The 144,179-nt window shown below is 39.9% G+C and overlaps 4 protein-coding genes across 5 annotated transcripts; 2 read left to right on the forward strand and 2 right to left on the reverse strand.

Moving 5' to 3' along the window:
- Positions 1–34,736: 34,736 nt before the first annotated feature.
- On the forward strand, positions 34,737–78,248 carry nfkbib (nuclear factor of kappa light polypeptide gene enhancer in B-cells inhibitor, beta). Its single transcript, XM_039760600.1, has 6 exons — positions 34,737–35,254; positions 38,764–38,881; positions 38,987–39,188; positions 72,201–72,289; positions 76,679–76,930; positions 77,096–78,248. The coding sequence occupies exons 1-6, from the start codon at positions 34,896–34,898 to the stop codon at positions 77,138–77,140; spliced, it is 1,065 nt and encodes a 354-aa protein (XP_039616534.1). The 5' UTR covers positions 34,737–34,895; the 3' UTR covers positions 77,141–78,248.
- On the reverse strand, positions 78,247–99,562 carry LOC120533701 (proteasome subunit alpha type-6-like). The gene is made up of 7 exons (XM_039760601.1): positions 98,795–99,562; positions 91,472–91,566; positions 90,295–90,376; positions 90,063–90,218; positions 83,703–83,881; positions 83,516–83,610; positions 78,247–78,361 (listed from the first exon to the last, which is right to left on the reverse strand). Exons 1-7 carry the CDS (start codon positions 98,868–98,870, stop codon positions 78,304–78,306), a joined length of 741 nt encoding a protein of 246 aa, XP_039616535.1. The 5' UTR covers positions 98,871–99,562; the 3' UTR covers positions 78,247–78,303.
- A 16,386-nt stretch (positions 99,563–115,948) lies between these two features.
- Positions 115,949–125,385, forward strand: LOC120533699 (inositol-tetrakisphosphate 1-kinase-like). The gene is made up of 10 exons (XM_039760599.1): positions 115,949–116,332; positions 118,879–118,903; positions 120,573–120,695; positions 120,767–120,884; positions 121,035–121,133; positions 121,315–121,355; positions 121,447–121,612; positions 121,835–121,902; positions 121,987–122,149; positions 123,852–125,385. The coding sequence occupies exons 1-10, from the start codon at positions 116,250–116,252 to the stop codon at positions 124,049–124,051; spliced, it is 1,086 nt and encodes a 361-aa protein (XP_039616533.1). The 5' UTR covers positions 115,949–116,249; the 3' UTR covers positions 124,052–125,385.
- Positions 125,386–129,309: 3,924 nt separating this feature from the next.
- LOC120533702 (chromogranin-A-like) lies at positions 129,310–143,590 on the reverse strand. Of its 2 annotated transcripts, XM_039760602.1 has the most exons (6): positions 143,462–143,589; positions 133,645–133,691; positions 132,119–132,212; positions 131,660–131,728; positions 130,381–131,483; positions 129,310–130,259 (listed from the first exon to the last, which is right to left on the reverse strand). In XM_039760602.1, exons 1-6 carry the CDS (start codon positions 143,502–143,504, stop codon positions 130,176–130,178), a joined length of 1,440 nt encoding a protein of 479 aa, XP_039616536.1. In that variant the 5' UTR covers positions 143,505–143,589; the 3' UTR covers positions 129,310–130,175. The 2 variants fall into 2 exon arrangements, with proteins under 2 accessions (XP_039616536.1, XP_039616537.1); XM_039760603.1 differs by lacking the exon at positions 131,660–131,728 and having other exon boundaries at positions 143,462–143,590.
- Positions 143,591–144,179: the final 589 nt, after the last annotated feature.

Here is a 144,179-nt window from a genome sequence, read left to right on the forward strand (position 1 = left end):
CTAATGAGTAGAATAAATTTATGTAAGCTTTCAAGGCAGCACAGGGGCTAACACAGTACACCACTCCATTACTACACAATAGGGATGAAAAAACAAAACAAAGACAAAGGAGAATATGCAAACTCTACTCAGAGGGCTTAGAATTGTGAGATAGTGTCCCCACCCATTGTGCCACCACATAATAGAAACCAATGGATTAACATGTCTAGATACTATATTTGGATGCATACACATAACATACTGCAGCAACAACACTCTTAGAAGTAGCATCGCACACCATGCTTCTCTTTGGAAGGCATATTGTAGGCCAGTTCCTCTCTGGTCAGCACAACAAAACACAACGGGCAGTGCGGCACAGCTTACATAACTGTTAATTCCCAAGCACTTTTCATTTTAAACTCATTTCGCTGACAGATGCAACCATATGTTGATTATCAGTTGTAATCTTTTCCACTCAAACGAACCAAAGAGGATGAGAACTGCAGTATTGCTTTTTAATTTCAAGATCGCAACACTTGTCTGCCAGAACAGCAAACAAGTGACTGTCATGCTCTCTGTCTCTCTCCTTTCAGTCTTCCTCTCCTTTTAGTATATTTTTAGTCTCTAACATTCAGTCATGGAAAGTGACAGAGTGACTAAAGAGCAGGAACCACTTTTGAATTGGGCATCGCATTGTTTCTTCATAGCAGTATGGTAGAAATGTCACAGCTTTCTTCTATTGCATGGCATGGCTTTCTTCAAGAATGAAGCAAAAAACTTAACAGCACAATACTACACAGATTATCATTGCTTTGTGTGTAATATAAGAAATAAATCTCCCAAGAATTCTTCATTGCCATGACAACATGACATTTCTTGATTCCTCTGGAAGTGAAAGCCTGAACCCTTTTTCATAATGTTGATATTTCAAACATCTCTTCTTAGGCACACAAGACAAAGCATATGAATTTTTGCACATAGGTACCAATAGAAATCTTCACCTAAGTGTAGTGTCCAAATATTTTGTCTTAAGTATATGCCACCCATTATTCATAGCCATGAAGACATTAAAATTGTTTAGAAATCGTTTATAAATGGAGCTATCAGTATCCCAATATTTTTTCAAATACATTAAACAGGATATTAAGCAACATCCTAACATTTCCACATCATCCATTCATCCATTTTTAGACCTAGTTCAGGATTGTGCCATTCTAGGCAACATGGTAGAAGGCATGACTCAGTCCTAGATAGCGTGCCAGCCCATTGCAGGGTACATGATTTGTCATCTTACAGTTGTCATTCAATCTAGACTGGAGAAACTCATATCAACCCCGAGAAAGAGTTTGTAAGTTTGTGAAGCTGAGCCTTAGGGAAAATGTAAGTGGCCCTGCAAATGTGAGCTTGTGGGGCCCTTGCAGAATTAGTAAGGTTCTGCTCACTATTAAATCAAAGTCTTCTGGAACAGCAAACAAATGACTATCTTTACTCTCTGTCCTTCTTTGACCTAGAAGAACTTGATGATTCTCCTTTTAATCTCTTACTTTCAGTTATGGAAAGTGACACATTCAAGAGCAGGAACCACCATGGTGTTGAGCATTGCATGGTTTCCCTCTTACCAGCATTGTAGACAGCCTTGGTGTATGCCCTGCAATGGACTGGCATCCTGTTCAGGGCTATTTTCTGCCTTACACCCAGTTCTTTCAGGACAGGCAATGATTCCCACAACTATAAATTAGATTAGAGGTTTTGAGGATTTTATGTTACTTTACATTGCATCATGTTATACCCTGAGAGTGTGGGGAAGAAGCAGGACATCAGGCACCTCAGGGGAGAAGTGAGTCTTGGTACATGTCTGGCACAATGCATGTCACTGCTTGATCATTATCCACTTTTCTGCTCTGCATCTGCCAGGGGCCACTTGAGGATACTGAATCAATTAGTTAATCAAGAACAAAACAAAAAGAAAGTAAGAGAATAAATCATGACAGCAAGAGAAAGTTTGTAATTCACTGCTCAAGTTTCTCATTAAGTGAGCTCACAAGAACCAAGTGGGCAGTTTTCCACTCCAAAGCAATCTCTCTTCTCCATTACTTTGGTGGCTGTGTGATATAATGTTTAAGGCTCTAGGAGTCCAGATTGGATCAGCTCCACCACTGCAACACTATGTGGCCATCTGCCTCTGTCCTGAATTTCAGTACTGGAATATATCTTTAAATGTTTTCCATTTTCGAAATGATGTTCAACATGAAGATACTTACACTTACAGGGGCACACTAGTGTTTGTGCCTCAGAGCCCTGGCACCCATCACTTTAATTTCAGCTGGGACGACTTCTGTGCAGAGTTTGCATCTTCTCCCTATGGGTTTCCGTTGGCATTTCTGCCTGCAGATTGAATTTCATTAAATCCCACAGCTCCCAATATCTCTGGTGTCACTTTCCATTTGTATGACTACTAGCTTGGTAGTATAGCAGTGCCACTAAATGTCACATCAGGATTCCAAGAAGAGGAACAGAAGTGACCAGTCATAATGATTGTCAAGCTTTAATTTTTGTGCCAATGTCTTATGATTATATAACACAATTTATAAATATGCAACATATATAAATATTTAAGAAATATTAACATCTAATTAGCAACACTAATCAGAGCGTGCAAGATGAAAGTAATGAGTCTCTAAATGTGAAATCTGATTGGGCACACTTAACACAAACAGATAGACCCACAGCTTTGGGTTCCCATAGCTTGACTTTCCACAATAGTTTCATTTATTCTTGACACCTTCAGAAGACTGATGTCTTGAGAATACAATGTAAACTCTGAAATGTATGCATTGTTCTAGGGCTATGAGTGGTTACTTTGCATCAGATCCTCTGATTTTTTGTTCTTTTAGTCAATGGAGGTGGTATTAGAGATGAGTTGAATGCATTGCGTGTCTGAAAAACTGCAGACTTATCTGGAAGACAATATAAAGTTAAGAACAAGTGTTATTTCCATCCATGTGTTTTCTGTATCTGCTTATTTATAGTTATTGGTATAAGAAGCCATTAATCACTGGTACTGACCATAGCAAAATTATTGACCACCCATTTGTTCATTTATAGTTTTGCTTCTTTCTGGGGGTAAGGCTGTCCATCCATCCATCCATCTATTTATTCAGCTATTGCCTGTACTTGTTTGCAAAGCCAGAGCAGACTGGTATTTATCACAGCACATTCAGGGATCCATCCACTTTTTATACTTCGAATTCAGGGCCGTGAGCAAGGGTCCTCTTAGTTCTCCAGGTTTGACTGAATACTGAAATCTTACAATTACATTAGGAATTAGTACAAGAAATTATCTATGTTGAATGCCATCAGTCAGGATATACATATCATAAATAGATGAATTATCACATCATTGACATGCAAGTCGAAGTCAAAAGTCAACCCACCTTGTACTACTCACCAGAATTACACTGACAGTTTTTATGAGGTATGAAAAATGTACATCAACACTGTATATGTAACACTAAAATAGCTATTTGATCATGCAGGTTAAAGTAATTGTGAGTTGTGAAACAGTTCGTCAACCTGCCACACACCAGCACTGCAGCTCTTGTTAGTTATGACCATGTAAGACAAAAGCAGATGATTTCAATGATAAAGCAGTCCTACACTGTTGGCATCTCAGTATCAGCAATCTCTATGACTTTCGTTTCTCCATTGTCACACTCTTCTGCATTTACTTTTTCTGGAACTTTCTGCCATCTTTCACACATTTTCTTGGAATTTACCAAAGGTTGAGTTTCCCTTTTTGTCATTCAAGCATCTAACTCTACCCATCTGATGACGCGCTCACCTTTAAGCTGCCTTCCCACACTCTCAACACATTAGACTCAGTTATAATATTTGTCTTCAAATGCAGTAATGAATGCTCAGTGAATTAGCACCATAGCATGTTCTTAAAATTTATTTTCACGGCCAATGTTTTGATTTTCATTTCAGATGGTTCAAAGTATTAATTATTAGGTCACAGACCTCCATATCCCTCACATTGAACACAGAAGTTAGAATATGAATACTTATCATGGCGCATTCAATCAACTGATCCATTCATCCAAACATGTCTCTGTTTTTTGCATGTGTCTTTCTGTACAGAATTGTTTTGAGCTATACAGTATATTACTGATTATTTATTACAACACACTGATTCATTCATCTGTTTTCCATATGTCCTTAATTTTGGTCATGGTCACAAGTAGTTACAACAAACTAGTAGTCCTTACAGCCAACCCAATGATCCATCTGTTTTCTATACCTGCATTTTTCTGGTCTAGGTTGTAGGGGATCAAATCAGAATGAAACACATCATAGCCTATCCACCCTTCTAACCATCTTTTTATCTACCATGTTTGCAGTCTTGGTATTTCTGTTCAGGGTTTAAGGAAGTCAGAGAAGACAGGTACTCCTAACAGCTCATCTATCTACACACTGATTCATCATTATTACATCGATGTAAACCACCTTGAATGATTGTCTAATTCAAAATACACACATGAAGCCATCATCCCATATGACCATACTGCCAAGAACCTCCTCAAATCAAGTTAGTATTATCAACAATGTATTGTATTGTCATTATATTGTAATCAACAATGTCACAAGAAGAAGGATATAATCAGTTATTTTAAACTTATATTTCAGGATAGACTAAATACTAAAAATGCAGAATCATAAATATCAAGTTATTCTATAAAAATCAGTTGCAATACAAATGCTGTACTCACTCTCCTTTACATCTTTGCCACCCTTTCACAGCTCATGGAACAGTATCCACTAGAGTATTATGGCACGCACTGCTGCCATTGTATCCATTCAACCAGGCTAGCCCCAGAGGATCAGCAATCTTATGTCACATATTTCAGTCTGGTTCTGTAATTCCCGTTCATTAAACTTATTGCTGCATGGTAGTCATGGGAAGCCTAGAATCAGATTTTGTTCCTCTCACTGAAGGGATCTGCCAAGGTAGACGGTGGACCTCTTAAAATGAAGAGAGATCCTTGCTTTACTCTCTCAAAGCCCCTTTAAGCGAAATGGCATTTGAATAATTCAGCTAGTGTGACTTGTACTGCACTTGCTCAGATAACAGCATTACTCCTTAGAGCTCAATTCAATAAAAATGTAATCAATAAATATAGAAGATATTCATTTGAACTATTATACCTGAACCATTCTGTTCATTGTTGTTGGAAGCTACAACAGAATGATGCTCATTTCAACCCATATATTTATTCATCCACTTATGCGAGAATGCCGTTCATAGACTTCAGTTCAGCATTTAATACCATTATTCTTCAGATGCTCCTAGGGAAGTTGAGTCTGCTAGACTACAATATTTTTGTATGCAACTAGATTCTGGATTTCCTGACAGAGAAACCCCAGACAGCCTGCCATCTCCAGAACCATCACTTAGAGCATTGGTGCCCCCCAGGGTTTTATATTCAGCACACTTCCGTTCACTCTGCTGACCCTCACCTGTACGGCTGCATACACCTCTAACACCATCATTAAGTTCACTGATGACACAATGGTGGTGAATTTCACCATCAGTAGGGATTAGCCAGCTTAAAATGAAGACACAATGACTAGCAGACTGGTGCAAGTGCAAGATCTGCCTCTTAATGTGGACAAGACAAAAGAGATAATTGCTAACTTCAGAAATACCCATGCTGTCCACACCCCACTGAACATCATGGGTTCTATGGTGAAATTTGTCAAGAGCACCAGATTCCTTAGTGTGCATCTGGCAGCTGATTTTATTTGGTAAACCAGCTCCACCTCCACAGCATTAAGACACAACAGCATCCCCGTTTCTTTTGATGACAGAGGAAGTCAAGCCTACCTCCCCCACTTTTCCTTCACATTCTACAAGGGCACCATCGAGAGAGTGTTCAGACCAGCTGCATCAATGTATGATCTGGGAATTGCAGTGTCTCTCAATGCAAGGTCCTACACACAGCAGCAGCTACCCTCCATTAAATACATCTTTATTAAGCACTGCATCCACAAAGCTTACATCATTGTGAAGTTTCGCTGCCACCCCTCCCACGGTCTCTTTGTGCCACTTCCATCACGCAGAAGGTTCTGTAGCATCTAAACCAGTGCTGTCAGGTTCTGCAATAGCTTCTACCCCTTGGCCGTACAGATTCTGAACTCTGTGCTGCCCCTCTCCCCTCAGATCTTTGCCAAATAATTTATTTGTATAAGGTAGATCTGTTACTTCTGTTATTTTTATTTTTAGTGATTGTTTTAATTAGTAAAGTTACTTATTACATTTAATGCTATATATTCAATTCCTATTTTATATTTCTTTACCTTTATTTTATAGTACAGTATAGTATACTCTAGTCTTTTACCTTTCTCGCACTTGTCCTGTGCTTATGTATATGTTTCTTTGTGGTCCTGAGGAATGTTATTTCATACCACTATTTTCTGCAATACTGAGTATGTATGGTATGACAATGAGGTTACTTTTATATTCTTGCCTCTTCAGAGTCACCGCTGTGGGCAGTCAGAGAAGGCAAGCACTCATCACAGCCCACACATCCATTGATATATTCACCCATCAATCTGCTTATATGCTTTCAGTATAACAGGATGCCATTTATAGACACAAACATGAGCAACAAGCCAAAAGTCAAGTACTTGTGGCCTCATGCTGAATAAGTGATCGATGGCAATGGCAACCTTGCACTTTTGAAATCACGGGTAATGAGAAGGCTAATTCCTCAGGCCCTTCTTTTTAATTTTGTTTTTTTGGATTTTCATTAACCACAGAGCATAACCTTCACTCAGCACAAGGTCTAGGCCAGATTATGGAGTTCTATCTGGATAGGACTCACTAATTAAAGAGAGAGTATCTGATTAATCTTTGATCAAGAAATACGTCGACACAGGGAAGAACTCTCCTTTTTGTCATTGTGCTGCCTGCTGCTGCTGCTCTTTCGTATCAATCTCATATTCTCCCATTAAAACAACAAGGTGCCACACCGCAGCAGGCAAGCCAGAAGATGCGTCTGGAGGGCAGACACGTGTCATCTTAAAAATCGCTGCTCTTTTGTGAAGCTTTGAGAGGAACTACATTGTTGCAGCTCCAGTGTGAGAGCATCTCTAAAAATACTCTGAATGCGCCAATTCTTCCTCATTTCAGAAGTGCCTCGCTTTATTCCAGGCAGCTCTTTGTGTCTCTCGGCATCAGTCCGCTCTGTGCAATTAGCACATTTTGAGAGCCTCACAGCAGCTTTGAGCCTCCCTGCAACTGAAAAGCTGAGAGATGATATTAACCGTTCAACTTCCCACAGTCAGTAAAATAAAATGAACATGTTAATCTTTCTATTTCCGCAAACCAGCAGGTGCAAGTAAATTATTCATCAAAATAATAAGCTTATGTTAATCATTCCTCTTCTTCTCAAAAATAGAGATCCTATGTTCTCTTTGACTGTTAAACTGTGAAGTCAGAATGGTTGGTGCTTCTGTGTCATTGCTCAGGGGTCATAGGGTTTAAATCCAAGCCTGGTCCCTGTCAGAGTGGTTCTTGCACATTTTTCTTTTTTTTGTTTTTTACTCCAAGTGTTCTGTTTTTGTTCCCTCATCCTAAAAACCCAAACATCTACTTTCAGGCAAATGAAATTCAATTCAGGAGTGCAGAAGGATGAAATTTTACCCCAGCAGGAAAAGAACAAACCCTGAAAATATATGTGACTTCAGAATGACATTCATTTTATTTTCTGATCTTGATATTTCATTACACAGGGAACGGAAGTTTTAAGCACCAAGCCTAAACTATGGCACACTCACACATGTACACGCTTGCATAGACAAGCCAGTCCAGGTCAAAGTCATCACTTAATGCAATGCATGTCTTTTGGGATGTGGCAGGAATATGGAGTACCACACTGCTATGGGAAGAACATTCAGACTTCACACAGATAGTATTCAAAAGGTTTCTTGAGCTGCTCCAGTAGCCACTGGCATACTGTGCTGGACCTCTAGTCAAAGTTCAGACCCAAATGCAATAGAGGCGGTGCAGTGGGATGTGAAATGAGGGGTTCATACTCGTAAACCTACCAATATTCTGAAAGTAAAATAGTTCTTGCAGGAAATGTTTACTACATTGGCTCCTAAGAGACACGGGGTGACTAATATTTACTTATAGGAAGTGTCTGGTTGCAGTCATTCTCATTTAATTTGGCACAACCCGTTATTAAGTTAAAGTGTGCAATTATTTTTCTTTTGGTAAATAAATACTTTATTTATGAGAATAACTGAATAAGTTAAAAAAAACAAAACAACAAAAACTGTTATTTGCTCGATTTGATGCCCTTAATTTAATATTACATTTTGGTCATAGACCTAGAGACCATTCAAGTAACAAACATTTGAAAATAATAGAGGAAATCAGCAAGGGAACATATATTATTTTACAGGGCTGTACATGCAGTTCATACATACATAATTTCCATACATACAGTACATTCTCAAGCACAGTGAATCCATTTCAAAGTCGTTAGCCAGAGTTTAATTTAAAGTTGTCTACCTTAAATGAGCTATACCTGTGCTCGTTAGTGTTTATTGTGACCCATCCATGATTGGTTCCTGCCTTTTATCCACAGCTACTAGAATTCATGCCATCTCCACACAGCCCTCAATAGGAAATAACCTTTTGGAAATGCAAAGACATCCATTACTTGTAGTGCCTTCCTCTCAATGTAAAATGGTGAGCTCATGTTTATCATTCATTACTCACAATGGTGATATTGTGCCTAAGGTTAATCATTCGAATTCCCTCCAACTGCAGAATATCCAGAACATGTTAAGCCTTGCTTTCTTCTCATACACTCTTGGATGTTATCCACATTGCAGAACAGTAAGCTTGTCAAGACTGTTAATATGATTCTAATTTAATGTAAGTAATTATAAACTATTACATGTAGGAAGTAAAAATGTTAGAATTGAATATACAAAGGGAGGTCTAAAACCTGAAAGTACACCTTATGAGAAGGACCCAGGAGTTATAGTCTCTATCTACAGGTCAAGGGAGGTTATGTTTATGTTATATAACACTTTTGTGATGCTTCACCTGGTGCACTTTGTTCAGTTTTGGTCTTCCTTTTACAAGAAAAAGACATAACAGCACTAGAAAAAGTCAGCTAGGCTGATTCCAGGACTAAAAGTTATGAGCTATAATTAGAGAATGAAGGATCTGAACCTTTTCATTTTAAGCAAACAGAGATTAAGCAGGAACATGGCTAAAGCCTTTAAAATTATAAAAGGAATTAGTACAGCAGTTACCAGTTTTTACTATAATATAAACTCTGCAATAAGAACATAAGGGAGATGGTTGGAAACTTGGTAAGGGAAAATTTCACACAAATGTTAGAATGTTTTCCCCACAGTAAATAAATAGAATAAATTACCAAGTAGTGTGGTAGAGTGTAGGACTTTAAGGACCTTCAAATCACAATTTGATGTTATTGTTGATAATCTAGGTGAATAGGATGGACAAACTTGTTGGGCTGAATGGCCTGTTCTCATCACAATTTTTCTAATGTTCTAATGATTCTAATCTCAGAATACAAAATGGTGAACATCTATTAATCTGCATATGCAAAGTCATTGTAAATTAACAAGTTATACAGTACAGGGTCCATGGTAACTACAGTGCCCCCTTAAAACATAAACCAGTGTACTCACTAATAACTCTGTCCATTCAAAAGACAAAATATGGAGTAGCAAACGGTCACCATTTCTCTTTTACTACACCTATGAAATAAGAATATCAGATCAAATCTTGGGTGGACAGTGCCACACTCAGAACTGCTTAGGTGTGGCTCACTATCATTTTAGTGGTCACCATATTTCCACTCTTTAGTCTACCAGCCCAGTTTTACAATTGCCAATAAATAATCTGCCAGAGGAATTAAGGGTGGATGGAGCATCAGTCTATCACAGGATGCATGCTTGTGTGTGTGTGTGTATGAGAATAAAAGTGGATGTCTGTGGGTTTGTGCGCCTATGCAGTCTTTTATTGAAAATTAATATTGGCAAACTGATTTGGAGCAGAGACATGCACTGCTTCTTGTTAGTTCTCTGCCTTGAAATTTAAATTGACAACAATAGATCCTGCTAGTGTTAATAAAACCGTATTAGTGCTAGAGTGTCTATATTAGTCACTAGCATAAAATAATTAGTCATAACATGTAGAGTTGTATAAGAATTTATGACAAGAAAAGGCTAGTCTCCAATGTTACAAGTTGTAACATTTTGTGATGGTTCTGCTACATTCTCTAATGTCCACCATCCTATATGTCTCTGTCTGTGTTATTGATATGCTTTGTGCTGTTTGTGCTGCTTGAAATTGTTTGTCAGTGAATATGTTCTCCTGGTTTTCTTTCAGGGGAAAATACAATTGAAGGTTTGCTTTTTGGGAAGGCCCAGGTAAATAAGAGGAAAGGAAGTCAAGAAGCATCAAGCTGTACTCATGGCAGCCAATCATCGCAGACGCTCTAATGCTATCAAGTTGTATTAATGCCAGATGTGATTGTCTCCTGCCAGCTGAAGATTGGCTTTCCATCATTTTTGATCAGAGAGATAATAAAATTCCTACCTGATCCCCTACACTCCCCTACTCATCTGTTGTTTAAAAGAAGGTGCAGTACAAAATGAAGATTAAAAATAACCAGAGACTGGAAGATTAATCTGTCCACTGTACACATAATGGTAATGACAAGCAGACTGTGGGTTCAGTGCCCAGCACTCCCCACCAATAATACTTACCTGATTAAAATTGCTTTTCCTCTTAAAATATTAAGCATTTGTATTTTACTGTATTTGTCTAACCTGTATATATAGAATTCAGGTCCTAAGGTTAGAGACTGACGACAGACTGGCTCCTTGCATATGCCTCTAAATTGATAAAGGGCAGGGAGGAGCAGGATGAGATGTGAAAGAAAACAACCAGACATGCAGTAGAGACAAACAGTAGCCCCATGGTGACAAAACCAACATGAGGGTCATTTACTGTAGGTGATTAGGTTGCTCACCAGACAGAGTGAAGGGACACAGTAGGATTTACAGAGGCTCCATTCAGTGAAAGGGTAAGAGTGCATTTTAATGGTGTCTATCTTTATTGATCAGTCTGAATTTTACAGTGCTCAGTCTCAGTCAGTGGATAAAACTTTGTGCCGTGGAATTCGATTTCAGTAGTTAGACCAGGTGTTGCAGTTTGGAGATTGGTCAGGGTTTTAGATGTGCCCATTTTAGTAAAGTGATACAACTGAGTTTTATGTGATCATAACTGGATTTTATAGATTGTAGCCTCATGAAGGTTTAAAACAATTGGTTTTATATGGCCTCCATCCTCACAGGATAGTAAGACTTTTATATTGTCAATCCTCTGTGAATGGCTAGTATTGTGCTTATACATAAAACATTTTAGTAGGTCTTGGTTTAAAATTGTCCATCATCAGCCATAGAAGATGGTGTGTCTCCTTAAGGGTCAGGTTGGACTTGACAGTGTCTGGCACCCCAATGAGGGGAATTACTATGTTTTTCCATTCTGTTAGTCCTCTGTAGTCAGGCTGGGTTTTATAGTGTTCATAATCAGTGCAAAGTTAGGACTTTGTTTAATGGAGCAGATTATCAGTAGTCTGACTTGGTTTGCAATACCTGGTATTAGTGAAGGGATGATACTGGTATGACAATCTCAGTAAAGGTCTAAGACTGCTCTTTCATGGTGTCTATTATGGGTTTTCAGTGGTCTGCCTTAGTTAATGGACAATACTTGGTACCTGTTTTAAATGTAAGGGTAAAACTGTTTTGTCATAGTGTCTATCTCTATATGAATACTGAACTTTTCAGTTACCAGATTCAGTGAAGGTTGTAAAAAAGACAACAGAATACATCAAAACCTTTTGGGGCACCAGTAGTATCCTATTTAATTTAATATTGATGAAGCAGGTGAAACAAGCCAAGCTGATGAATTGGGCAACACCAGTGTGTCTTCCACAGCAGTCATCCATCACCTGATGCTTTCTGAGGAGCCAGCAGATTTCATCTGGTCAGAACCAGAAGAGGCAGAGACCAAGGAAGGATCATTTGCCCTTTCTTTGGCTCCTGGTCTTTTTGGCTGATGGTGGGAAAGGAAAACAGGTAAGTAATTGTGGTACATCCATTACTTTTCTCAATGTTCCTGTTTAATTGTTCCCAGTATGAGGTGTACTATGACACAAGATTATATTGAACTTTCATGTGTCAAACTCTCAGTAGTCAGATGTGATTTTACATTGTCCAGCAAACAGTAAAAGGGTTGGATTCAAATTGGTGAACACCTTCACTCAAAGATTTAGACTTTATATTATTACTTAAGGACTCTGCAGCTAGCCTATGTTTCACAGTGTGTTGTATGGTCATAATAAGACTGTGTATTAATCATGACCATCCTCATTGGTCAGACCAGGTTTAATTGTACCCAGTGTGTGATGGTTTTATGGAGTCATGCCAAAATAGGCTGATACATGTCACATGTTTCTGCTTTGGTAGTGGACTGGAATGTAAAGCATCCATTCGCTATGAACAGTTAAAACTGAGTTTTCATGGTCTTCAATCACAATAGTCAGACTGTGTTTTGCAATGTCTAGCCTCAGTGAGCAGTTAAAAATGGATTTTCATGGTGACCATTTACAAAGGTCACACCAATACCTGGCTTCAGTGAAAGGATTAGACATGTTGCCATGGAGTTTTAAGTGACCAGTCTCAGTGATGATGCTGTTTCATAGCAATCAGGTATCTGTCATGAGTGGGACTTCATGAGATCACAGGTCTCAATAGCTGGAGAAGCCTTCAGAGTTCTTTGCTTTAGTGATTGGAGTAAGTTTAATAATGTACAGCCTAAAAGAAGGCCTGTTTCAGTGGCTTGACTTCATTCCCTTGGTTTCATAATTCCCAGCCACAAACTACTGAACTAGACTGTAAATGACATCTAGTTTTAGCTTCAATATAAATAAACAAAAGTGAGCAACTGGCACTGACCCATCATCTAACATTCTGGAACAGACCTGGGCAATATCAATCTACCCCTTTCTGCATTTTGGGCTGGGTGAAGCAACCTATTCAAACAGTATTATATTAAATGCAGGAATCAGTCCTGGACGCTGCATTAGTCTACCGGCCAGGGCCGTCTTTACGTGTATGGGCACAATGGGCACTGGCCGTGGCCCCAGGATCATAGGTACCCACAATGTTTCTGATGCTTGTGTATGTTTCTGTTTTGCCCAGGGTCCTATGAAGCTGTTAAGACAGCCCTGCGATGGGGCACATTTTGATGCACCACTAAATTCACCAACACTGGAACAATTGACGTAATATGCCCGTCTTCAGGAAATGTGAGAAAAACTGGTGTTCAGAAAAATCATGGCAAAGGACGAACATGCAGAATACATATGTTAACCGCCACCGCCCTACTTTGACCAATTTTCATTTAACTATGCCAGCGGCTGGACGTACACATTTGTTCATAGCTTCCTTCGATTTGAGTGATTTCTTCATTAAGTAAAAATGTACTGAATGTCAAGTCGTCCTCAGATGACCACAGGTTCGAGTAAATTAATCCCTTGTTTATATGAGTTAAAAACAGGCTTCAACCTGAAAAATCGAGCCAGCGGTGTGGCTATGTGACCCTCAACAAAGCAGGTGGCTGCTTTGTCCAGAAGGTAGGCGAGGCGTTTAACAAATCTTGGTTTCCGCGCGGAATGACTAAATTTCTGCGTCAGTCTGGCGCCATCTATCGAAAGATGAAAGCACAATCCTGTTTTTCGGTACCGGGGATGATGAACGAAATACTGTCTTCTGATTTCGGATGGTATGGTGGACAGTCTTAATGAGACCAGGAATCAAGGACATGTTGGTCCATCAATTTTATTAGTAATTTTCTTTTTATTTTCTCACTCCAGTGACTACGGTTTCACAGCAGACATTCTGACCGATTCCAATACTGCGGAAATGATAGACCAGGGACCGAGTGTAGACTTCCAGTCTCCTAAACAGCTGTTATGTTACTCTGAATATCACTGCTGTGCTAGTTTGTGAGGCCAGTTCTGTGCTGTTTACCTACCCTGCGACAGGCTCAAATGCAAACTCGTGCCACTGGCAGGAATTAATGCACAGCACAGGAGCGTATAGCGCAACGAAATCCCCTTGCCAGGAAAGAGCATTATTCCTCTAGGATTGTAATAGGATTTACTTCCCTTAATGCATCACTGGAGAACCTATCAAAGTGTACCGTACATTGCAAATAACAGCACCCATTGGTAGGTTCCAAACAGCAATGTTGTCAGCCCTGATAACAGTGTGGCACCAAGAAGCTAGTGCGATTGCATGCAAGTTTTCATCCTAAATGAAAAACGAAAAGCTGATTTCAATCACGGGCTTTAACTGGTGAGGTATATTTTACTTTTTAGCTTTGCAGGATACACTAATGCACTTAATGGTATAGGTGGAGGGAGGCATGGTGGAGCAGTTGGTGGCGCAGCTTCCTCGCAGTTAGGAGACCCGGGTTCGCTTCTTGGGTCCTCCCTGCGTGGAGTTTGCATGTACTCCCCGTGTCTGCGTGGGTTTCCTCCGGGTACTCCGGTTTCCTCCTACAGTCTAAAGACATGCAGGTTAGGTGCATTGGCGATTCTAAATTGTCTGTGTGTGTGTGTGTGTGTGTGCCCTGCGGTGGGCTGGCGCCCTGCCCGGGGTTTGTTTCTTGCCTTGTGCCCTGTGTTGGCCGGGATTGGCTCCAGCAGACCCCCGTGACCCTGTAGTTAGGATATAGCGGATTGGATAATGGATGGATGGTATAGATGGAAACTATAATTACTAAATTACTTTCACTACTTGATCTAGTTCTTAAAATGTGAATGGAGGCTAAAGTATTCAAAAAAATTAAGAATATCTAAATGCCACATAGGTAGTGTGTAATTTCAGCAATAAATATAGATAGATAGATAGAAAGTTTTCATAACTCTTCACTTTTTTCACATTTTGCTAGGTTGCAGCCTTGTACTAAAATCATTTAAATTATTTTTTCCCTTGTTAAGTACCAGAATGGCAAATCAAAAAGAGCATTTTAGAAATAAAAATATATAAACTTTGAAATCTGGCTCAGTTGCATCACACTCAATTGATCACCATCATTGAGATGTTTCAACACTTTTTTTGGAGTCAGCCTATGTTATATTCAATTCCACTTGACTTGGAAAGGTGCACACCCATCTATAGAAAGTCCCACAGCTGAACAATGTATATCAGAGCAAAAACCAGATGATGAGGTGAAAGGAATTGCCTGCAGAGCTTAGAGACAGGATTGTGTTAAGGCCCAGATCTGGGTAAGGATCCAAATAAATTTTAGAAGAACTGAAGGTTCATAAAGAGCACAGTGGTCTCTGTAATTCTGAAATGGAAGGAGTTTAGAACAACAACTAAGCAATCTTGGCAGAAGGACTTTGGTAGTAGAAGTGACCAAAAGCATGATGGTCACTCTGACTGAACACCAGAGAACCTGTGTGGAGATGGCAGAAATTTCCAGAAGGACAGTCATCACTACAACACTCCACTGATGTGGGCTTATGACAGAGTTGCCAGACAAAAGACATATGGTCAATGCTTATTCCTGCCTTGAATATGCTGCTACTGGTATTAGACTCTAGCTGCTGTGGAAGAATATACTACTGTATATGCTCAGGGATTATATTCTGCTCTTTGAATGTTTACATTATATCACTAGGAAAACACATTTTGTTGTTTCTCAATAAGTAATGAACTGGGTTTCATGTATATCTTGTTTAAGTTGTAACCAAATCTGTACTTTTATAGGTACTGTTTAAGAATATCATGCTTATTACAATTTCCACTAAGGCTCATTAGAGGTCTGTGAAGGTAAAGGAGTTTCAAGGACAGGCAGCTACTGATAAGATAATTAATGATTACTGTAAGCAATAAAACTGATAAATGTTTGCTAAGTAAGGGTCACCAGACATGACCTAACTCTTGTTGGTATGAAGTAAGCAGGTTGACATTGATTGATGTAATGGCAAGTGTGGGGGGAAGATATTTAAGCAATAAAACTACTTTAATGATATTATTACGGATTTCAATGTAAAGTTCTGGATCAGCATTAATGCTATTAAAGACCTCCTTTTGTTAAATTAAAATATTGTGGCTTATTTTCTTCCACATTGCTGTAAACCTGTAATAGGCAAAAAGTAGGTGCAAAGAATGGATAGACTGATGAATGTTCCTTTGTGAAAAAAACAAAATTTCACTCTTTGATCTTTTAGCAATGTATTAATTAAATTAAGATAAATTAACACACATGTCACTGGGGCATAGTGGCTCAAGGGCTGATGCCTGTGTCTCTCAACCCCAGAAGACTAGGTTTTAAACCTGGTCCATTAACTGACAGTATGGAGTATTGTGTTATCCTTGTGTCTCTGTGAGCTTTCCACAACATATTCCAGTTTTCTAGCGACATCCTAAGGATGTGTGGGTGTTTTATTGTGTTATCAGATCACATGTGACATGCACCTAACACCAAATGTACTAACCTCTTAGTTTCTTTAATTAAAGAAGGTTAGGAAGAAATGTCAAAACCAGCACATCAATTGTTATTTGTAATGTCTTACTTGTGTTACTATATATTCAATCCTAGGCATCTGTCTCTATTGACAGGTGTCACAATAATGAGACATGAACAGATAAAGGTTTGGGACAGCCACCCGTGTAATATGGTATCCCGGCTGCAAAAGTCATTTTAGTCACAATAACCAACACTGAAGTGCATACAACAGAGTCCAAAACAAGACTGAGGGAAAAGGGGAAAAGGGCATGCTTTTAAAGGGGAAGACAGGAAGTGAGGTCATAAGGATCGGGCATGTGTTCATCGCTCATTGGATCAGGCCCGGACCTGACATCAGGGGGGCCGGAGCTGGTAAGGTCTGTTTCCATTGGTTCGGTCCCGGAAGTGATGTCAAGAGAGCCAGGTGGAGTCTCCCAGGAATGGTCTACAGGGAAGTGAGAAAAAGAGTCAGTGCACTCTGCCACATCCCGGCATGCCTCCGAAATGCCTTCATTTAAGCCCTTTAGCTGCCTCCCATGCGCACGTGTGTGACAAAGGATGCTTACTGACCAGAGCTGTTTTTACTTCCCAACATTTACTTCAAACTAGCTTTACCAGCAATAGCAGCCATCACAAGATCATCCTCTTGTGCCCTTAAGAGGCTGCAATTAGGCAAGGAATGGATAATCTAGCTTTCTGGTGCTAGTAGCAATTCATCCATCCATCCAGCCATCCATTTTCTAACCCGCTGAATCCAAATATAGGGTCACGGGGGTCTGCTGGAGCCAATCCCAGCCAACACAGGGCACAAGGCAGGAACCAATCCTGGGCAGGGTGCCAACCCACCGCAGAGTAGCAATTCAGATAAAGATAATGAGTTTAAGACTTTACTTACAGATTATATTTATTTGCATCAAAACCAAAATCAAAAAATATAGGTAATACAAAGAATTATTCAGCCTGGGTTAATTTCTGTAATCTTCTTTCAGTTGCAAATGACTTTTCCCAGACGGCCTTTTTTCTTTAGGTGCAAATAATATACCCTTTAATTGAAAAAGATTTCTTCCCGAAGACAGATCTCCTTTGAAGATACAAGTTATATCAAAGTACCCATATTTTTCTCCAAATAGCAAATGATCTGAGTTCATCACAAAAATGTCAGAAAAGCAACAACTTTACTAAAAGAAAGTTACATTTTTGCAACTAACAGCAACTGAGAACTCTTAAAGATGTTAAATAAAGGGCAGCCATTTCCCACCTCCCTTTGTGACCAGAATGAAAACTTGGCTTACTTGTTTTCATCCACGTTAGTGGATCTTACAGTTTTCTGAAAACACACAGAAAAATGCTAGTAAATCATTATCACAACATTCAGGTTAATTTCCCATGGATACCAAAAGATGTGTTTTCTAACTAAGCAAAATACTCGAAATCCTACTTTCTCTTTCAGCTTTCCAAGAATACATTGAATTCATGTTCAGCTTGACAAGACTTGTAGGGCAAGATGTATCACCTGAAATCTGTCAGCTGAAAAGGTTAAAGTATTTCCAATAGCAGTGGGCTAAGTTGACTACTAATTATATGCTATCAAGAATTGGCTCTTGATGTTCAATTGATGCTGCAAGGACATATCCCTTTAAAAGGTATACAGTACAAAAGGGTATGTACACCTAACAAAAAAATCATACCACCTAGCCTCCGTGGCTAAGTCTATGCAAGGGTACCTTAAGTGAGATTCTGATAACTGAAGATAGCAATGCAGATTCACTCTGGATATCGATCCGTGAACCAACTCTTTGTATTTGCACAGATGCGATATTTCAGATGTCTACATGCGCTTTGTGGATTTACAAAAAGCACATGACTGTGTACCCTTGCCTGATGAAGGGCCTTAGCTGCCCTCGAAAGCTTGCATTTGTAATCTATTTAGTTAGCCAATAAAAGGTTTCATTTCACCCTACTCTCTCCTGTATCAATCTATGGCTAACAAGGTACAACACTCTACTCCTGTAGTACTGTGTCATGCGGAAGGTGCTTCAAAACTATGAAGTTCCTGGGCCAATACAGTGTGCCATCTAACATTTGTATTGCAGAGCAGGAGTAGTGTGCAAATTTGGTGTTAAATAAAGACCATTCAATGAAGGTGTTGAGCTCTGACAAACATGAATCTGGTTTCCTTTCCTACTTAAGATCTTCATGAAGCTCAGGCTGGTAGAGTATCCAGTTTGGAGACTGCACCTCTGCTGTTTGCAGATTATGTTTCTTGTTTGGTTTCATTAATTTCAGATTGCAGGTGAACACTGAAATTGTTTATAGATGAGTGTGATGAGGCTGGGATGAGAACTTGCACCTCCATATCTGAGGTCTTGATAGTGTCAAAAAATGTGCCTTGTTATCATCAGGTGAGCAGCTGTATTATGTGGAAAAGTTTGTGTACCTCAGAAGTTTGTTCTCCATTCAGAACAGATGATTGTTGAGACTGAGAACTGTGCAGTAGCCACAGTTTTACATATGTCATTGTAGAATGTGGTAGTGAAGAGGGAGCTAAGCTCTCAGATAAACCCTTCAATTTACCTGTCAATCTACATAACCATCCTCACCTGACATCACAAGATCTAAGTAGTGAGTTAAAGAATAAAATTACAAGATATGATGCCTGGGCGCTTACAGCCACCCTTTATAACGACACAGACAGGCAAGACACAGGTTTAGTCCACACAGCACACGGTTTCATTTACACCATCCAGCACTTCACAGCACAAGATAAAGCACAGTGCACTAATCACCAACACAGTCCCTTCGCCTTCAGTCCTCCACAACAGGCTTTATCCTCCACCTCCTGACTCTGGCTCTTGGATGCTGGCGACTGGCCCCTTTTTATAGGACTCCTGGAAGGACTCCATGTTCCTAACAAGCCTCTTCTGGCGGCAAACAACCAGGCGTCCCCTGGCAATAGCCACAGGCCACAGCAGGGCTGAACTTCCAAGCTTACAACCTGTGGTCCCACTGGAAGCTAAGGGGGCTGCCCTCTGTCTGTCTTGGGGAGAAACAGTCTTGAAAATACTCTCTCTTCTGGTACTTCCATGATCAGGGCGTCCAGTCCGAGTAAAGGCCCGGGTTGTCCACCACAAAGAATAAGCAGCAAAAAAAAAAAACCAGCTTCCTGCATAGGTTTTCTAGTTTAACTATCTGTCATAGTGTGAGGAGTGCAGAAATATGGAGCTTAAAGTAGAAAAGCTGTTTCTCCAGATCATGAGGAGCTAGTTGAGGTGGTTTGGGCCTGTAAAAATTTTCCAGGTTATCTTTTTTGGGGAGGTTTACAAGGCGCAGCTCATTCAGAGAAGACTAGGAGCAGACCCAAAAGACGCTGGTGAAATCACATTTCTCAGGAAGCTTGGAAGCATCAGAAAAGTTCACAGTTAGAAATTGTTATTGAGCGTAGGGTGGTCTGGCCTTTTCAACTCACCATTATCATCATCAAGATAAGCAGAGTGAAAGCGAAATATAGTGAAGACATGAATCACTGAAAACTTGTGACATATATAAACAAAAATCTGTTTTGTCTCATATTAAAAATTAACCAATTTTAATGTAGCTTAATCCTTGATGTGGCGGCACGGTGGCGCAGTGGTAGTGCTGCTGCCTCGCAGTTAGGAGACCCGGGTTCGCTTCCCGGGTCCTCCCTGCGTGGAGTTTGCATGTTCTCCCTGTGTCTGTGTGGGTTTCCTCCGGGCACTCCGGTTTCCTCCCACAATCCAAAGACATGCAGGTTAGGTGGACTGGCGATTCTAAATTGGCCCTGGTGTGTTTGTGTGTGTCCTGTGGATGGTTGGCACCCAGCCCAGAATTGGTTCGTGCCCTGTGTTGGCTGGGATTGGCTCCAGCAGACCACTGTGACCCTGTATTCAGATTCAGCAGGTTAGAAAATGGATGGATGGAATCCTTGATGCATTCTTAGAGTGCATACCCTCAATTAAATTTTCCTGTATGTCTCTAGAGTCAGATACATTTGAAATAATTCAACAGGAAAACCAAATTTCCACTTGTATTTATTTGAGAATGTCTTATTCTTGAAGCTGAAAACAATATTTTTACTACAAAAAAACAATTTTCAGGTTTTTGAAGTAAAATTTAAAGGGAGTGACCAGTAGGGGATGTTGCAACACCTCAAACCCCAAAACAACAACACTAGACCAATCCTGGGTTCAAATAACATGGGTATTTTTAACCAAAATACCTTACAATAAGGTTCTTTAACAATATTCTTCTTCACTTCTCTGTTTCTTCCTCTCTCTTGTTCCTCCATTCCTCCCAGGTGAGTGTTGCCTATATCCATGCCTGGCCTGAATGTGGCAGAGCTGTTCCTTTTATCTTGGACCTGGGAGTACATCCTGTGCCTGGGCATAGCCTGATGGAAGTACTTCCTGGTCAATCAGGGATTGCCAATTCCACCTGCTCCCTCTTGCAACTTCCACTGAAGCCAACTGGGCAGCCCCACAGGATTACAACTCCCAATATGCCCTTCGGATATTGGTGTGGGAATCCTGGTTTGGGTGTGCTGCCATCTAGCATATTGGACGAGCCACTGCTCCAAATACAAAGTATCACCTTGTTCCTTAATTACATTGGCCTCCTGGCCAGGTATTGAATTATGCCCCATCCTGGTCTGGACACCAGTCCATTGCTGTCGCCCATTACCAAAGTAACATGAAAATTATAATGGTGAATTATAATGCATAAACATCTGGATTTTTAGAATGGCTACCAACTTGCACCCAAAGCTAATAAAGAGACTGATGTCCATAAACTGGGTGCTCTCTAAATTTAGTTAACATTTTCCCCTTATGTCTGCATGGGTTTAAACCAGGTGCAAGGGTTTCCTCCCAAAGACATGTAGGTTAGGTGCACTGACATTGCTAACTTAGCTGTAAAGTGTGTGTACGAATGTGTGTTGGCACTGTAATGGACTGGTGCCTCGTTCAGGGATTGTCCCTGCCTTGCACCCTATGATTCCTGGTATAGGGTCCAACTTCTCTACTGCAGCAATGCCCTGGATAAGCGGGTTAGTAAAATTGATAGACGGAAATATCCTCTTCTTAAATACAGCCAGCCTTGCAGTCCTGGATAAACATCTTTCTAAAAAAATGTACTATAAAATGTATGTATACTTGAACAAAATGTTGTTTTCCTTTGACTATACAGATTTAAAGTATAAACATTTTTGTTTTCCTTGCATATCAGTTTTAGACTGAAAGCAAATGTCATATCTTCTGTTGAGCATTTGAAAGTCTGGGAAATCTTTACCCTTTTTCAACCCTTAGTTTTCAACAGGAAGTCATTGCCAACTGAGGAGATTCCAAAGGACTGGAAAATGGCAAATATTATCCCATTATATAAAAAGGGTGACATGGCAGATCCAAGCAACTATATGCCAGTATGCTTAACATGTATCACAGGAAAAGTAATGGAAGGAATTATTAAGGATAAGATTTACATGTCAAGTACAAGAGTTTTTCAGAACAGTCAGCATGGGTTCAGAAGAGGGAGGTCGTGTTTTACTAACATGTTGGAATTCTATGAGGAGGTAACAAAAGGATACAATGAAAGTGAAGCATATGATATTATTTATATTGACTTTCAGAAAGCATTTGATTAAGTGCCACATGAAAGGTTGGGCATCAAACAGAAAGAAGGGGAAGTTCAGGGTGATGTTTTTAGATGGGTGCAGAATTGGCTCAGGCACATGAAGCAGAGGGTGATGGTGTGAGGAACCTCATCAGAACTGGCTGATGTTAAGAGTGGTGTTCCACAGGGGTCAGTGCTAGGGCCGCTGCTATTTTTAATAGATATAAATGATTTAGATAGGATTATAAGTAACAAGCTGGTTAAGTTTGCAGATGATACCAAGATAGGTGGATTAGCAAGTAATTTGGAATCCGTTATATCATTACAGAAGGACTTAGACAGGATACAGGCTTGGGCAGATTTATGGCAGATGAAATTTAAGGTCAGTAAATGTAAAGTATTACACGTATGAAGCAAAAACATTAAGTTTGTATACACAATGGGTGGTCTGAAAATCAAAAGTACACCTTATGAGAAGGATTTAGAAATCAGAGTGGAATCTAAGCTATCAACTTCCCAACATTGTTCAGAAGCCATTAAGAAGGCAAACAGAATGTTAGGTTATATAGCACGATGTGTGGAGTACAAGTCCAAGGAGGTTATGCTCAACCTTTATAATGCACTGGTGAGGCCTCATCTTGAGTACTGTGTGCAGTTTTGGTCTCCAGGCTACAAAAAGGACTTAGCAGTGCTAGAAAAGGTCCAGAGAAGAGCGACTAGGCTGATTCCAGGACTACAGGGGATGAATTGTTAGGACAGATTGAAAGAGCTGAGCCTTTTCAGTTTAAGCAAAAGAAGATTAAGAGGTGACATGACAGAAGTGTTTAAAATTATGAAGGGAATTAGTACAGTGGATCGAGACTGTTATTTTAAGTTCATCAAGAACACGGGGACACAGTCAGAAACTTGTTAAATTTTGAATAAACATTAGGACTTTTTCTTTACACAAAAATGATAGACACTTGGAATAAGCTACCAAGCAGTGTAATTGATAGTAAGACTGTAGGGACTTTCAAAACTAGACTTGATGTTTTTTTGGTAGGAATAAGTGGATAGGACTGGTGAGCTTTGTTCAGATGAATGGCCTGTTCTCGTTTAGATTGTTCTAATGTTCTAATACCTCTATGCACATTTACTGTCCTTCTTAATTAAGAATTGTCTTTATTAACTGGGTCAAATACGGTAGGGTTGGAATGCAAGACCAGTTATGACATTAGAGTAGGCCTTGCTATGTCCAAATTGTTTTGTAAAAAGATCTTAATCATACCTCTGGCACACCATGCCAACTTCAATGAAATAAAACTAACCAATTTATTAGGAAAATTATTTATTTTTAAATAAAAAACATATGAATGAATAAAATGAATCTAGTCTTTTTCTAGATTGTCGTAATTGCAGGTTTTCCTATTTGTTTGTCCCAGGAAGATGAAGTAGTAACAATCCTAGATTATGGGAGACTGTCACAAATAATTGATTTGTGTGTTTCACTAAAAGCTATAAAATTGAAAATATTTGTCAGTGCTCATAGACAGAGATCCTGTACATCTTAAGACTGCAAATGATGGAGGACATCATACTGTACATGTAGTTGTGATACATATAACAATAATAAAATTCAAACCTAAATATTCTTTTTTATTACATTTTATTTGATAAAGTGAAAATGGAATCTCTCTATTATAAAAAAAAATCTTAGAAGGAGACAAGACTTGATTTTCTCAGACAGACACTTATACGTCCCACGACAATGTTGGCGTGGTACACATGCAGAGTAGGTTAGAGATAATGAAAGTACTAAAATTCGAAAGTCTTAAAAAGATCATAGTAAAAATCACATTAGCGCAAACAAATGGAAATTATTACTCTGTGAAATAACGGAACAGCGAAAAGAGATTGAATATATTGTTCAGATTTAAACATTAAGTTTAATGAAGTCCTGTGAGTCGGAGACTTTTAACATGAGATTCTTTCAAGTCACGCCCTACTTACAACTATTTTCAAACAAGACCATGGTCATCTAACCTCAGTCGTGTGAATACTTTTGTCAGACACCCTTCCTGCGCTCTCAGCTATTATAAATTTTATCAGGACAATAATTTTACACGTTCTAGATGCTACGTCAATGACTATTCAAAGAAGAAAGAGCAGCACAAACATTCAAAAAAGTCATTTTATTTATTAGAGATAAAGAAACAATATTAACTCACAGGCAGTTATACGTTGCATTGTCATGATGTAAGTCCAAACACGGAATCAAAATTCAATGCGATCTTGAAGAAAAGTTAATTCCAAATATTACTTTTACTAAAGCTTTAAATTAAAAGTGAAAATAATGCATATGTAACAATTCCCATGAAAATAACAATTTCTTTAAATTGTATATCCGATTAACTAAACCCGGGGATGGGTGAGCGAAACGAGCTGAGGGCGAAGCCCTCTAGTACAATAAAAAGTAACAAATAATAATAACTGATTTTTGGACTATGTAAGAACAAAAACAAACCCCAACCCTCCCCCACCCACTCCACCTTAATGTAGAAGGTTAATTAAATAGATAACATCCATACAATATGAGAAAAAAAAGATTGGATGAGCACACTGGTGCACACACACACACACATACCACAAAAACACAAGGTGAAGTAATCTAAAAATAAAAAAAAAGCAAGGAAAGTTTGACAGGGGAAACTGCCTGATGGAAGAACCACCAACTAGCTCTTTATAAAATGAACAAAATAAAGTTATTTGTGGATAATAGAACCAGAAGAGTTGTTAATCTGAAATGCAAAATTTTCAAGAAGGGTAAGATTGTCCCCTCCTTGAACCATTACCTTATCGTGGTGGAGGAGTTTGCATGTCCCAATAATCCTAGGAGCTATGTTGTCTGGGGCTTTATGCCCCTGGTAGTGTCACCCAAGGCAAACTGGTCCTAGGTGAGGGATGAGACAAAGAGCGGTTCAACAAACCTCCAATGAAGAGCAAAAACATTGGACAACGTTTTCCCTTGCCCGGACGCGGGTCATCAGGGCCCCCCTCTGGAGCCAGGCCTGGAGGTGGGGCTCGATGGCGAGCACCTGGTGGCCAGGCCTGCACCCATGGGGCTCGGCCGGGCACAGCCCGAGAGGTAACGTGGGTCCTCCTTCTCATGGGCTCACCACCTATGGGAGGGGCCAAGGAGGTCAGGTGCAGTGTGAGTTCGGTGGTGGCCAAAGGCGGGGACCTTGGCAGTCTGATCCTCGGCTACATAAGCTGGCTCTTGGGACGTGGAATGTCACCTCTCTGAAGGGAAGGAGCCTGAGCTAGTGCTGAGGTCGAGAGGTTCCGGCTAGATATAGTCGGACTCACCTCGACGCACAGCTTGGACTCTGGAACCAATCTCCTTGAGAGGGGCTGGACTCTCTACCACTCTGGAGTTGCCCCCAGTGAGAGGCGCCGAGCAGGTGTGGGCATACTTATTGCCCCCCGACTTGGAGCCTGTGCATTGGGGTTTACCCCGGTGGACGAGAGGGTGGCCTCCCTCCACCTTCGGGTGGGGGAAAGGGTCCTGACTGTTGTTTGTGCATATGCGCCGAACAGCAGTTTGGAGTACCCACCCTTTTTGGAGTCTCTGGAGGGGGTGCATTTTTTCACTTAAGAAACATAAGTAAAGTTAGACCTCTTATATCACTGAAAGATGCTAAGAAATTAATTCACGCTTTTGTTTTCAGTCGACTAGATTACTGTAACGCACTCCTCTCAGGACTACCCAAGAAAGATAAATCGTTTGCAACTAGTGTAGAATGCAGCTGCTAGAATCCTAACTAGGAAAAGAAAATCTGAACACATTACTCCAGTTTTGATGTCACTACACTGGTTACCTGTGTCATTCAGGATTGACTTTAAAATTCTGCTTAAGGTTTATAAAGCCTTAAATAATCTCGCCCCATCTTATATATTGGAATGTCTGACACCCTATATTCTAAATCGTAACCTCAGATCCTCAAATGAGTGTCTCCTTAGAATTCCAAGAACAAAACTTAAAAGAAATGGTGAGGCGGCCTTCTGCTGTTATGCACCTAAAATCTGGAATAGCCTGCCAATAGGAATTCGCCAGGCTAATACAGTAGAGCATTTTAAAACTCTGCTGAAAACATATTACTTTAACATGGCCTTTTTATAACTTCAATTTAACTTAATTTAACTTAATCCTGATACTCTATATGTTCAATTTCCTCATAATAATTATTCATGGTGGCTCTAAAATCCGTACTGACCCCTACTCTCTTTTTCTGTTTCTTTTTCCGGTGTCTTTGTGGTGGTGGCCTGCGCCACCTACACCTACTCAAAGCTTCATGATGCTCCAACAATGATGGATGGATTCAAAAGGCAGAAGTCTCAGTGACCATCATCATCAAGTCCTTACATGAGAACTCTAAATCCAAAGAGGACTGTTTCATTTATGTTTGGTAGAATTTCCAGAGGGGACTGGGCGGTCTCATGATCTGGATTCCCTACAGATTTTATTTTCTTCTCCAGCCGTCTGGAGATTTTTTTTTTTGTTTTTTCTGTCCCCCCTGGCTATTGAACCTTACTCTTATTCTATGTTAATTAATGTCGACTTATTTTGTTTTATTATTGTGTCTTTTATTTTTCTATTCTTTATTATGTAAAGCACTTTGAGCTACTGTTTGTATGAAAATGTGCTATATAAATAAATGTTGTTGTTGTTGTTGAGGGCGTACCTTCTGGGGACTCCCTCGTTCTGCTGGGAGACTTCAATGCTCACGTGAGCAATGACAGTGAGACCTGGAAGGGCGTGATTGGGAGGAATGGCCCCCCCGATCTGAACCCAAGTGGTGTTTTGTTATTGGACTTCTGTGCTCATCACGGATTGTCCGCAAAGAACACCATGTTCAAGCATAAGGGTGTTCATATGTGCACTTGGGACCAGGACACCCTAGGCCTCAGTTCGATGATCGACTTTGTGGTCGTGTCGTTGGACTAGTGGCCATATGTCTTGGACACTCGGGTGAAGAGAGGGGCGGAGCTGTCAACTGATCACCACCTGGTGGTGAGTTGTCTTCGATGGTGGGGGAAGATGCCGGTGGTGAGTTGTCTTCGATGGTGGGGGAAGATGCCGGTCAGGCCTGGTAGGCCCAAACGTGTTGTGAGGGTCTGCTGGGAACGGCTGGCGGAGTCCCCTGTCAGAAGTAGCTTCAACTCCCACCTTCGGCAGAACTTCGACCACGTTCCGAGGGAGGTGGGGGACATTGAGTCCGAATGGGCCATGTTCCGTGCCTCTATTGTTGAGGCGGCTGACCGGAGCTGTGGTCGTAAGGTGGTCAGTGCCTGACCTGCAATCCCCGAACCCGCTGGAGGGATGCCGTCAAGCTGAAGAAGGAATCCTATAGGAACTTTTTGTCCTGTGGGTCTCTGGAGGCAGCTGATAGGTACCGGCAGGCCAAGCAGAATGCGGCTTCTGTGGTTGCTGAGGCAAAAACTCGGGCATGGGAGGAGTTTGGAGAGGCCATGGAGAATGAGGAGATTCTGGTCCACCATCCGGCGTCTCAGGAGGGGGAAGCAGTGCAGTGTCAACACCGTATATGGTGGGGATAATGCACTGCTGACCTCGACTCAGGATGTTGTGGGTTGGTGGGGGGAGTTTTTCGAAGACCTCCTCAATCCCACTAACATGCCTTCCAATGAGGAAGCAGAGCCTGGGGACTCTGAGGTGGGCTCTCCCATCTCTGGGACTGAGGTCACCGAGGTGGTCAAAAAACTCCTTGGTGGCAGGGCCCCAGGGGTGGATGAGATACGCCCGGAGTTCCTCAAGGCTCTGGATGTTGTAGGACTGTCTTGGTTGACATGTCTCTGCAATATCGCATGGACATCGGGGACATTGCCTCTGGATTGGCAGACTGGGGTGGTGGTCCCCCTCTTTAAAAAGGGAGACTGGAGGGTGTGTTCCAACTACAGAGGGATCACACTCCTTAGCCTCCCTGGGAAAGTCTGTTTGGGTGTTCTGGAGAGGAGGGTCCGTCGGATAGTCGAACCTCGGATTCAGGAGGAACAGTGTGGTTTTCATCCTGGTCGCGGAACAGTGGACCAGCTCTATACCCTTAGCAGAATCCTGGAGGGTGCATGGGAGTTTGCCCAACCAGTCTACATGTGTTTGTGTGAACGTGGAAAAAGCGTTCGACCGTGTCCCTCGGGGAATCCTGTGGGGGGTGCTCCGGGAGTATGGGGTACCAGACCCCCTGATAAGAGCTGTTCGGTCCCTGTACAACTGGGGTCAGAGCTTGGTCCGCATTGCCGGCAGTAAGTCGAGCCCGTTTCCAGTGAGAGTTGGACTCCACCAGGGCTGCCCTTTGTCACCGATTCTGTTCATAACTTTTAGGGACAGAATTTCTAGGCGCAACCAGGGTGTTGAAGGGGTCCGGTTTGGTGGACTCAGGATTGGGTCACTGCCTTTTGCAGATTATGTTGTCCTGTTTGCTTCATCAGGCCGTGATCTTCAGTTCTCTCTGGAACGGTTCGCAGCTGAGTGTGAAGTGGCTGGGATGAGAATCAGCACCTCCAAATCCGAGACCATGGTCCTCAGCCAGAAAAGGGTGGAGTGCCCTCTCAGGGTTGGGGGAGAGATCCTGCCCCAAGTGCAGGAGTTCAATTATCTAGGGGTCTTGTTCACGAGTGAGGGAAGAATGAACTGTGAGATCGACAGGCGGATCGATGCGGCATCTGCAGTGATGTGGGCTCTACATCGTTCTGTCGTGGTGAAAAAAGAGCTGAGCCGTAAGGCAAAGCTCTCAATTTACCAGTCGAGATTGTGAATACAAGCGGCTGAAATGAATTTCCTCCGCAGGGTGTCTGGGCTTTCCCTTAAAGATAGGGTGAGAAGCTCAGTCATCCAGGAGGGGCTCAGAATAGAGCCGCTACTCCTCCACATTGAGAGGAGTCAGATGAGGTGGCTTGGGCATCTGATCAGGATGCCTCCTGGACGCCTCCCTGGTGAGGTGTTCCGGGCACATCCAACTGGGAGGAGGCCCCGGGGAAGACCCAGGACACGCTGGAGGGACTATGTCTCCCGGCTGGCCTGGGAACGCCTTGGGATTCTCCCGGAAGAGCTGGAAGAAGTGGCCAGGGAGAGGGAAGTCTGGGCCTCTCTGCTTAAGATGCTGCCCCCGCGACCCAACCCTGGATAAGCGGAAGAGGATGGATGGATGGATGGATTGTAAAATGAGGACTTCCAGATTGCAGGAGAGACAAGGGCAGGAGATTTCCAACGAAAGGCTAAAAGCAACTTAGCTGCAATGGCTGTAATCATTAAAAGTCTCCACTAGAAAGAGAAATTGAGGAAAGAGAAAAAAGGTGTAGGAGAAGCAGAACTTGAGGGGAGAAAGGAATGGGGAAAGAATAGATGGAAGAAAGTTTCAGGAACTTTAAGAGGACAAAGGTGACATAGGAGATCTTATTCTAGTCCCATTAGATAATGTCTTCAGGGAAGTACGGTACATTCTGTCTTCTTATTCTTCTTCTTTCGGCTGCTTCCAGTAGGGGTTGCCACAGCTGATCATCTTCTTTCATATCTTTCTGTCCTCTTCATCTTGTTCTGTTATACCCATCACCTGCATGTCCTCTCTCACCACATCCATAAACTTTCTCTTAAGCCTTACTCTTTTCCTCTTCCCTGGCAGCTCTATCTTTAGCATTCTTATCCCAATATACTCAGCATCTCTCCTCTGCACATGTCTAAACCAATGCAATCTCACCTCTCTGAATTTGTCTCCCAACCGTCCAACTTGAGCTCTAATGTACTCATTTCTGATCCTGTCCATCCTTGTCACACCCAGCACAAATCTTAACATCTTTAACTCTGCTACCTCCAATTCTGTCTCCTGCTTTCTGGTCACTACCATTGTCTCCAACCATATAACATAGCTGGTCTCACTACTGTCCCGTAGACCTTCCCTTTCACTCTTGCTGATACCCGTCTGTCACAAATTACTCCTGACACTCTTCTCCAACCATTCCACCCTGCCTGCACTCTCTTTTTCACCTCTCTTCCACAATCCCCATTACTCTGTACTGTGGATCCCAAGTATTTAAACTCATCCACCTTCACCAACTCTACTCCTTGCACCCTCATCATTCCATTGACCTCCCTTTTATTTACACAAATGTATTCTGTCTTGTTCCTTCTGACCTTCATTCCTCTCCTCTCTAGAGCATAGCTCCACATCTCCGGGGTCTTCTCAACCTGCTCCCTACTATCGCTACAGATCACAATGTCATCAGCAAACATCATAGTCCACAGGGACTCCTGTCTAATCACGTCTGTCAACCTGTCCATCACCATTGCAAATAAGAAAGGGCTCAGAACCGATCCCAAATGTAATCCCACCTCCACATTGAATGCACCTGTCACTAATACCACAGACCTCACCACTATCACACTTCCCTCGTACATATCCGGTACAACTCTTAAGTAGCTCTCTGTCACTCCCAACTTCTTCATACAATATCACAGCTCAACTTGAGGCATCCTGCCATATGCTTTCTCCAGGTCCAAGATGCAATACAACTCTTTCTGGCCTTCTCTATACTTTTCCATCAACAATCTCAGAGAAAACATCACATCTGTGGTGCTCTTTCTTGGCATGAAACCATACTGCTGCACACTAATCATCACCTCACTTCTTAACCTAGCTTCCACTACTCTTTCCAATAACTTTATGCTGTGGCTCATCAATTTTATCCCCCTGTAGTTATTACAGTCCTGCACTTCATAATGGTAATAATGGTATCTTTATTCTGTGTTGCAGCAATATGTGTTAACCTATCCACATTGACTTGTTTCACAATGGTGACCTATAAGCTTAACTGATCTCTTAAAGCTTTGATTCTGTCAATGGAAGAGAGTATATTTACAGATGTACCTTTAATGCTGGAATTAATCATCTTTAAATGTTCAAAGATATTAACTAAGTACAATAGTTTTGCAATCCAAGTATCATCTGCAAGTGACAGGAAGAATTCTTCTTGCATTTCAAAGTTAAAAAATATCCATCTCATCCTTCAGTTCTAATACTTGTGACAAAACTTTATCTCCTTTAGCTAGACATCATGCTTCCTTGTGAAGAAGAAGAATATTAAAATACTTTGCCTCAAAAAGATGTGTTTTGAGAGGTCTACTTTTTATGGACTTAATCATTTTGCAACTGTATCAAGTACATTTATAACTCATCGTTGAGTGTTTTTCACAATGGTCAAGGCAGTATATTATTAATATAGCACTGTTTTCTTTCTTCACAAAGCTACAAAGCCCATCACTAAACCAACCATTGATGGAGCCCCATCTGTATAAATTCCCACACACAGAGAGAGAAGTGTGTAATGCAGTGTTTCTCAACCTTTAAATATTTGCGACCCAAGTTTTCATAACAATTTTAATCGCACCCCCCCAATGTTTTTTTGAAAGGAGCCCACTAATGCCAATTTATTCTTTTTTAATTAATGATATATCATAGATGCATAATTTATTATACCTACTTAACTTTTATCGACATTTATCTAACTCTATATGTATTTTTCTAGTATCAGAATGTAGTTTAAGTTAATTTGTTTTGGTTTCAATAGATGTATTTTTCATTTTTTTGAATCTTGTTTTCTTTTTTCACATCTTCGCACCCCCCTTTTTGTTACTTCGTGCCCCCCTAGGGGGGCCTGCCCCACAGTTTGAGAACCACTGGTATAATGACATCGCCATGTTCAGAAATGGGCAAGCAGCAGCACCTAAGGCTTGATGACTGGCTACTGGAAAAGTCTTTGGGATTCATCCAGCTTGTAAGCCAGGCTCATGGCCAAGAATGAAAACAGCTTTATTCAGTTAACAGAGCAAATTTTGCTAAGTTTTTATAAAGTGAAATGCTATATTTTTAAAATAGAGTTCAGACAAACACACACACACACCACAGCTGACCAGCAACCTTTAACCCTCAACAATGGACATGCTGCAACAACATACACATTGTGTTACTTATGAACACATTGAAATCACTTCAGTTTTTCTTTTTTTGTCTGGCGCCTCCTAACTCATTAGCACCAGAAACCTACACATACACTATATTTCCAAAAGTATTAGGACACTCCTCCAAATCAATGAATTCAGGTGTTCCCATCACTTCCATGGCCACAGATGTATAAAATCAAGCATCCAGGTATGCAGACTGCTTCTACAAACATTTGTGAAAAAATGGGTCACTCTCAGGAGCTCAGTGAATTCAAACATGGTACTGTGATAGGATGCCACCTGTGAAGTCCATTCATAAAATTTCCTTGCTACTAAATATTTCACACTCAACTGTTAGTGGTATTATAACAAAGTGGAAGCAATTAGGAACAACAGCAACTCAGTCACGAAGTGGTAGGCCACATAAAATCACAGAGCGGTGATAACGCATGTTGAAGCGTACAGTGTGCAGAAGTCACCAACTTTATGCAGAGTCAGTAGCTACAGACCTCCAAAAGCTCAAGAACAGTGCATAGAGAGCTTCATGGAATGGGTTTCCATGGTTAAGCAGCTGCATCCAAGCCTTACATCTCCAAGTGCAATGCAACGAATTCAAATGCAGTGGTGTAAAGCACACCACTACAGAACTCTAGAGCAGTGAAGACATGTCCTCTGGAGTAACGAATCACACTTCTCTGTCTGGTAAACTGATGGACAAGTCTGGGTTTGGTGGTTGCCAGGAGGACGGTACTTGCCTGGCTGTATTATGTCAAGTGTAAAGTTTGGGGGTGGGGGGATTAGGCTGTGGGGTTATTTTTCAGGGGTTGGGCTTGGCCCCTTAGTTGCAATGATAGGAACTCTTAATGCTTCTGCATACGAAGCCATTTTGAACAATCTCATGCTCTGAACTTTGTGGGAACAGTTTTGGGGTGTCCCCTTCCTATTCCAACATGAATGCGCAACAGAGCACAAAGCACGGTCTATAAAGAAATGGATGAGCAAGTTTGGTGTGGAGCAACTTGACTTGCCTGCACAGAGCCCTGACCTCAACCTGATAAGAACAACTTAGGGATGAATTATAGCGGAGACTGTGAGCCAGGCCTTCTCATCCAACATCAGTGCCTGACAGCACAAATGCTTTCCTGGAAGAATGGTCAAATATTCCCATAAACACACTCCTAAACCTTGTGGAAAGCCTTGCCCAGAAGAGTTGAAGCTGTTATAGCTGCAAAGGGTGGACCAACTCCAGATTAAAGCCTATGTGTTAAGAAAGGGATGTCATTAAAGTTCATGTGTGTGTAAAAGCAAGAATCCCAATACTTTTAGCAATATAGTGTATGATATATTGTTCAACTTGTCTTGATGCTTAGTTTTGCAGAATGTTAAGTTTTTTTAGAGTACTTCCCATTTTCAGCCCTCTAGACCCAAAAAAACCCTCATTTTATAGGCCATTTTTGGACCATATTTTGTGCAGTAAAATGTCACCATTATGATAAAAAGTAAACCAATAGGATAGGAGGACTTGAGGTTGTGCATGCCATATCAAGTAGCCTTAAGGATTCTCCCCCTAATGAAAGAAAAGGGGTTAAAGCTACCCCTGCTCACAAAACTTTGAAAAAATGAGGATCGGTAGTATAGGAGTATCGTTTTATGCCATTTCAAGCTTGTTGATGACGAATATGATATTTTGGATATTCAATTATTTACCAGTGATCCTAGCCCTATAAGAGTCATCCACAGAGGTTTACAAATAACTCATTTCAAACATAAGCATATGGAGTATCATTTTAGAGTATTTCAAGGTCAGCAATTATGAATATAATTGTTTCATGATTTTTGATGTTTTACTAGGGATCTAGCCCACCATGGATCTCAATCAGATGGTGAAAAATGACAAAATAATATCACAATTAAGATTATTTAGCCTTTAAACATTTAAATTGAATCACAAATTTTAATATTAAATTTTTTTGGCACATCTATTTTTGTTTATTATGCACTTCTTCCTCATTAAGTAAAACATTACATTTATGAATTAGGATATTTTAAATGGTCTTGGTTGCTAGTGCCTTTAATAATAATAATAATAATAATAATAATAATAATGCTAGCTCGATTCATTAACATGTCCTTTTGCGACACCTGTGAACTGTGCCACCCAGTGGCACCGTTGAAAATCACTGTTTTAGTATATCTGAATGCAGCTAATGATTATTTCTTTGTGCCCTTTGCTCTACTTAGTGGTAAAAGCAAACAGTGTGATGTACACTTTGTGAAAAATGGCTGCTGCTTTAAGATTTAAAAAAATGCGAACTTTCTTTGGCTTTATGCCTTCCGTATTATATTACTTACACACTGTATTTGACAGTATTTTCGTTTTACATAACTCACATCACCATTTCCTTATTACATTTTCCCAAAATGCCGTGCATTTTCATCTCTTCCGAATAATTTTCCCAGAAAACTGTGCGCGATGCAACTCAATTTCCCAGAGAGCACTGCTCTTTACGTACGTCGTCATGATTGACGGGAGCAGCCTGGGGATTTCCCCAACCTTCACTGAGCGTCGAAAGAGTGGAGACTGGACGGGTATGAAGGGGTACTGAACTCCGGTTAGTGATGCCCCCCCAGTTATATTAACCGGGGTAAAGCTGACTGTTGAAGATGGACACGAAAATGACCAGCCTGTATAGCCAGCACTCTGGCCTTGGCGGCCAGGCAAAGGATCTAGACCCCACGGACGAGTGGTGCGATAGCGGGCTTTGCTTTTCCAGTGGGACCGATGCCTGTCATTCGGGCCCAGGGGAGCGTCTCGACTCAGCTATAGGAGATTCTCTCATCGAGGAGTCAGACGCAGAACTGAGCAAAATTACACACGGCATAGTGGCCATAGAAATTGGAGAGAAGAGCGAAGAATACTGCAGTCAGCCTGCCCATGAAACGGAGGAGCCCGTTGTGGACAGCGCAAGGGTCCTGGAAGAAACAGTTAGATCATTGGCCTTTATCTCCGAGGATGGGGACACGTACGTAAACATAAACTGCACGGTACCGGTTTGGGGGGTAACCTAATTTCTGTAACTGGTGATATACAGGATGAGTTTGAAACCGCACCCCTCCCAGCACAATTGACTTTGTTTGAGGGGAGCACTGTTGCTGCGTTTACTCATCGTATTTTACAGAAATGCGTTCAGATTATGTATGCTTGATTCCGTCAGTCAATCTCCTCGAAAACAGATGTTGTCGAGCCCAGGAATAGGTAGTGGTAGTTTGATGTCAGGGAAGGTTAATATCCCAATGTATGGGTTTGGGGGGCCGGCCCTGTAACGACCACCTACTTGTGCTCAGCTGTAAGAGTCTGTTTAATTGTACATGCAAGTATGGTTTTCATCCAGTTAATGTATAGCAGTTATCAGTGTTGCAAATTTACCATCCTTGTAAAAGACTGTCCCTTTAGTCTGTTAATGACAATAATGTTTAAATGAGACCTTGAGAAATGAAATGAAGTGTGTAGCAATGTATAACACGTCAGGACATACATAGTGTCTTCTGATGAATAGTAAAATTATCAAAACTGCTTAATCCAATTAGAGTCACGGCAGGATCAGAGTCAAAATCAGGTCCTGACAGTACTAAACAGGGGCAGTTCATCCTAGGGCCCACTCATGCATACAACCACACTTGGTCAATTTTGAACTGCCAGTTAACAGAACACACACATCTTTTGCTATGCAGGGAGAAAACCCATGGAGACATTGCACACTGTATGTAGATAATGTTTTTACATGGGATTTGATCCCAGGCTGTTCCTGTAAGGTCAGACATAGAAGTAAAAGACTTTGCTGTTATGCTGTCCTTGTGATTAATGAATATGTATCACAGCAGAATTTCAATAAATTCCAACAGGTTACCAGACAGGCAGTCTAGATTTTTTGAAGTGATGTGGATGACCTGGTAAAAAAGAAACTAGGAATCTTTTCGTTTAAAGGAATACTCCACCCAAAAATATATATATATATTATGTTGCTTACCCCATGTACTTTGTAGAGTTGACCATGAACATTTTTTAAACTCTCATGTTTCCATGCAGAATGGAGATAAAAAGCTTTACACAATAGAAGCCAATAGTGACCGATGCTGTACAAATGGTAAACAATGTAAAATACGGTTTTGCTAAAAAGGAAAAAAAAATAATTTTGCATAATCCACATGTCTTTTATCCAGTTGTAAGCACAAAACTTGCAAAACAAATGCCTTTTTTTTGCTAAATTATTGTTAAATAGTTACTTCCTGAATTATCCTGTTTCCTGTACATAAACAGGAAGCCTAAAGCCTCATGGAAATAACTTTTTCGACTAAAGACAGTACTCTTGACCAAAGAATGATGGCGAGGGGCATGTCTTCAAATATTCTTTTCCATAAGTCTTATAGTTTTGCCCTAATAATTCAGGAAGTAACTATATAACCAGATTATAGCTAAAAAAAAACATTGGTTTTGCACATATTGAGCAAACAACTGGATAACGTAAATGTGGACTATGCAAAAAAAATGATGGAAGTTTTTCATGTCCTTTGCTGTTGGACAGAACTGGTAATCATTGAGTTCTGTTAAATGGTAAACTTATTTCTCTCCATTCTGCATGAAGACATTAATTTAAAAACTTTTCTCAGGACCTTATAAATAAAAGAAAAAAAATATTTTTTTGAGTGGTTGTCTCTTGCATATACAGTAAGAAGACTGAGATAAATCCATTCATGTTGATTGACTTGAGGGTCTTATTATACATTTACACATCATTAGTAAATCCATAAAAAAACTGGCAACAGGTTTAAATATCCTTAAAAGATGTAGAGGAGGCTACATATATCATCTTTTAACTCAACTGACTAAGGATTTATAGATGTAAAAGCTACTTTCTTGATTGGTTACAGTATGGATTAAAGTATTGGATGCTGGTTTTTAAACCAGCATGTTGATGATTTAGTCTTACTACTGTATGACCCTTCTCCTAATATACCTATGCTCCAGCTATTGCATATCCTTAACTGTAGGTTAGGTATCTTCCAAACATGTGTAAAATTATGACAGAAAATGTGGGTGAAGATGTTTAGCTTCTGATTAAATGTAATCCTGTTGTGCCATAAGGAGATCTCTGTGTGGTCTTTCAAAGATGGCAATGATAAGCCAGCATGTATTAGACTTTAGGAAACCGGCTAAAAGAAATGTCCATACTATTGCACCGAAACACCATTAGCAAAAGATATTCCACCTGTTGCAGTCAATGCAATATCCTTTAAGTCATTATTAGTCAGTGATACATTACATTTTTATATTTTACTTAAAAGGATGCTGGCATATTAGCAGTACAGTATGTGCTAGCAGAGGAATGAATGGATGCACTGTGAACAATCACTTGCTCATGGTAAGCGAGCAACAAAAGAGCATTGGCAGTGCAACCCACATGTGGGGCATTAAAAAAATTCAACAGTATCTGTTCTCTGCAACACCAAACACTTGTATGGCAGTAATAGCAGCAGCCTGTTTGCTGGCCCCTGATCGGAATTTCCCCAGAAATCCCAGCTCTGCAGACAGGCACTTCCTCTTTTAAATTCACGCAGCTGCTTTGCTTATGTACTGATAATAGCTTGGGAATTCCTGACTGAATGGTTAGTAAAGTAGTATTACTGCACTTAGGTGGTGTTTTGGGCAGTCATGCTTTTCCTGCTCATTATAATCCTTGCCGTCTATCTTTTCTCTTGTCAATTGATGAAAGGTAAAGAGAAACCAACAAAGCTTCTGGCTATATTTGTCAATCGAAACTAGATCATCTTCATGTTGCTATGTGGTATAAAGCTATTGAGGGAGAAGTGAAGATAGTTTTAAGGCATTACATTATTTATCACTGGGAATCTTCATTATAAATTAATTAGTTTTCATTTAAACAGCTTTCTTTTCATGTCTGAAATGACAACTTCCTGATATGTAATTGAGAATGAAACTGTGGGGGTGTAAGGGGTTTGAGAATAAATGCAATAGTGTTGTGCAGTGGAGTTTGTTACAGAAGAGTGTTACACAGACTGCAAAAGCTTTCTTCACTGTTTAATAGAATATCTGTGGTGATATCAAGGCTACCTAGCTTTTCCTTTTTTAACCACAGCTAATTTGTATTTATATTAGGTCTGTTAGCCATATTCAAATTCTTCATGAATAGGTTTACAGATTGTACAAATGGCTTTAAGTATTATCTGTGCATGATGCTGGCAGATCAGCTTTTTTGCAGAGTTTTTTTTTGTTCAGATGTGGTTTGTTTTAAATTTCTGTTTTTCTTTCACACTCCCTATCTTACCAGGAACTTGAAGTCGTAATAAGCAGATTGAGCTGCGTGTCATTGGTATATAGTTGGTACCCCTATATTGTATTTAAATATCTGTGATCTATGATCATGATGAAATTAGGCTCACCATTGCTGCTTCTGTAGGCAAAAAATCAAATATGAAGGTTTTCTCACTTTTTTTTCTTAATTTCTTTGTATAGTGCTCTGCACTTGGCTGTGATCCATGAGCATACTCTTTTCCTCGAATACATTCTTAATTTCATCTCTGGTGATCCCTCCAGGACAGAGTACCTCAATGTGCAGAATGATTTGGGCCAGGTAAGGGCATTACGTTTATAACTTTCTGAGTACCTTTGGAGCAGTTAGCAGAACTGTGGTTATGGCTATTAGGCTTGCCTAATTAGTCTTTTTCCACCTCCCTAGACTGCCCTCCACATTGCAGTCATCGTTAAGCAACCTGATACAGTGCGGAAGTTGCTGCGGGCTGGTGCCAATCCTGAAATTCAGGAGCGGGAGGGGAACACTGCACTACACATCGCTTGCAGGGAGTCTCTGTGGGAATGTGTAACAGCACTGACCTGGCCTGACTTGCACAAAGCACATCTTCAGACCACCAATTATGCAGGTGAGAAAAAACCTTGGAACAAAGGTGGGTTAAATGTAGAGGAAAGTTTAGGGTGGATGGAAAATAGCTTGACTATATATATCTGAAAACCCTTGGTAATGGCATTATACACATGGTTGTTAACAAAAGGAATGTGCAGATTTAATTCAACCAGTTCTTTGTTAATTGCAGTGTATTCACTACACGTTTCACTGTTTGTTATGTTTGTTTTCTGGTACTGACTAACCAGAGTATGGTTATGCTTCCTTATTTCTATCTTGAAAGCACTTCCCCGTATTTTCCAATGAAGTTCTTGAGTACTTGCTTCACTATTTCAGTTGACAAAATCTGTCCAGTTCATTTTAGTAATAGTACTGAGAATGTTCCTGGAATATGGATTGATGTATGCACTTTAGAGTTTAAGCATAGTCATTTGATTTATTGTGAAATAGATGAATATTGTTTTGCTTTAATAGCTTCTGCATATGGGATGTGTTAGTAATATTTATATTTATTCATTTAGCAGAGGCTTTTTCCCCAAAATGACTTACAGATAAAGTCAAAATTGGTTAGGGTCTATTCTGAAACAAGAAGTTCAAGTCTTGGTTACAATAATTTTTCAAAAAAACCACCAGACCTAATAAGTAAGGAGCCATTCCTTATTAAAATAGTACAGATGTTTGAATTCCTTTCAGAATTTACTTACAGCATCTCAGCATCTTTCATTGTGTATTTACTTGGTGGCATGGTAAATCAGTTGATAGTGCTGCCAACATATGAATTAGGTGTACCTTGTTTGAAGCCTACACTCAGTTGTTGTCTGTTTGGCATTAACCCATTGCCTCATGTCTGCGTGGGTTTCCTCCAGGTACAGGCAGTCCCTGGGTTACATACGAGATAGGGACTGTAGGTTTGTACTTAAGTTGAATTTGTATGTAAATCGGAACAGATACATTATTTTAATAAATGCTATTGTTGACTGACTGTAACTAAGTGCTCTGCCAGTGAATGATGGCGTTTCACCTCTCTCTGACCTTTTTATTATTTCTACTTTATTTTCAATGGTGGTGGTTTTTCTCTTCTTTACTGTATCACCAGCACTTGCGTCAGATTTGTGTTTCACAGACATTGTTGAAGGGTAAAGACAAAAGGTTAAGATGAGCTCTTCTGCACAGCACTGTATACGCTATCACAGCAGGAAGGCACCCGTCGTCAACACGTCTGATGTACTGACAAGAGACAACTTCCTGCTATATGCGTAACAGTACAAGCAGGCTTGCTATTGAGAATGAATGGGGGCAGTGAGGAGGGGTTCATCACTCGCCCACCACACAGTCACCTCCACTACAGTATGCTGCCTGCAGCGTACACCCATCGAGAACGAACACGGTGCGGCCAAAGGCGGATAGTGAGCCCGGACAGGAGCAGTAGCTGCAGCGGCATAGTGGGCGGGCAGCGAACCACCCCATCAAGCCTCCGTCCTTCCACACAAGCGATAGCTGTGGCCCCGGTGACTATGGACCACGGGTCACTGCTTGCTGCTGAGAGCCGCCCGAGGGACACAAAACTGCGCAAGCAGCGAAATCGTCCCCCTCAAGTCACTGATTGCAGCATCCCCAGGCCGAAGATGACGGAGCAGCAGTTACTGAGGCGCATGCGTCGCAACTGCGGCCCCGTTCGTAAGTTGTAGGTCAGATGTCCGTAACCTGGGGACTACCGGTATTCCTGTGTTCCTCCGACACCCTCTGAAGAGTTACTGGTTTGGTTGATTGGCAGTTTTTCATCAGCTCTTAGTGTGTGTATGAGTTCATGTGTAAGTTGGTCCTGTGATGGACTGTCCATGTCTGGGGCTGTTTTCTACTTTCGATCTATTGCTATTGGTGTAGGCTTTTTTCCCCAGTGACCCTGAATTAGATTATATTCTTGTTTTATTGATGGCAAAGCAGTCTGTAATGCATACAGTCATTTGGATATGTTTCAGGGGTGGACAAATTGTAAATACATATTGTACTCTTCTGGGCTACCAGCTTTACAAACCTGGTAATCCAGGTACACTTTCTGGTAGGCCTGCTTTATATATGGGGTGGAGGGTTACCTGCAACTTTTTAGAGCTATGTCTTTTTTGTAAAGTTTTGTTGTACATGAGTGCATAGCATTCTTCTACCACAATATAATCAACATCTTGAAAGAGAATCTTCTTCTTTTGGCTACTCCCATTAGCAGTCACCACAGTGGGTCATCTTTTTCCATATCTTTCTGTCCTCTGCATCTTGTTCTGTTACACCCTTCATCTGCATGTCCTCTCTCACCACATCCATAAACCTCCTCTTAGGCCTTCCTCTTTTCCTGTTTCCTGGCTACTCCATCCTTCGCATCCTTCTCCCAATATACCCAGTATCTCTCTTCTGCACATGTCCAAACCAACGCAATCTCACTTCTCTGACTTTGTCTCCAACCTGAGTTGACCCTATAATGTACTCATTTCTAATCCTGTACATCCTCGTCACACCCAGTGCAAATGTTAACATCTTTAACTCTGCCACCTCCAGCTCTGTCTCCTGTTTTTTGGTTATTGCCACCATCTCCAAACCAAGTAACTTAGCTGGTCTTAATACCGTTTTGAAGATCTTCCCTTTCACAATTGCTGGTATCCATCAGTCAACAAATCACTTCTGACACTCTTCTCTATCCACTCCACCCTGCCTGCATTCTCTTTTTCACCTCTCTTCCACACTCCAAGTTACTGTGTACTGTTGATCCGAGGTATTTAAACTCACCCACCTTTGTCAGCTCTACACCCTGCATCCTTACCATTCCTCTGACCTCCCTCTCATTCACACACATGTATTCTGTCTTGTTCCAAATAACCCTCATTCCTCTCCTCTCTAGAGCATATTTCCACCTCTCTAGGGTCTGCTTGTCCTGCTCCCTACTGTTGCTACAGATCACAATGTCATCTGCAAACATCATAGTCCATGGGGACTCCTGTCTAATATTGTCTGTCAACCTGTCTGTCACTATTGCAAATAAGAAAGAACTCAGAGGTGATATCTGATGTAATCCCACCTTTACCCTGAATGTATCCATCACTTCTACCGCAGACCTCACTGCTGTCTCACTTCCCTTGTACATATCCTGTACCACACTTACATACTTCTCTGGCACTCCCGACTTCCTCATACAATACCACAACTCCTCTCTAGGCATTTTGTCATATATTCTCTATAAGTCAACACAGACACAGTGTAACTCTTTCTGTCTTTCTCTATATTTCTACATAAACACCCTCAGAGCAAACATCAAATATGTAGTGCTCTTTCCTGGTATGAAACCATACTTCTGCTCACTGATCATCACCTTCCTTTCTTAACCTAGCTTCTACTACTCTTTCCCATAACTTCATGCTGTGGCTCATCTGTTTATTTCCTCTGTAGTTACTACAGCTCTGCACATCCCTTTTATTCTTAAAAATCAGTACTAGTACACTTTTCCCCACTCTTTGGGTATCCTCTCACTTTATCCAAGATTGCATTAAACAATCTGGCTAAAAACCCCACTGCCATCTCTCCTAGACACCTCCATGCTTCCACAGGTATGTCATCTGGACCAACATCCTTCCCTTCCTTCATCCTCTTCATAGCTGTCTTCACTTCCTCCTTGCTAATCTGTTGCACTTCCTGATTCACTTTCTTCACATTATTCAACCTTCTGTCTCTCTCATTCTCTTCATTCATTAACCTCTCAAAATACTCTTTTCATCACCTCGCTTGTGAATACATTTCCATCTTTATCCTTTATGACCCTAACTTGCTACACATCTTTCCCACCTCGGTCCCTCTGACTAGCCAGTTGGTACAGGTCCTTTTTTCTCTCCCTACTGTCCAACCACTCATACAACTGATCATATGCCTTTTCTGTAGGCATTGCCACCTCTCTCTTTACCTTACGTCTTATCTCCTTGTACTCCTGTCTACTTTCTGAATCTCTCTGACTATCCCACTTCTTCTTTGCCAGCCTCTTTCTCTGTGTACTTCCCAATTCCACCACCATGTTTCTTTGTCCTTCTTCCTCTGTCCAGATGTCACACTAAGCACCCTTCAAGCTGTCACCCTTACTACTTCTGTTGTAGTTGCCCAGCTGTCTGGTAACTCTTTTACCTCTTTCCTGAGCTCCACCTTACAGTCTTACTTTTTCAACTTCCACCATTTGATCCATGGCTCTGCCCTCACTTTCCTCCTCCTCTTGATATCTAATGTCTTTCTACAGATCACCATCTTATGCTGCCTTACAACACTTTCCACTGCCACCACTTTACAGTCTCCAGTCTCCTTCAAACTGACCCTCCTGCATAGGATATAATCTACCTGTGTACATCTTCCTCCACTCTTGTATGTCATCCTATGTTATTTCCTCTTCATAACATACATATTCACCACAGCCATTTCCTTCACAATCATCTGACCTTGTTCATTCCTCTCCTTGACACCATACCCACCTATCACCTTCTCATCCCTGAGCGTCCAGACTACTGATTTGTCCACCCCTGATGGTGTCATACATACTGTCCACACAGTTGCATTAGATCACTTACAAGAAGGCAGTTGACCAATGAGAAGGGAAACCAGCATTTTAAAAAGGTGCCACAAGAGAATATATGGACTCCATAAAGAATTACTCGGCTCAGAATTATACTTTGAAAGGTTACATTCTAGGGCTGAGCTGATGGTCGATAATATCATCCATTGCCAATTAGCTGGATACATTGTCAATGTAAATAAACATCATATACAACCCATACACTACAATATACAGCACCATTGTACAGTATAAAAGTAAAAACTAAACAGAGTCGTCTTCTTCTTCTTTCGGCTGCTCCCGTTAGGGGTTGCTACAGAAGATCATCTGTCCGCATATGGATTTGGCAAAATTTTACACCGGATGCCCTTCCTGACGTAACCCTCCCTATTTCTGCCAATAATTCCGTTCCACTTCTAAAGCATTGCTAGCAGACAAATATGAATGTAATTGTAATGTGTTTACAAAATAATAAATCTGAAATACACTGATTGCAGTATATATCAAAGCAGGGCCTTACATTTTTATTTAAAAAAGCCAGTGCCATTGTCCTCCTACATGTACATCACATTGTGTACATTACAAGCTCGCAAAATAAATCAACACAAATTTGTATATGCTTTATGCAGCATGTTGTTTACATGCATGGTAACAAATGTCAAAATATGCTCTATAACCAAACTATGATCAAGCACAACAAAATACTTTTTCCTACTATAAGAAAAGCTGAGTTGCCTTTTTTGTTTAAAAGATCATAGAAAGAGAACCACTGAGGACTCTGTTTGACTTATGGTTTCCTTAAAAAAAAGAAAAAAGAAAAGCAGTACTAGTTTCTTGTTGTTAGATGTTTATTCAAATTCATTTTTTGCAGAGGCAAACCTATTTTTAGATTTTTGTGCCAATACAGAACATTTTATAGTGATTTTAAATGAACTTGGAGTGAATTACCTTTGAATCATTGTAGTAACATTGCAGAATACTGCTACATGTACTGAGTTGCAACATCTGTGAGACAACAAAACCAGTTATGAGAATACACACCATTCACCCACAACCCACTCAGAACAGCTCATTACATGGGCAGAGCAGATTATTGTTTGCAATCTGCAAGCATCTCTTCAACTAAGGCAACCCGAGGCAGTGGTATAATACATTGCTGATATTTTGAAGTGTAGATGCAACATTTTAAAGCATACCACGGCCCCGGTATATTCTGTGATACGTTTTAATGGGACAAAATGCTGTTCTTGCATATCTAAGCATGTACTACTGTGCTATACTTAACACAGTTCATTACAGTTTAATATAAGATGGCCTGATGTTTTTGTCACCTTATTGTTTTACAGTGCTGTAAAAAAAAAAAAAGTATTTGCTCCTTCCTGATTTCCTTTGTTGTTGTGTATTTTTGATACTAAATGTTTTCAGTTTTTTAAATGAAATTTAAGATTAAGTAAAGGGCACCAAAGTGAACGGATAAAACATTTTATTTATTGAATGAAGCCAAATTATTCCACACTAGCAGTTTTTGAAAAAGTATTTGTCTCCTTGCAATTAATAGCTCTTTGCACCATTCTTAGCTGCTTGTATAATTCAATACAAGCCTTGTGTGTTTTTTGTGGTGAAATATTAGCACACTTCCCCCCGCAGAACGGATTTAATTCAGACATACATTTTGGCAGATCATCTGCTTGTTTCAAGTCTTTCCACAGCATCTCTGTTGGATTTAGATCTAGATGTATTAAGAAAGCCAGTACAAAACTTTATACTTCTGATGTGCATTTGCGTTTGTATTTTCCAGAATTGTTTTACTGCATAACCATCTACACCACAGTTTTAGTTTAGGGGCAAATGACTGGGCATTCTCCTTAAAAATGTTCTGATACAGATCACAATACATGGTTCCCTTAGTAGTGGCAAATCATCCAGTCCTCAACTTTATTCATTCGTTGTCAAAATATTTCCAATAACAGAGGAAATGTGGAATAAGTAAATGTTTTTCTCACTATAAATACTGCATATTGGAAAACAACTCTGATCAGCCATACATACATTTTTATGATAGTAACTGAAGTTCAGTTTATCAATGTACAGCATAAATAAACTGATATCCACTCTAGAGTATATCCCAGATTTATTAAAATAATATTAGTGTATGTAAAATTGCTGCAATTAAAACTGAAACTAGAATGTTGTTTCCTGCTGTTCAGTAATGTTTGTAGCAGACACATTACAAGTAATGTGATTACATTCCATATAATCCCAGTGAAGAAAGTTTATAGTGATCGAGAATGGAGTGTTAATTTTATTAAAAGTTCTTACAATGTCTCATTTAAATTTCACTAAAAACAAGTATTTTATTATTAAGCAATCTCAAATAGTAAAGGGCTATGTCTTTTTTTTTTGGTTATAGTAGCCTCAGGTTTTCTGTAATCACTCTATAAATCTGTAATGAAATCAGTAGTCTTGCACCACATTTAGACATCATTTTATCAGACGACGTACAAAAGTACTGTTTTTTTTTATATAAATTTCTGTTAGGGGTCACTTTCTAGGAAGCATACCCAACACCAAACTGTTCCCCTTCTAGTTTATAACCAAAGATGGGCCAAGGACAAACAAGTAAGAGGCAATAACAAGGTTCTAATTGTTGAAAGTGCAAAGTTCATGTTTTTTATGAATAATTGTCTAAAGTACATTCAATAAATATTCAGTAAACAAAAATCCATAAAAAACAGTGCAATAAAAACCAAGAGAATCATAAATAGTTAAAAGCAGTTCAAATCCTATTGGCAGTATTTATGCAAAATATCCCTCTTGTAATTCTTGTTTCTAAAGAAGCATGCAGTTCCATAACGGCAATTGCATCACTTAATTTCCCGCATTCCCAATTTGGGTAGGTACAAGTGATGACTATATTTGCCTTGCTCATGTTACAACTTCTATGGCCACACTGACCACAGTTCCTCACCGAGCAAATCATCCCATCTCTGCTGCTCTGCATCAACAGCCCTGACGCTCTTCACCATTAACTTGGCTGTGCCTGCAGCTCCTTCACTGCACCCCTTGGTTGGTTTGTAGCCCCTCTTACCCTTTCCCATTGGTACCTGCAGAGTATGATCTGCTTCCACCATCGCTCCTGCATGTATAATCCTGTTGCTGGTTCAATGTTTCATCCCAACAAAGGAAACTAAATACTGCTGCTAAAACTAATCTTACTCGAGGCTTATCAAAACTCATCTGCTGTGGTGTTTGTTTTGCTTGTTTGTTTGTTTGTTTGTTTTTTCCCCTTTCTCTTTTTGTTCCCTTATTCAGTTTATCGTCAGCAATGCAGGTGTCGCCACCAATTAACATACAGTGCAATGGACGAGTAGTGGCTTCCATGATCTTAGTTGTATGTGCCTCATTAATAGCCTGTCCCAATGTTAACTGCACAGTGTCAGTCTGTGACTTTTTTTTTTTTTTTGTATTTTCTGTTCTCCTGGCAATATGACTTTGGGCTCATCTTTAGAGACTTAGAATGGGACATTTTATATTTGGCTCTAATGTTCTACAAATTAAGCTCATATTGATTTATTTTTTTATTAATTATTCATTAATGTTCTTGACTAATTTAATTTGTTTTTCTTTTTTTGTAACAATTTTTTTGACATCTTGTGAAGAACTTAGAACTACATTCAGTGTTCGAAAATGGGCTGTAGAAATAAATGTAGGTAGTGCTGATGTTGTTTTATTGGTCTAATACAGATATTCCTAAACTTTTTTAATTCTGCCCCCCCTAATGTTGACCGATCTGGTCAGAGCCCCCCACTAATATAAACCTAATTCTAATAATCACACAACATGGTAATAGACCTATCAATCAAAGCAGATTCTTAATCGCGAGCAGACTTTTAATGTAAGTGTGATGAAATGTTGTATGAAATCTTTGGGCTAAGGGCTCTGAGGTTTTTTCTATGGTGTACCCCCTCCTGGAATCAAAATGTTTTGAAATAGCACTTTTTTTTAAGTTATATGCATTTGTCAAATGAAATGTTGTACTAAAGTTGAGCATTTGCTATAAATCAGAAAACAATCTTGCCTCTCCTGGCATTTTATAATTAAAGCACCTTGTACTTCTTTCCTTTCCCAGGCTATAAACTAATTGAAACTAATTGAGGTTCTAGTCCAGTGGTGTTTATAGTATTTTTCCATTCTAAGGTTATTAACTCATTAAAACAGCTTCTGCTTTAAACTGACTGAAACAGATGCATAAAATTACTGATGCAATACAGGAACAATGAAGGATGGGTGCTTGCAATGTCTTTAATTAAAGTCTTATAAATTCAGTTCATCCTGGTTCATTTGAGCAAAATAATTAAAACTTAATAAAAACAGTCTGCAGTTCGAAAATGGAAGATTTACCAGTCCAGGGCACATGCTAATATTCCACTTTGTTCCTCAAAGTATATTCTTCTGAATTAGTGTGACAGTTTCAAAAATTGTTTTAAAAAAGATGTTACATTAAAAAGTTTACCAAAACTAAGAGAGAGAGAGACTACAATTGGGGGTAAGAAAGACAGCACTCACTTGATAAGAGTCTCCGTTTTGCAAAAAACATTGGTCTTGGTGCATGGATCTTGACTAGTCTTGATCTTGGCATAGATCAGCCTAAAGAGGTAGGGAGCTAGTGGAGACTGTCACCTCAGACTCAATGTGAACATTGGGAGACTTCATATTGGCATGGGAAGTAGTAGAGTCACACAGTAGCAGCACAGCCGAACATGGAAGCTCTAGATCGCCTGCTGTATAATCAACTGTCCTTTTAAGGCCCAATTTTTTCCTCAGTTATTCTTTTAATTATTTGTTTTCACCCACATATTAGCTGACAGACACTCCCATTTCGCTCAGGGTGAAAACCACAGCTCTAGGTCAATAACTACATTGATATTGGACTGATTTTGACCAACAATTAATGAACATTTTGAGACATGAGACAATTTAATGACAATATTTAAATTAGAATTATTTATTTTTCACCAGAACTGCTGAGGCTCCTAAGCTTAGCCTGACAGTTCTCTATTTGAAAACTATGGGTTTAACACACTTTCTGAAGCCAAGTTAATTTTTGGTTGATTTTTTTTCTCCAATATATTAACTAATTGCTAATACTAATTTGCATGGTAAAAACAAGTACACTTCATAGTTCCTGATGCAGCACTGCTTAGCCTTCTAATGGGGAAAGTAGCAAAACAGATTAACATTAAAGGAAACCATCTCGATAACAAACAGCAATTCAGTTAAGTTGAGCACTGTTTTTTGCAGCTATGCAGCTGATCTAATAACAGGTCATTTAGTTGTTTAACACAACATGCTGACAGAAGATATCAGTGATATTAGAAATAATGTAGACTGTCTTGTAATTGGTGACCGAGCTTTAAAATTGATGGATATGTTTTCTTCAGTTTTTTTGACATTTTCCCATAAGAAACTATATAACATTGATGCATGTGATAGGAAATAAAAACAAAGCATACCTTTTGCACACTCAGGTTTTTCCTATTTTACATTATTTACCTTATATTCCTTGTTGCAGAATACTGCTCAGGAATAATTATTAGCATAAAGGTGAGTGAAAACTTTGTGGGATGAAAGCTATCTTAAGATGTAGGTGAGGGAAAGGTGAGAGTATAGACATAATGTACACATTTTGAACTAAAAAAAATTTGGACGCACTACAGGCTACAGGGCTGGCATGCATTCAAGGCTATGGAGGTGGCCACAAAGGCCCACCTCTTCCTTGTGTTTTTCTCACCAGTGCGAGATCCCTTGCAAATAAGATGGGTGAATTGAAGCTACTGGTTACAGCAAATAAAATCGTCAAGGACAGTTGCATTCTGCTAATTACAGTGACCTGGCTTCATCGACTCATTCTGGGTGCAGCTATTGAGTTAGCAGGCCGCACAGTACACCGGCAAGACGGAACCGGAGACTCCGGTAAGAGAAAATGAGAGGGGATTATGCCCATACCTGTATGTCAACAACAGTTGGTGTACTAACACGAAGACAGTACACAACAGATGATGTTTACACTTGTTGCGTTAGTGCCATCTGTTTCACTGCGTGCACAGTTCCAATGTAGAAGCATCATTCAAACTGTGGATCATATTTTTCTCGAATTTAGCGTTCGGACTCTAGATGGTTCAAAGTTAGAATTGTTTGAAGTACTAGGCACTGCTGTATTTTTAAGCCTCTTTTTATGTTGCTGACTAATTTTCTGAGTCTGCCCAAATTTCAGTTTCGTCAGCTGCCATTTTGCATGCAGTAGGAGAGTAGATATGGTGCCCATTTGACTCTCACAGTTGAGCTGTTGCATGATCAGAACAATTTCTGTCATGTCAGAAATTTAATTTGCTTTCTTTTAATATGAGCAGCCTCATCAGACAGTCATTGGCACCATAGAATTTCCCATAATTCATTGTGCAGCATCTTGCAGTGATGACTGTATATTGCACATAGATTGCGTGAGCACCCACATTGTGGCATGTCAGTTGGACTGAATGTGCTTGTGCAGTTTAAGGACATATACAACAAACGATTGTATTGTGTCATTAAAAAAAAAAAAACTCAATGGTGGCCAGTGTTATATAAAAGCAACCGATGTAAAATGACATTCATGGATAAAAGAAAAAAAAAATCTCACGTTACTCATGTTGTATAATCCACATATGTTATCCATTCGTTGACTTTTTGAAGACCTACCTCTCCCTGTCATTTGTTGGTCACAAATTCTGTCTTTAATTCAAAAATGACTCCCGTGAGGCTTTAGATTTCTTGTTTATGTGCATACTGATAATTCAGGAAGTAACCGTATAACAGTAACTTTTTTTCACCTTTCCTCCATGGACATTTTTCATATCATTTGCCATTATACAACAATGGCCACCATTAAGTTCTGTTGTGAAAAACTCCTTTCTCTCCATTCTACATGGAAACATGAGTTTAAAAAGTTTTCAGGCTCATCACTACAAAGTACACATGGGGTAAGTAACATATAAAAAATAATTTTTAGGTGTAGTATTCCTTTAAAGAGCTGTTGAATTGTATAGGGCATCTCCAATTCATGCTTTTAACTCTTTGAGGGCTGAATATTTTTTCCAAAAAACACAGTTTTCTGAAAAGCACACAGAGCAATGATTTCACACTTAAGTCAACATAAAATGTCTGTTGCTCTTTGCACAGCAGGTGGGTGATAGTGACGGTCACAGTGTTACACAATCTGGTTTGTACTTCTTATCATCATAAGTGGTGGTCCTCCCAGGCAAAAAACTGCTGTAGGCGTATCAGCTACACAAAAGTGTTCAGTACCACCATCACCTGGGACTGATCAGATGATGCTGGTACCTCACTTTGTTTTTGATCTCCAGATCACTTGCATCAAACTCGGAGTCTGACAAGTCAGAGTCCGATTTAAGAAAATTATGTAAAATGTCCACGGAGTATTTTGGTTTGCATGTTCGCTTTGGTCTCTTTCCAGATGTCGGTGCCATTTTAGAGGTTGTTTGTTCTTTGCTATTCATGCCCGTGTAGGGAATCGAGGTTAAATCAACAAAGCTATGTAACTTTTCTTCTAGCAAAGAGAGTCAAACTAAAACATAAGGACGAGTTTTGTTGTACAGTGTAAGGCAGAAAGGATGGATGATTTTTCCAAAATCACAAAATTGTTCATTTTTCTTACAAAGAAATGTATTGAAAGATTTGAGTTCATATTGAAATAGCATTTGACAGTTTGTAGGGATGGAAATACTGGTCTAAATGCAAAATACGCCTTACCGAACGATTACTGAGGCCAAATGCAGAAGAATGCTTCCAAGCAGATCAACTTGGACTGCGCAGCCTTCTGCCTCACCCTGTAGTTTACAGCCAATTACCGTCCTCTACTCCTAAATTTTGACAAAAGTCGACATTAGCCCTGAAAGAGTTAAAGTTCTTTTTACCTCTTTAGAAATGTACTTAGATTTTGGAAAACCTTGTATTCATGTTTAGGTTCTGCCAGAGCCAATAAATAATAGATGTCATCTGCACTTACAAGTTTGCTTTCAAGAACTGTTATATACATATCTATACTAATAAAAGGCAAAGCTCTCACTCACTGATTCACTCATCACTAATTCTCCAACTTCCCGTGTAGGTAGAAGGCTGAAATTTGGCAGGCTCATTCCTTACAGCTTACTTACAAAAGTTGGGCAGGTTTCATTTCGAAATTCTACGCGTAATGGTCATAACTGGAACCTATTTTTCTCCATATACTGTAATGGACGTTAGCTCGACGGCCGTGGGGGGCGGAGCTGCATGTGACATCATCACACCTCCCACGTAATCACGTGAACTGACTGTGACCGCAGTACGTAGAAAAGAAGGAAGAGCTACCAATTAATAAAACAGCGGAGAACCCGTGGATTAAATAAAAAGGCTGCTTAGTTGGCGAAGCAAGGAAAAACGACGGCCTTATATGGCGTTTGTTTATAAAACAGTGGAGAAGCTGTGTAAAGGCTGCTTCACAAAAAATTAGCGGAGCGACTTATATGGGCAGGCAGTCAGCCAAAGAAGGGAATCAATAAATAACTATAATCGTAACAAAGGAACAAAAAAATAGTGAAGAACCCGTGAATTAAATAAACGCAATGGGTACCTGAACAGTAAACTAAGTGTAAAATACCTACACAATAAGTATAACAATCGTAATAAATGAACAATAAAGCAGTAGAGAACTGCAAAGCAAGGATAAAGGACAGACTTATATGGCGTTCGTTTATAACACAGCGAAGAAGCTGTGTAAAGACTGCTTCACAAAAACACTGCGGAGCGCCTTATATGGGTAGGCAGTCAGGCAAAGAAAGGGAATCAAATAACTATAATCGTAATAAACGAACAAAAGAACAGCAGAAAAGCCGCAGATTAAATAAAGGAAATGGGTACCTGAACAGTAAACTAAGTGTAAAATACCTACACAATAAGTATAACAATCGTAATAAATGAACAATAAAACAGCGGAGAACCTGTGGATTAAATAAAAAGGCTGCTTCGTTGGCAAAGCAAGGAAAAAGGACTTTCTTATATGTCGTTCTTTTTTAAAACAGTGCAGAAGCTGTGAGAAGGCTGCTTCCTTGGCGAAGTAAGGAAAGGAATGAACACACCGTAGCGAAGAATGGCCTTATATGGGCAGGCAGTCAATTACATGGGAGGCATGCTGAGTAGCGCAGCAGCCTTACTTATGAATATGCTATGCACAGTCCTTCACCCACGAATATATTTTACACCTTTGGAGAACCACCAATGCCTCTTAAACATCTTAGATTCACAGGTGACAATTTGAGTAGTGGACACTTTGATGTTTATGAATATTTAAACTCTCAAAAGCTGGATGTGAAGTTATCGATGAAACAGGTTGTATACTTACAACAGATGCCGAATGTCACTTCAACACAAGTCCTGCAAATACTAACGTCATTGAAACAAACCATGAAACTCAAACCGATTATGACAGCAGCAATCCAAGCTGTGAGATTTGAGGCAAGATTACTTTTCACATGGCCAACTGTACGTTGCATGCTCAAGAGTAAGCTCAGCGCACAACTTGGTCATATTACAACCGGAGGGCTGACCTGACCACGTGGCATACAAAGAGATCCTTAACAAATAATTATTGGTATATTTTCCCTCAGTTTAAAAAGGTTTAATTTTCTTCTTAATAAAAATTTTAAGGCAGTATTTCGCCGCTGCAAAGTGCGGGTATTTAGCTATATATATATATATATATATATATATATATATATATATATATATATATATATATATATATATATATATATATATATATATATATATATATATATATATATATATATATATATATATATATATAAATATATATATACATATACACACACACACACACATATATAAACATATATATACATATACACACAAACACACATATATAAACATATATATACATAAATAGATAGATAGATACTTTATTAATCCCAGGGAATATACATATACATATATATATATATATATATATATATATATATATATATATATATATATATATATATATATATATATATATATATATATATATATATATATATGTATATATATATGTATATGTATATATATGTATATGTATATGTATATGTATATATGTATATATATATATGTATATATATGTATATATATGTATATATGTATATATATTTTAATATATATAAATGATTTAGATAGGAATATAAGTAACAAGCTGGTTAAGTTTGCAGATGATACCAAGATAGGTGGATTATATATATATATATGTATATATATATATATGTATTAACAAGCATCACAGGAAAATTAATGGAAGGAATTATTAAGGATAAGATTAAGCAACACATGACAAGGACAGGAGTTATTCTGAACAGTCAGCATGGGTTCAGAAGGGGGAGGTCGTGTTTTACTAACATGTTGGAATTCTATGAGGAGGCAACAAAAGGATACGATCAAAGTGGAGCTTATGATATTATTTATCTGGACTTTCAGAAAGCATTTGATAAGGTGCCACATGAGAGGTTGGGCATCAAGTTAAAAGAAGTGGGAATTCAGGGTGATGTTTTTAGATGGGTGCAGAATTGGCTCAGACACAGGAAGCAGAGGGTGATGGTGCGAGGAACCTCATCAGAACTGGCCGATGTTAAGAGTGGTGTTCCACAGGGGTCAGTGCTAGGGCCGCTGCTATTTTTAATATATATAAATGATTTAGATAGGAATATAAGTAACAAGCTGGTTAAGTTTGCAGATGATACCAAGATAGGTGGATTAGCAGATAATTTGGAATCCGTTATATCATTACAGAAGGACTTGGATAGCATACAGGCTTGGGCAGATTTGTGGCAGATGAAATTTAATGTCAGTAAATGTAAAGTATTACACATAGGAAGTAAAAATATTAGGTTTGAATACACAATGGGCGGTCGAAAAATCGAGAGTACACCTTATGAGAAGGATTTAGGAGTCATAGTGGACTCCAAGCTATCAACTTCCAAACAGTGTTCAGAAGCCATTAAGAAGGCTAACAGAATGTTAGGTTATATAGCACGATCTGTGGAGTACAAGTCCAAGGAGGTTATGCTCAACCTTTATAATGCACTGGTGAGGCCTCATCTTGAGTACTGTGTGCAGTTTTGGTCTCCAGGCTACAAAAGGACATAGCAGCACTAGAAAAGGTCCAGAGAAGGCGACTAGGCTGATTCCAGGTCTACAGGGGTTGAATTATGAGGAAAGATTAAAGAGCTGAGCCTTTACAGTTTAAGCAAAAGAAGATTAAGAGGTGACATGATTGAAGTGTTTAAAATTATGAAGGGAATTAGTACAGTGGATCGAGACTTGTATTTTAAAATGAGCTCATCAAGAACACGGGACACAGTTGGAAACTTGTTAAGGGTAAATTTCGCACAAACATTAGGAAGTTTTCTTTACACAAAGAACGATAGACACTTGGAATAAGTTACCAAGTAGTGTGGTAGACAGTAAGGCGTTAGGGACTTTCAAAACTTCGACTTGATGTTTTCTTGGAGGAAGCAAGTGGATAGGACTGGCGAGCTTTGTTGGGCTGAATGGCCTGTTCTCGTCTAGATTGTTCTAATTCTAATTCTAATATATATATATATTAATATATATATATATATATATACAGTGGTGTGAAAAACTATTTGCCCCTTCTTGATTTCTTATTCTTTTGCATGTTTGTCACACAAAATGTTTCTGATCATCAAACACATTTAACCATTAGTCAAATATAACACAAGTAAACACAAAATGCAGTTTTTAAATGATGGTTTTATTATTTAGGGAGAAAAAATCCAAACCTACATGGCCCTGTGTGAAAAAGTAATTGCCCCTTGTTAAAAATAACCTAACTGTGGTGTATCACACCTGAGTTCAATTTCCGTAGCCACCCCAGGCCTGATTACTGCCACACCTGTTTCAATCAAGAAATCACTTAAATAGGAGCTGCCTGACACAGAGAAGTAGACCAAAAGCACCTCAAAACTAGACATCATGCCAAGATCCAAAGAAATTCAGGAACAAATGAGAACAGAAGTAATTGAGATCTATCAGTCTGGTAAAGGTTATAAAGCCATTTCTAAAGCTTTGGGACTCCAGCGAACCACAGTGAGAGCCATTATCCACAAATGGCAAAAACATGGAACAGTGGTGAACCTTCCCAGGAGTGGCCGGCCGACCAAAATTACCCCAGGAGCGCAGAGACAACTCATCCGAGAGGTCACAAAAGACCCCAGGACAACGTCTAAAGAACTGCAGGCCTCACTTGCCTCAATTAAGGTCAGTGTTCACGACTCCACCATAAAAAGAGACTGGGCAAAACGGCCTGCATGGCAGATTTCCAAGACGCAAACCACTGTTAAGCAAAAGAACATTAGGGCTCGTCTCAATTTTGCTAAGAAACATCTCAATGATTGCCAAGACTTTTGGGAAAATACCTTGTGGACTGATGAGACAAAAGTTGAACTTTTGGAAGGCAAATGTCCGTTACATCTGGCGTAAAAGGAACACAGCATTTCAGAAAAAGAACATCATACCAACAGTAAAATATGGTGGTGGTAGTGTGATGGTCTGGGGTTGTTTTGCTGCTTCAGGACCTGGAAGGCTTGCTGTGATAGATGGAACCATGAATTCTACTGTCTACCAAAAATCCTGAAGGAGAATGTCCGACCATCTGTTCGTCAACTCAAGCTGAAGCGATCTTGGGTGCTGCAACAGGACAATGACCCAAAACACACCAGCAAATCCACCTCTGAATGGCTGAAGAAAAACAAAATGAAGACTTTGGAGTGGCCTAGTCAAAGTCCTGACCTGAATCCAATTGAGATGCTATGGCATGACCTTAAAAAGGCGGTTCATGCTAGAAAACCCTCAAATAAAGCTGAATTACAACAATTCTGCAAAGATGAGTGGGCCAAAATTCCTCCAGAGCTGTGAAAGACTCATTGCAAGTTATCGCAAATGCTTGATTGCAGTTATTGCTGCTAAGGGTGGCCCAACCAGTTATTAGGTTCAGGGGCAATTACTTTTCACACAGGGCCATGTAGGTTTGGATTTTTTCTCCCTAAATAATAAAACCATCATTTAAAAACTGCATTTTGTGTTTACTTGTGTTATATTTGACTAATGGTTAAATGTGTTTGATGATCAGAAACATTTTGTGTGACAAACATGCAAAAGAATAAGAAATCAGGAAGGGGCAAATAGTTTTCACACCACTGTATATATACATATATATATATATATATATATATATATATATATATATATGTATATATATGTATATATGTATATATATGTATATATATATATATATATATATATATATATATATATGTATATATGTATATATATGTATATATGTATATATATATATATATATGTATATATATATATATATATATATATATATATATATATATATATATATATATATATATATATATATATATATATGTATATATATATATATATGTATATATATATATATATATATATATATATATGTATATATATATATATATATATATATATATATATATATGTATATATATATATATATATATATATATATATATATATATATATATGTATATATATATATATATATATATATATGTATATATATATATATATATATATATATATATATATATATATGTATATATATATATATATATGTGTGTATATATATATATATATATATGTATATGTATATATGTATATGTGTGTATATGTGTGTATATATATATATATATAATGTGTATATATATATATATATGTATATATATATAATGTGTGTATATGTATATATATATATAATATGTGTATATATATATGTGTATATGTGTGTGTGTGTGTGTATGTATATATACAGTGGAGGAAATAATTATTTGACCCCTCACTGATTTTGTAAGTTTGTCCAATGACAAAGAAATGAAAAGTCTCAGAACAGTATCATTTCAATGGTAGGTTTATTTCAACAGTGGCAGATTGCACATCAAAAGGAAAATCGAAAAATAACTTTAAATAAAAGATAGAAATTGATTTGCATTTCATTGAGGGAAATAAGTTTTGAACCCTCTAACAAAAAAGACTTAATACTTAGTGGAAAACCCTTGTTTGCAAGCACAGAGGTCAAACGTTTCTTGTAATTGATGACCAAGTTTGCACATTTTAGGAGGAATGTTGGTCCACTCCTCTTTGCAGATCATCTCTAAATCCCTAAGGTTTCGAGGCTGTCTCTGTGCTACTCTGAGCTTGAGCTCCCTCCATAGGTTTTCTATTGGATTAAGGTCCAGAGACTGACTAGGCCACTCCATGACCTTAATGTGCTTCTTCTTGAGCCACTCCTTTGTTGCCTTTGCTGTATGTTTTGGGTCATTGTCGTGCTGGAACACCCATCCACGACCCATTTTCAGTTTCCTGGCAGAGGGAAGGAGATTGTCGCTCAGGATTTCGATACATGGCTCAGTCCATTTTCCCGTTAATGCGATTAAGTTGTCCTGTGCCCTTAGCAGAAAAACACCCCCAAAGCAAAATGTTTCCACCCCCATGCTTGACGGTGGGGACGGTGTTTTGGGGTCATAGGCAGCATTTTTCTTCCTCCAAACACAGCGAGTTGAGTTAATGCCAAAGAGCTCTATTTTGGTCTCATCAGACCACAGCACCTTCTCCCAGTCACTCTCTGAATCATTCAGGTGTTCATTGGCAAACTTCAGACGGCCTGCACATGTGCCTTCTTGAGCAGGGGACCTTGCGAGCCCTGCAGGATTTTAATCCATTGCGTGTAATGTGTTTCCAATGGTTTTCTTGGTGACTGTGGTCCCTGCTAATTTGAGGTCATTAACTAACTCCTCCCGTGTAGTTCTAGGATTCTTTTTCACCTTTCTCAGAACCATTGACACCCCACGAGGTGAGATCTTGCGTGGAGCCCCAGAGCGAGGTCGATTGATGGTCATTTTGTGCTCCTTCCATTTTCAACAATCACACCAACAGTTGTCACCTTCTCTCCCAGCTTCTTGCTAATGGTTTTGTAGCCCATTCCAGCCTTGTGCAGGTCTACAATTTTGTCTCTGACATCCTTGGACAGCTCTTTGGTCTTTCCCATGTTGTAGAGTGTGGAGTCTGCTTGATTGATTGATTCTGTGGACAGGTGTCTTTTATACAGGTGACTAGTTAAGACAGGTGTCCTTAATGAGGGTGACTAATTGAGTAGAAGTGTCTAACCACTCTGTGGGAGCCAGAACTCTTAATGGTTGGTAGGGGTTCAAAACTTATTTCCCTCAATGAAATGCAAATCAATTTCTATCTTTTATTTAAAGTTATTTTTTCGATTTTCCTTTTGATGTGCAATCTGCCACTGTTGAAATAAACCTACCATTGAAATGATACTGTTCTGAGACTTTTCATTTCTTTGTCATTGGACAAACTTACAAAATCAGTGAGGGGTCAAATAATTATTTCCTCCACTGTATATATATATATATATATATATATATATATATATATATATACACACACAAACCGGATTCCAAAAAAGTTGGGACACTATACAAATCGTGAATAAAAACTGAATGCAATGATGTGGAGGTGCCAACTTCTAATATTTTATTCAGAATAGAACATAAATCACGGAACAAAAGTTTAAACTGAGAAAATGTATCATTTTAAGGGAAAAATATGTTGATTCAGAATTTCATGGTGTCAACAAATCCCAAAAAGTTGGGACAAGGCCATTTTCACCACTGTGTGGCATCTCCCCTTCTTCTTACAACACTCAACAGGCGTCTGGGGACCGAGGAGACCAGTTTCTCAAGTTTAGAAATAGGAATGCTCTCCCATTCTTGTCTAATACAGGCCTCTAACTGTTCAATCGTCTTGGGCCTTCTTTGTCGACCTTCCTCTTTATGATGTGCCAAATGTTCTCTATAGGTGAAAGATCTGGACTGCAGACTGGCCATTTCAGTACCGGATCCTTCTCCTACGCAGCCATGATGTTGTGATTGATGCAGAATGTGGTCTGGCATTATCTTGTTGAAAAATGCAGGGTCTTCCCTGAAAGAGATGACGTCTGGATGGGAGCATATGTTGTTCTAGAACCTGAATATATTTTTCTGCATTGATGGTGCCTTTCCAGACATGCAAGCTGCCCATGCCACACACACTCATGCAACCCCATACCATCAGAGATGCAGGCTTCTGAACTGAGCGTTGATAACAACTTGGGTTGTCCTTGTCCTCTTTGGTCCGGATGACATGGCGTCCCAGATTTCCAAAAGAACTTGAATCGTGACTCGCCTGACCACAGAACAGTCTTCCATTTTGCCACACTCCATTTTAAATGATCCCTGGCCCAGTGACAACGCCTGAGCTTGTGGATCTTGCTTAGAAATGGCTTCTTCTTTGCACTGTAGAGTTTCAGCTGGCAACGGCGGATGGCACGGTGGATTGTGTTCACTGACAATGGTTTCTGGAAGTATTCCTGAGCCCATTCTGTGATTTCCTTTACAGTAGCATTCCTGGTTGTGGTGCAGTGTTGTTTAAGGGCCGGAGATCACGGGCATCCAGTATGGTTTTACGCCTTGACCCTTACGCACAGAGATTGTTCCAGATTCTCTGAATCTTCGGATGATGTTATGCACAGTTGATGATGATAGATGCAAAGTCTTTGCAATTTTTCGCTGGGTAACACCTTTCTGATATTGCTCCACTATCTTTCTGCGCAACATTGTGGGAATTGGTGATCCTCTACCCATCTTGGCTTCTGAGAGACACTGCCACTCTGAGAAGCTCTTTTTATACCCAATCATGTTGCCAATTGACCTAATTAGTGTTAATTGGTCTTCCAGCTCTTCGTTATGCTCAAATTTACTTTTTCCAGCCTCTTATTGCTACTTGTCCCAACTTTTTTGGGATTTGTTGACACCGTAAAATTTTGAATCAACATATTTTTCCTTTAAAATGATACATTTACTCGGATTAAACGTTTGATCTGTCATCTACGTGCTATTACAAATAAAATATTGACATTTGCCATCTCCACATCATTGCATTCAGTTTTTATTCACAATTTGTTTAGTGTCCCAACTTTTTTGGAATCCGGTTTGTATATATATATGCCAGCAACACTCATGACAATGACAACACAATTACATTGTCAATCATGTTACGTTATTATTAAAATGTTTCCTTTTTTTTTCATTACTCCTTTAACACACTACTTCTACCAGGAATCCTTTATTAAAACTTGGAATTGAAAACCTATAGCTAAATCCTTTGAAAACTGACATTAAAATGACTCAGTTAGACTTTTGTTCACCCATTGACAACATTATTTGACAGCCATATGGCATTTTTTTTTAAGTAGTTTGTGACGTAGAGTGAAGTAAAGTTCGCTGATTATGAATTTCAACAAATAACACAGATTTAAAGAAGAAAGCCCTTGCACAGATCTTTCCTAAGTGGGTGTTCACAAAGTAATGCTGTATTAAATTTTCCATTTCAGTTTTGATGTTCTTCATAGATCAAACAAATCTGCAGTAGGACTGTCAGATTAGCCAAAAAAGTAGGATTTTAATGTTTATTGAAACCTATTTATAAGCAAGTTAAATATTTTGTACCATAAGTGCTTTTTCATATTTCTTATCAATATCTTTACTTTTTTTGCTTGAATTGAATCTGCAAACATGATATGCTGGTGACTAGTACACAGTTGCTTTAAATAAGCAGGTAAAAAAGTACAGGCTTCAAATTAATTGGAGACTTGAAAACACAGCCCTTCACTAAAATAGAATTCACAAAGTGATGTGATCACACAAAAGAACCCAGACGTAATCACTTCTGGTTGACCGGACATTTTTAAAAAAAAAAAAAGGTGGCTGGACAAAACGCAGCCAGTGGATGGTAGAAGAGGTGTGTGGGACCTAACTAACCTCAGTTTCTTCTTTTTTCACTGTCTACATTTAACACTAAAAATCTAAAAATGTTAAATTGATGACCATAATGTTTATTTTTCATTACGCTTTTAATTTAGGCGTTGTGTGACAAGTCAGCAGCCTCCTAATATGCAGACTACATGTTAACTGAGATAACTGAGAATTTTAACACTGTGACTTTAAAACCATTAAAATGATAACAAAATGAACCTTAGAAAATGTGATATTGTATAAAACTATAAAAATGCAGAACGTTGACAACTGTTTGAGGAACAAATCTAGATTAACTTGTGTCACATTTAGCCTAAAATCAAAGAGATGTATAAAACACACCAGTTGTGTGAGTCACTAACTGTTTAAAATCCTTCTTAAAAAAATTGTTTGTAAGTGTACACATGGCTTGTTTTCTTCTCTGTTCCCCATCTAAAATCTAGGTGCTATGATGAGCAGATTTTAAGCAGAAAGTTGGAAGACCTTGCAGGTCACCATGGAAAAAGTTTGGAAAGCACTAACCTAACATGTAATTTGAATACAAGCTATTGAATCGGAGACGATCCCCATAGACAGCAGTTTAGGAAAAATTCAGTCTGCCATCAAGGAGAAAAAAAATTTTAATTAGAATATTCTGAAAAATCGTGCTGTTTTTATTCACTTTGATATGCAAAATATAACTGGTTGGAAGAAAGAGTATCAGAAAAAGCTGCTTTATGCAAATTGTGCAAACACATATACTCACTGGCATGCAAAGTGTGTTAAATCATGTGATCTGTGGAGGTCGCCGAAAACTAAATATGAATCGATTGACTTATCCCACTTAGTTAGTCTTCTTTTATAACAACCCTCAACATTTTCTTATCCTTGCATTCGATCATTAGCTTCTTTGAAAGTGGCTAAATGCTTTTGATCAGTAGGGCACCATTTTTGGCAGTATCTTGTATTATTTCTGTCGTTTTTGAGAAATAACTTTTTTGTGCCTGCATTTGATTCTGTCTTGCTAAGGATACCTTTGGGTTATACTCCAGCGAATTAGGAGATCATGAATTATTGGATGGAAAAAATTATTTGTTTAAAATTTAATACATTTCTGGCCAGTAGTCATTTTTTCAAGTCCAGAATGTAACAGTTTTTAAAATCCGATGCAAGTATAGAGTTATGATTTGTAGTAATTTTAAGTCAATTCTGAATATTTTTTAATAATCAAATTAATATCAAAAGATATGCAGGTCATTTACAACATTCAGTATCTCTGTTCACTAATGTTTATATATTGTATGTGCCTGAATAGTTTAAATGTGTCACTTTAAGCAGTACATTTTCAAGTTTGTGTGGTAATGCATAAACATTTCAGTTTATTACATATGAGTAGATAATTGTTGTATATAGTATTATAGCCTAATAGAACATAGTGCTCACAGGTTAACATAACTAAACATTTTTGCTCATGCTATTAAGGGCCTTAGAGGGAACATTGCTGTTAACTGTCACTCTTTTTCATTAAATGGCTATGAAGTACATGACTGTGTATCCAAATGTACATGTAGGTTGCCAGCTGCCTAGACAGAACATATTTTTGAACATGGACACAAAGCAAATAGTTTGTAAATGGGAAGGTCCTGTTTTGAAGAACTTTGAATATGAAACTGACAGCAACAGGACTAAATACATAATTGGTGGCACATATGTCTGGTTTGTGGAACTTGATTAAAGGGAAAGAACTAGACCAATTTCATTACACATTTCAGCTTCTTTCAAAAAGAAGTCTAGAAAGAGATCGAGGACTGTGGCATATTGAAAAAACGCAAAACTACCAAAGATGATAAAATTAGAGGCAATGTTGGTCAACAGGTATTAACTTTGTCTCTACAGAAAGTTTGTTTCTAGTCACCTCAGTTAATGAAACACAAAAACAGAGAAAATACAGTAACATAGCCATTGTGAATGCATAGCAGCTTGTGTGCATCACTTGCCATAATAAGGTATTAGGAAATATTTGATCCAAAGTTTGAAATGTCTCTAGTGCTGTCAAAGTAAACTGCTTACTCCTTGAAAAGGTGGGTATGGTTACAACATGAGAATGACTCATTGTAAAATGTTCAGAAGATAACTCTGCATGGATAGCTAATATCTGTATATTTCTATGATTCCATTGCAGTGTAGGCACAGTGTGCACTTCTTAATAATCATTTTTTTTCTTGAACTAAAAACTAATTGAATTGAAACTCAATATTAAAACTAAAACAGACAAGATCAAAAGTTCATATAATTAAAGTGAAATTGAATTAATGATTGGTGACAGTAGTATAGAAATAAAAACTAATCTAAAAATAATTTAACTAAATACATTTTTGATTAAATCTGATTTGGCATCTTGCTTATCTCTTGGACCCTGGAGAGGTGGAGATACGCTCTAGAGAGAAGAGGAATGAAGGTCAGCAGAACCAAGACATGTGTGTGAATGAGAGGGAGGTCAGTGGATTGATCAGGATGCAGGGAGTAGAGTTGGTGAAGGTGGATGAGTTTAAATACTTGGTATCAACAATACAGAGCAACGGAGATTGTGGAAGAGAGGTGAAGAAGAGAGTGCAGGGGTGGAGTGGGTGGAGAAGAGTGTCGGGAGTGATTTGTGACAGATGGGTAATAGCAAGAGTGAAAGGGCGTGTCTGTAGTGAGACAAACTGAAACCACTGGAGATGGTTGCACTTACAAAAAGACAGGAGACACAGAGCTGGATGTGGCAGAGTTAAAGATGCTAAGATTTGTGTTTGAGTGTCACGAGGATGAACAGGATTGGGAACAAGTACATTAGAGGGTCAGCACAGTTGGACAGTTTGGAAACAAAGCCAGACAGGCAAGACTGTGGTGGTTTGCAGAGGAGAGATGCTGGGCATATTGAGAAAAGGATGCTAGGGATGGAGCTACCAGGCAGGAGGAAAAGAGGAAGGCCTAAGAGGAGGTTTATGGATGTGGTGAGAGAGGACATGCAGGTGGTGGGTGTGACAGAGCAAGATGCAAAGGACAGGAAGATATGGAAAAAGATGATCTGCTGTGGCAACCCCTAATGGATCTCCATGAATCTCCACCTTATCATGGTGGAGGGGTTTGTGTGTCCCAATGACCCTAGGAGCTATGCTGTCTTTGGCAATTGCCCCTGGTAGGGTCACCCAATTTGGTCCTAGGTAATGTACTAGATGAAGTCTGGTTCATATGACAGTTATAGGGGGAAAAGTGAGTAGTAGTATGGATGTGTTCACTAGGTTGTTATGAATAAATTTGTTGAGAGTATGCACACATTTTAAATTGATAAATCAAATACTGGTTTGTTTTTTTTTTTCCTGGAGGTAGGAAAACCGTTGTGCACAAAATGAATTTGGCTGTCAAATGAAAGTCAACTTTAACACTAGAATTACCTAAGCCTATGAAAACAGCCTGGTATCCCATTCCTCCCCGCCCACTGCCACACCTCAGTTCGCATAGGAGGTTCTCAGTGCTCAGTGTTTATCTTGAAGTGAGGTGCCTGGATTTATAGAGGGTAAATAATATATCGTCATTTAGAATACATACATTTCATGTGTGTTCTGTGTCTGTAACAATCTATGTAAACACATTGTTAAAACAGAAACATTTTTCATGTTTTAGTAATAATTGACAAGTATAACAAAACAAGTGTGCTTTTATTCAAGAAAATAACCGAAGAAAAAGAAATCAGGTTAGGGTAGGCTATTGATAAAACAGCTTGTGTGATGCAACAGTAAGAACTGCTGACTCCTAATCAGGAGTTTGCTGGTTCGATATCAGCTGCCTGCCAAATTTACTGTTTTGAGTAGTGAGCTGCTCTTATCGTTAATATTATATAATAAAAACATACATTTGATTTGCGTCTGTAACAGCTTGTGTAAATTTATAGTATTTGTGAAAGATAGCGTTTCTTCAGTTTTATTCTCTGTCACCTACACATTGTACAGTTAATATCTACATTTTGTCAATTATTAGTAAAACATGAAAATGTTTCTGTTTTAACAATGTGTTTACATAGATTGTTATAAATACAGAACACACATGAAATGTATGTATTCTAAATGATAATGATATATTATTTACCCTCTATAACTCCAGGCACTTCACTCCAAAATAAACACTGAGCACTGAGAACCTTCTTTGCGAATTGAGGTGCGGCGGTGGGCGGGGGGAATGGGATACCAGGCTGCTTGCTGCTTGTGCTGATCAACACATTTACAACACAAAAGACGATGACGGAGAGCTATGAAGGAATTTAAGGTGGGTCAGAATTACAAGTTTTTTTCGTAGGCTTAGGTAATTCTAGTGTTAATGTGCATATCAGATTCAGGAAACTAATATGCAACCGAAAATTATGTCAGCCTACTGCCTGAGCAGGTTAAGGTCTGTCTTCATTGAATAACTATGTAAATACACTTGGATCCTTTTATTAAGTTCAGACTGTTCAGACAAAGTATTTCACCAAAAAAAATCTAATTAGAAAAGTCAATACTGGAGATGATATTTATGTCTTGAAATTCCTAAAATGGCAAGAGGGCAAACAGCTGTACTACAAGTTTGTTCACCAACACTTCATTATAACCCTGAAATAGATGATGACGTGCTTGCTACAAAGCCAAGTCCAACTTGGAAGACTGAGAGCATTTATTGTTCCCCTGGTATATTCCCAAGACAAAACAACAATCCCTCGCTGTCTCACACAGAAAGCACTGCATATGTATGAAGTTAATCAAATATATTTTCTCCCAAACTTGGTGCTCTCTTACAGTACAGTATATCTTCAATGACATTAACTGTATCCAGCCCAATTCAGGGTGAAGTAAATTTGAGGTTTCTTCATAGCACCAGTAATGGTGTTTAAAAATGTGAATTATTTTTTTGTTTTATTTTAATAAATAAATAAAACATGTAATATTTCATTTGTGTTTTTTTGATAAGATGTGACTTTTAGACTATAGTAATATTGTTAAGGCTTACAAGGATAAACTAGTATTGCTTTTAATTGTGTGCATTTAACCAATAGTTTAGCAAAATGGTATGGAGAAAGGTAAATGCAGACAGAGGTCCAGAGCACAGGAAAAGAAGTGCTGACCAGCAGGTGATTTAGCTCAATGATGACATTACACTGCCCGGGACAGCCATAGGAGGTGGAGCAGATACAGATGAATAAGACAAGTATTCGAGGAGCTAGTGAGAGAGGTAAAAGTTTCAGAAGAAACTGTGAGCCAAGTATGAGATAACTTTAGAAAAGCGATTCACTAGATCTGTTATTCTTTTGAACCATCATTAGCTAAACAAACCAAAGGGAATTAAAATGTGTTTTAACAGAGAATTGAATTCTGTGATTCAAATAGATATGCTAACACAGAGAACTCCGGAAGAAATAAGCAAATGTTCTGCAAACGTTAGGAAAGAAGTATTACCCGTTATATTTAATCTCAGATAAGCTAACCAGTGTGTATATGACTATAAGGAAATGTGAAAAAGGGGCCTTTGGGGACTTTATTTAACTTGTACCTCATAATTAGCTCAGAGTACCTTCAGGTTAACAGAAGAGCAAGATAAAGGGGTAAATTATCAATTGTCCATCTTTTGGTTAATGTCAGTTATTGAAAATAGCCATCAAGCTACAGTATAAAAGAGAGTGTGGCCTGACAGACATATGTTGTGTTCTGGAGAGAGATGGACATGAGATTGACAACATGCCTGCTTTCAAAATTGAAGGATGACAGCAGTTTTGTCAATATTTGCTATGAAAAGGCAAGTTATGAAGACACACTGAAATCCACAAGGAATGCCTTAATTGGATAAAGAAGAATGGTCTCTAATTTAAATTATACTGACATCTCCGTCCTGGTTATACTGAGGCAAAGCTTGGTGTGTCAAACACTGATTTGAATCGTTCAAGTTTTATCTTTTCTTCTACTTTTGACATCTGATATTTAATGCCTGTTTTTTTCAGTAAATAAACATAAGTATTGATTAAATTCACAGAAACTTGCTTTGTTTATTGAAATCATCTGCCCCAGTGTGTGTGTTTGAGTGATTCATAATTTGTTTAGCTTGTTCAGGTGCGAGCAATGCTTGTTCTGTTGGAATTGTGTATCTCTTTTGGGGTAACAATGAGAAAGCTGAAGAATATAGGCATCTCTCTGGACACTGATAAGGTTTTTTGAAACTGAGGTCACCAATCTCTATTGCTCTGTTTGATTTGTGTGGTCCTTTCGAATGTTATCTGGTAAGTCCCAGCAGCAGCACAGCTCTTGAAGTGGCTCTGATCTATACTAAGGTATTCGGAAGTGTAGCCCATAAAGGAGAAGTGCCAAGGGGCAGTTATTTTTCTGTCTGTTTTTCTGCCCATTTTATTTTTTATTTAGGTATAGGCAAGTGTAAATGTTTCACCAACCCTTTCTTTTAATAGTAATTTGACATGCTCTAATCATTCCATACTAGAGAATACACATCAGTGAAATGTAATTTTAGGGATGTGTTTGTGTCTTACTCTTCAGTTTTGGATCTTAGTTGGTGTGTTTGTTGTAACAAGCAAGATAAAGATTATGCTACATGGCATCTCTTTCTCCTTTTTCTATCTGTCTTGCTATAGATATATGATGTATGTTGATCCCCTGAATAACCTGTTAGCACCTCTTTAACATAAAAAGTGTATGTACTGTATTATATCTAAAACTATATTATGGAGTATATTTATCCTTCATGGGTGGCATGGTGGTTCGCTTCCCGGGTCCTCCCTGCATGGAGTTTGCATGTTCTCCCTGTGTCTGTGTGGGTTTCCTCCAGGTACTCCGGTTTCCTCAAACAGTCCAAAGACATGCAGGTTAGGTGCACTGGCGATCCTAAATTGTCCCTAGTGTGTGCTTAGGGTGTGTGTGTGTGTGTGTGTGCCTTGCCCGGGGTTTGTTTTCTGCCTTGCACCCTGTTTTGACTGTGATTGGGTCTTGCAGACTCCCGTGACCCTGTAGTTAGGATATAGCGGGTTGGATAATGGATGGATGGATTTATCTTTTTGGGCCAGAATGCCAACATATTTAATTATGTATTAATGCTTAATAATGCACTGACCTGATGTTTACAGTTGTACAGCTAATATAGTTCAGAATATTTGAGGATGAGCGACTATTTCTGAATTTAAAGTGACAAGCTTAAAAAGTCAGCTTCCCTGAATATTAAGACATAACTTACTTACATAACAACACCCCAGTTGGTTGGTAATTAAGTGGAAGCTCACACGGAACTTGGCTAATTCTGGTCAGTTTATTTCCTCATGACAAATGTAAGTCTAATTCATTTTTCTGTCCTTGTCTACTTAACAGACATTTTAACTGGGGTTTGTTCATTCTTTATAATGACTTCTCTTTACAAGTATGCCCTTGTAATTTAAGACTTTTTAAAACCCCCAAAATAACTTCTATATTTTTTCACCCCTTCCAGTACTAAGATGGTATTATTTTGACTGTCTGGTGTCGACTAGCCCCATATTGATAACTTTCTGACATATGTGCAGTTGTGCATTTACAAAGCTATTTTAATCCGAGACCATGCTAAGTTTAGTTTGAAAAAACACTTATGAACCATTCCTCAATACATGGCACTTGGGATTTTAATCCACTCCTAATTTTAGATGCCTTTAACAGTTTCCTTAAGACTAACCCTACTCCTGATATTGATATTACAGGTAATTACTGCGAGAACAAATAAGAGACCTTCTATCAAAGACACTGTAAGGCCCACGTCTCGTTTGTCTAAATTTATCTTTGCTAAAAGTGCTGAATACTTGTTAGTTAAATCATGTTATTTATATGGCTATTGAGGAAAAATGTATAAAACATTAGCATAGGTTGGATAATGGATAGATGGATACCAAATACATACAAGAGAGCTTACAAACCACACTAACAAAATGACTACATCTGATTAAGAACTATTAAGAGATTAAATAAGTCATTTGACAGTTATTATGCAGTATAATTGATCATTTCTGTAACAGAATTGACACTCCTATACTCTAAAATCATGTTCAAATATATTAGGTCTATCACCATTATGCTTAAAAACAAATAAAATTAAAAGAGAATTAAGAGAGCATAAAATCCCTATAAACTGCACATTTTAAATTACAGTTCCAAAGTTCCAGCAGAAGCACTTGCTAAAGCATTGCTGTCTGTTTCAAATTACCAGACGGCATTGATTAAGGGCAGACTGACTTTTTAGTGAAGTTTGTACCGAGCGTCTGAACACTCAGTAATATTACTATTCATACAGAGAAGCCTTCTGATAGTTTTGAATGATTATTATTTATTCAACAGACGCAATATGTGCCTAGTTTTTCAAATTAGCATATGCCATCAACAAATTATTCCAAAATTTAAGCTTGATCTCTTGCTGGTAAGTTCTATATGTTACTGGGAAAGTATAAGCACACGTCCTCTTAAACATGGTCTGATCAGGATTTCTGTTCTAACAAAAACACTCGGAACATTGCCCTTGGAAATGGTTTATTCAGCAGAAACTCTAGAACCGCTTCTGAAGCTGGGTCTGCTTGGACGTTCAAACCTCGACTAAAGACTCGCTTGTTCTTGCTGGCCTTTTAGCTGTTGTCAGTGCTATTCAGTAAAGTCATGCAGTCATCACTGCAGTATAAACTGGTAAGGTGTGGTATTTGTGAAGGTTCTACCAGTGACTTTTTACTGTTTTGACGTTTTACATACAGTATACAGTCAGACTGGTCTGTACGGCTCATTTTATTGCAGTCTCCTATGACACTACTACTCATTGCTCTTTAGCTGTCCTTGATTAGTATGCTTTCTATTGATGCTTTTTGTTTAAAATGTGACATTGCTGCACTTTTTTTTGTTTGTTTTTTATATTCCTGTGTTTCTTACTATATTATCATCTTGTTAGCTGGGCTGATATTCTAGCAATTAGATTATATGCTTTCATATTGGTGGTTATATTCATTTAGGCTTTATGTTTTCTTAAAAAACTGGAGTACATCCTTCAAAATGACTTTGAGGAGATGGGAAACAATGGATACAATCCTAATTATGAATGGTTCTCAGACACACACACACACACACACACGGGGGAAAAAAAAAACCACTATGACGAAACCAGAGCGTGCTGTCGTGTGGTCGAAAGCAAGAGAAAGCAAAGGATGATCTACGTCCAAAACAACATGCAGTGGTACCTGTTTGCCATTAGTTCAGTTTTAAATAGGGTGAGACTGCTGATCCCAGTGATTCCATTGTGACTGTGCAAAAAAGAAGTACTGATACAACAGAAACAGATTCCTTTGCACATCTGAGGACTACACATCCAACGCAGTATGCTAAACTGCACCAAGTCTTCAAGTTGAGGGGACCCATCTGCCTGAAGGCTTTTAGCCCTTCTCTGACAGTAGAGATGTCCCCATATTACTTATGTTACATGTTTTGAACCTGCTAAGACTGTTGCCCTTGCGACCCGGTTTCAGATAAGCGTTGGAAAATGAATGAATGTTTTGAACCCCTGTACAAAATACCTGGTCAGAAATACTTAAGTATAACAGCACTTCCCGAAATGTACAATAAGTGTAATAGAAGAGATGCAGCTTTCACTTTAGAGTGCAGTTTTACAGTATGCACTTGCCGCACCTAGACCTGTGTCAATTCAGACCGTGATATTGATTTGCCCAATTTAGAAGTAAAATTCAACATTTACTGTATTTGCTTAAAGCATTTTTCTTTAATTAATTTAGAAAAATCTTTAAAATGATTGCTTTTTGTTAAGCTGCTTTAGTAAATGACTATTTATGATGAGGTACAAAGCCACGGTATGAGAGGATATAATCTGACATGTAAGCTCTTCACATGCAAAGCATAAAGTACCACACTCCTTTTAGAGCTCATATATATTTAGTGCATATATTTCTATGTAAATTCAACCTAAAAGTAGTAGAAAATGTACTCTTAATTTCATAACCTTGTATAGTGGCAAGATGATTGTAATCCGATTTTATGAATATTGTAGATATTTTTCTCTTACAATAATCAACATTTAAAAAGTCCATTATTGGCACAACTCTGATTTAAAGCACATTGGGATGATGTGTTCTGTTAATTGCACTCAAGAAAATAAAAATGGCTTGAAAATTAAATTTTGTGGAAGCAAATAAGTGTGTATCTTCTTAACATTTGTTAATTTTCTTCTCTATAAAGGACATACTCGCAACTCTTTGAAGGCTTCCTTACGTGCATAGTATGTCATACATTTCAGGGTGCAGATATTTATTCTCACCAGACTGTAATTGTGCATTGGCAGTATTAGATGTGGAAGATCTTACCTTTATCATAACGGAAGAGCATTGTACTTTGGTGGTGGCCTTTCCACAGACTGTTAAAGAGTTTGCCATATTGTGTCTTCGCAGGCTTCACGCCGTTGCATATCGCCATACAGAGAAAGGACATAAACACGGTGACGATGCTTCTGTCTGCTGGGGCTGATAGCAATGTGAAGGTGAGTCTGGGATAGCGTTCTATAAAGTGAATCTCTGCAAAAAATTAAATGTTTTGTGGCCCAAATATAGACAGAATGTGGGGGCTGTATGTTGCTTTTATAAACCTGGAGGGAACAATAGTAGGGTTCAGTCGAGTTTAATTCTGCATGGGCACTGCACCACACAGTTGTATATTTTTTTATTGATATAAACTAGGACACAAATTCTTTTGCTTCGAGTAGACAAATAAGCTCAGGGTCAGATGCAACCTTGCAAGGCAACTCACGTTCTTAGAACTACACATTTACTGAGCAAATTATTAGGAACACTATACTAATACTGGGTAGGGTCTCATTTTGCTCTCCAAACAGCCTCAATTGTTTCTGGCATGGATTTCACTAAATGTTGAAAACATTCTTTGGAGATTCTGGTCCATGCAGAAATGATTGCATCATGTGATATCCACAGATTTGCCAGCTGCATATTTGTGCTGTCCTACCACATCCCAAAGGTGTTCTGTTGGATGCAGACCCAATGACTGAGAAGGCCAATGAAAAACACTGAATTCATTGTCATGTTCATGAAAGCAGCTTGAGATGATCTTTGCTTTGTCACATGGTGCGTTATCATGTGTGACAGATAGGGGGCACTGTCGTCCCCTTCAACCCTCCAACCAGACACCAGATAAAAGTCCAAATGATGGATTTATTAATGCAATAAAGTGCACAAAGCACCCTCCACTCCACAATACTCATAAACAATAACAATACAATAATCAATAAACCAATCCTCCACTCCCAGATGCGTTGTCGCCCTTCTTCCCAACTCAGCTTAACACTCTGGGATTTCCCACAGTCCTTTATAGTCCTTGATCCGGAAGTGCTTCTGATCCCTCAGTCCATGTGATTACCCAGCACTTCCGGGTCAGGTGAAAACTCCTCTTTCTTCAGCCCGGAAGTACTTTATTTCTTCCATCCTCGTGACAAGGAAGTACTTTCAGGCTATACAGAGAATACAAATCGTTGAGCCTCCCTGCAGCATCCTCTGGTGGCCCCCATGGTATCCAGCAGGGTTGTGAAGGAAAACTGCAAGGTCCATGATGCCCTGCTGGAATTCGGGGCATCTCCACGTTGCAGGGAGGGCTCCACCCGGTGGCTTGGGGGTATTGGCCGGGATAAGCTGCCGGCCATAGTCCACAATACTCCCCCCTCAGCAAACCACCATGGGGTGTAGCGTCCAGCCCCGCGAGGGTCGTCTTCCTCCAGAAGGAATTTGTTGTGGCCGGTCCGTGACTCCGTCCTTCAAAATAATTATAGGAGAACCTTTGGGGAGACATTGTGCAAACGCTTCCCTTCCTCCCCGGCTCTCCTAGGACAATTTTGCCACATATGGCCTGGCCGGCAACATTCATAGTACAGCCGCCTCCATCCTCCTGGTATAATCCCTCTGCGAGATTGCAGCTCGGAAACTCTGGCTCCTCCCTCTTTTCCGCTGAGGAGAGTTCCACAGCCGCCTCTAAGCTCTCTGCCCCCTTTTCTATTTTATCAGGAGACCCCTGTTTCTTTTTTGGGATCTCCTTTTTAATCTGGGGCTGGTCCACAGTTTGGGTCTCTATGAATAAAAGAGAGCCCTTTTACTGTCTGCACCCCCTTCGACTTATGAATGACCAGTGGCGGTGTCTTTAGAACCGCATTGCCCTGGAAGACCGCACTATCCACCTGCTCCAGCTCGATCGATCCTTCCCCTGCCCACTCAGTCATTACACACACATCTTTTGTAGGGTTCGAGGTTACTTCGTACCCGCTACTAATAAATCACGGGCCCTTTTCACTCTGCATCCCTCTATTATGTACGGTACGGGTCTCGCTTACCTGTACCACTGACTCAACAATTATGGGAGGCTCTCAACCAAATCGCCACAGGTAATCCTCTACCTTCTTTAAAGGTGCTTCGGCCGCTGCTCCCAGCATCTCCACAATTTTCTTAATCGTTGTTGCAATATGAAAAAAACTACGTATGGGCTTGAGTAGTTTCTCGAGTTCCCGCACGTCCACAATGTTATTTAATTCGACCGGAGGCAGGCTCAAACCATCATTTGCCTTACCTTCCGGCTGGGAGCCAATGAGCACGCCCGCTCCTGGCATGTGCTCGGTTGGGTTGCGCACAGGCTTCTGAGAATTGGAGTTCTCTTTTTCAGAGGACCGGGTCGCCATCTTTGGCTGACGGCGACCCGCCTGTATTAATCTCCCCCTTCCCTTACCGGAAAGTCCAAGTCTGTCTTCTTGTGGGCGAAGTTGAAAGCAACAGTACGCAGACCTTCTCCTTCCCACAATTCATCGGGATGGGTGACGTGTCCTTCACCGGCACCCGACATGCGGAAGTCCTTTGTTTTGTTCTTCTGCCCGAATGAGAGTGCACCACCGTCTTTGGGATGTTCTCCTGCTTCTCGCAGAGCCTCCGGATGATCTTCTCCAAAGTATGTGCATGGGACAAAATATGTTATTTGAAGATGTTATCAATTAGTTCGCCAGCACATACCTCATTGTAGTTATCCTCATCCAGAGGCCTCTCTCGACCCGTGTAGCCTCTCCAAAGCTCATCCCGCGCGTCGGCCATGATGAGCATGGGACTTCCGCTTGGGCTGTTGCTCTGCTTTGCCATCTTCTTCCCCATAACGGACTTCGTGAACGTGGGTTCTGGTGATTTTTCTCTGCATGTCGTGACGCTGTCTTCTTGGGTTTCTGTCCAAAAAAATTTCTTCCCAGGTCCTCTGCCAAACTGACGGCCAGAGAATCCTGCCAACAATGCCACTGTGACAAATAGGGGGTGCTGTCGTCCCCTTCAACCCTCCGCCCAGATGCCAGACACCAGATAAAAGTCCAAATGATGGATTTATTAATGCAATAAAGTGCACAAAGCACCCTCCACTCCACAATACTTATAAACAATAACAATACAATAATCAATAAACCAATCCTCCACTCCTAGACGCGTTGTCACCCTTCCTCCCAACTCAGCTCAACACTGGGGGATTTCCCACAGTCCTTTATAGTCCTTGACCCAGAAGTGCTTCTGATCCCTCAGTCCATGTGATTACCCAGCACTTCCGGGTCAGGTGAAAACTCCTCTTTTTCTTCAGCCCGGAAGTACTTTATTTCTTCCATCCTCTTGACAGGGAAGTACTTACAGGCTATACAGAGAATACAAATCCTTGAGCCTCCCTGCAGCGTCCTCTGGTGGCCCCCATGGTATTCAGCAGGGCTGTAAAGGAAAACCCCAAGGTCCATGATGCCCTGCTGGAATTTGGGGCATCTCCACGTTGCAGGGAGGGCTCCACCTGCCGGCTTGGGGTATTGGCCGGAATAAGCTGCCGGCCATAGTCCACACATGCTAGAGTAGCTATTAGAAACTGGATAAATTGTGACCATGAAATGATAGGGTCATATCTGCCCAGCTTTGGTGAGCCTGTGTGCACTGCAGCTTTCTGTTCTTGGCTGACTTGAGTGGAACCTGACGTGGTCTTTTGCTGTTGTAGCCCATCTGCCTCATGGTTCAATGTGTTGTGCATTCTGAGATACTTTTCTGCTCACCACAGTTATACAGAATGGTAATCTAAGAAACTATAGCCTTTCTGTCAACTCAAACCAGCCTGGCCATTCTCCTCTGACCTCGCTCATCAACGCAGCATTTCCTTCTGCACCACTGCTGCTCATTAGATTTTTGTTTTTCCCACCATTCTAATTAAACTCTATAGAGGCTGCTGAGGGTGGATATCCCAAGAGATCAGCCGTTCCAGAAATACTCAAATCAGCCTGTTTAGCATCAACAGTCATGTCATGGTCAAAGTCACAGAGCTCACATTTCCTCCCCATTCTGCTGTTTGATGTGAACATCAGCTGAAGCTCCATGAGAGGCTGATGAAAGGTTTGCATGGATAAGCTTCTGTACGTGTTCCCAATAGGCTGCTCATTTATTGTATATTGGGTATATAACTTATTTGTTTTAAAAGAAGAACATGTGCACATTTAGCATTAAAGCAACACCAGTGTACTTCTACTTTTAATGGCAGGCTGATATTACAACTCATTTCAAACCTATGGCTCTGTTTTGTTGTTCTTTTTTTATACTTCATTTCTCAAAATTGCTTTAATCTAAATTGAAAATAATTTGAATATATCAACAGCCAAATACTGTGGAAAATATTGTAAAAATTAAATTTTCATTTCTTAATGTGTTAATGACCTCATATACTTGAATGATGACCAGGTTAAGTTTTTCCATGTGAAATGGGGTGCTGGAACACTTCTTAAAATAATTCTAAATTAAGAGGCCTCGGATGAACAGTTTGTCAAAGCCAAAGTCAGCTTAGATGAGACTTTCCTAATTCCTACTCTGTTGTATCTCTGCAGGACTTGAGCTGTGGTCGCACTGGTCTGCATTTGGCTGTGGAGGTACAGAGTGCTGAACTTGTGAAGCTGCTGCTCAGTCAAGGGGCAAATGTGAATGCAACCATGTATTCTGGTTACACGCCACTGTATAGTGCCCTCTACAGACCCAGCGAACTAATACGCACAATCCTGAGGGAGCATGGAGCTCTGGAGCCAGAACCTGAACTTGTCTGGGATGAAGATGAATCTGAGCAGTCAGATGAGGAAGAGGAGGTGAGTAGGGAGAAGAGAAGGTGCTGGAATAAATTGAGTCAAAAAAGAGTAAGCTCTGAAAAAAAAAAAAATCCCTTGTAACCCAGCAGGAATTACCTGCAGTGAAGGGAGTGAAGCTAGATTTTATCATGCATGATGCTAACACAAGTCTTTCTTGAATTACAGGAGGAGTTTGATGATCTGGTCATTAATGGACATCCCGTTGTGTAGAAGAGACTTCTGTAAAATGGCCCCATTGACTCTCCAGATCGTGCCAATATCCAGACGCTGGAAATAATGCTTTTTTTTATGTGTTATGGGGTTCAGGACTAAATTTAGAAGAGGAGAGGATGTGGTCTACCACAATAGCCTAGTGGCAAGTGTATTGACTGAGGACACTGTAGTATTAGGTGGTGCCATGTGCTACTGGGTGCTACCAGGAATTATATCACTGTGGCTTGCAGTTCATTGGCTGCTCTGCATCTGTGCCCGAGGAGTTGTGGAGTAACCACATGCCTAATTTATTGTGATTCCTTGACCTCAAGGGACATCTCACAGTATGTATATATAAAGGTCAAAATTGTTTGCTGTACATGTTAATGTCTGTACTCCATGTTTTTAGAATTTTGCGTACATGCAGCCCACCTGGGCATAATATTGTGGCATATGCAGTAGCTGTCTGTGCTGGACCTGAACTACATGTCACCTGAAGGGAAAGCACTACCACCCCCCTGGAGAGTGACACCATGGATGGCTTGTTCACTGCACAACATAATTGGTTACCATTATTACATTTTGGAGAAGCCCAGGATTTCTGCAGCCCCTTGAAGCTGATTATCGATCTGGTGGATTGGCTGTATTGTCCAGTTGACTCAGTGTATTTTTTTTAAATGCCACTTAATGTAATTATTTCATGATTTTGAAGATCTTGTCTTTTTTTGCCTGTTTTATGAAAACCATACTTGTGCAGCTACTATCTTTTAAGCTTAACGCTGCTTAAAAAAATGCCAGCTAGTGTTCTCATGATTCATTTGTACGTCCTTTGCAGTTGGTTGGTGGCGAATATTGTAGTGAAGCAGAGACTTGTACTTTGAAAGGCAGCAAAGTATCTAAAAATTGTGAGGACGGGGGCCAGTGTAGTGTTTGTAGGGCCAGACATGTTACTAGGAGCTCACTGATGTGAATGTCTGTACCCAGAATGAAGTACTTAATAAATCTGTTTACTGTCTAGAGCAGTGTGCCGTTTTTAGTGATTTGTCCAGTACTGTCTTAAACAATCTTGTCAAACTGTTAAAGTTTGTCTTGCAAAGAAAGATGCAGCCATAAAAGTTAAAAAGTACTATTGTTGTATTGTTTTATTTTCAGTCAGGTAAAATTTGGAAATGACAGAATCTCTACTCCCGTTCAGCAATCGCCACCAAATGGCTTTCAATTTTATCTTCAGTCAGTATCCTAGAGAAGGAAAAAAAAAAAAGATTTTGATGCATTAAAGTCTTTACATGAAGATAAAGGTTGGTTTAGCCTTTTCTAGTTCTTAAGAGTACTTGTGAAAACTTAAAAAATTTAGCAATCTGAAAAAGAAGTTGAAAGACTGTTTCTCATACTGCAGTATACAGCGTTTTCACTACCACCTGTCACATTTGTAATTTGTGAACAGTTTCAGGAAAATAAAAAAGCACCAGCCAGAAATGTTTATAAATATATTTGTGTTGTATTGTTCCACTAGTGTATGAGAAGCATGTTTATCCTTTCAAAGGTGACAAAATGATGAGTAAAATCTAAGACAAGTTCATACAAAGGAAGATTCCGTTTGAATCACGACTGACAAAAAAGTAGCTAACAGGAAAGCAAGAAGTGAGCATCAAAGAGTTCTTCAGCACCTACGGCCCATCCGGGATGACTAAGATAACTACGGTAATTTTGCAGCCTGGTTTATTTAATTGAATCTGTAAAGATAGGGAAAATACTAATGTTGCTTGCCTCGTAGTTGGCAACTTCTGCTGAAGACGATCATTCTGCCTCAAGTTGCTGTTGGTCTAAAACCGTTGACAACTGAGGAAAGAACTTGAGCTCAAAAGCTCAAACCATGGAACAAGCGTTGCTATTTGATTCCTTCTGCATCACTGTAATGAGCCAACTACCTCACAGCTCAAACACACTCCTATCTTCTCAATCTACACCAAAGGAGATTGTTTTGACTGGCATGTTAGGTGAACTGGAGATTCTACTTTTCACTTTTGCCTTGCAGCAATGTTCCTGGGATCTTCAACAATTTGCTGTTGACACTTTAAATCAAAAAGGTATATTCAGAAAATTAATCAATGTTTTTTCCTTTGCCCAGGCAACTTTTGTATGCTCTTCATAACACATCTGTTTTTCTCTCTCATGATGTTGTTTAACAGATTTTTGTCTAATATGAATCACCCAATTATCAATGCTACTGTACTAGTTAAAAGATTGACATTTTTTTGAACATTCCAAATTGTGTAGGTTTTCTAATCCACAAAGATCACTTGTGCATGATATACTGAACTGGAACTGGAAAAAATGATATAAGGAATGGCAAAATACAAGAGAATATCCGGAGCAATGGCGGTTTGTAATGTGGGGTGCTTGAGTGCCAACCTCCCAAATATTTTAAAAACTCTACTCAAAATAATTAGGTAATGCAAAATAATCATGAAATAAATTTATTTGCACAATGTGCTTGGTGTCAGAGCATGTCAATATCCACTAAAAATTGGTTCTGACTTATATTTGTGTCATTGCTGTGTGAATACCTATATTTCCTGAGTAAAGGACGCTGGCCAAATCAGAGTGTATGTAAGTGTTTGATCTTTTGGCAAACAAGTAACCTGAGGCTGCCCTTTACTTAGTTGCGTTCAGATCCCACATTTATTGGCATTAAATTAGTGTAGATTTAGTTTTGTTTTTTTTTTTTTAATCTAATGGACAGTTGTTAATGCACTATTTCAAGTTCACACCCACCATTACTGTAACTACAGATGAGTGAGTGCGACTTCACAGAGATGGGAACTTAAGAAATCAACGAAAATTGTATTATTTCTTTAATAAAATACCCCTTCATAAGTCATTCACTTGAAGAAAAAACAAGATAAAAGAGCTTGGACTTGACCAACCTGACTTAAGAATTCAGCAGCAGGCAAGTGATTGAGGACGAGCTAACACACAAAACTTCTTCCTGCTCTTGTTATGAGAAACGGAGTAGTGTCTTTTTTTATTTTGCTTTCCCTGTTTGCTGTTTCAAAGTGTTGAAGACCAACGGGTTTACGAGACCTAAAGCATCTTTCTGAAAAATGCAAGCAGCATGAAAGGAGGAGCCACAGTCATCTAGAGTCGTGTTTATCAAGCATGTGGTGCACAGCACAGTGGTGCGCCATAAGAGCTGCCCAGGTGTGCAGTGGAAATAATAGTGTAGCATACCTGGGTCTGAAGCTGAGAAAGACAACTTTCTTGGGTGGTCAAGATTTGTCTGAGGAGGACAGGACTGCCTGGCATAAAAACAGCTCTGTGATCTCTATGTTGCAGACACAGCACTTAGAGCTAAGGTTCCCAACAGGGGCAGTACTGCTCACCGGTGGGCTCTGAAGAAATCTAAGGGGGCATTTCTGGTCCAAGACATATTAAGGGGGCATTGAGGACCAGCCTCTGCCACCTTGGGCAATACTCGCAAGAACGCGCTGAAAAGTTTGATTAATACTAAAAATCATTGAACGCATGTTTTAACCAATTATTCTAAATGTCCAATAAGAAAGACCCATGCGTATTAAATAGTAGGTGAAAAGTAGGTGGTACATTACATTTACAAATTTGCACAAGTCATGCATTCTCAGATCATGCAAGTCCTTACAAGATTAACACATGTGCAGAGGACTGAATGTATGCATGTTTTGACAGGTTAATTGAACATTACTTTAAATACGTGAGAAGTTTTGTTTTTTTTTTAATCAATACCAGGTTCTTTCAGAATTTGTTCAGAGCAAGTGTAAACCTAAAATTACAGTGCAGTACCTACAGATAACATTCAAAGGAAAACTTACGTGGACCTACTTATTAAAAACTAGGGGGCTTCTCCCCCTGTTCGCTTTGCTTGCCAACCCCCCCAGCCTGCACTACCCGCCAGCCACTTTGCGTCTCTGCCGCTCACGTATGTCGATTTCACTTTCACCAAACAACAACAAATCTCACGGATACGCCTCTTCATTGGGAAGAGACACTACTTTTCCCTGATGGCAGCATGAATTAGATGATCTACAAGTCTTCCATCATCATATTTAGCCAAAAGAGAATTTAGCATGGTCAACAATCTATTAACAAAGAAAAGAAACATTGTCAATAGTGGAATGCAGCAATTTAAGATTGCTGATGACAAAAATGGCACCAAACATTGAAAAATTAGTGTCATCACACCAAGCTCAGCCCACTCACTAATTCACTAATAATATTATATTCATTTTTTTAATAATATATTTTTTTAATCATACTTTGAGCACTATACCAATATTGTTAATATCTTCTAATAAAATAATTTTTAAAATATGTCATTGTTTTTCAATATATAGTGTAGTATAGTTCACCCAATTGCTACTGAATCTGAAAAAGTGGGCTCTGACCCAAAAAAGGTTGGGAACCTATGACTTAGAGCATTTCAGACACATCTCCAGGCTGGTAGAGTCCTTCTGCCCTGGGGGTGTAGTTGCCCGTGAGCCTCACAGTGCTAGAGGATAGTGGGCATATAAGTTGCCTCTGAGGCAAAGAGGGGTGGGGATAAGAGTGAAGCAGCTTGGAGATGCCACCAAAGTGCTCACTAAGTGCCTTGTCTGCGAATGCTGATCTCAGAGCTGTTTTTTTTACCAGCTTCTCTGTTAGTCCCACCTCTTCAGGCAGTTGAGCACATGTATCATACAGAATGTACAGTATGTGGTTAGTAAGATAGTGGTGTGCCTTGGGATGATTTTAGTTACAAAACGTGCCACTACAGAAAAAAAAAAACTGGGAATCACTGATATAGACCATAGTAAGGTAGGCTAAGTGAAATGACTCGATTTAATTTGAAAGTAATTGAGAAATTTCAGGCCTGGAGGAAAGGAGGGCAAAATTTATGTTCAAGGAAACTTCAGTATCCTGATCGTAAAGGCAGAATAAGATTTAGGTTGGGCTTGTCCTGTGGGTGTAGTACAACACAGGGTGGTGGGGAAAATTATGTTTTAAGATGTGGGGGTCTATGGATCTTACAATGTGAATTTGTGCCCAGGTAAGGTACGCCTAGCAACCTTGCATAGGAATGGGCCGACTGGCAGCAAATGTAGAATAAAATTAGGATGTGAATGACTCTGCGGGTGTGGCAAATGATAAACTGGGATGCAAAAAAAATTAGAGGACTAATGATTGTATGATGTGGATTTATGGCATGCAGTGGAAATGGCCAAGGAATGGGCACTCAAAGGCAGAATTAGATTTGGATTGGACTTATGCTATGGATGTGTTATTGGAAGATTATGGGGGGAGGGGTAGGTGTGGACATTATGGTATGAGTTTTGGCAGAAACAGGGAACTGGGCAAGTTGGTAGATGATTGGGCAATTTAGAGACTGGTGTAGTATAAAATGTGGGTGGCAGACACACCTGTTCCTTTTCACATCTATAGGACGAGTTATGGGAAGAACAAGGGCACTATGGCTATCACAGACTGAAGTTTTGAAGCACAGTAGAAATGAAAACCTGACATCAGATTGGGCAGCATGATGGAAAAGTGTATAACACATTTTAGCCTGGATTTGTCCCATGGGTCTGGTACTGGACAGAACAAGATGTGCATTGGCACTATGATGAGGACCACAAGAGCATGTAGAATGACCAGAGAGAGAGAGGTGGGGAGAGAGATGTGAAAGGCACTTTATAATAGGTTAGTGCTGCTTCAGTTTGTTCCCCCAAAAAACTGTGCCCATGCCCAAATTTTTTTCACCAGCCACCACTGGACCTGAGTAAAGTTGAAGACTGGCAGTAGGGTAGGGCAACAGTCAGCGATCAACAGGCTGGTGATTCACCACTGGCCATTGAAGCACTTGGGCAAGTCAGTTATCTGTTATGCGGACAGCTTGATTGCTGGTAAAGTAAAATGGGATTAAGATAGAGAAAAGGTGAAATGCTGAGACAATATGAGATCTTACAAAAATCCATCCATTTTCCAACCTGCTGAATCCAAACACAGGGGTCTGCTGGAGCCAATCCCAGCCAACACAGGGCACAAGGCAGGAACCAATCCTGGGCAGGGTGCCAACCCACCGCAGGACACACACTAGGGCCAATTTAGAATCGCCAATCCACCTAACCGGCATGTCTTTGGACTGTGGGAGGAAACCGGAGTGCCTGGAGGAAACCCACGCAGACACGGGGAGAACATGCAAACTCCATGCGAGGAAGCTGCGCCACCGTGCCGCCCTCTTACAAAACTGATCAATATAAATAACATAAAAGAAAGTGAGTATGTCTGACAAATCCAAAAAGAAGGATTAAAGTTTCTTGTGCTGAATAAACAAGGAGGGGAAGCAGAACACAAGATAAAGCTTGGTTTAGCCATGGTTACCTGAATTTTGGTTTGTCTCTAGTGACGACAGCAACTTCAATCTCGCTTGACTTAAAGTCCAGTGAAAGGACAGAAGACAGGCACATTATTGCAAGCTACAAAGAAACAAAAAGAGAAGTTAATAGAAATAAAAGGACTAAGCTGGACTGATGTTAATTGTGTTGCCGGGCAGTCCACTGAGATTTACCTCAACTGTGGTATTAAAGGTCAAATTCATTTTTTTGCGCATTTTCTTCTCAAGATAGCCATTGGCTTCAGTCTGCTTCACACCTACACTAGTCGCCTTGTACCCACAGTAGTAGCCAGCTGGGTCACACTTCAGAAGCATAGGACCAACTTCGTTATCAATAGCTAGGAGAATCATACCTACAGAACCAGACAATTATGTATTACATACTGTCAATATGTACAATAATTCCAAAACTTCATCTGGTTACGTTCACTTAAAGCCAAATACAACAAATGTGCATTTCTGTCAGAACAATGGCCATGAGACTGTATGCTGTTTCAGTCTATGAAGGTCTCATTTTAAGAGTGAATTGCCTGCTGTTGAGGATCTACTGCTGGCAGCTGCTACAATTTAGCAGTGACAGATAAGTGTTTAGATAGCACTGAATGATGGCAGCTAAATTATATCTTTAAGGACAGTGTGCCTAATTTGGACTTTTCATTCCTTTTATTTCAGGGAACCATAAAACAGATTCAGTATTAGCAAGGGGAAAAACGAGAGCAATTTTCTAAAAACCTTGTAGAGGTTACAAAAATATCCTGATTTCCTTTCCACAGTTTAAAAAGAACATTTTTGCACTTACATAAAACAAAAGCTGAACTTTGTTCATCATTTAAAATACTGTATTGGATGTGAGAGGTCTTGAAGTGAACTACTCCACTCTTACCCATCTTTTAAAGAAAATTTGTAGCCAGCATTGGTGAAACCATACCAAGGAACCATTCCCTTACTTTAAAAGAGATTTTTGTAAGTTTACTTCTCTCCTTAAGTAGCACTGTCTCACAAACGTGTTTTGTGTACGGTTATTTTGAAAATGTTTTAATTCTGTTTTTCTAATGTAAAAAGGGATACTTGTAATTGTTTAGCTTTGTTTGCTTGGTGTTTAATGGCAAGTACTTCAGGCCCTTCAAGGATTCATTAGTTCAAACTGCAGTAAGTGCCATAAGCCACAGAAGTGCAAATAAATAATATTCAACAATCCTTACTGTTGAAAGCACAAAAGCTGCAATGCAAGGGGGTTTGTATGATTTTAGTCCGCAAAAAGTAGCCAGCTTACTGATTACAGAATAAATGTTCTCCTACATTTTTTCCTATCTTGGTAAGCTTTTTGAATAACTGAGTTGATTCTGCAATAATGAATTCATGTGCTAAGATATCAACGATGTGTAGTGTATGATGGAAACTGTGTCATGGCAGCAGTCTTTCAATTTCATACACATGTAACAGATCATTTATGAACGCATCACTGAAGAAAATATAATTGGTAGATTTATACTTGTATATTTAAACTTTTTTTTTAATACTTGTACATGTTTATGTTGGATCAAAAGGTGTACTGACTGAGCTGGATGTTTTGGCCATATGTGGTCTATACATATAGTGGAGAATTATAAGAAAGTAGAAAGTTTATTATAAATACTGCCCTAGCAGTTTTGCTTTAGTTGTAATAGTAAAACTATATCTCCCAAATATGAAAGATTTATTGTAGTTTAAAATTACATCTAAATGTTACAGGACACAGATTTTGGTGTCAATGGAGTATGAGCAATGATTCTAATAAGTTTGTTTCACTTAACAACCAAAACATCAGGGAATAATCGTACATAACAACATTGCTCACACTCCATTGACATAATTTGGGGGTGAGGAATAAGCAATCCTGGCAGCAACAGGCACTAGATAGGAACCAGCCATGGAAAGGGTTTTAGTCTGTTATAGGTCACACTCATATTTACGCCTTCAGGATATGGAATGAAAATCAGTGTATCATTAAAAAAATAAATAAATAGTAAAGTTTAAATTGAAAAACTGAACAAGTAAAGAAAACAAAAGGGCTTTGCGTATGTACATAAGACCTGGAAGAAGCACACGCAATGTATGTATGTTAATTGCATAGCAATGTTAAATTACAACATTGCAGCAAAAAACATCAAAATCTGCTGCCATCAACAGTGCTTGATGAATTTTACTCAAATTAAAAGATAAAACACTATGTTTCATTTTGCACCATTTGTATGCACTTGAGCTGATGACATAGTCTTGCTACAAACTCAATCAGAATGCCCACTTAGCACACATATATTAATGTATTCCAAAATTTCATTATTAATTTAAAATGCACTTTTTTCGTCTAAAGACTTCATGATAAGCACATCTGTTAAGCTTACATAAGAAATGTGACTACATCTATTGTTGGAAATACCTTAAATGATTCCCAAATAATGACAAAAGTCTAATTTCATAAAATGCATAACACAATGACTAACATACAGTATTTAGGTACATATAATCAGTTCAATGCCATGCACTGAACTGGCATCTCATCTACAAACAATTTATTTCTTTTGCCCACTGCTGCTCAGTAACATCCATCCATCCATTGTCTAACCCGCTGAAACCGAATAGGGTCACGGGGGTCTGCTGGAGCCCATCCCAGCCAACACAGGAACCAATCCTGGGCAGGGTGCCAACCCACCGCAGGACACACACAAACACACCCACACGCCAAGCACACTCTAGGGCCAATTTAGAATCACCAATCCACCTAACCTGCATGTCTTTGGATTGTGGGAGGAAACCGGAGCGCCCGGAGGAAACCCACGCAGACACGGGAGAACATGCAAACTCCACGCAGGGAGGACCCGGGAAGCGAACCCGGGTCTCCTAACTGCGAGGCAGCAGCGCTACCACTGCGCCACCGTGCCGCCGCTCAGTAACATGAACTGAGTAAATAAGAAAGAAAAATGATGTGTTGATGTATATTCAGTTAAATGCACTTCTAAAAAGATAATAACAAAGTAATTCAATTACGTAATTTCTAAGTGTTTTGCAGATAAAGTAAACCTTGTATTTAAAAAAAAAAATGTCACTGCAATTGCTTACAAGAAAGACTACTGTATAATATGATTCAAGCTAGCTTGTAGGTGCATTGTTTTTATTATTATTAAATGATTTTATTTAACTTGTCTCCTCTGTCTGTTTGTCTGGGTCAAATCTTGCAACTGATTTTAAACCCAGTTTTGGCAAAGCGGATTTCTTCAAATTTTGCATACGTGTTCAGTACTGATGACAGTACAATAATCAGTCAAAACCTATGCAATTACGTAACAAACTTCACTGAAATGAATGGTTATGTGATTCCAGTTAACGCACACACACAACAATGACAGGGAGAGAATATAGTGAGATATAGGAGCATACAAGTGAGAGACGCATCGGATTGCCCTCGCTTGCTTCTTCCAGTGAGTGGAGTGGGTAAATATGCATGCCGACTTTACTTGTTTACTAGTGAGAAGGAGTAGCCTTGATGATCACGGTGCACTAAGCTAGCAGTTCTGTCGTCGATTTTTTTTGCAGCGACAGAGTGCTAATCCCATACGAGCCTGAACAGAAAATTAGACACCAAAATATAATTCTTTTTAGTATTCAAATAATTCTGCAAAGAAGATATATTATGTAATACTTTTAAAGAAGCTTCCCATTCATGGAAAATGATTAAAGAAAAATCATTTGCAAAATACTCAAAAACTAAAAAGTAAAAAATAAAATATATAAATCTTTTTTTTTTAAGTAGAGTGATTTTATTTACTTTAGTTATAAATGCACTAGAAAGCATAAAATATTTCTTTCTTTAACCACAATTTTTATGGTTATATGTGACTAAACAACTTAGTCAAGTCAATTTAATAGCACCACCTTATTAATGCCTGTTACAGCTTCTGATACAAGTGAAACATTACACTTCCTAAAAACTACTATCCACTAAACAAGTTTTCTTGTTTTTGTAAACTGCTCCACTCCCACATGCATCATGTCCAAAACTGGAATCTGTCACTCAAGTTCCATTATGTCTGCCTAATTTATTCTAAACAAATAGTGGTTTAAAATATCTTGTTCCACGTCTTTATGTCAGATTTCACATTTATCACAAATTAGGTCATGTTGATAAGAAAATGTTTACATTTATAACCCCAAATCAGAAAGTTAGGATGGTATGAAAAATATGAATAAAAAACACAGTGATTGTTAAAGCAGGCAGCATGAACCCAAGATATTTCATCTTTTGTCTGGTCAACTTCATTCATGGGCAACACGGTGATGCAGTGGTAGCGCTGCTGCCTTGCAGTTAGGAGACCCAGGTTCACTTCCCAGGTCCTCACTTCGTGGAGTTTGCATGTTCTCCCCGTGTCTGCGTGGATTTCCTCCCACAGTCCAAAGACATGCAGGTTAGGTGCACTGGCGATCCTAAACTGTCCTTAGTGTGCTTTGTGCACTGGGATTGGCTTCAGCAGACCCCCATGACCCTGTGTTAGGATATAGCAGGTTGGACAATGACTGACTGACTTCATTCATTTCATTTGTTAATGTTCATCCATTCATGCATTTCAGCCCTCAACACATTCCAAAAAAGTTGGAACGAGGCAAATTACGGTCAATAATAAGGTAAAAAAAAAAATGAAATAATGATGTTCCAGATCTTTTTTGGAAGAAATGGACGCCGTGTGTTCCAGACCAAAGACAGAAAGGGCCATCCAGATTTATCAGCAACAAGTCCAAAAGCCAGGGTCTGTAATGGTATGGGGTTGTGTCAGTCTCTTGGCAAATGCAATGTTATACTTCTGTGATAGCAGCATTAATGCAGAAAAGTACATTGAGGTTTTACGGCAACATATGCTGCTTTCAAGAAAACATTTTTTCTAGGGACATTCAAGCCTTTTTCAACAAGACAATGAAAAACCATATTCTGCACACTGCAAGGACATGGCTGTGGAAGAAGAAGGTACAGGTACTGGACTGGCCCCAACAGAGAATGTGTGGAGAATTTTGAAACGAAAAATGCAACAACAACAACCCTGTACTGTTTTACAACTATTAAGAAGTGTTTGCAGGAAGAATGGGACAAAATAACACTTGAAATGCTTCATAGCTTGGTATCCTCAATACCAAAACATTTTAAAAGTTTTGTAAAAAGTAACGGCAACATTTCAAAGTGGTGAATGCTTTACTGTCTCAATGTTTTTTGGAATGTGCTGCAGGCCTGAAATACAGGAATGGATGTAAATTAATAAATAAAATGATTTTGACCATACAAAACATGAAATATATTTGGATAATACTGTCTGTAATTAAATAAAACTGCATTTTTTTTTTATTTGCATTTTCCATACCATCCCACCTTTTTCTGATTTGGGTTTGTATAATTCAAAGAAAAATTTATTTTTACTATCCAAAGGTTTACTATAGACTAAACACAATGGCAGACACAGCCCTGCAGTGTTAACTCTGCTGTCTCATAGTTTCTTGGACCAGAGTTAAATTTTTGGCCAGATCGCGGTCTGTGTGCAGCTTACATTTTTTTGTTGTATCCAAATCAGTTTTCTCCAAGTAACCCAATTTCTTACTTCCCAAAGTTATGCATAATAATCTTACAAGCACCTCTGAATTGTCCTGACATGGGTGTTGTTATGTACTTATGTACAACCTTTCACCTGTCTGTGTTGAGATTGGTGCCGACTCTATACAACATAATAATGGAAGATGTCCATCCATCCATCCCACTATATCCTAACTACAGGGTCACGAGGGTCTGCTGGAACCAATCCCAGCCAACACAGGGCACAAGGCAAGAAACAAACCCTGGGCAGGGCGCCAGACCACCACAGGGCACACACTAGGCACAATTTAGGATCGCCAATGCACCTAACCTGCATGCCTTTCGACTGTGGGAGGAAACCCACGCAGACATGGGGAGAACATGCAAACTCCACGCAGGGAGGAACCGGGAAGCGAACCCAGGTCTCCTAACTGCGAGGCAGCAGCGCTACCCACTGTGCCGCACTAATGGAGGATGTAATTTCAGAAAAAGTAGAGATGGTTAGTCTATAAGAAAAAAAAAACTCCATAAGCACAATTAGCAGTGTTACTGTCCTTCATGAAATATATTATTTGTCTTATCACTTGAACATTGTCCTAACAGACTAGAAATCCCAAATAACTTGGGTGAACACGCTTTTCCAGTAAATTACAAGCTCTTCCTGCAATACATTATTGGCTGTATAAAAGGTTTAAAATAATTTTAAGCATTCAATAACTATGCTACTTCACAAATATTACTTAACAGTTTACTAAAACCAGAAAGTTTGTTTTATCACAGCATTGCTGTTTTCTCAAATTAAAATGTTAGCTGTTAACTCAATGCTAGCACTTGAAAGTTGATGAGATGTTTGCTAATTCCAATTGTTTCTAACACCCATACTTTATAGTTTTTTTAACTGAACACTTTTAAGTCTCATTCACACCAGGAAAATACCCACTTACTGCAACCCAGTGGCCTCATTTCAGCATTCTGTGTATAAACTTGTGAAATGTCGGCCATGCGCTTGCAAAGTATGTCAGCTGGAATCTCATATCCATATTTGTATTTAAACTCTGCAGCTTCATATCGAGCTCTTTGTACCTGGGAGCGGCTGTCAGCTAGAAAAAAGAGAACAGGTTTAGGCAAGTGGCTGAATGCAGACATTCTCCTCTGGCACCGTGATATACTCCCCACCTGTCATCCCAGTCATTACACAACCGATGCGGCTGGTGAGCTGAAACATGTTGGTGAGTGTGCTTGGGTCCAGCAGCTTGTCCTACATAGAAAGAAACAGAATTTTGTGATTATTCTGTCTAAAGTTCACACTCACCTGAAATTCCCTCTAATCAACAATAAGATTGCATCTTTCGACAGTCCTGCAGTAATGTGTTCTAATCAGGGCGTGTCCCATTCCCTTCAGTCCATTTCTTAGTATAAGTCACATCTCATCATCATTTCGTCTTCTCAACCACTTTTCCTAGTGAGGGTTGAGGCCAAGCAGGTCAGCTCAGACTTCCTTTTCCTCCAGCTATAGATTCAAGCTGTTTCTGAGGAAATCCCTTGGCTTTCCCAACCAGCCAAGAGATATAATCCCTCCATCATGTCCTGGTTCTACTGCTGGGTCAATGCCCAGTGTGACATGCCTTAAACAGTGTAAGGAGGAGCTGTCTAGAGGGGATATCCTGCTGCCACTGCTCCAATCTGCTTGTCAATCTCATGCTCCCTTTTTCCATCACTCGTGAACAAGATTCCAAGACACCTGAACTACTCCAATAAGGCCACTTTTTCCTCCCTCACCTGGAGAGATCAATCCACTCTTTTCTGAGAGAGAATCCTAACCTCAGACTTGGAGGTGCTGATCCTCATCCTAGTCATTTCATGCTCATGAGCAAATGCTCAGAGCTAGGTCATCTGGAGCTTTGTGCTCCTGGTAGGGTCTCCATTAGGAAACAGGTCTGAGCTGAAAGGTCAAACAAACAATGGTTCACAATGCAGGTACAAGATAAAAAACAGTGTACTCTGCCTGTTATAGGGTTACTGGAACCCACTTCTAGAGCGGTGGCATCTGCTGGCGAGCACCTGGTGGTCAATCAACCTATATAACCTAGCCAGGGTCAGCCAAAACAGCAATGTTGAGCCAACTGTGTGGGCACAACCCGTACAAGATGAGAAATAGGGTTGGGTGCAATGCCAGTTTAAGGGTGGGCATAAGCAGGAAACACCCAGACCCTGGCAACGGAGACTCGCTTTGGGAACTTGGAACTACAAGTCTACATTCCTTAATCCTGTGATCTTTACTGTGTTCTGCTTTGGATAGGCCTATAACCGTAATCCTCACATTTGCACTATCACAGTATCTAATCAACCTTACCGGAACTTTTTTCTGCGTCACAGCCACAACACAGTCTTTTCCACGCACAGCCACTGTTGTCAGGCCACTCTGAGTAATTGCTTTGAAGGCATATTCTAAAGAAAAAAAAAGAAGCACAACTGAACATGTTTTTTTGGCTAAAATTTTAAACATTTCAGATTATAAAGAGTTAAGTATGAGAGTTAGCAATGAAAGACTGAAGAAAGAAAACCTCTGATTAATGAACAACAGTTCAAACTGTATTCCTAAACCATCCAACTATCCATTTTCCAACCCGCTGAATGCGAACACAGGGTCACGGGGATCTGCTGGAGCCAATCCCAGCCAACACAGGGCACAAGGCAGGAACCAATCCCGGGCAGGGTGCCAACTCACCACAGGACATTCCTAAACCCATTCACTGTTAAAGTGTTGGTTATATTCCAAATCACACAGCCAGTCTAGGTCTATTTCACAACTATACCACCTCATTTCCACTTATTGTACATGTTCAATCACAGTTCCAATCTAGGCCTTGACTTCTGTCACAATTCTAGTCTGCATCAAAAAAAATGTTGGTACCAGTACACTTTCTAAAACATAACATATATGGCAACATTAGGACACTGCTGCCTACAGAATATACAGTAAATTGATGTAAAGCAGTTTCCTGTCTAATTTTACTACCGCTATGCATATTTGGGCAGGTCTAAACACTAATTTGTTAAAGTAATCTTTTTAGCTGTCATTTTTGCATACTGGTATTTAAGTAAACAGATACTTTCACTACATTTGGTCTTTACTACAATACACTCAAGGTGTGTAAACTCATTTTTGTTGTAAAATTGTAGGAAAACAGTACAAACCATGCAACTGGGCAAACAGTGACAATTTACTATTTAAAATGTGGTGTATTCAACACAAATATAACTAGTTATTACACGCACCATTTTCCTGGTTCCCTACTTGTATTTTTCTGCTTTTTTTCTTACATAATATTAAAAGCATTATATATCTGCTGCAGTAATTCAGTTTATACTCACTTGAAACTAGGGACTATCACTATGGCATCAAAATCAATGTAGAACATGGAGACCAGTCCATGTCAGGGCAAAAATAAATAAAATCACACATGCACTGACAAGAAATAGTTACCAACTGACCCCACATTACTCTTTTTTTGTTTAAATTTACATCTACTCAAGGAAAAAGCACTTCATGCATTCTTCAGTATGTTAACTGCTCCTGTCCATCTATTGAATAACTAACTTTGATTACTGCCACGATTTCTTTGTACAAATACTAAAGACTTTTTATGTGAAAATGGAGCTATATAGACCCAGGAGTGTTGGACATTTGAAATACATGCAACTAAACACATTAAGAAAAGTTGGTATGTCAATTCTAGTTCATCCATCCACTTATATTTCTGCTTAATGGAATTCAGAGTGTGTAACTCAGTTTTCCATAAAGGTTGGATCAGAAATATTAAACAAATAGAATGTGTTTGGGGTACTTTAGAGAAAAAACAGAAGAGCAACAAGATAAACAAAAAAAGGAATAGTCTGTGTAAAGTCACTGACAGTTTCATACATATATAATACACTGTTTTGGATGAGATGCCAGTTCTACCATCCTGACACAGATTAGCTTTATAACTGAGGGAAGTGGAAGGCAACCACAAGTCCTACCTTACATTTTGACTTCTGCCACTTATGCAGGCCTTGGATAGACTGATTGGTCCTTTTATAATAGATGGGGGCAATTCTGACCCCAGAAATGATTCTGGGAGGCTTTTCAGAAGTAGTTCCTGGAAGAGGTTTAAAGACTCTTTCCAGTCACTAAACATCTGAGCTTGAAGTCAGTAGCACAGTGAAGACAAAGGCTCACATCATAGCAAGAGGAACAAGAGGAAACAGGGCAGGTGGGTAGGAAGAAGTACTTCTTAGGTTCTTGTCATAGACAGGTGGACCAGCCACCCTATAGATTTATTTGGAGATCTTTATTGTATTAGGCATGCACAAAAAGATTTATGATTTAAATTGAATTACTTACTTCCAGAGGACCGAACACCCGGTGTTATCTACTGCATTTTTGTTATTTTAACTGGGTTTGTGGTCATTCCATTTTTTTCACTCTACAGGCCACAACTGCCACAAAGTCAAGACAAACAAAAGTTGAAAACCAGCATAAAAGAATTCTGTCTTAAAAGGATATTTCCTTTATCAAAATAAAGTACAAAAAGTTACTAACTAAAAAAGGTGGTCAGTTCCCAAGCACAATTGACTACAGGTGTGCTTTATGGTTAGGCTGTTTGTGTCCTCCAGTTACCACTCTACAAAAACTAAGTATGGCCATAAACCAGATTCTTAAAACTATTTCAATGGCTTAAATTAACTTTAGAGCCAATTTAAAAATCTCCTTCTCACATACAGTATAAAGAAATGTGCCCACCATTTTATGCAAATGAATGCCGCAGGCAGAAGCTCAGTGGAAGAAGGAAAGTTTGGCAAAGCTCAAAGATGTAATATAAAATACATACAAATTCAAAAGGGGGTGATTGTTCGGGTTGTCCCCCATGGATTGTTAAGCTCACTTACAGTGCATCTGGAAAGTATTCACAGTGCATCACTTTTTCCACATTTTGTTATGTTACAGCCTTATTCCAAAATGAAGTAAATTCATTTTTTTCCTCAGAATTCTACACACAACACCCGATAAAGACAACGTGAAAATAGTTTACTTGAGATTTTTGCAAATTTATTAAAAAAAAAATTGAGAAAGCACATGTATATAAGTATTCACAGCCTTTGCCATGAAGCTCAAAATTGAGCTCAGGTGCATTCTGTTTCCCCTGATCATCCTTGAGATGTTTCTGCAGCTTAATTGGAGTTCACCTGTAGTAAATTCAGTTGATTGGACATGATTTGGAAAGGCACACACCTGCCTGTATAAGGTCCCATAGTTGACAGTTCATGTCAGAGCACAAAGCAAGCATGAAGTCAAAGGAATTGTCTGTAGACCACTGAGACAGGATTGTCTCAAGGCACAAATCTGGGGAAGGTTACAGAAAAATTTCTGCTGCTTTGAAGGCCCCAATGAGCACAGTGGCCTCCATCATCTGTAAGTGGAAGAAGTTCGAAACCACCAGGACTCTTCCTAGAGCTGGCCGGCCATCTAAACTGAGCGTCGGGGAGAAGGGCCTTAGTCAGGGAGGTGACCAAGAACCTGATGGTCACTCTGTCAGAGCTCCAGAGGTCCTCTGTGGAGAGAGGAGAACCTTCCAGAAGGACAACCATCTCTGCAGCAATCCACCAATCAGGCCTGTATGGTAGAGGGGCCAGATGGAAGCCACTCCTTAGTAAAAGGCACATGGCAGGCCGCCTGGAGTTTGCCAAAAGGCACCTGAAGGACTCTCATACCATGAGAAACAAAATTCTCTGGTCTGATGAGACAAAGATTGAACTCTTTGGTGTGAATGCCAGGCGTCACATTTGGAGGAAAGCAGGCACCGCTCATCACCAGGCCAGTACCATCCCTACAGTGAAGCATGGTGGTGGCAGCATCATGCTGTGGGGATGTTTTTCAGCGGCAGGAACTGGGAGACTAGTCAAGATAAAGGGAAAGATGACTGCAGCAATGTACAGAGACATCCTGGATGAAAACCTGATCCTGTGCGCACTTGACCTCAGACTGGGGCGACGGTTCATCTTTCAACAGGACAACAACCCTAAGCACACAGCCAAGATATCAAAGGAGTGGCTTCAGGACAACTCTGTGAATGTTCTTGAGTGGCCCAGCCAGAACCCCGACTTGAATCCGATTGAACATCTCTGGAGAGATCTTAAAATGGCTGTGCACCAAAGCTTCCCATCCAACTTGATGGAGCTAGAGAGGTGCTGTAAAGAGGAATGGGCGAAACTGGCCAAGGATAGGTGTGCCAAGCTTGGGGCATCATATTCAAAAAGGCTTGAGGCTGTATTGCTGCCAAAGGTGCATTGACAAAGTATTGAGCAAAGGCTGTGAATACTTATGTACATGTGATTTCTCAGTTTTTTTATTTTTAATAAATTTTCAAAAACCTCAAGTAAACTTTTTTCACGTTGTCATTATGGGGTGTTGTGTGTAGAATTTTTAGGAAAAAAATGAATTTAATCCATTTTGGAATAAGGCTGTAACATATCAAAATGTGGAAAAAGTGATGCACTGTGAATACTTTCCAGATGCACTGTATATACATATACTCTGAACAACAGTGTATGGGACTACAGTCACTTGGTAATGAAATACATGCAATATTACAGAGAACTAAGGTGTCCTCTTGAAGGTCAGATCGCTCCAATTCGCAAAGCAGAAACTGGGAAGAATTGGTTCAGCAAATTGTCCGACTTCAAGCCCTGGATACAACACAAGCTGAAAGTGACAGAATCCCTTGGTAAGTTTAAACTTTGTGTAGCTCAGTAAAGAGAAAAACATGAATTGAACTCACACACTAGTGTTTTACTTATGGACAATTGTATGTAGCATGTTCAAGGGTAAGGAACTCTGGTAACCTAGAAATATTAGGCCCTGGTAAAAAAATAACAATAATAATAATAAATATTGTGTACAGAATCATACTCAGTTACATAGTACTTATGATATATCCAGTTAACTGACACCATTATAACCAAGGCCCATTCTCTTAGGAAATTTCCTGGGAGAAGCCAGGTAACACACCTAGTCCTTTAAATAAAGAAACAAGACTCATTATTTTAGTATAGTGTACTTTTGTTGGAGCTGCTGTTGGATTAGATAGATAGATAGATAGATAGATAGATAGATAGATAGATAGATAGATAGATAGATAGATAGATAGATCTTTATTTGTTACAAGGAGAAACTTCTAATGCTCTCTTATATTTTTGTAATTAGTTAACAAGAATCTTTTTTTTCATTTGACAATACTGCACTGTTTTGATTTTCTTTCCCCTCACTGTCTATGCGGGCACTTCAGCTGCCTTGGTATAAATGTATCATCTCAAATGATGGAGCTGTCTTCTATCTGAATGAAATTGTCATCATTTGTTTCCAAAATAGTCCTTTACACATGGCATTATACTTATTTTTGGTGTCTGTTACATTTATTTTTCATATTATATTTATAGGGTCGGCTCAGATGTGCCATGGTAGTTACAGTAAGGGTATAAGGTTTCACGTCCCAGGTCCTCCCTGTGTGGAGTTTACGTGTTCTCCACATGTCTGCACTGTCCAAAGACGTGTAGGTTAGGTGAATTGATGATGCTAAATTGGCCTCTGTGTGTGTGTGTTGGGTGTTTGCCCTGCAAAGAGCTGGCACCCTGATCAGGGTTTGTTCCTGCCTTGTGCTAGCTGGGATAGGCTCCAGGCAGCCCACAACCCTTGTCTGGATTAAGCGGGTAAGTAAATGACATATTTACATTTAGCTTTTACCAAAATTGGCTTATACATTCTAAATACAACTAAACTGAATTAAACTGATAAGACTACTGCTATGATTAACCTTTTTCCAGTGAAGTCTGCACAGGATAAATCAAGTTCTGAAAAAGAATGGATTGCTGACTGACAGATTGATTGACATTATTCAGGACTGCCCTTAATTCCATAATGAATGCTTCCTAATTCAATCTTTGCACTGATTGCAAAACGTTAAAAATTATTACAGAAAAGCTCCTGAGACATTAAGGGATTAGTTAGTGTTAATATGTCCACAGCATATCATAAATGTCAAAACATGCACAAATCTTTCCCAAAGATGAAAATGTATAATAGTGCTACAATGTTGTGCCTTGTGCAGTGCAGCTTGGTCCCTTGCCTGAATTAAAACTCACAACCTTGCACTGATCAGCCTAATCACAAACCTGGGAAAAACCATCATTCCTTCTTAGTAAAAAGATTAGCCTGAGAAGCTATGGTCACTCAGGGTAGGGCATAGTAGAGAGGTCACTGTGCTGCTTAATGCATCGAGCTCACACATTATAAACAAGAAAAAAACTAGGGAAAACAGACAGATAAAAGACACAACAGTTTATAATTGAGAGAAACATTAAATAATTATTAATGCCTGGTGCATTAAAGCTAGTATTCTTCACTTCTATGGGCCTCTCTGTATGTCTTGTGTCCATCCTCCACCTTCAAGACAAATCTTATCTCTCTTTCTCTATTTTTTGTTCTTGATTTTGGAATTCATTTCACAAGTGGGTCTTCTTTTGCAAAGTGTCAGACCCAGTTTTTCTGGCATCATGTTTCCACTCCTGCCATTTCTACCACTTCCTCTTTTGTTCTGTCAGCAAACTTAGTCTCAAACAGGAGAGATACAATGCAAAATCAATTAGTCAAGCCTAATTAAATACCCAAACACCTATTTGTATTCTTGCAGATTCTTCCAAAATCCTCTTTTATATTCTATACCCCTGTCCCATTGAAGGTTACACTACACACTATACTGCTGTCACTGCTTATAATTCTTCTCATGGCCTGCAAAATTCTTGCTAAACAGGAACACATTGTACAAAACTGGTGGTAAGTAAACCACAGCTCCTCTTGAAGCAATATTATGCTAAAAAGGAAAGAAAATGATGCAATTGCTGCTCCTCGGAAACAGATGAGCATGTGCACTTCTGTAGATCTATCAAGAAACTGACATAATGGGCTATTTTGTTTACAAGAACAGATTGGTACAACAAGGAGTATAAAATAGCTCATACTGCAAACTGAGACAAAAACAAACGATTCTGAACTGCCGAAGATCTGCTATTTCATTTCTTATTACATATGGACTTGCAGCTTTGCCCACACAACTTTGACCCTGTCTGTTTTGGCAATAAGGGACTTGTGTTTCATTGTTGATATAAAACCTAATGGAGGGCGGGGGTTTCAGTCGGTGTTTGTATACTAGACGTTATAAAGTAGTTGCACCATTCACCCTGGGGATGAGTCACGATAGACCTAACAGCAGTGACTCAACCGTACATTTTATGTCAGGAAACATATTATGTCAGGAAACAGACCAACCGTACATTTTATGTCAGGAAACAGATCAGGCCAAAGAAGGTGGGCGATATTGGGAAGCGTTGCAAAAAGCTAAAATAAACAATACTGGCCCGCTAATACGTAGCCGCTAAGAAGTTTATCAGGAGCTGTCGAGAAAATAGGCAAAAGTCGCATAAGTTTTCCTGTCGCCGGCCTTGATGGCCCCAAGCAAAGCTGATTTCCATTGTCTCCGTCGCCCTACTGAGATGACTGGCACTTTTTCTGACGTGCTGTTCTCCCTTCCTATCTGGGCATCACGCCCAAACACGCACTCCCGGCCAGTCGGACACTCACCTACTTGGTATAGCCTCCCTTCGGGAGAGAAAATGGTGATGTGCCGGTCAAAACCGGCGCTGGAGCCTCTCGACATGGTTCTGGGTGAAGATAAAAGCAGGCAACGCCGTTTAAGAGCTCCACTTTCACTTTCTCTTCGTTGCTTCGACACGCTGGCTGACGCGGGTGCCAGCCGGATTCCCGGTATTAACTGGAACTTCAGTGCAAAAAATCGCGGGACTGTGGCCAGGTGACCCGAGAGCTGCCAGCACCTGAACTTGGCGGATGGTCTAGCGGCTGTGCCTCGGAGACCGCGGAAGCGACATCTTTCTTTCTTTCTTTCTTTCTTTCTTTCTTTCTTTCTTTCTTTCTTTCTTTCTTTTCTGTTATGTCTGAGTGTATCTTTTCTGTTCTGTGTGAGTGTAATTGTTTCAGGGCAGATCACTTACACTACATCACTTAGTAGATTCCTTAGGAGCGATGTTATTATTAGAATATGGACGAGTCATTCTGAATCAGCCAAATACATCCAGTGCTATCGTGGCAGCCACCACTCAGCGTAAAAGGACTTGACAAATTTTGTTTCTTTTTCCGTAACTTGTGGGGTGCCCTGCCCAAATTGTCCGTCAGTGCAGTTCAGTACATCGGTGTAATTGAAGCCCAAGCCAAGGGCGCCCGGACGTTTGCATCGGCTTCTCAATCGTATATAACGCAATCAAACTGCACACTAGTGTGCGTTTAACACCGCGTCCACCTGCATAATCTAACTGAACAAAGTGTTCGGCACATACCACGCATTCCCCACACAATTAATATGATTGTTTGATTTGTTAAATCATATTAAGAACAGCACGGTGGCGCAGTTGTAACACTGCTGCCTCACAACAAGGAAGGCATGTTTCAAGAAGCAGGTCCTCTCTGTGTGGAGTTTGCATACTCTTCCTGTAAGCGTGTGGGTTCATTCCTGTGGTCAAAAGACATTCTAAATTGCCCGTGTATTTGATGCATGCTAGGATAGGTTCCAATCCCCCTTTACAAACCTGCCCAGGATGTGGCACGTTTAGAAAATGGATGGATATTATATTTTAGCCTTCTAGTTAGGGGGCTCTATCCCGGATTGTTCGCTGCCTGTACAGGACCTGGATGTAGTGGGTGTGAAAACGGATGAGTAGATTGTAGAGTCCTGTAATTTATTAAACATTGCACAACATGATCTTGTATATTTAGGACACCCACCGTTTCAGATATTTTGGATGAGGACTGAAAAACTCTAAAACTACTTTTAACAACATGAAAAGAAACGTAACTTAGTTAAAATTGGGAACTTGGGATGGGTGGCTTGCAGTGAAATAGTTGCCAACTCCAAACTGGATAGGACTGTTGCAACAATGATGTATCTTAAAACAGTGACAAGAGATGTCCTGAATATTTTACATTACTAAGTGTAATTTATTTTTAAACTATTCATTAAACTATTGTAATAAGAAAACACCTTAGGGAAACTTGAAATTTAATTTTTCAACGATTGACAATACTTGATTTACTTTAAATGTAACCACCATATACAGTATTATACTGTTTACATTTGCTGTCATACATCAGTGGCATTGTATTGAGCTTTTGTTCACAAATACACATTTTGCCCCATTATTATGATATTAATAATAATAAAAAAACAACCTATATAACTAGGGCAGCATGGTGGCACAGTGGTAATGCTGCTGCCTTGCAGGAAGGAGACCAGGGTTCACACCTTGGGTCCTCCCTGCGTGGAGTTTGCATGTTCTATCCATGTCTGTGTGGGTTTCCTCCCACAGTCCAAAGACATGCAAGTTAGGTGCACTGGTGATATTAACTTGACCCTGGTGTGGGGGTGTGTGTGCCCTGTGATGCACTGGCATCCTGTCCAGGATTTGTTAACTGCCTTGTGCCCTCTGTTAGCTGGGATAGGCTCCATCAGGCTCCAGTGACCCTGTTAAGGATGAAGTGGGTTAAAAAGTGACTGACTGATCTACAGTATATAACTGTTTACTATACAGAAAACTGTACCAAAGCACTGTTTACATGACCAAGCGTAACACAGATTACTGAAACATTTTCTTACACGGTAATGGATCAACCACAAGCTAATGAACAGGTGCAACAGCCTGGAAGAAGGCGACTTTGAATGCAGGGTGGAAGAGTAGGGAGACAAAACAGAGGTAGAGGAAGAGTAGGCTGAGTACACAGGGTTGTTCCTGATTAAATAAGGGCCACCATTGTGGACCATGTTGTCAATCATGGTCTCACAATGGCTGAGGGTGGTTGAAGTGGTCGAAGGGTACAGCCAAATATTGGGCGAACTACTGTGTCCTCAATCATACGAACATTTCGTCAGGAGAACAGGAGGGTACTGTAATATAAAAATATTTATATTGTAAAGCTTCAAAGTACAGAGTTTGTAGTAACTTGATTTTCTGTATATTTTCATTACGTAGTTGATGCTCTATTGTCCATCCATCCTCTTCCGCTTATACAATCGGGTCACGAAGGCCATAGACATACATAGATAGACGCTGGATTCACTGTGTTGCCCAGTCGACACGATTCAGCGTGTCCACCCTATTGCGAGTGGCAAAAGTGCCTTTTAAACTAATACAGGTTTATGTGGAAACCAGGTTTTCTGATGAAAAAACAATAATGTTTTGGCGAATCGTTTACATGCAATTATTTATATCCATTTATACACTAATAATGGAAATTATCAAATAATAATAATTATTATTATTAAATAATTCCTCCCATATAACTAACATTTCTCGGACTGCCTTCTTCCATCTCCGAAACATTTCTAGACATCCTGTTCTTACACAACACAGTACTGAAGTATTGGTTAATGCCTGAGTCACCTCACGTATTACTGTAATGCTATTCTATCTGGCATCCCACAAAAACATATCCATCGCTTACAACTTCTTGAAAATTCTGCTGCCAGGGTAATAACCTGTTCTAAATGCACTGAACATATTACACCTATTCTCTCTCAACGTCACTGGCTTCCTGTTCACTACTGAATACAATGTAAAATGCTGCTCTTAACATTTAAATCTCTCCACAACCTCACTGATCTCCTACAGACTTGCACTCCTCTCACTCACTCAGATCCTCTGTTCTATGGGAGCTCGAGTGCCTCTCATAGTGCTCCTCAACTCGGGAATTCTCTTCCCTCTCATATACATCAGCTCGATTAAATAACACATTTTAAAACTGCCATCAAAACTTATCTTTTCAAACTGGCATACTAAATGTGAATTTTGCATGGTTACTGCCAGTTATCTTTATTTGTTTGCTAATTATTGCTTTTTGATTTATCATTCTCTTGTTTAAATTTTACTAATGTTGGTTAATTTTATTGTAAGGTGACCTTGAGTGCTAAGATTAAATGGAATTTTCTAATGGCCAAATATAACCAAAACAATTGTTCAGCATTACTTATGAAATATAATCCCCCGGGATCTGGATTGGAGTGTACAGCGATTTGTACAGTCCCAAGCAGCACATTATTCATTACTTCACTCTGCAGCAGTGCCACTCGCAATATGGCAGTGACGCTGACATAAGATGCTGCTGGTCAAGCGGTATCTAGTAATTCTAGGTCTATGGCGGGAGCAGCAGCTTGAGCAGAGATACCCAGCCTTCCCTCTCCCCGGCCACTTCTAGCTCTTCCAGGGGAATCCCGAGGCATTCCCAGGCCAGCTGAGAGACATAGTCCCTCCAGCGTGTCCTGGGTCTTCCCCGGGGCCTCCTCCCAGTTAGACATGCCCGGAACACCTCACCAGGGAGGCGTCCAGGAGGCATCCTGATCTGATGCCCAAGCCACCTCATTTGACTACTCTCGATGCAGAGGAGCAGCGGCTCTACTCTGAGCCCCTCCCAGATGACTGAGCTTCACCCTATCTTTAAGGGAAAGCCCAGATACCCTGCGGAGGAAACTCATTTCGGCCACTTGTATTCGCGATCACGTTCTTTCGGTCACTACCCATAGCTCATGACCATAGGTGAGGGTAGGAGCATAGATTGACTGGTAGATTGAGCGTTTTACATTATGGCTCAGCTCCTTTTTCACCACGACAGACCGATGCAGAGCCCTCATCACTGCAGAGGCCGCATCAGTCCGTCTGTCGATTTCACGCTCCATTCTTCCCTCACTCGTGAACAAGACCCTGAGATACTTGAACTCCTCCACTTGGGGCAGGATCTCGCTCCCAATCCTGAGAGGGCACTCCACCCTTTTCCGGTTGAGGACCATGGTCTCGGATTTGGAGGTGCTGATTCCCATCCTAGCCGCTTCACACTCAGCTGCAAACTGATCCAGAGAGAGTTGAAGATCACGGCCTAATGAAGCAAACAGGACAACATCATTGGCAAAAAGCAGTGACCCAATCCTGAGTCCACCAAACCAGATCCCCTCATCACCCTGGCTGCGCCTAGAAATTCTGTCCATAAAAGTTATGAACAGAATCGGTGACAAAGGGCAGCTCTGGCGAAGTCCAACTCTCACTGGAAACGGGTTTGACTTACTGCTGGTATTGTACACTAGTATATTTACTGTATATATTTTCTCCATTTTACAATACTGTTCAAATAGTACTGCAAGACAATCTCACAGGGGTGGTGGAAGGCATTTTTTTACTATTCAACAAGAGGAGGCTATTTGTGCCATGGTGGTTGCAAATAATGCAATTTGACTAGAGGAGATACAGAGAGCTGTGATTGAAGACAACGTATTTGAGAATATCCCATTTGTAAGTGTCTCAACAATTGACAGAGTGCTGAAAAGACACCAAATGAGCATGAAACAAATCTATCAGGTCCCATTTGAAAGAAATGATGACAGAGTAAAGGAGCTGCGTTACCAATATGTTCAGGTGAAATATTTATTTGGATACTGTAATCTACAGTAAACAGTACAACTTTAGTTATATTTCTGCATTGTAAAATAAAGTAAGTAAAATCTGAACAGGTCTGCATCTATTTGATTAAATATGTTGTCCAAAATACTGTAAACAAAATAACATTTTACATACAATATGTACTATAATTATGTTTTTGTTTTCTGTTGGTGTAGAGTGTATAATGGATCTGGACTCGAGGGAACCATAATTTCGTATATGTTGATAGAGCAGGATTCAATCTGCCTAAAGGTAGAAGGCATGGAAGGAATCTCATTGGTCACAGAGCTACTGTTGATATTCCAGGCCAGCGGGGAGGGAATATCACCATGTGTGCAGCCATCTCTGACAATGGTGTGCTTACTCATATTCCCCTTGTAGGCCCATACAACACAAAACATTTGTTGACCTTTTTCAGACGCCATAAACAGAGATCTTATACCTGAAAATGAGAGGGGTCTAATCCAGAATTATGCCTTTGATTGAAATGCTCCTTAGTTAATTATCACGGAGTACTATTTGCTTATACGCTGTTGAACCTAATTACTTATCACAAAGCATTTAATCATCTCAATAACTGCCAGTTTTGATGGACTGTGTACTATGCAGGTCTGAAGTGGACTTTCCGTGGAGAGGTAGAGGGCAGACTAGGTGGGAAACCTTGTACTTTTGATACCAGCATGTTTTTTTTTTAATATCTTTATTTGAAACCAGGCTTATTTACACTGTTTAGGAGATAGATATGTGTGAAGGGTCTATATTGTGTTATTTGGTGATTTTTTTTGCTATATATCAGTTAAGTTTGCATGTTTTTGGGATTTCAATAGCTTTGAATTTGGTGGACTGGTCCAGTTAAAAGGTAAGAATTTCTTACTGTAACGTCTATTAACTTTTTTCAAATAATTTAGTGGCATTTTAGTATTCATAAGAAAAAAAGGAAAGACTGCTTATGCATTTAATGTAGGCTTTAATAAAATAATCACATTGAACATGAAACAGATGAACAAGCTGTAATGAAACTGCAGATTTTTTTTATTCTTCATTTTATTGCTTCAGATGGTTTTATAATTTTTAACCTTTTCATATGAAAATGTCAGTATGCAACTGCCAAGGGGATTGTACTTTTTCTGACACTTTTTTCTCTACTACAGTGCAGCAAAGAGCTAAAGCCTAACCGGGTCAGTCTATTGTAAGGCACCCATGCCCTCTATTGCTTACAGTGTGCTGCTATGTCATGCTTCTTAGATTATATTTGTATCACTTTCATGGGTGTATTTAAGATGTATATTATTAAGAATAAATGTATGTTTGGAGACTGCTTTGTCTTATTCTATGTGACAAAAATTAGCCTGGTACCACTGAGTATGCCATGTGAATTTCGATACATTAATTTTGCCTAGTACTGTCAGCACAGACATCCTAGTTCTGAACTATGGATCAAATAATTCTCCTATTGTTATGGACTGGCAACTTAACGAGAATTAGTACCTATATTGCACCCAAAGATACTGGGATAACTTCTAGCTCCCCACAAACCCTAGAACTGGACGTAATGGGTAAAGAAAACAGATGGATGAATTAATGGATCAAATCAACATCTAATCTTGGACTGCCTCTGGCCTTGGTACTGGATGCTGTTTGGACTTACTCCAGCTATCCATGATCCTTCAATGGATACAACAGAAGGTTTACAAATGGGTAGATGAATGAGATCAACTAAGGCAGATGGGCCTAACTCTGGCTGTTTTTTTTACTTTTTGTTTAACATTATACAGCAGTTATGTTCTTACTATTACAGTCCACCAAAATCGCAAAACCACTTAAAGGCATTCTTCTACTTTAGAATTCTGCACCCCCCACTGTCCACATGTCCCAAGGCCAACACACAATTTGTAAAGCCTTGCATTCCCTAAATGCAAGCAAACACGTCCTGTAATTGGTAAGCTGACTGCTCAGCTGTTTGCACCCACAAAGCTCATACAACACTTAGAATGTGAAAGCAAACTCTTTGTGATGGCAGGCTAAACTAACTACCAAACTAGCCAATGTCACTCTGTCTAAATAATCTCCTTATTACTCATCTCAAACAGCAAATCTTCTTCAATATCAAAATTTAATTAATTCTTTAAGATCATTATATACTGTGTATATTACAAGGAATCACCTTTTTTGGGGCTGATGTTGTATACAGTACAATATAGTGAACTGGTTTACAGTTTATTGTTGACTCCTGTCTTTTTGACAAAGAAACACGGAGAACGGAAACAACAGGTGCTGTAAATACAATAGTAAAGACAATGGTCTTTTATACATGCACTATATCTATACTAATAAAAGGCAAAGCCCTCACTCACTCACTCACTCACTCACTCACTCACTCACTCACTCACTCACTCACTCACTCACTCACTCACTCACTCACTCACTCACTCACTCACTCACTCACTCACTCACTCACTCACTCACTCACTCACTCACTCACTCACTCACTCACTCACTCACTCACTCACTCACTCACTCACTCACTCACTCATCACTAATTCTCCAACTTCCCGTGTAGGTAGAAGGCTGATATTTGGCGGGCTTATTCCTTACAGCTTACTTACAAAAGTTAAGCAGGTTTCATTTCGAAATTCTACACGTAACGGTCATAACGGTCGACAACATCCTCCATATTGAACTTTCTTATTTATGGCCCCATCTTCACGAAATTTGGTAGGCGGCTTCCCTGCGCTAACCGAAACCAATGTATGTACTTTTTTCGGTGATATGATGCCACTGTCTGCTGCCATATTGAACTTTTCAACGGTCTTTGTTACTTATGGGCGCATCTTCAAGAAATTTGGTACGCGGGTTCCCAACGCTAACTGAATCCTACTTACGTACATATATATGTCCATAGCCTGCAGCTCGGTCACCATGTGAGGCGTCATTAGGTCCCCCATCCCAGCGTCTCCCACATTGTTGGCTGCCTGCCTATATAAGGCCATCCGTCGCTTCAGTCTCTACATTCCCTTCCTTGCTTCGCCACGGGATTCACGTCTCCCTGCTGATAACTACAGCCTTTTTATTTAATCCACAGCTTCTCCGCTGTTTTATTGTTCGTTTATTACAATTATAGTTATTGTGTAGGTATTTTAGACTTGCTTTACATTGTTCAGGTACCCATTTCCTTTATCGTTCCAACCGTACCCCCATAACATGTCTATCGAAGTGATCACCATTGATTAAAGAACTGTCACTTACCGAGTGGTTTCCATGCCCGGAGATGGCACCTGCCTTTTCCATTCTCTTTGTTACATATTGCACGGCCATATCAGGCTCACTCTTGATATCCGGAGGAACATTGTGTCTTATGTATTTAATGATTGGGACAGGTTCAAGGTGTGGACTGATGACGGTACAAGAGATAATTATACTACACAGGAGCACTATAAGAGTGAAATGCTTAAGCCCTTCACCTATGGTTCTGCATGCGAGTTGATGGCTGCCGCTGAATTGTTCGGTTGTCGCTTTCAAGTGTACCGAAATCGCCAAATATTTTACACCTTTCGACAACCGCCAATGCCTCTTAAACATCTTAGATTCACAGGTGACGATTTCAGTAGTGGACACTTTGATGTTTATGAATGTTTAAACTCTCAAAAGCTGGATGTGAAGTTATCGATGAAACCGGTTGTATACTTATAGCACTTGACAGATGCTGAATGTCTCTTCAACACAAGTCCTACAAATACTGTCGTACTTGAAACAAACCATGAAACTCAAACCGATTATGACAGCAGCAATCCAAGATGTGAGATTTGAAACAAGATTACTGTTCACATGGCCAACTATACATTGCATGCTCAAGAGTAAGCTCAGCGCACAGCTTGGTCATATTACAACTAATGGGCCGAACTCACAATGTGGTATACAAAGAGATCCTTAACAAATAATTATTGGCATATTTTCCCTCAGTTTCAAAAGGTTTCATTTTCTTCTTAATAAAAAATTTTAATGCAGTACTTTGCCCCTGCGAAGCGCGGGTATTTTGCTAGTGTATAATAAAAATAAAAATACCACCAGTGTAACTGGACACAACAGACCAGTGGCTGCTGCCCCAGAGCTTCAAACGACTGGATTGACCCAGTCACTAGCTGTATAGAGTCTGATCATTCCCCCCATGTTAGATTAGATCTTTCTGTAGATACTAAGCCTTTCTTCTCATGTTACAAATGTGTGTATTGTGTATATTGGTGAGTATATTAGAGTGAGTGACTATAACAGGGTGTTCTTTAAGGAGCTGACACCCCTTTCATGGTTGGTTTCTGCTTTATACCTAGTGTTACTGGCCTTCTGAATTGGTTCATTACACCTTCCCTAAACTGGATTAAGCATGGTAAATAAATAGATCTTTGTACTACAATAGTTAAGTGACTTGTACTAGACTTTAATGCAGAGATCTTGGCCATGGCACACGTGCAACTTCAAAGACTGTTTGTAGTAATTGATTTTGAAATGGCTAAAAGTGGAAGTGGGAACAGAAGACATGCCAGTCTTGAGAAGGGAAATAAATAGTTCTGGTTCTAATAAACCAACATCATTTATCTGAAAAAAGCTTGAGAACAAGGTACAGATAAAAGGGACTGATCACTATCATTCCTAACGTCTTCTTTTTATGCTTCAGTGTTGGACGAATGGCAGATGGCAGCTGATTACAGCTGCCATGCAATGAATGACACAATGCACTTTGCAGCTAGAATTGTCAGATTTAATGACAAACAACACACTAATGGTGTTGTGATTTCTGTCACAACAAAGCACAAAAAAGGGATGCAGGCCTCAAAAAAAACATACAAAAGCCAGATCTACACTATACCTTTACCTGAGATCCTAGAGTAAACCTCACCCCAGGCAGCCTAATCCTGAATGTGAAAGGAAGGTTTGATGACTGCACAGGCCCAATATGGGAGAAAGGCCTTAAAAATATCAAAAGGTCTCAAAATGACCAGAAAGGAGGAGAGGGAAGTCACAAACATTTGGCCCAAAGGACAACAAGAACAATGTTCCTTAATGTTTAAAGAACCTATTTGAGGAAAACATTAATAACAAAAAGTAAAAAAACTGGTTTTGCCTAAAGGCCAAAAATCTACAGAAAACAAAAAACAAATACCAAACCAAATAAACAGTACCTTGAAGAAAAAAAGGGGTTGAAGCCAGTTTGTCAAAATATCAAAACAGAAGCAAAATTACAAACAGGAATCAAAAATACAATAAAATTTCATACCAAACAGGGGCCATATCTGAGCTGCATAATCAGGGAGCCCCACCTCCTTTGGCTCTACATAAAGGAGACAAACAAACAACTAAACAAACTACATTAACAACACAAAAATACAAATAGTTAATAAATATCACAATATTACATAAAGAGGATAAACAGAAAATGAAATAAAAAACTAAATAAAAAGAACAATATTTAAAAATAAAACATTTAAAAGCCAGGAATGAGACTTGGGCTGAAACATAATAAATGAAGGTGTTATGAACTTGGAAAGAGCCTTGCAAACAGAGTCCCAAAAAACTCAAACAATGCTGACAGAGGGCTGGAGACTGTCAAACGTAATCAGGAAAGGGCATGCTCAGGATCTTTATTAACAATAGATTTATTTATCAAAAAATGCTCTGTAACAATGAAAATGGCAAAAAGAACAAAAGGCAAAGCAGGGGATGCCTGCAAATAACAAAGCAATCCAAGGCAAACAAAGTCCATCCATCCATTATCCAACCTACTATATCCTAACTACAGGGTCACAGGGGTCTGCTGGAGCCAATCCCAGCCAACAGAGGGTGCAAGGCAGGAAACAAACACCGGGCAGGGCGCCAGCCAACCACAGGCAAACAAAGTCCCAAAACCCAATCCAGTAAAGAGGTAAAAACCAAAGCAAAATTGACATAAATCAAGGAAATACGCAACAGCACAATACATTACTAAACTCACCAAGAGCATTCAATGAACTGCAAGGGACTGTGACTTTTTCTCTGCCTTTATCAGACTGAGGGCAGTCTCTAGCAGTGATAGGCAGGTGGTCTCACCTCTTGGTCGAACCACCAAGACGACACACAGAACATAGCAGTGGATACATACAGTAAGTACACAGGAACTAAATGACCGACAATATTAACATAAGCAAAATAATCAAAAATAAAAAAGGAAATATATACAGCATTTGAACCCCAGCCAGCACAAAAGGATGATATAAGAATGCTTTCAATAAAGATTCTTCACATCTGAAATTTGATAAACTGTATGCAGAATTTGTTCTGTTGACACAGGTAACATTATCAAATACACATTTTTTGACAGTACTGAATATAGTAGAATGACTCCACTAAACTCAAGGCTATATTGTAGATTTCTAAGAAAAGAAATGCTTAGGAAAGCCTTTCAATATTTACACTAATTTGAGGGTGTGGAGCTCAATTAGATTTTTAACACACCAATGCACCAACCAGTTCACCACCCTGTTGCACATGATGTCATTGTCATTTGTAATGAGACTCTCAAATGTGGTGTCATCTAAAAACGTGAATAGTTTGACAGACAGGTAACTGCATATACAGACTTTGGTGGAAAAAACACTAGGGTGTGTGGAAAAAGGAGAGTACTAAGGCACACACAGCACCTCTTTTGAGTTAAGAAATTGATAATCACTAACACAAAAAAACTAACATTCAAGGGAGACAATTTGATAATGACATAATTCTGACATAATGGTGTTAAGTAGGTCTAATATTTTTTGCCCAACTCTGTAAAATGGAGATGATAATGATCTATTCTAATGACTGGTTGGACTTGTATACAGGCTGGAAAGGTTAGCAAAGTGGATTTATCCTCGATTTCCAATAGACCAATGCCAGCTGTTTAAAGTTTTCACTATTATGCACAACATGTCTGTTACTATTTTGCCTTTCTTAGGAAGACAGGCAATTGTGTATAATATAAAGCGGACAGGGTACTCACACTACTCTAGGGACAGGTTTCTTGAAACATTAAAGCAAACACTGGAATGACAGGCAGAGTGGAAGGAATGACATTTTTGGGGTGGGGGAAATGAAGTCTAATCAACTGGAGTCTTACAACTATATCCTGTTTGGCAGGACAGGGAACCTTAGGTCACAATAATAGGGAAGGGAGGTAGGTTACATAAGATTTGGTATTTCAAAACTACAGCTGAACTTGTTTAACATGTCTGACGGAGATACTGTATATCAGCCATTGTATAAAGGGGCCTCCTTTTATAGTTTGTAATTACTTGGATGTGTACTCTAAAGGCATGGGAATCATTATAACCTGCTGTTTCATCTTTTGTTTCTGTATTGAATTTAAGAATACCTAATTACTTCATTTACCTTTTATTTAAGAAGGGCTATCCCCACTTCTGTAGGTTTCTTCCATGGTGGTGCACAGGTCCCTGTGACACTTTGGCAAGTCAGGGAATATTGAGGTTGCAACTTGAAAAGGATTTTAGTGAGAACACAGAACTATTCATCTAAGTGGACATAACAAGTTACAGAGTATGTGTATACCTATAGTTTGTTGATTTTCTTTAAAAAGTATTTCAGTTTCTTGATTTGAGATAGACTTAAAATGTCATTGACTCCTGACGCCCAGCTATGTCTTGTCAATTTTAATTAATTTCAAGTACTGTTTACATGCAGATATCATGGTTCATGTTCACTTGTGGCATGACAAAGATGAATCATGAATTAAAATGTCAAGCCATGTTTCAATGATGCAGAAAGATTTAGCGTGGGTTTTGTCCAATTTTACTTTCTTTTATTTTGTAATTCAAACACTTTGTTACTTATTTACTGGTATACTGAAGAGAAACAAACCTAGGAACAAATATTAGGAACCATCAAGGAGCAGTGGGTTTAAGTAAACCAATGAATGAATAATCAGTTATGTCTTAAAATCCAAGTGGAGTTGAACACAGAAGGACAGATAACAATTTGATTCAAGGGCATTCATCCATCCATTATCCAACCCACTATATCCTAACTATAGGGTCACGGGGGTCTGCTGGAGCCAATCCCAGCTAACACAGGGCGCAAGGCAGGAAACAAACCCCAGGCAGGGCGCCAGCCCACCGCAGGGCTCAAGGGCATATGTTTTAATCATTTAGACCTATTGATATATATAAGAGTTGAAGGACAAACTTTTTGCGTCAAGCGGTCTAATGACTTAAGTGACACAGTGCACTAAAAAAGGGTGACAGAAATGAAACTTTAGATCAGCTTATAATATGTACATTTTACTCTAAGGGAATCACAGTTTCTCCACATGTCAAATGTTCTATATCTGAGCTCTGGCATTTTTGAAAAACTATTTCTGAGAATGTAAAAAAAAAATTACAATGCTATGCTATAGTAATTAAAACTAAGGTCAACTAAAATACTTTGTATATGGTGCATTTTACACTGATAATATTAGAATGTCATACATATTCACAAATAATTACCATATCCATCCATTATCCAACCCGCTATATCCTAACTACAGGGTCACGGGGGTCTGCTGGAGCCAATCCCAGCCAACACAGGGCGCAAGGCAGGAAACAAACCCTGGGCAGGGTGCCAGCCCACCACAGGGCATACACACACACACCAATCACACACTAGGGATGCTTTAGAATCGTCAATGCACCTAACCTGCATGTCTTTGGGAGGAAACTGGAGTACCCGGAAGAAACTCATGCAGACATGGGGAGAACATGCAAACTCCATGCAGGGCGGACCCAGGAAGCAAATCCAGGTCTCCTAACTGAGAGGCAGCAGTGCTACCACTGCTCCACCATGCCCTAATTACAATATGAATACAAAATTATATGTATACATTGGTAGAGATGTATTATTTTAAAAGGTTCTTAAAAACTGAAATGATACAATCAATTAGGTACTGTGGGGCGGCATGGTGGCGCAGTGGTAGCGCTGCTGCCTCGCAGTTAGGAGACCTGGGTCGCTTCCCGGGTCCTCCCTGCGTGGAGTTTGCATGTTCTCCGTGTCTCGGGTTTCTCCGGGGCCCTGGTTTCCTCCCACAATCCAAAGACATGCAGGTTAGGTGGATTGGCGATTCTAAATTGGCCCTAGTGTGTGCTTGGTGTGTGGGTGTGTTTGTGTGTGTCCTGCGGTGGGTTGGCACCCTGCCCAGGATTGGTTCCTGCCTTGTGCCCTGTGTTGGCTGGGATTGGCTCCAGCAGACCCCCGTGACCCTATTTGGATTCAGCGGGTTAGACAATGGATGGATGGATGAATTAGGTACTGTTAGTGATTTTATGGTAATTGTTAATGTCTTCCATTCACTCTAAACTATCGTGATCAAACTGTCTGTAACACCAAGTTAAATATTACAAAAGTCGCATATAATATACTGTATATTAAAGGCACCATGGCATTGTAGTCTGCGCACAGCTCTAATGACAGGAGTTTGAATTCCAGCTTGGCATATGTACATTTACTCTTTGTCGATGTGGATTTTCATTGCTACCAAACTTCTTCCAAACTTCAAATACATACAATACTATATGTAAGTAAATTGAGAACTTCAGAATTGTTCTAGTGTTTCGCAAGATACACTATGATCAATTGGCATCACATTTAAGGTTCTTGTCTTGCATTCAGTACTAGGGTTTGTCCAGATTCCCCATGACCTTTTAATTGAAAAAGCAAATGTAGGTGGATGGATGGCACATGCATTACTCTTCATACTGTACTAGGAAACACACAGACCTCCAGTCCTCAAAGAAAGGAGGTTCATGCCCTTTTTTAAATTCTTAATATCATGAAGTTCACAGACATCAGTCTGCAAAGGCAGGTGTCTGTGTCTGTCACGCCTCCATTGTGTATCCCACCATCAACAAGCATCTGGTTGGCCTGTTCAATCCTGTTAGCCATTGTGTGTGCCTGCATGGTTGTTCTTTTCCAATTAGCTATGACATGTGTCTGCACTACTGTTTGCCATAAGTAGGACCTGAGGCCTAATTACATTTCCAGGGCAGCCCACCCCTCCTGTTTCTTGCTACAGGAGTGCCTCTCACATTATAAGCTCTCTATTAAAAATAAGATCAAAGTTCAATGGTTTTTGGTGTGATAGATAGACAAACCTTAGCATTTTATATACTTACTTTAGGACAGTAGTGAGTCCAGCTATGCCATATGGGTTGGAGACAGTGGAACTGACCAGAAAACAGGAGACAGAGTGGCAGTGTTAAAGATGCTAAGATATGCATTGGGTGTGACGAGGATGGACAGGATTAGAAATGAGTATATTAGAGGGTCAGCTCAAGTTGGATGGTTGGGAGACAAAGTCAGAGAGGCAAAATTGCATTGGTTTGGACATGTGCAGAAGAGAGATGTTGGGTATACTGGGAAAAGGATGTTAAGGATAGAGCTGCCAGGAAAAAGAAAAAGAGGAAGGCCTGAGAGAAGGTTTATGGATGTGGTGAGAGAGGACATGCAGGTGATGGGTGTGAGAGAGCAAGATGCAGAGGACAGAAAGATATGGAAAATGATTATCTTCTGTGGAAACCCTTAATGGGAGCAGCCAAAAGAAAAAAATGCAGTTATATGGTTATTTAAGTATTTGAGGAAACTCATAGAAAGTGTATTAGGTAGAAACTGACAGATAGACAGACAGATCATTAATTCTTTGTTGTGTATATTACAAAATTATAAATCCAGACATTTTTAAATCTGTTGCCCAGTTTAGGGTCATGGGGTGCCTATCCAGGCAGTATGCGACAAAACACATGAACCAGCCCTTGATGGTTGCCAGCCTACCACAAGGCACAATAAGTAAAATACTCAAATCCACTCAAGCAATTTGAAATTATTTGGGACACTGGATGGAGTGGGGATTGGAGCATGGCCAACTCTAGGCTAAGTTCAGATAGGCATGAGCCTTGGGGCGTCAATGATCTTCCAAGCGCATACCCTGCCCCTACACATGGAATGTGACAATACCATGTCGCTCATAACAGACATATAGGAATGTCCTACAATGTTGCAGGGGAACAAAGCTTTATGATTTCAAATACTAATATGACCTCACACCGATCTCCAAGGGGAATGACACCCCAACCAGCACTGCTCTACAATTCCAAATACTAATAGGGGGTGAGGGGAAGCATCAACCCACTACTGCCTAGGATTGCCATGTTCCCTTGGGCTGACCCTGGTTTAGAGTCTATCAGTAGCGCTGGGACCGGTACTGGAACTATCCTTAGAGGGAATCCTTAGTCATCACTGTACAGTCTCACATATACACATACGTATGCAGAATACATTTTAAATCTCGTGTTAAACTAATACAAACATCTTAAGGAAAACCTGAAAATAAACCGAGAATACCACGCTGTAAAATAATGCGTGCAATGTTTCCGACGCATTCAACAGGACTAGTAATTCGAACCCAAGACGCTGGATCCATGAGGTAAAAGCACTTAACACTGCATTTATTTATTTATGGCTGTCCAGGCAAACGTCCACTTTCTGGAATGGATACTGCATTCAGCAACGGCAGAATTTGTTCTGTCAGCACCCTTTAAGCGTCTATTATGTGGGTACCTCACGCGTCCCTTAAATGCGGCCGACACACTGCTGAATGTGTCCGCAGTTTCAGCAGCACGCCTCATCATGCTCTAAAGGGCGTGAGAAATAGCATGTGTATGCATTTACGTCATGCTGGACGCGCGCTCCTTCGCGGGCGTGTGGACGCGACAATCGGACAGGACTCATCACTGTGAACTCCTAGTTTCCAAGACTGTCAAACAGCCCGTAGTGGATGTCTGTTACGATTATCAATGACACTTGAGGGCTGCTCCTAACTTTTAACAGTTCCTTTTTTACATCAGGCTACATCACATACTATAACTGACTGTATTTTCTGAACAATAAAGCACTCGGAAATTTGAATATGACTGCGCAATTATAATACGCTAAACATGAACGTCACAAATATAGAAAGGAATGAGGTGGTCGTGCCTTTGGTTAAGGCGCGCCCGCAGTGTTCCACCGCCTCAATTTATCTTGCAATGACTTTTTATGGCACTTCCCGTACAAAATTGTGGATGATTTTTATCTCTTAGCCATCGCCTTTATGTATTTCGCAATAGCAAAACACTGTAGTAAAATATGATGAAGAGCGATAGATTACCTATTTAATCGCAAAGATGCTGACCTCTTTCAGGAGCTTACGAACTGCCTGTTACGCTTGCTCTCGAGACCACGCCCACACCTGCTTCTTGAAACTGTGCCCAGTCGCCGCCATCTTGGCTCAACGCCTCCGTTGGCCGCTTCAACGAGGAAACACGTGTCTACCGCGTCATGGCGGTAGTTTCTTGCCTGGCCGCGGCCCGCCGCTCTCACCTGAGTCGACGAGGAGGGCGCGTCACGCCCCCGCTGATCGCGAAGAGCGATAAAGAATCAGTTCGCTGGAGAGTATAAAGAAGAGGTTAGGAGTTTCTTCTTCAGGCAGCGGCACCGGCGCCGGCACCAGCACAATGCTTACCCGGACCGTGGGCTTCTGCCTGAGCGCCAAGAAATGGAGGAAGATGAACCTTAGCGGATTCGCGGACTTGTGCAGGTAACGCGACTCTGGGGGTGGGGGCAGTGTCATGCACCGTAATCTTTATCATAATAAGCGCGAGCCTTCTCAGTTTGAATGTGGCAGGTCCCTTCGAGTAGGGTGCGTGATCCAGAAGCGACTCAGTGTTTTCTTTCCGTGTTGTTGCTAAGAAAAGGGTCGTGTCGCGTTCCTGCCGATTCAGTGCAGGGGCAACAGTCCACCCGTGGAAGATGTGTTCCATTGGGATCGGGTTGGGGATACACTACACGGCCCTCTTCCATCGGAGGATCAACCCCTTTGGCCTTAAGGGCGGGGAGAATAGGGACAAGCGGCCGATCGGCCGAGCCCTGCCAAGCCATGCCATCCTGTTGCATTTACCAGCGCTGATAACAGGAACCGTGTATCAACCTCAAGTTCAATCATTTCATTTATAGGCCGATCAGTATTTTGCACAGTATTAACTACCTTGTCTTGGTGAGCCGAAGTAGAAGGTACCACTTGTAATGATAGAATATGTTTTTTATTGCAGTTAAAATGTTTTCCCCAATTCCCCCAGTCTAGGGAGCCCCAAACCCTTTTATAGTAGCAACTGCGTGAAATACACAACAGACAGATGTCTTATGGGGAATTTCTGTCCCAACAGGCCAGAGAGTAGGTAGCCTGGCAGCAGTTTCTCACTGATTGCATTTGCAAAGGAGTCCAATACACATGGAATAAATTGCCTTGATTAATATTCTGTTGAAGTGGCATGTCCTACTCCTGTCTGAAAATGTCATTTTCAAGCAAATTGGCCTCTTTAGAATTACCAACATTGTGCGGGGGAGTGTGTCACTAAAGACATGCACAGCCTGTCTATGGTCAAGTTTTCTCCCAGAAAATGTCTGAAGAAAGACTGGTATGCAGGTGGCAGATTCAAATTCTGCTGGTAGGTGTACCAGATCTGATGTTTCCGTGTCTCTAGCAAGATCACATTTCAGATTGGACCTTCCAGTTTCAGTCTGAGTGGTTGCAGCTCCTGGATGTTTGCTGTGTGATTAAATATGACACCGACTTTATAAACCAAATCCCTCTCTGACGCATCAAAGAAATCAGAGAAATAACTTGATTGCTCAGGATCACAGTTTCAGTGCCCTCAAATATTATGGGAATATGGGAGATACAAACCTTATGAATTCTATGAAGAATTCATAGCTATTTTTTTACCCAGTTTTGTGGAGCTGTGACATACCAGCAGCCATACCAACTGAATAAGTAGCCCTCCTAAAGATAAGTATGTTTGGACCTGACCGTTGTTTGGATGGGAGACGAATCAGAAAAAACATGGGTTGCTGCTAAAAAAGGCATTGGCAAGGCCATCACTGGGCGCTTACCCTGTGGTCTATGTGTGGATCCCAATGCCCAAGTGCAGTGACAGGAACACTGTGTTGCAGAAATTGGCCTTTGGACGAGATGTAAAACTAAGATTTTGACTCAACGTATTTGTTCATAAAAGACCCCTAGACTTATCTGGAAAAGAGTAGGGCATTTCCCAATTTCCTGGCCAAACTGCAAGTTGTGGCCTCGTCCATTCTGGCCCCTAATCATCCCCTGTCTCTATCTGGCTGTCTCTCTCACCCTTTAACCATCTAATAGCTAAAGTGTGGTGAAGCATACTGGTGTAAAATGATTGCAACTGGGTGCTCCACTTTGGTGGTGGTTGAAATGGCACCCCACTCTTTATGCAAAGCACTTTGAGAAGTGAGAAAAGTGCAATATAAATGTAATTTATTATTATTATTATCACTATACCCTCCCATCTCCCGTAGTACATAAATTAGTAATTTACTGGATCATTTTTGATGTTAGTGTTTCTCGTACATACGTGGTGTGCATCTTATTAGAATTCAGCATTGCAAACAAATCTCACAAATTTCACAAACACACCACTGTCACAGCTTTCTTGCAGTCAGAGGAGTACCTTCGTGTCCAAATGAATTTTGATATCTCTGCAGAGATGCAGACATTTCTAATCCATGAGCCTTAAGGCCACCTAAGATGTGACCATTCTGTCAAGGACGTTCAAAAACTGTGGGTGTTTGACATTTTGAAAACCCCATTTTCCATAAGCATATCCCACCATACCTCCTAGCTACCCCAAACCTGCCTTCTTTCTCTGGTGATCTTCTTAGCTTTCATGGAGACATGGCGTTCTAGACAACTCATCTTCTGACTTCCCACAAACACATTTTGCAGCTCAGCCAGGAAGCTTCTGTTCTGCAAAACAGTCACTATCCTCCATCAGAGTCCATTTTGAATTAATTGGTTTTTTTTTTTTCGTAGTAGGCCTGAGAGTCACCAGGTTCTCTCTCCGGAGCTGATACTGTAAATGATTCACTGTGTAGATAGATTGCTGCCAGGGTGTGGTGCTACATTGTAAACTTGTAACTTAAAACTCCAGTGTTGCTCTCTGCGCCATTCTTATCACAGACTCTGTTTACACTGTTTCTTTCGTTCTTCTCATGAGTTGATTGTCGCCTTAGTGTCTGTGTTATGTCTCTAACTGCAATTTCTCCTCTCTTTTTTAGAAATCATGGGATTGACGTTGTCCAGGTGAGTCTTCCCACAGACTGCCTTCATAACATAAAACAAATCTGATTTTTGCTCCTGCCAGTTAAGTCTGGATGAGCGGAGGCCTGTAAAAGCCCTGTCAGCAAGGTGGTGTCATTAGAATTTACAGTGCAGTAAACCTTGGTGCTGACCCCACTTTTATCACTTCTATCTTGTGCTCCTTGTCCTTTTGATGTACATTCCTTATCAGGGCGTTGAAAGGGGCAGGTTCAGCTGCATTCAGGCCATCTAATATTATAATCTTGTTTTGTAAAGCACTTTGTGACCACTGCGGTGGGTTGGCACTCTGCCCAGGATTGGTTCCTGCCTTGTGCCCTATGTTGAGTGGGATTGGCTCCAGCAGACCCCCGTGACCCTGTGTTCGGATTCAGCGGGTTGGAAAATGGATGGATGGATGGACTTTGTGACCATGTTTACCTTATAAGTTTTTCCACGTAGATTCCAATTAGTGAAACCATGTAGCTGTGGTGTTGGATGTCCAACTGTGAGGCTAGCAGTTCAGTTTTGATTGACTCACAGTATGACCTTGAGCAAGTCACTAAAAATGTCAGTGCTAATTACTTATAAAAATATGCAGAACAATTTGGTATTTGTGACTTGTTAAAAAAAAAAAAACAGTATGAATTGGAATAAGGGGGCCAACTGACAGTGTGCATCTATGAAGGCGGATGCTTCAATGAGGACTGAACAGGTGTATAGTCAACAGTACCTGTATTTGAATAGATGGAGAAGGTGTGGGATAATAAGTGTTAGTATAGGAAACAAAGAACAATGCAAAAGTGCTTATTTAGACCAAGGAAAAAATAGTTCAGATATTACCTGCACCCTGCTTGATGAGGAAGTCACCTGTGGTAATGAGACCACCAGGATAAATACTTCCTGAAGAAGAACAGCAGAATAAGTTTATTTAGAGCTACTTTTCTCGGTGCTGTTTTTTCTCTTTTGTTTTTTATTTGGTTGCTATCAGCCTAACTTTTTCCATTAAGTAACCAGGCCTTTATTGACCTCATCATCTTTTAACTTTTCATCATGGAATACTGTCTGAACCACAGTCCTCCTGTCCCTGTTATTAGAGTCTGTAAAAGGCACCTTAGATATCTGAGCAGTTGTAAGCACACTCTCACGCACCTGTTCCATTGTGCCGTTGTCACGCGCAGCTGCTGTCTCTGTTGGTGACACCTGAAGAGGAGGAGCCCCAAGAGAATAGTAACGTGTGCTATGCTAGAGCCACGCAGACATCATTTGTACTTCTAAATGGCATTGTATGAGGGCCCCATATCTCTGATTGGGCTTGATAGTTGTTGTCATATCAGAAGCTCATATTGACAGTGCTATGGCTTTTAAAGTGAAGTTTTGGACCGGTCTTTTTAAATTGTGACATTTATGAATCCTTTTTGTGAAGCGGGGTTCTTCTTAATGTCATCTTAGTGATCCTGTAGTTGCAATTTCAAGTAGTAGTTTAGTTTCAATGGGAGGAATCTGTGTGCTCAACAGGGTGGCGGTGGCAGATAAGAAATAGGGAGTGTCAGCACTGGTATTTGATATGACAATTTTCCTATTGTGGTTATGGCCCCTGATTACTCATTTTTATGTAATATTTATAGATGCCATAATGTCTTAAGGTAGAAACTAATCAGCATATCCTCTCCAGATTGACCTAAGCAGGCCTCTCCCAGCCCAAGGTCCCTTTGACATCATTATACACAAGCTCTCAGATCTTATGGTAGAAGCGCAGTACAACAGTCAGTCACAGCAGCTGTTAGCATCTTTCCAAGTAAGTGATTTTTCCAAAGAGTCGGGCTGATGTTGTCTGCAGATTCTCTGATACTTTTTCGTGCTTCACAGGAATACACAGCTGCACATCCCTACACCGTGCTCCTGGATCCTCTTCCTGCCATGAGGAAGCTACTTGACCGCTTTGTTTCATATAGGATTATGGGCAGACTACAGACAACCATTCCAGGTGTGTGTGGCTATGTGCATTACTTGGTATGAGTTGTGGAGCGCTTGGCTTGACAGATTTTTAAGTGGATGAAGTGCTTGAAAGTGGAAGGTCACAGATGGCACTGTCACCTGCTATGTGCTTCATGTTCTGTTCCATTTCTTCTTTTAGGTGGTCAGGTTTGCTGCCCTCCTTATGTAGAGATCAATACCTCTGATGTTGAAGAGATTCAAGAGGCCATTTCTCGGCACAACCTGTCCTTCCCGTTCAGTGAGTACTTGAGCAGACAAATGCAATATGATCAGTTTTATCAGATCACCGTAGCAATCTTTTGAGTTTTGACAATCTCTGCTCAGAAGTCTAGGATCTACTTTTCTTTTGGCACAGTAGTGTTTTTAAGTGTGTGTAATGTGAAGTTTAGGGTACCAACACTTTCTCCCCCTTTTTTCAGTTTGCAAAACCCAAGTAGCCCATGGATCAAGTTCTCATGAGGTTAGTTTGTGTTACCATTTAATATGTGTTCTTTTACATGGAATAACAGTGCATTTCAGAGCGTCCTCTGTACTTTTCTTTCTATCTTCAGATGGCCCTCATTTTTAATGAGGAAGGTCTCAAAGATGCTCATGCGCCGTGTATTCTCCAGAGCTTTATCAATCACAATGCAAGGCTTTATAAAGTCTTTGTTGTGGGTTCCTCGCATTTCACTGTGGATAGGCCATCACTGAAGAACTTTCTACCGGGACCATCGGGTTAGTGTTGAACCCTGCATATAATGTTTTTCAGTTCTCTCCAACACTTTACTTTTTCTTCAGAATAGTTCAGGTTTGATGTTCACTTTATTTTGTCAGTTATTGAAATAACATCAAGTTCATTTGAGTGTATAACTTTCTTGTCTGTGGACTTTTGGTACCTTTTTGTTTAACTTATTTCACATTTGATGAACTAAACTGTGTTATCTCATCCTCCCACAGACAGCAAGACAATCTTCTTTAATAGCCATGATGTGTCAAAGCCAGAGTCCTCTTCACATTTGACAGAGGTTAGTAACTCCTGGTGCTCACTTGTTGATAAAATGAAAAATGCTAATCATAAACAAAAACATGATACACATCTCTTCTTCTAGCTGGACAAGGAGATGGATTGGCCTGGTCCTCCATCTGAAGATGTCATTAGTACTCTAGTGGCTGAACTGCAAGCTGAGTTAGGCATGTCGCTGTTTGGTGTGGATGTAATCATTAACAATGAGACTGGGAGACTAACTGTTATTGATATCAACATATTTCCAGGTCAGTTGTAAGGCTTCGTGTCTAGTCTGATTATGTAAATAGGGATTATGTATGTGTGTGTGTGTGTGTGTGTATATATATATATATATATATATATATTGTGATAAGGGCACTATATAGCACCCGGCACAGACTGACGCAGAGGCACATATGTAAAATCAAGTCTTTTTTTTTTTTCTTCAGCCGTGGGGCACGTCTTCCCTGTGTCCCACAGGCCCAACACAGTCCCAAAAGCACTAACACACAAAAGCAACAACTCTTCACCTTGCACCACCACTCCTCTCAGGCAACCTCGTCCTCTTCCTCCAGATTCTGGCCCCTTAGTGGTGGAGGCTGGCCCGTTTTATAGCCCACCAGGAAGTGTTCCTGGTCCCAATTGCACCTCCAGGTGGAACTGATGACTTGTCCAGCCGGGTTGTTGAGTCTCAGCAGCACTCCCTAACATCCACGCCATCTCCCAACCAGGCTGTGGAGGACTCCATGTCCCATGGAGCCACATGGTAGACTGGGAAACGAACATCGGCCAGGGAGGCTGCCACCAAGTGTTCCAGTAGAGGTATTGAGCCGTCCATGGTGGCTCCCCCGGAACATATGCAGCAGGGGCGTCGGACCCGGCTGTCCATCACAATATATATATATACACTAGGGGGTTTGCCCCCTGCTCGTTTTGCCTTCCAACCCCCCTGGCCTGCGCAACACGCCAGCCACTTCACGTTTCTGCCTCTTGTGTTGTGAAGAGGGGGGGGTGAACGCACCCCAAGAAGACTCAGTTGCTCCTCCAGAACCCCCTCTTAAACAGTGATACGATGGGGAACAAATACACTTTTTTTTTTTTTTACCGCCTCTTTGCTCAAACAACTGCTGGCTTGCAACTGCTGCCGTTCCACGTGTTCTGCATCTCAGGCGGCACTTCAAACATTTCAAAGCCTGTACAGCAGCTGTCCTACTCTTTACTTTTATTTTTATTTTACTTTTGCTAATGGAGTGACGTGGCTAATCAGATAGATCATTCATTGTCTGCAATCTCCGGAAAATGTAATTTTAATTTTCATCCTTTAGAGATTTAAGAAAATATTTTGCTTTTAGTGCAGATGAGTCAATTATATAATTTTACTTTTCAGCTCAATTTATTTTCTTAGTGAGAGTTTTACTTTATTGTGTCCTGATCCTTGATCAGCAGGCAGTTAACAAGAGTAAATAACAAAGTAACCAACAGCTAACCCGCAATTTTAAACCATTGATACCTGGGAATTCATAACTAAATAGTCCAGTTAGTAAAATATTTAGCAAATTAAAAGGAGTACGGAGTATAGTAGAATGCTTTTTCAATTTTTCTCAGAAAAGTAATATACTTAAGTAGTGGTGCAACCTGGGTCAACCTGGAAAATTGTTATTAAAGTGGCAGAGGCAGAAAGAGTAGGAATTTCTGACTCTGCAGAATAATAATCTGAAGATGAAGAAGAACGTCTAATGTAATGGCACAGTCCATTAACCAGAAGAATTGGTTTCTGTTACGAAAATGGTTGGAGACACTGAAATCCATCAGGATGAAGACTTGCAGAGTTGTTTGTGCAGACTGGGTTCATTGTCCTTCTCTTTGTTTTCATCTTTGTTACATTCTCGCAGTTGGCACAGAGAACTACTGCTGTAGGCCGTGACATGTGCATCTGAATGAAAACTAGTTATTCTTGCTTTTTTCTAGGATATGAGGGGGTCCCCGAGTTCTTTTCAGCTCTGCTGCATCATATCCAGTCTATCCTGAAGGACCCCCCACCTCAAGGAGCAGCAATGGAGGAAACTCGAGATTTGGACCATACTCATGCTCCTACCCATGGACCGTGTTGCCCTGTTTCCAGTCACGTGAAGCCTCCCTCAAATATAAGTGTAACCTCCACTTTGTGACCAAGACTTCCATCAGGGTGTATTCAGGACAGAAATGTGGTCGTGGAGTGCAACAGTGCCGGCATGTTGATGTGCCCTCTTTAATGCTCTGCTGGGAATGTGCAGGTACCTAGCCATTCAGGCTCTGCCTCAACCCCACTAAGGTCTGCCGTTTAAAATGGGACTTGGCCGCTTGGATTGAGGTTCAGCTCAGCCCTTCTAATTGTGTTTTAATATTTATTATATAGCAGAGCTTTTCACAGGATCAAATTATTTCTAATAAAGGTGCGTGCCTGAGCCGCTGTTCTGTCCTGCAGTTGCTCCCGGACTTGGAGCTGCTGATCCATCATGAAGGAGAAGCACGTCTCAGTAAGCCCGGACATGAAGGAAGGTGACCGAGATGGCGCTCCTTCGTAATGGGCTGCGTCGGGCAAGTCCAGGAGAATTGGGGACCAGAGCTTGAAAATGGGAACAAGGTGCTAGTGCAGAGAAGCAGTAAAACTTAAGCAAAATTGGACCTTGTGAGCACATTCACCAACACGCTTACTCACACTGGTGCACATGTACACTCATTGCTGAGCATGTCCTACTTGTATCCAAACTCACAGAGAGAAACACGTCCCACTGACTCACAGAGTACAATAGCATGTTGTACACCTACAAAACGTTCTTCGAGGAGAGCAACTTTTCCATTTTCAGTTCTCCTAAACAACTCTAGGAGAGAATTGGCTGGAGAGTGTAAATCCCTGTTTGTACCACACTACTCTGTAACTCCTGCCCAGTATTAAAAAGCAGTTAATGTGAAACAGTGTTTTCTAGCATGTGTGTAAATCTGACTGTTAACCAGCATGTAGTTGTGGCCCTGGGGTCTTTTGTGAAGAACTTCTTTTAAAGTAGCAACTGGTGTCATTTTTACTTCTTTCCTTTGGAAAGTTCTTTCTCCGGTTTGTGTCTTATGCCGCCAGCTAAATAATATCATGCGCCTTTCCGATTCTTCTGAGAACTCTTGAGAGTTGTTTCAGCTCTGAAATAAGTTTGACTCCTTTTCTCTGGACTTTCTCTATTATATCTGCTCTTCTTGTAATTTCGAAACCAAAACTACCCTTAGTGTTGGAGCTGTAGTGTTAATGTTAGGAGTGGGTCCTCTCTGTACACTCGGAGATAGAACTCAGTGCCCATTTCTGTGCTGCCGATAAGTGGACAACAAAAAAGTGTCCATTAGCAATGAGTCGTTTTCATATCGTGTACATTTTAGGCTTAAACCACCTAGTGCGTAATTATATTTTTCCTTCATATATGTAAAATGATGCATTTATGTACATTAAAATTCATTTCTCACATTCTATCAAACTTGACTCTTGCCTGCATCCTTCTTTTTGATTCTGTGCTGTTATTCCTCCTTATTAAATGTGTGCATGGTTCTAGCTTTTGAATCACATTATTGCCTGGGTGAGGTCTGAAGGGTCTCCTAATTTTACTGGTCGTGGTGAATTCTGGGTTTTTTTACCTGATATATAGGCTTTGCTCTACATCTGTGTTTTTCAGTGCAGGTTCCATCTTGGCAGCAAGGCATTTGTGAAATCTGGAGAGAAACTTGATCTTTGTAGGGCACCTCACCTCAGATTTCCACTTTTAACTCCTATTGGGCCAGTTTATAGTGGTCCATTAAGCTAGTGAGTGCAGATTTAGAGTCTTGAGGCCCCACACAAAACCACCTTATTCCCAAGTATTATCACTTTATCCAAGGCAACTTACAACGTTCGAGATGTACAATTGGTTACACTTCTTTTGTTGTTTCCATTTTTGGATCACAGGCAGATGAAGTGACTTGCTCATGGTCACACAGTGTCAGGAACAGGATTTGAACCCACAACCTCAGCTAACACCTCACTGCCTGCCTAGTAGAACATGCAAACTCCACAGTACTGAGAATCAAATCCTAGTCTCTGGAACTGTGAGTTGGCACCACCAATAATGTATATGGTATACCAAACATGCAGATTGTTGCTTAAAAATAAAAGATCTATTTCTATGTTTTGTTTTTTTGTTTTTTTTTACCTCACACCCCTTTAGAGCATGGATGTCAAACTCCAGTCCTTGAGGACTGCAGTGGCTGCAGGTTTTCATTCTAACCATCTTCTTCATTAGTGACCAGTTTTTGCTGCTAATTAACTTCTTTTGCGTTGGTTTTAATGGACTTGACTCAAGCCCCTTAGTTGTCTCTTTTTCTTTAATTAGCAGCCAAACAATAACAACACACAAAACGAGCCACCACATGACCAGCTCACCTGTGCCCATCACACAATATCTGAAAATAAAGAAAAGTGACGGTCTCACTAAGGTTGATCTCTCGGCTCACCAAAACATTTTGAATGTGTTCTTAGAAAAGACAGAAAATCAACAGTTTTGGAAATGTCTGCTGTGGCAGAATGAGAGCAGCAAAAGGCCACAGAATTAAATAATGGGCTTAATTAACAGCAAGAATTAGCTTCTCATTAAGAAACTGGCTAGTTGGTTAGAGTTTGACATTCCAATGTAGCTGGTCATCTATTGGCTCGTTTCACAAGTCATTTCTGGTTGGCTGTTATTTAATGAAGAAAAGAATCAATTCTGAGGATTGAATCCTTAAAAACAGGGCTGTTAAAATGAAAGGAAAAGGAGTTAATCAGCAGTGAAAACTGCTTGCTGATTAGGAAAAGGGTTAGAATGAAAATCTGCAGCCACTGTGGCCCACCAGGCCCGGAGTTTGACACCCCTGCAGTTTAGAGGTAAGAGGTGAAATATTTGGTGTTTGTTTTTATCCTATGAGTTTGTCTTGCTTTCTACATATACAGTATTATCTCGCAATATACCTCGTCTTTGGCAGTTATTATTAGCGATAAGGTACTTTTTTTTTTCTTTTGTATTATTACTCATTTGCAAAGACTTTTAATTATCTCATATTCCTCAGTTTCTGAGTGGCCTACAAGATTACCTCATGTGTATTTTGTGAATGCTCTACTGTGTCTTACTGTGCCATTTTCTTCTTCTGTGTTATTTGTATTGAGATTGCTGGTATATAACAGTCCATTATCAACAGGGGCCTACATTTAATACCACTTTGAATTTAAACACTGAGGAAAATGGATATTTTCAATATATTTCACATACTATATACATTTAATCACACTTCGCACAAAAAAACTAAACAAATATGCCAGGACCTTTCTTTCTCCTTCATCAAGTGTTTGCGGCTGACATATATATATGTGTTGGAATGGAAATTGTGAACCAGAACTACCAACAAACCAAAAGTAAATGCATTGTTTAGATTTAGCTAACCAGGACACCCTTTTCTTAAATACTGGGTGTGCGTTTTCTCTGTATTCTCCTCTTTTCCTGCAACTCTTGTTTTATCTTCCTCAAATTTGTTATTTTCGTCCATTGCTGCACCCTTGTATTTTAAACTCTGTAAGAATGGTATCTTCTGGCAAATGGCAGCCTTTTTATACTTTTGCCATTTACAAATAGACAATACCCTGACTTCTTTGAACTTGGCAAGAAACTGTAGGTTCTGTTATCCTGATGTTTTGTGTTTCTGTCATTCTTTTGGTCAGTTTGTCAGCAGGTGTCCAAAGCTAGCTACTCTATCCTTAGTGTCCTATGCTACGTGTGCCACATTGGAACTGTGCTTAGTGCTACAGATCCAGCATCATGAGTTTAAATCCTGTGCTCTGTCTTTGTTGTCTGCTGATTGTACACATTCTATCTTCGTCTGTCTGGGTTTTCCTACACCACTCTTCAACTTTTTCTCCTCAGTCCCCAAAGATGTGCTTGACTGGTGGATTGGCGACTGTGAGGGAATGTGCTTTGGCTCTGCTAAGCCTTTCACCGAGTGCTGCCTGGCTATTCTTTGGGTTAAGTGGGGACCCACCGTCAGGAAAATCGGGAACGTCACCAGACATTGGGTCACCTTTTTTTCGCCAACGTACTTTCTGTAGGACCTTCTCATTCAAGCAGAACCACTTATTTGAACTGTGAACCTTCTGTGGCACCACACACCTTACCATATACTGACCTGCAGGTCTGGATTGGCCACAGAGTTCTTGTGCGTGTTTAGATTTTCTGTATATATTTAACCTTATAAACACACTACAGGAATTTTTCATGTTTGTCACTGTTTACATAGATCGACATGTTCTGCTTTGTCACGTCACACCTGTCTTCTTCATGGGTTGGCACATTCCATGCACACTGATTTAGAGTTAAGAGTTACTGCATATGTGCTCACACTTTGTAAACGTAATGACTCCCACATTGACTGCCTTACTGGAATACATCAAAAACCTCATGATCATTTAAGTCTGTCACACAGTCAGTGTTGCACTCACATGTGAGTGTGTCACTTAAAAATAAACAGATTTGCCATATTTGAGAACTGTTGCCACTGAGGTTCAAAAAATTCCCGGGTGCTCCCTTTCATAAAGATTAATCAAGCACACACATAGCTGCTCAGATTTGTACAGACACAGGGTGTTTCCGCATGTTTCACATGCCTGTTTCATTATTATTTTTTTTTTAATTTAATTTACTCTAAATGCCACACCCTTCAGCCACATCTATGTGTTACACATACACCAAACCTAGTAACAGGTGTCAAACTCAGATCCTGTGGGTTTTCATTCCTGCCATTTTCTCAATTATTAACCAATTACCTGTGCTAACAGAAGATACTACCTTTTGCCTTAATTTTAACTGACCGACAGATTAAGATTAAGTGCCCCCCTTTTTGTTCTTTCCAAACAATAATGAGAAGAACAGCTAACTCGGGGGTCTCGAATTCACTTCCTGAAGGTACACTATTTCTGCTCCAGCCAATTTCTTAATTAATAGCCGATTCTTGCTGTTAATGCCACACATTATTTAATTCTCATTCTTCCATTCCAGTTTTTTTTGAGACCACTATTAACCGGTTTATGGAACCAGAAGAGGCCAACATGTATTCTATTCACATATTTTATTAAAATAGACATTATATGATGGACATATAGGTGCAGATGGAATCAGGTTAGCAAGTCTTTTCTCACTTCTCAGTGTTTGGCTGCTGATTAAGGAAATTAATCTTAAAAAATTAAGTTAGTTAAAATGAAGGCAAAGGCAGATTAGTCTTTGTTCCACTGGTAGCATTAATTGGTTACCAATTAAGAAAATGGTGCAGCCTGTAGCTCCCTCCAGGGTCTGAATTTGACAGATAGGCTATTCTAAATGTATTAACAGGGCAATGAGTCACACATGTAGTATTTCATTTTGAAAATGAATTTTATTGTTTTATAAGCAAAACACACAGCAGATAACTGCAGGCGTCACACATTGTGCCAGGGTGTTCACTGTGTCTGAATGTCATTTCCGCAATTAATGTTGATAAGACGCTAATATTGATGACTTGTTCCAAGGCAGAAAGCCTTAAAGGGCAAGCCTAAGTTTGGAGATGCTCTTGGATGTATGGGGCTAGTGAAGTCGAATAGAAACGTTCAGAAGCACAAACATCTACTGATTATATTATCCAATTTCACGTGGGTCATGAACAGCCTGAATCCTTGTCATTTTTAGTTTTAACCGAGTGTCCTGACAGTGTAACAGCAAATAGAAAAGATATTGCACGGTGCGAGCAGCAAGTCAGAGGCGTTAACAGTCTTGGAAAGTCTGACACCAGTGCTTGTGGCGATCTCAAACTTCAGAGACAGTTTTTCTCTGAAAGGATAGAAACTCCCAGGCATCTGTGTGGCACAAGACGTATCAAGTGCCTGGTGCAGTGTCTCCGACTGCTGTTTAACAGTACGCAGCCAGATGAGTTGAATCTAAAACATAAAATAAATAAGGGTGAATGTTCCCACATTGACAGAAGTGGAGGACCTAGGGTAGCCATGGAATGGTTAAGTGTTGCTTTCGTAAATAATGGCTTGTGAGATGCAGTGCTAAACAAAGAGACAGACACACAACTGCCACCTCTCCCTCCGGCCTGTCATTGCAGAATTACATAACAAACACTAATATCTAAAGTACAACAGGCACCACCTTCGCCAAGATGGCTCCTGCAGCTCGAGTCACACTCAAAACACAGATTGGAGGAGATTGTCTTCCTGCGTAGTGCTCTTGCCATAAGGACCTAACCTCTGCGTATCTCACGGAGTTCTTCAGCCACTCTCTTCAGTTCTGACTCAATCTCTGATAGCGTCTCGTGCTCCTCCACCTAAAGAAGAAAATAAAAAGAATGCCCCACATGAGGACCTAAATTTACTCTTACTGGTGTACCAATGGGCATGGGAGGCGGGAAGTAATGTCTCACCAGCTCACTCTTCATTACGACTCACCTCATTCCTCACGTCCTCCTCCTCCCTCTTCTTCTTTAAGTCATCCTCTGCCTCCTCATTGTTTAGACTATGTAAGTGCAAAAGATGAGATTTCCTCAACTCATCTCGTTCCTCTTCTGCCTCAAACTGTCTTGTCTCCTCATCACTGGCCTTCTCAAAGACTCTTTTCTTTTTGGCAGCTTCTGGCTGCTGGCTGGTGCTCCCTGACCTCTTTCGTTTTTTCTCTTCAATTTCCTCGGCCCAGCCCTCATTATTTTTCTTATATTCTGGCCTCTCTTCGTCTTCTTTACCTCCAAAAAGATGCCGTCTCTTTTCTTCTTCATTGTGGTGCTTCCACTCCTCATACTCTTCATATCTATTCTCCCGGAGCCGGTTAAGCAACTCCTCAATCCGGGAGACCTCTTCAGCGAGCTTCTCCTCCTCTTTCTCATTGCCATTCTTCTTGTCATCCTCAAGAAGCTCTTCTAATTCTCTGTCACTCTTCTTTGCAGCTCCTCTTTTCCGGTCCTCATCAAGTAGATCCTCCACCTCTTGATATCTCTTTTTTGCGGCTGCCCTCTTTCGCTCATCCTCAAAGAGTTCCTCCAGTTCACGATTGCTTTTTTTCACATTGGTGCCCTTTTTATCCTCAAACAGTTCTTCTAAGTGTCTGTCACTCTTTTTCTCGTTGTCATTCTTTTTATGCCCAAACAATTCTTCCAACTCCCTATCACTTTTCTTTACATTTGTACTCTTTTTATCCTCCTCAAAGAGTTCTTCCAGCTCTCTATTGCTCTTTTTCACATTTGCACTCTTTTTGGCCTCAAACATGTCTTCTCCTTCTTTGTCACTCTTTTTTACATCTCCCTTCTTCTCCTCTTCAATGAGATCCCCGTCCCAGTTCTTTTTCGCTGTACCAGCAATGGAGGTCCGTTTTTCTTCATTTCCCTTCTCTGCTACAGCCTCTTTGATTACTCCCTTTGTGAGAATGACCTCTCTTGCAGTTCCCTGATGCTCGCCCTCTTCCTTTTCATCTTCCTGTTCTTCATGGCTTCTCTGAACCGCACCACTTCCTGGTGCTGCAGCCTTGCCGGACTCTGCCCCTCGTTCTACCTCCAGCTTCTCTGTGGGCAGAAGAGACAATCGATATGTCACATTTCAACACCCAACTGACCTTCAGGAAGGTGAAGTGCATATATGAAAGAGACACAGCAGCCATACTAATTGCAGTGTAAGCACCTCTTCTTGCACAGCATGAATTATCAGTTCTGTGACTGACACCATTTCTGTGCACACTCACCAGATTCGGCCAATTCTTGTAGTTCATGCAACAGATTGTGATGATGCAGCAAGGCAAGGATCTGTTCATCTGTTAAAAAAAAAGCAAAAAAAAAGCACAAAGTGGCTCTGTAGAACTGGTCAGGATTTTAAGGAAGTCCCAGCTATGCCCAGGAAAAAGTCTTATTAGATCAAGAACTACTTTTATAGAACATTGTAGTGCCATTTTGGGTTCATCTGGTGGGAAATTATAATATTACAGCAAAATGAATGCCAAGGTGCTACAGTTCATCTATTTTCACATCTTAATTGAAGTACAGGCATGTAAAATTACTTTCTCTGGGTCCTATGATGGATGGTGATGTGTCATATGCAGAATTTCACTGAACATAATAGTACTATTACTACAGTGTAGTGGACAGTTCACTCCCATACACAGTAGGCCACACTGTCCAGATTATCTGCCTGGTACAGTCATTACCTTCCTTCAGGATCTGGATACATTCAGGGTTCACAGGCATGGGTTTGGGCTGTGAAAGGGTATCCACGAGAACCTCCAATACACATTTGGTAACCTGTGCACAGAGAAGAAGAACACTGGGTAACGGCATCTTCAATATAAATTAGGCACATGCAGCTTTGATTGAGAGTCTTGCACTTTGTAAAATACTCAAATAATTGGGCTATATAAAATAAATCAGAGGAGTAAAAATAATCCTATGGAAGCATCATTAAAATATTGAATAGGCATAGGCAAATTAAGTGATGAAATTTACCTTGAGTACAGAACATACTTGAGATGAATGCATTATTTTTAAAGAATCATGGAAGGAACGAAGTAGGGCTGAAAATCCACAGGTTACTTCTAATGTGGTTCTTAGATACTTCAGAAACAGTGAGGATTTTGGTTTATGACGATTATATGAATGAGTTTGCCTTCTGATGTACTTGGTTGTCCAGGTTTAGGTGGAGCCCAGTGCAGCCAGGATAAGCTCCTCCCGTGCTGGAACTAGACAGTGGCTGCACTCTTAAAAAATAAAGATCCCAGAGTGGTTCTTCAGAGCAATGCCAAAGGGCAGTTTTTTTAAACAATGGGTCTGGTTGCAATTGTTGGGTCACACAAGGTCGAGACTCATCGCTTAAGTAATCAACATTTGCTCTTCATGCTGTTGGCATATGGTGTCTGTGGCATTTCTAAAAGTGGGCCAACCCACTAAATAAACCCGCCCCCTATCCCAGCCCCATTATTAATGTCCATTGGTGGTGATTGTTCAATGGGGACAACTATGACTGTCAGCGACATTATCCATGGGGGATATACCCCTGCATGACTGTTAGCAGTGATTCTCCAATGGGGACAATCAGATGGTCATCACAGACTGAGTCTCAAAGACAATAAGAAGAGTAAGATTGGGTCACAAGGAAAGAATAGTTTAAGAAACCCTGCCAAAGGAGAACCATTTTTGGTTTACAAAAGTACCATCCACATGAAGGTTCCAGAGGGAACTTTTATCTATTTTGATTCATAACAGGCTCCATAAATAAACATGAAAATGATAACAAAGTTGAGCTGCTGATTTTAAAAGGACTCTCACTGCATACAAGTACACAGACTCGGCTCAGGTTTTCTTGTTCGGTTCGTATCCTGCTAGGTAGCCCGCTGTATATTCAAGATTGCAGTTTTGTCCTCATATTTGGAACCTTTTAAAAGCCCATAGAACCAATTTCATGTGCAAAGGTCCCTGACCAGAATGGATTTGGTTCTTTGTAAAGCAAGGGTTCTACGATGAATCACACAACCCAGTGAGGTGCCATTACAGAGCTAGCTTTTTTAAGAGGGTGGATAGTTTTGAGAGAAAAGTGTTATTTACAGTTAACTAGAGAATTGCATTTTAAAAGGGCCTAACAAGAGTGATCACAATGAGATATAATCTAGAAGAAAGAGCCAAACACATTCAGATACAATGCTAACTCTGAAAGGCAGTCACACACAATAGCGTTCCTCACCTTTTCATCGGCATGGTGAAGCACAGAGGTCACTGGCAGGCATGTGACTACATGGGGCAAAAATAAAAAAAAAAAAAGAGTTAGAAGTGGGCACAGACTCCAAATTCTACTACACACTGGGTGGCTCTGATTTTGCACGGAGGTTTGCTTAACTGTGGAGATTGGTTGACATGTAGCACATTTTTTTATTAATAATTTCTGTTCAATTTTGAGCAAGGTCTTAGATTGTACTGAAAAACGTGAGTTCCACTAGATGCGAAGGGTTGAGAAAAGCTAGAGATTTAACAAAAACAAAAAAACCTTGGGATTCATTCTAATAAAGCCTCCTACAAGACAGTTACCTACTCTAAATCCCACTTTAACACACATCATAACAAAATAGCAGAGCCTATAATGTCTCAATCCCATGCACTTGGCCATCCTGCCACTTGTGATTAATCACTTTGAGTCTAAGGTGGTATAATCACCCTGCTGATCAGCTCAGCATGCCAGGAAGCCCAACCAAGCACTAATCCATATTCCAGTAGAATTAACGGGCTGATGCTCTGTTTTAGACAGCTGCCCACCTTGCTTGATGACTACCTCCTGGTGGATTCTTTTAGTAGAGCAGTTTTTCCTCAGCTCTGAGGAGTATACACACTAAAGAGACAATGTACAAAAAACTGTTAAGATGAATCATCACTAAGCCCGTAAAAGAGTGTAAAGACACACAGCCTCTGCTTCTCACTTGGCACTTTGCTAGATCAGGAAACCGTCTATTTTTAACCAGAAATTGCACATTTTGTTACTGTATGGGAAAGCTGGACTGATCTGTCTGCTTCTGTCTTTCTCTTACTCTGTGATAGGTGTGACTCATGTCATAATCAACAGGGGGTCCTGCCAAGTTATAGTGATGGGAAAAGGACAGGATGTGGCAGTCGAATGATGTACCATTAGACCAAAACCTAGAACACTCAAGGAGATCGTAACGACCCTGAAGGGAAAACAGTAGAATGGACATGGGGAATGACTGCCGAACCTGCAGAAGTCCCCAAGGTCACTTACATTATTTATGGACTTTTGGCAGACAAAGAGACAGATAGAAGTTACAGGCAAGGCCTGTCCCTTGAAATGTTACATGAAACTCGGATGGGCCTGCCAGACAGAGTTCTAGGGATAGGACCCCAGGTCTTCTATGCCACAGTGGGTCAATATCTTCAGTGACTGTAATATCCCTTATTTATTGCATCTGTCTGTTCTAAAATGCAATCACTTAACAAAACTGCAACAGAAATGATTCAAATTTCAAAAAGGTCATTTTCAGCATTTTTTAAACCGTGCAACTACCAATTGATAACACTTCTTTCACTACTGATAAACAATTCTCATTTGTCTTCCTAAGTGGCCTTTCATTCCTTAGTTGTCATCTGCACACTTTTTTTCTTCCCTTCCCTTCCGCATTTAAGCAGAGATTAGATAGACAGAACTTTATTTGTGCCTGGGGGAAATTAGTTTTTTTTTTGCAAAAGCTGTTTAAATAAATAAATACATGAATACATAGAAAAAACAAATACACACACACATACACAATGCTCAGCGCACACACCAAAATGAGTAAAAAAAGAAGATTTTTTTTTTTTTTAAACTTCTGACTTGGCTGTCACAGTCACATTTCCTGACACACTTCTGCTGAATAATTTGTTGGGTAAAATTCTTTGGTGTTAGTGTGTCAGAAAGAGGATGTGCAGCTTTGTTCATAATGGTGCTCTGTTTTGTTTTAATTGCCTCTCTTCCTATGAGCTCCAGGAGGTCCAGAGTGCATCCCATTACTGAGCCTGCCCTTTTAATTAACTTGTCGATTTGGTGGGCCTCTCTTGAAGTGAATAGTTAATGCTGCTGACTCACGGATTCATCTTCCTGGGTTTGAACCTCTCAACCTACCACTGTCCACATGTCCTTGTTTCTGGGCGAGTGTTCCTTTGGACTCCCCAAAGATGACTTGAAATTGTTCCTGTAGTTGGTTGATTGCTGCTATTCCCAGTATGGTCAATATAATTTTAAGCTGCCTGTGACTACTAACTGTAAGCAGATATAGAAAAGCAAAGCAGATATAAAAAAGAATGCATCCTTTACATATAGACATTGATAGTTTAAAATTTGAGATTTTTACTTATATGCTCCTATTAAAGCAATCAGTGGCAGAACAAAGGAAAACAAAACCTCTGCTTAGTACTGGTCCTTTTCAAATACACTATTACCTTCCTAAGTAATAAATCGTGACTACTAAAGCAGAGCGAGGATATGTGCTAGAGTCAACTTGTCATTTTTATTATCTCTCCTCTTTGGTACCACCTTTTCTCTAGATGGGGTTGTGGAGAGCACTAGTCCTTGCAGGAGCTGACACAAAGCTGGATAAGATGCAAATTTACAGCTAGGCATGCTCATAGCTGCAGAAACATGTATAAGTGGGGTGTCCTGTAGTAAATCATTCCTGAGGAATCTGGCAATTTTTCATATTACACTTTGATCAAACGACTTTTGATTGAACAAGAATCCAGAGTTTTTAAGGTAAAGTAGACTCTGACTACTCAAACTCAGTTACCTTGGCACCGGAGAGTGACGATGTGTTGCATGTCAGTTGGACATGCAAGCCAGAACTTCACTGGACTCTGTACACATGGCAATACTCTTAAAAGAAACTAAATTAATTTGTCCAGGACTACACTGCTTATTTATTAGTGTTTGCTCTAACCTAGCAGGTATTCAAACACTATCTTTATGCACTGGTGATATCTTTGTGTAAACTAACTTTGAAAGTTGCCTTGCACCAGTTGCAAAATTCTGTCTCCATGAAAAGCCTATTCCACTTCCTGTGGTGGTCAAGAGCCACAAGATGTATTTTACAGTGTGGACTCATGCAAAAAAAAAAAAAAAAAATTACAAATGATACAATCTGTCTTTATGGCGTATTTCATGGGAAGGTGAAATAGAGATTTACATTCATAAATGTAGAAAATTTTGCATTTTTGTCATAGTCTTCACTCTCTTTTGCCAATTTCCCGTGGACTTTGTTCCTTTAATTGTATTCAAATAATGACAATTAACAACTAGTGTATTTAGTTAATAATCAGGATATAAATCTTTAGCCAAGGTAATAAAAATAAATTATTTCCCTGTAGCACACATAAATGCTGGCTACATTCCAATAGCATTTAGGAAACAAGATTTGAAACCTTCATCATTCTGTATTGTCTGCCAGCTCTTCTACTCCACTTATTGTTAATTGTCATTGTTATTATGCAATTAGCAAAGGAAAAAGTGAATTAATAGGAAAATGACAAAAGAGAGCTAAAACCTAAAATCTATGGTATACAAACGCATATTAATACATTTGTGAATGGAAAAATCTCACACTATGTTTTTTTTCTATATGCAGAATAAGAGAAGGAACAAATCACCAGATATACACAGCAAATTCCTGTCAATCATGAATAATCCACTGCATCCACTTCACAGTGTCATCTCCAGACAGAGGAGTAGCTTCAGTGACAGACTTTTGTCACTGTCCTGCTCCACTGACAGACTAAAGAGATCGTTCCTCCCCCACACTATGTGACTGTTCAATTCCACCCAGGGGAGTAAATGCTAACATTAATTTTATTTTAGTTTTTTTTTCATTTTTATTACTATTTAATTTAATATTGTTTCTTTGTATCAGTATACTGCTGCTGGATTATGTGAATTTCCCCTTGGGATTAATAAAGTATCTATCTATCTATATATAAAAATGAAATCAACCTAGAGGGAAAATGCCTCATGATTGTGAAACTGGTTGAAACAACAACCTGCTGCTTCAAGGGTCTCCCAGGACAGTAGCTAGAAAACAGTGAGGTAGACAAACACTCACAAACTCTTCTATTGCTGGTGAGAAAGTAGCCACTGCTTAGGTGGTAGGACAGACATCATCGGATATAATTCTGCTATTAGATGCAAAGTCAGCAGTCTGTTAGCTTTCATACTTTCTAGGTTTCCTAGCATTTAATGGATTTGTAACAACCTTTTGCATGTGTTTGTGCTGCCATGTTGTGTCTTAACCGGTTACTACATGAAATACAGCACCCTTAGCACCCTACGTCATACCCAATGCTGAACCAGGTTTGAGTCACCAGTCCACCCAATGGCACAGCTTTAGGGGGAAACAAAATGAATGGCAGCACAACACGCATGTTCTCTTTCTGTGTGATGGTGATGTGATCTACTATACCGCCATGCCTTTTTATGTGTAATAACAGTTTCACTCCATCACACTCCTCCTATATCCCAGGGATGCACATTGGGGAGTTTATTTTGCAGTAGTATTAGTGAGTTTGGATGTCTGTGAAGAAATGTCACCCCATCCAATGCTAGCTCTGCCTTGTGCCTAACATGCTAAGAAAGGAAACCATGCAATGAGATGGTGGGTCGAGAAATGGATGCCCAGACAAGCACAATTGCCACCTAATAACTGCAACTTCACTAAAAATAAGTATCAACTGCGTTATGTGGGCTTGAGAATGTCAGGTAGATTTATCTTATTTTTACTATTACATAATTATAGTCAGTCAGTCATTTCCCAACCCACTATATCCTAACACAGGGTCACAGGGGTTTGCTGGAGCCAATCCTAGCTAGCACAGGGCACAAGGCAGGAACAAATCCCGGGCAGGGTGCACGCCCTCCGCAGTACATAATTATATTTACTACATATTTCGTGTTAAGTTAAATGTTATATAAGATTGATTAACATCTGTATATTTAATAATGCATTATACAACTTCCATCCATCCATTATCCAACCCGATATATCCTAACTACAGGGTCACGGGGTTCTGCTGGAGCCAATTCCAGCCAACACAGGGTGCAAGGCAGGAAACAAACCCCAGCCCACCACAGGGTGCACACACACACCAAGCACACACTAGGAACAATTTAGAATCGCCAATGCACCTAACCTGAATGTCTTTGGACTGTGGGAGGAAACCGGAGTACCCAGAGGAAACCCACGCAGACACGGGGAGTACATGCAAACTCCAAACAAGGAGGACCCAGGAAGTGAACCCAAGTCTCCTAACCGCAAGGCAGCAGCGCTAGCCACTATGCCACCGTGCCACCCATTATACAAAATATACTATTAAATAAGTTCTTATTTTTTTCTCCATTTTAAATTATTAAATAAGTACTCTACAGATGTCAATATGCCATGATACTGTACATTGTAATATATTTATTGGTGAAATACCATCCTCATCTGCTGAATTCTATAAGCCAAATCTCATCGTCACAGGCTTGCAAATTTGCTCACAGCTTATATTGTTTATTGTGTTCCTTATTTGTGAACACTTTAAAAATGGACTCATTTTTTACACAATTGTGAGGTTAACTTCAATTAAGGCATATTTGATTTTTTTTTATTTGGAGCATGTTTAGAGTGTCACTTTAGGCATCTCCATACTCTAAAAATGCCCTGTCAAAATACATTTAATTAATATTTAATATGAGTTAAACAGGTAAATGCTTACATATTTACATTTAAGCTGTGTTTGAGATGCCAACATTGGTTTCATTGTACAAGACTAGTTTATGGATAACTGTGGTATTGTCATAGATCAGGGGTGGGCAATGTCAGTCATGGGGGCCACAGTTGCTGCAGGTTTTTGTTCCAACCCAGTTTCTTAATGAAGAGTCAATTATTGCTGATGAAGCACTTATTGCTCAAGTGACATTTTGATGCTTCATTATAGTGGTCTCACTTGTTAACATTCCCCACCCTTAATTGCTTATTTCAATCTTAAACATCTGTATTCATTGTTTTAATTGCTCCTTATTAGCAATAAGATGCAAATGAAAAAGAAGCCAGCAGTTCTCCATCTAACTTGTTTCCATTTACACCTGTGTGCATTCATCATGGACTGTTTGGTTTAATAAAACACTTAAAAGGAAAAATGTGACAGACTAAAAATGATCCATTTTAGGCTTCAAATCATTTGGATGATATCCTTGGAAAGGAAAGAAAATGCATGATATAAGAACCTAACATTGCAGACTAACAAGCCATAAAATTACATAAGGCCTGAAACTGGCAAGCATTGGTTTCAAATTAAGCAATTAGCCACTATAGTCCTCCAGGACCACCATTGCCTATGCCTGGCATATACTCACTATCATGCATATTAAAACATTGCCATTAATATAGTGAATACATATATTACAATACATTTAGAAAAATGAACACGCAGAGTTATTTTCTTCATACAAATCTTTCTTGAATTATTTTACCTTAAAATGTCATATAAAATGTCCACCTTTACACAGCCATTTCTAACAATATTGACAAAGTTCTTGAAAATTTAATTAACACATTTAGCGTATGTTGAAACAAAGGAAGCAGCTTGCATTCCTTTAAACAGCAAAACAAATTGTTTACAGACCTTAAGTTAAGTTTAGCCCATGTAATGTCCTTTTTACACTCAAAAATTGGAAGGGCTATTTTTCCAAATACAGCATTGCATTACGTTGATTTGTTTAAAATGAACAGGCTTCCCTGCCACGTTGATTATATGGAGTACTGTCCACTCAAAAAAAAAAAAAAACAGCAGCACAGAACTTACCTTGAATTTTCTGGCCTATTATTCTTGACATATAATTCAACATTTGCATAAAGTAAGTTCATTTGCACCACTTTGTAGGTAAAATGCTGCAAAGGGTTTCCAGAGACCTTGTATCTTTTTACAGTTGGAAAGAAACTTAAAGGCAGTGAGTAAAGTTGCTTTTCCCCACAAGTGGCGTGTGATTTTGTGTGATTGTGAAAGCTGACTGATAGTATGTGGTTACAATAGACTGGCTAACATGTTACACATTATAGAGAAGAAAAGCTACTTTTCCTTTACTTTGAGACAACATGATATTTATACAGGTACCTTGGATTATAGTTTAAGTGTAACTAGCTAAGTAACCCAGTGATGCCTGGAAGAGAAAGTGGAAGGGTAAAAAATAATTACAGTACCAATTATACTTTATAGTGCCAAACTTTATTACCTTCAAATATGTTTCATTTAGTACACGTCTATTGCTAGTAATGGAAAGCTAATTTGTATACAATATTGTATATGGGTTTACCTGCTGTTGCAAAGAACTTCAATTTGCAATAAATAACGCAGGAGACAATGTGGCCCCACACAGCATGGTTTGGGCTCATGGCACACAAACGGGGGTAAGAGATGATTAAAGGAAAGGTGAATAGCAATGTGTGGAAATTGAACCCAGATTTCTTAGCTAAAAAAAAAAATAAGTGTGCTAATCATGATTCTGCAATGACAGCCTGTGCAGAGCTCTTTCTCTGTAGCTCAGTGTTGTATTTCATAATATTTACCATTTAGAAAGTGCAGCTTTCTGTATTGGATTTGTTTAGATTAGCAGTGTGGTAGGTGCGGCAACGTGTTGTAATCAGCACGTCACTTACTAGCTGTGCCTCCCGTGTGATGGGTTGAAATCTAAGTAATCAATGTAGACTTCAGTGTTGATGTTTACAAGCTGCATTTCATTGCATTTGTCATTCTAGACAATAGACAAATGTTTGTGATATACCATGTTAGAATGACAAATTCAATGCATATATGTCTGTTATATGCCATTTGGTATGGGATTCATAAAAGCACTGCTAATGTGTAGGATACGCCACCTGTTGGAATGACATATACAATGCATTTTATTACTACAAAAGTTTGTGATGCAAAGTTTTTTGGAATTACAAACATACCAACATTTATCCTTTTATTAAGGTGGACACAATTTGCTGCATATTTAAAGTGGAAAAAATATTGTGTTTAGATTAAATACATTCGATGATTATAATTCATTATGGAATTTGAGTCATCTTTACAGTTGACCGATTCCCATGAGGTAAAGAGACAAAACCTAAAGTTAATTCAGAAAAAGCCCACAGCTTCAAATACAATACAGAAATATTGCTGGGCAGGTTGTGATACTGTTATAATGGTAAAAGATTACGCATGACATACCAAAATTCAATAAATAATTCTGCAAAAAATATGGTCCCCAACAATGACCACATACTAATAGTAAAAGAAATGCTCAATTAAATAAAAGTACATGTCCCAGGTGGGACTTAAAGGCAGATTAATATGTTGAAAGGCAAGTTTGCCATCCATTCTGCTACCATCTGCACCTCAGCAGTGCTGTTTCTCTGTTAGCACACCACACTGTAATATTCTTTGCCACTTGCTCGGACCCTGAGCCATCTCCTCCATCACTTCTTGGGGAGGAGGGGTTTGGAACATAGATTATATGTCAAAAAATCATGGTAAGAAGAGCCTGTGGCTTGAAAAACAGCTTTGTATAAGGAACAAACAAACAAGCCGATTGTGGTTTACATATACACTTTAATACCTTTTAGATAGCAGTAATGTATATCATAGTGTTATAATGTAAAATAACATCACACCTTTTTTCCAAAGTATATAAATGTTTTGGATTTAAACTAATTTATAGTATTTTTTTAATCTTTATTTCTAATACAACATATATAACTGGTTAATAGATCTATTATGGTGAATTCAGCTGTAACTTTAGTGTTAACATTTACAATTATGTTTTAAAAAAAAAATCACAGACATTTATTTTGAGATTTCTAATTCTGAAACAGTTGCAATGGTATTTTATACACATGTGACAGTTCATCCCAGTGTTAAGGATAACAAAAATGTAATTGTGTACTGGATTAATTTTACTGAAATAAAACATACACACACACACACACACAGAGGGAGTCTGTCAGTCCATCGCAGAGCCAGTCAACCATAGCGGGTCAGTCTAGAGTCACCAAATCGCCTAGAAACAGGAATTTATTCCAGCACCCACATTCATATTTCAGTGAGCTGTTAACGGTACCTTCAAACTCCCCCTGGGCTTTTAAAGCAGATAAACAGATTCTTGTCACCTTGAAACTGCATTAAGTTAATACAGTTGTTTTAATGGAGTAATATATCGAATTTAGTTAAAAATTAAAAATCCACTCCCAATCTCCCAAGTCTGTTTACCTTAATGCTGGCAGCCGGAGCCAAACTCGGCAGAATCGGACGTGTCGGGACAGCAAGCCATCGCCGCCTGCTTTTACGCGATTTTAACCTCCTATGCACATCTTTGTGATGTGTGAGCAGAAAATGGTATTTCGTAAATAAATAAGATTCCGTAGGGGACTTGAAACCTACACACACTGAGAGCGTCTTGGCAGAAAATTGAACCCGGGTTTCTGGAGTCGTTTTACAGGCGACGCGGATGCAATAGCAAAAACAAAAGACAACTGACAGCTCTACGAAGAGATCAGCAACGAAATGTGTTCGGAAAGACATCTCTCCATACCGGCCGAGTCCACTGCACGCATCTTCACGAGCGGACTTTCTGCACTTGACCTCCGACAGTCCAACTATGACCATTAGTAGGACGAGGACGATTAATATCCTTGGCGCTTTCCAATTATTTCATTACACGACCACGTTAGACAGTTCAAGGTGAACGCAGGACGCAAGGTAGAGAACAAGATGCGGGATACGGCAGTATACATCTTCGAACGATAGGCACACATTTAATTTGTACGTCCTTAATACTCTTCAGTCGGAACAAAATACGAGAATAAACTATGAGTAACGGCTGGTAAGCGGTGCGCAGCGCCCGGTGTGAAGGTTACTTACATAACAAGTACCGTCGAACCGAATCCTGGGAAGAGCTTGCTAATAACGTCCCGCTACCTAAACCCCTACTGACCTGGCACGGTGGGTCTTACCTTGGGCCGCGGCGAGCAGCACCAGGGCAGCGGAGAGGCTCATTCTGTCCGCACGTATCGAATCCACGCCCCCGTGCACCTGCAGTTCGTCTCGCACAGCGCCGCGACTGGCTGAGCGCCCGGACTCGCGCGCGCTTTAAGTACAGGGAGTCACCACGTGCCCCTCCCATTGTGTATGCCAGACTGGGGGACAATCAGCCGGTAAGTCAAGGGCACCCAATGAGATGGCACGCGCAAGGTAGCCAGGCTTACAAATGAGAAACAAAACACACCGAGTCTGATATGTCTATATGAGAAATACGATCGGATAATCGAATTACAGAAATACTTAGAATAAAGAAAAAAAACCTGCAAGGTAGAAAAGTGCACTGTTTGAACTGGCAGTGTCAAGGTTGGAACAAGCCCGTTTGGAACGCCAGTGTGTCCATTTATCTATTTTAAATTATGGGCAAACAGTGGTCTAGTTTTTTCTCAGATCCAACAAGTCAACAAAAACTGTTAACTGGAGCCATTGATACCAGTGATGATGTACTGCAGAACTGCCAGCCAGATAAAGGACAAAAAACAGAGAGTAGTACGTGGAGAGAAGAGTGATGTTAATAGTGGATTCCATCAAGGGATCTGTCCAGTCACCATTTTAAAGAACCATTTCAGGGTCATAGGTAGCAGGCACCTTTTGTTACTCTTGCCATCAATCCATCCATCCATTAATCAATTT

The sequence above is a fragment of the Polypterus senegalus genome, chromosome 8 (genome assembly GCF_016835505.1).
Source record: "Polypterus senegalus isolate Bchr_013 chromosome 8, ASM1683550v1, whole genome shotgun sequence".
NCBI classification, from domain to species: Eukaryota; Metazoa; Chordata; class Cladistia; order Polypteriformes; family Polypteridae; genus Polypterus; species Polypterus senegalus.

What these genes read in the sequence shown, in the direction of transcription:
- nfkbib (XM_039760600.1), top strand. Translation starts at nt 34,896, where the DNA reads ATGGACACGAAAATGACCAGCCTGTATAGCCAGCACTCTGGCCTTGGC. An exon ending in ATCTCCGAGGATGGGGACAC is followed by an intron (nt 35,255 to 38,763) that starts GTACGTAAACAT and finishes TTCTTTGTATAG; the next exon opens with TGCTCTGCACTTGGCTGTGA. An exon ending in AGTCAGATGAGGAAGAGGAG is followed by an intron (nt 76,931 to 77,095) that starts GTGAGTAGGGAG and finishes CTTGAATTACAG; the next exon opens with GAGGAGTTTGATGATCTGGT.
- LOC120533701 (XM_039760601.1), bottom strand. Translation starts at nt 98,870, where the DNA reads ATGTCGAGAGGCTCCAGCGCCGGTTTTGACCGGCACATCACCATTTTC. An exon ending in TGTAATGACTGGGATGACAG is followed by an intron (nt 90,219 to 90,294) that starts GTGGGGAGTATA and finishes TCTTTTTTCTAG; the next exon opens with CTGACAGCCGCTCCCAGGTA. An exon ending in CCTTTAATACCACAGTTGAG is followed by an intron (nt 83,611 to 83,702) that starts GTAAATCTCAGT and finishes GTTTCTTTGTAG; the next exon opens with CTTGCAATAATGTGCCTGTC.
- LOC120533699 (XM_039760599.1), top strand. Translation starts at nt 116,250, where the DNA reads ATGCTTACCCGGACCGTGGGCTTCTGCCTGAGCGCCAAGAAATGGAGG. An exon ending in AGCTGTTAGCATCTTTCCAA is followed by an intron (nt 120,696 to 120,766) that starts GTAAGTGATTTT and finishes CGTGCTTCACAG; the next exon opens with GAATACACAGCTGCACATCC. An exon ending in CTTTCTACCGGGACCATCGG is followed by an intron (nt 121,613 to 121,834) that starts GTTAGTGTTGAA and finishes ATCCTCCCACAG; the next exon opens with ACAGCAAGACAATCTTCTTT.
- LOC120533702 (XM_039760602.1), bottom strand. Translation starts at nt 143,504, where the DNA reads ATGAGCCTCTCCGCTGCCCTGGTGCTGCTCGCCGCGGCCCAAG. An exon ending in GCTGCTCGCCGCGGCCCAAG is followed by an intron (nt 133,692 to 143,461) that starts GTAAGACCCACC and finishes TGCCCCATGTAG; the next exon opens with TCACATGCCTGCCAGTGACC. An exon ending in ACAAGAATTGGCCGAATCTG is followed by an intron (nt 131,484 to 131,659) that starts GTGAGTGTGCAC and finishes TTCTGCCCACAG; the next exon opens with AGAAGCTGGAGGTAGAACGA.